General features: G+C 41.0%; 4 protein-coding genes across 6 annotated transcripts; 3 read left to right on the plus strand and 1 right to left on the minus strand.

Annotated features, from left to right (window-relative positions):
- The first annotated feature begins 4,347 nt into the window (after nucleotides 1–4,347).
- On the plus strand, nucleotides 4,348–78,638 carry BMPR1A (bone morphogenetic protein receptor type 1A). 2 transcript variants are annotated; one of them, XM_084210058.1, is made up of 13 exons: nucleotides 4,348–4,447; nucleotides 41,801–41,922; nucleotides 56,970–57,177; nucleotides 65,823–65,985; nucleotides 67,284–67,386; nucleotides 67,882–67,981; nucleotides 68,788–68,887; nucleotides 69,698–69,842; nucleotides 70,831–71,023; nucleotides 71,386–71,683; nucleotides 72,159–72,334; nucleotides 72,840–72,970; nucleotides 74,044–78,638. In XM_084210058.1, the coding sequence occupies exons 3-13, from the start codon at nucleotides 57,111–57,113 to the stop codon at nucleotides 74,167–74,169; spliced, it is 1,602 nt and encodes a 533-aa protein (XP_084066184.1). In that variant the 5' UTR covers nucleotides 4,348–4,447; nucleotides 41,801–41,922; nucleotides 56,970–57,110; the 3' UTR covers nucleotides 74,170–78,638. The 2 variants fall into 2 exon arrangements, with proteins under 2 accessions (XP_084066184.1, XP_084066185.1); XM_084210059.1 differs by lacking the exons at nucleotides 4,348–4,447; nucleotides 41,801–41,922 and adding an exon at nucleotides 42,912–42,937.
- Nucleotides 78,639–81,086: 2,448 nt separating this feature from the next.
- Nucleotides 81,087–101,302, minus strand: MMRN2 (multimerin 2). Of its 2 annotated transcripts, XM_084210543.1 has the most exons (7): nucleotides 100,828–101,302; nucleotides 91,157–91,279; nucleotides 90,775–90,881; nucleotides 89,155–89,220; nucleotides 87,914–88,087; nucleotides 84,952–86,856; nucleotides 81,087–83,927 (listed from the first exon to the last, which is right to left on the minus strand). In XM_084210543.1, the coding sequence occupies exons 1-7, from the start codon at nucleotides 101,106–101,108 to the stop codon at nucleotides 83,539–83,541; spliced, it is 3,045 nt and encodes a 1,014-aa protein (XP_084066669.1). In that variant the 5' UTR covers nucleotides 101,109–101,302; the 3' UTR covers nucleotides 81,087–83,538. The 2 variants fall into 2 exon arrangements, with proteins under 2 accessions (XP_084066669.1, XP_084066670.1); XM_084210544.1 differs by lacking the exon at nucleotides 87,914–88,087.
- A 7,591-nt stretch (nucleotides 101,303–108,893) lies between these two features.
- SNCG (synuclein gamma) lies at nucleotides 108,894–124,588 on the plus strand (the record flags this gene model as incomplete). Its single annotated transcript, XM_084210892.1, has 5 exons — nucleotides 108,894–109,014; nucleotides 114,048–114,089; nucleotides 114,964–115,091; nucleotides 123,378–123,455; nucleotides 124,559–124,588. The coding sequence occupies 5 exons, from the start codon at nucleotides 108,894–108,896 to the stop codon at nucleotides 124,586–124,588; spliced, it is 399 nt and encodes a 132-aa protein (XP_084067018.1).
- Nucleotides 124,589–132,068: 7,480 nt separating this feature from the next.
- Nucleotides 132,069–134,750, plus strand: LOC311156554 (uncharacterized protein; the record flags this gene model as incomplete). Its single annotated transcript, XM_084210561.1, has 3 exons — nucleotides 132,069–132,129; nucleotides 133,697–133,759; nucleotides 134,644–134,750. 3 exons carry the CDS (start codon nucleotides 132,069–132,071, stop codon nucleotides 134,748–134,750), a joined length of 231 nt encoding a protein of 76 aa, XP_084066687.1.
- Nucleotides 134,751–143,594: the final 8,844 nt, after the last annotated feature.

The following is a 143,594-nucleotide window of genomic DNA, read 5'->3' on the forward strand; positions in this document are numbered from 1 at the left end:
ACCTCTTGTAACAAAAGGTGGAGGAACACAAACATTCAGCTTCTCTCTGAGTAGAATTCAAACTTCTTTGTAGATCATTTGGCACCAATGACTGATAATTCAGAACATAAATTTTAAAACCAGCACTACAATCAAAATACTTAATCTTCTCTGAGCAACTAATGACTTTTGGGATTTTATGTGCATGCATCTAGGGGAAAACACATTACTAATTCTCCAAACAAACTGATGTGAGTGAGGCACCCTGGTGAAACCTCTGCTGAGCCTACAAATATTTTCTTTTTCTGTGATAAGACTTTTAATGCTCTGGCTTTAGGAAAAACAAAGTAATTTGTATTTAAAAGGAGAGTTATCTCAGGGTTTATTACAACCTGGTGAGAAGACTGCAACAAGGGTTTCGTAAATGTGAATCCATAAAAACAAAATCATACAGCTCAACTAGGCACAGGAAGAAAAAACAGAAGAAGCAGCAGGAAGTTTGGGCTTTGGCTGGGAAGATGTCTCCCAGAGCAAAGTGCTCCCATTACTGCAGCCCTTTGCCGCAGCAGGGGCATCAGTTCCCCACAGCTCAGTTCAATGAGGAATCAGCTCCCACCCTGCAGCTGCTGGGGACAGGTGCAGCCTTTGTGTCCTCCTTCCACGGCCACCTGCACAAGGCTGAGGAAGAATCCCCTGTAGAAGCTAAGTAACCCCAAAACACACCAAGTGCTTGAGCTGTGGGAACACTCCTGTTTCCTTGTGCCCATGCTCTGCACGCTGAGCTGTTATTCCTTGGATTAGTGCCACAGTGCTCTCCAATGCTGCCCTGAACTCAGTTCCACACCAGACTGGTTGGACATGGCTTTCCTCTTTACTACCAGTGATCCACTAGCAAAAATTTTTTAAAAACACATTTCTTCACAGATTTGACTCTGCCTTATTGAATTATTTTTGCTTACATTTAAAAAACTTAATAAAATCCATTAGTTTTGTAAGTAACAAACAGCTGAATAAATTTATAATCAAAAGAATATGTTTTCAAGTAAAATAGTTCTGAAAAAGAGACAAAGCCAAATTCATGTCATATTAAGTGAAATAATTGTGTCCCTGGCTGAAGGGCAATATTCTTTTAATCTGTAACATGGAATATTTATTTTTGTAGCAGTAACGGAGAAATACTCATCTAATTGCAAACAGTTCTCAAAAATATATTTGGACCACAGATTTAAGACATCTGAGTTCCAGAGACTGAAGAGAAGAAGGATCTACAAAGATCAAGTCCTATCACATGGCTGACCTTCTCCCTATATATACCTCTTTGTTCTTTTGATATTCAAGTTTGAGTTCCCTAGTGATTCCAAGAACTAATAAGAAATTCCTGGAGAGGAAATAACAATGAAGGCAGCTGGAAGACGATCCTTTTTTTTTTTTTTAATACAGCTCTCTTCATCATGACAGTCAGTTTTGAACTGCTTCCTTTATATCTCATGTTAGACTTCCACATCTCATCTTGGCCAAATGTCAAATAAACTTATGTTTATTTTCAGATTTTCAGACTTCACTGTTTTTTGAGTGTGGCTCAATTAACAAAATAAATACTTTGTGTTACTAAACCTGGCCTGTCTGAGTTTTTTTGCAGATTCTTAAAATCCTCCCCAGGTAAGATTGCTGCTGCTAACTAGCTTGCTGGAGGCCTGTGTCTTTCTGAGAGCCCATCATCTAAAGTGTTCACTTTCTGGTTTAAAAAGGTCTCTCTACCTATCCTGGTAGAGATATTTGAAGCCTAAGTACTGCACTGTTTTGAAAGACATCAGTATTTTTTATGTGATGTTTAATCAGACATGTATCACAATCTAAATACTTTCTAAGGTCATCATGATTCATCATTTTAGATTAAGATGCAGTTTGGTCTCCTGCAGTCCTAATATCATTATAATGTAGTTTATTTTTGCCAACTTTATTTTGTGATAAAGACAAGGAGCTAATAGCACTCAGTAATGTAGAAATGGGCATTGCTTGCCATAGCAATACAATCTTCACCCTCAGCAACACTCTTCCTGACCTGACAGGGACTTGTGTATCTTCAGTGCCCAAGTGCCTTGAAAAGTACTGGCTGAGACAGCAATTGCTGCAATGTGCAAATTTACACACCAGGAACTGGATGAAAAGAGTTGATCCATTTCACAAAAAGGGTTAAATCCATTTCAAGGCTAGTGGCTGTTGCTAAATTCATGCATCCTGGATTGGAATCAATATCTAATATCTGACAAGCACTAGACTCTATTAGCACGCATGATTACTGAAGGGATGCTAGCATTAACGGCTTTGGATCTGCTTGGGAGCACACACACGCATGTTGCATTCTTCTTCCATATTGAGTGTCTCTTCTGCTGCTATAATTTCATAGTACACGGAGTGGAAGAACAGCAGACTCATATTTTCCTTTGAAATTATAAACATAAGCATAGGAGTTCTGTATTGCTTGGCATGGAAGCTGTGATTTTGTCTTTCTTGCAGGCTGGCTTTGTTTTGGACACTGACAGATTTTTCTGGATGATGTTGATCGGAAAAAATTTTCTAAAAGTCTAGTAGGATAAGACCTGCATTTTCAAATGCCTATCACCACAGTATCTGGCCACATAAAATTATTAGGTGTGCCTTTACCTGCCTACATTTTAAAGGAGTCTGTGAAGGTGATCGGTTTGAAGTTATACTTTCTCTTTTGTTCTGCTGTGTAGGATAATACAGGAGTGAAGCACTCATCTAACAATCTAATCGTAGAACACATGTGAGCCAGAATGCAAAGCCAGTGCTCTCATCTCACATTCAGAGGTGACAGCTCTGGAGTACACAACATTTACAAGTCTCATCTGATATTAGCATGCAAAAATGGAGCTATACTGCGGAGAGGTCAACAAAATAAGCGAGTCCATGTTTCCCGCAATATATGCGCATGTGGCTATTTGGCACCAATAAGCCAGATTGCTTCCCAACTGGTTATTCTCTGCATACAGTTTATCTGGGCAGCCATCTCCACACCAGCAATTACTGGCGTGTCCTGAAGGCCTAGAGTGTTTTGGTGTGCAGCAAAGGGAAACTGAATAGGTCTGTACGATCCATGTGATGTTCATTTCCCCTATAGCTGGCTTTGTGTGCAAAGTCCTTGGTGCAGAGTAACCAAGTGACAGGACAGGTGAGCAAGAGGACAACAGCAGCACAACTGCTGTCACACTGTCGAGTGAAGGATTAGAAACAGCAGCCCGGGGGGAGCTGTGCCGCCTCCCCGGCACATAACACTGTCACTGGAGCTCCTTCTGCACTGCTGCTGGGAGACCTCACTTGAAGGCAGACAGACAAATTATTACTTTTCCAATTTGTCCTAATGATAAGGAGCTTTGAAATACAATGCAAATCATGGCCTTCAGCATCCTTATCAGCAAGCAGAGCAGCTCATTGCAGAAGTTATAATGTATTCCAATCTAACTAACTGGGCATATTTATTTAGATACAGGAAATGGAAAAAGCAAACAATGCTGTCCTTTGCAATGGAACTCTATCCCTCCTGCGGCACCGCAACGTCAGCCTTCTCAGAAGTATTCTTCCACGAAGCCGAAAGGCCCATGCGAGTCCCTCACTTTCCCCTACGCTGCTGCCACCGCTGGCTGCCCGCTGCCCTGCCCAGCCCACCGCAGCCCCGCTGAGCTCCCATCAGAGGTGCTGCAGTGATCCTGCACCCACGGCCTCCGTGAATCCTGGCGGCTCGGCCGCTGTCCGCGGCACCAACCCCACCAGCATCTGCATGGAGCCTCCCGGCTCTGCAGCCAAATACAGCCCCGGCTGCTTTTCTCGTGTCTCGACCCTCTTCAAGGCCAGCAGTGCTTCCATGACACCGACTTGGCAACTTATCCACCCGACGCTTCCCGCCCTTTCCTACAGGAGCTTCTTCAGGGGGAAAGCGCTGCTGGGCCGGCGGGGCAGGATAAACGCCGGGACCCGGGCGTCCAGCGACAAGCTGGCCCAGGCTGCGGCCCGCGCTCCCGCCCGCGGAGGGGCTCCCGGGGAGGAAAAGCAGGCCCGGCTGGTTCCTCCCGGCCAACTTCTCTTCCCGGGGAGCCCCGCCAGCCCTCCCGCCCACGGCACGTGCTGATGGACGGGCAGGGGCGGAGGGCGCGCTCCCGCCTCCCCGCGGGCCCCCGCCGCGCGCGCGCCCGGCTGCAGTGATTGGAATCCGGCTCGTTCCCGCCCCGCCCCGCAGGGACGCGCCGGGAGCGCCTGCCGGGACACGGAGCCTGCGCCGAGCCCGCGCCGCGCCGTCCCGCCCTCCCCCGCCCGACACGCACCCGCCTTCGCCCCCGTCTCAGCGGAGCCGTCGGGGCCCCGGGAACGGCCCGCGGAGCGCGGCGGGGAGCGGGCCCCCTCCCCCTTCGCCTGCCGTCCCCGCGCGGAGGATGAGGAGCCCCCACCGCCGGTGAGTGAGGGACGCGCCGCGGAGGCCTCGGCCGGGCGGGGAGAGCCGGGGCGCCCCGGGCAGCGCCGCGCCAGCACCGCTCCCTCTGCGGCCGGGGGGACGCGGGGCGCTCCCTCCGCGGCGATGCCCCTTCCCCGCCGTCGGGCGGCCCGGCCTGGGCGGTGCCCGGCGGGGTCTGCCACGGCCCCGGGCAGCGCCGTCGAAGGCGGACTCCGCCGCGGCAGGCGGCGGCCCTCCCGCCCCGGCCTGGCTGCTCGGGGTCCCGGGAGCGCCCCCGGCCCGCAGCCCTGCCCCGCCGCGGCGCTGGGGGCGCTGCCCGCCGCCGGGCCGGGCCGGGCCGGGTGGGCGCCGCGGGGGCTGCGCGGGGCCCGCGGGTCCCTGCGTGGGCAGGGCCGGCGCGGCGCTCGCCGGCCGTGCGCTCCCTCCCTCCTGCCCTCCCTTCCCGGTGTTGTAATGCCGGGCTCGCTGCCGAGCGGCCCCAGCCCGAGCGAGCGACAGCGCCCGTCGTCGTGGGAAGGGTACGAGGAATAAGGTGCTTCGCCTTCCTTTTGTGCGAGCCTTGAACAAAGCTGGACGCCGGCTTTCCAAGTCGGTTTTTGCCGTTCAGCGACGTCAAACAAAAAAAATCTGAACAAATAATAAGCCTAAATAATCGCCCGTACCTTAGTAGCGAAAGATTGTGCTGTTGAGGACCGATTATGTACGCGGTTTTCATAACTGATTACAAAATCAGTTTTGAACAGGGTTCAAAAGCACAAATGGCTTTTTACCACCTTTCAATCAACCACACTCTGATGTTGTTTTGGTAAAATTAAGAGTGAATTCAGCAGCAGCGAATTACTACCGTAAGCTGTGGTATTTCCTTTCAGCAGTTGCCTGTTACTTTGTGTCAAATTGTATGACGATTTTTCCCAGTGTAAATTGATTGCCCTCGAATTTACATATTTTCTTCTCTGCTTAGAAGTAATTATCTTCGAGTTCTTTTATCAAGTTAGCATGCTAGGAATTGTTCAGGCCTGTTACCTGCAGGGATAGAGGAGCTGCTTTTGTAGATAAGGAAGACTCTCCCAAATTGAAAGGTTTGTTTGATTTTTAGTAGAACTTAATCCTGGAATAAAAAAGTTAACATAAGAGCAATTCATACTCAGATAATTTACCCAGTCTACAGTTAGAAATACTCCATGTTGTAGCATTTGTAGCAGCCCAGATAAAACTCTTGCTGACAATGTATTTGTCTTTTGGTCTCATTCTTTTGTTCTTTTGCACCTTTTTCTTAGGTTATTCACCACATTTTCTCTTGGGTGTGAGCAAGGGGCTGTGTATTTCATATGTATTTATATAGACGAGTACAACCTGGTAGGCTTTGAGATGTGATTTGAAATGTTATGAAGGATCTTCTCATGCACCTGCAAGATTCAGCTGCCAGTTCTTAGTATGTCCTGCTGGCTGATCTCTTCCAGCAACAGAGAGTATATGTGGCTGGATCTGAATTATTTTCTTCCCTTAATTGTGAAGTAATTTAGTTTTGAAAGGGACCTCTGGATGTTATCTGTTTGAGCCTTTGTTCAAGTTAGAGCAGAAACCTCTTGGTAAACTGCAAGCCTGAAATAGCTTGTTACTTGGAATTCACTGATTTAAAGACATGTTTACTAAAACAGTTTGTAGCTAGAGCATAGACTTTCTTAAAGCTAGTGTGTTAAAGCCCAAATCCTAATGTTTTGTACACTGCTCTGCAAGATCCTCACAGTGATAGTTGTTATGTTTATTCAAAATACTGAATATGGTGGAGTGTATAAATGATATGTGAGCTTTTTCTGGATACCAGGTCTGACATACAGAGCTGCAGTAGCTTCTTCGGTAAACTGCTGGAAAACACACATGAATGAAAGAGACCAATCAATATGGGGCAGAGAAACTTACAAATGTTTGTTTGTCCTTGCTTATTTCAAGCATCAGTTGGAGATTTGTCCTAACTGGATACCTGGGAAAGTATTTCTTGGTTCCTCAGTAAAGAGAGGGCATATTTTCAGTGCCTGGGATTTCTGTCATCTGTAAATAAATGACAGAAGGAACTCAGCAATTTAAAAGTGTATCTCATCAGAGTCATATGTGGGTACAGATGGAGTACTTGAAGCCTTGTTTCCTTTGCTGGTGTTCCCAAAATGCAGGACTAAGAGGCAGGCACAGAGTGTTTTTCCTTTCACTGCTGCTTTAGTGGTTCCACCTTTTCCTCTCTTGGACAAGATCTGCAGAACCCTCTGCAGTTGTCCCACCACAGCCATGCTGATGGTCCCCAGTTGCAGTGTCTTTTGTGCCTTCCAGGGTGGTCAGTGCTTTAAGGGGAAATTGATTTCTTTCTGCCGTGTTTTCTTGCAATCTGTTAAAGGTTGCTGTGAAAGCTCTTGAGGGTTCACTGCTCTCTGGAAGCAAGTACTGACTCTTTAAAATGTTTAAAACTGACAATGAATGTAAAACTTGACCTGCTACATTGTGTCCTTTAAGAATAACAAGGAGACCACACTAGGTGATACTTGGGACTGGGTAAGTTTGAAACAGTCAGCTCCTTTTTCTTTTGTACAGAAAACATAATTTTAGCAATCTCCGTGCTCTTCTTGAGAAGATCTGTGGAATAGCTACTCTGTGAGGGATTTAGTCCAGAAACATCTGTGTAGTACATTGTATTTGGAGTATGCAAATCCCAAGAGCTTTAGCTTCATAAAACACACAGCTAGCCCACCACTGACCAGGAAATCAGGGACAAGCTGCCAACTTGCCAGGGTGGACTTTGTTGAGAACTGGCTTCCCAAGACTTTGCTGGGTGTATTTACAGAGCATATTAGGTGTATTTCACGTCCATTTCCCTCCAAAGTAAAACAAAGCAATTATGCCACTAGCCTGCTACGTATATTTTGAAATTCACTGTAGCAGGTTGGACACTGAAGCATTTTAGGATGACATATATTTGATATATTGAGAAGACCAAAAACTTCATTCATCTTGTGGTAGTGCAAAACCCTTGCATGGGTTTCTGGTTATGACCCCATTGTTTCAGCTGTACACAAACAGTGTGAGAAATATAGTCACTCTGTTTCAGATTTATAATCCAGAGAGGTTTTTTCTTGCCATTTTTCTAAAGGGTGTCTTGTAGTTGCCATTCCATTTCATTTGAATTCTGGGTGTTACGGTTAGGTTTAGTACTGTTTAATGACAGTCTGGTTAGCAAAATTCAAAACAAGAGTTAGGGTAGGAAAATAAACTCTGGTTCATGATTGTGATAATATTCATAGGCTGTATAAGCAGGAGGAAAGGAAAAGCCACAGCAAAGCCTTATTGCAGGTCAGGTGTGTCACCAGTGTGACACCTGTAGTTACAATGAAGGTGATTGCCCTGATGGAGCTGTCCTTGCCATCACCAAGCTGTCACCAGTGACTTCATGGGGGAGGGGGAAGTGCTCTGAGTATCATGAAGGTGTGAACTTTGAATGTTTTAAAATATTTTGATTAGACAAAAATCTGTGTAGTAACAATTCACAGAATGTGTACCTGCAACATGAAGCCTAGTGCTCTTATGTTTGTTTTTTCCTCAAAATAGGATTCCCCAAAAGGCAGAGGAAAATGTAGTGCATTTAAATGTAATTCGAGTGTCATGAGTTGCCTTGCATTAAAAGGGGAAAAATCAGTATTATTAACTCAGCTCTGCAGTATTGCAGCTTAATTTGCATCATATATTATTACAGCAGCAATGCTTGTTACAAAAATGTGATATCACATAAGTTTTTGCAGAGTGGTTTCAGTCAACTTTATTAGATTAAAATGTGGAAGCAACTAGCACTTCTTTGTGTCTGTATTCCCTGAGTTCACCATCTTAAGGAGAAAACTGTCAGTACTGCCATGCTTTGGTTGATAAATACAAGCAGATGTAGCCAGGGATAAGTTAGAGAAATATCAAAGTCTCACAAGATTCATACCAGGAGATAGATCTGGTTGGTGGAAGCGATTTCCTTTTCACTGCTCCAGCCGTTGAAATGATTTAAATTTGTCTTTCTTTTCTTGTTATTAAAAAAAAGTCCCACCTAGAACCATTTGTAGGTCTTTGTACTTCCTCTGTGAGAGCCTGATCCCAAATTTGACTGGAAATCGGTGGACAGAGCTCAAATGACTTTGGAGGACTGAAGTCATCAGAGATTTCACTTATGCAAGGAATCGATACTCTGCTCATGAGATTTGTGCAAATGAGCACACTGTGTGCTCAGAGTCAGAACATCAGGGATATGAAAGTGGTGAATAAGCTAAGATAACATTTTCTAAATTAATCATTCTTTTTCCTATCCTGTGTTCAGTTGGAAAAACAGTGCAGTGGTCAGGCAGAGGAACTGTTCCATGTGTTTTTGAAGGGGTATAGAGGGCTTGAAAAGGAAGCTTAAACAGAAGGGTCGGGAGGAATTGTTCAGCAGGAATAATGGAATATATGAAATACTGAGAATATGAAAAATGTATCATCTACTTGTCCCTTTATATTTGAGAATGAAAGAACTTTGGCAGTAGCATGAGAAAAAGGGGGATTTATCAGAAGAAAACATTGAACCTCAGTGACTGGAAATGTGAATGAGGAGACCACAAAGCTGGGTAAAATGTGCTCTTCCTGGCTGCATGTCCTTCTTTGGGGAAGAGAAATTTATCTTTAACAGAATGCCTTGGAGAAGGTTTTAGAAACCCTCCTGTTTTCCTCTCAGTGTTACACAAGCAGCAGGCCTTACAGTTGTCAGGTTTGGACAACTGAGAGTTAATTACAACACAGGACCGGGACAGGGCACAGGGATGAGCTGCCAGCTAATGAGGTGCAGCCATTCTTCTCACTCCCTGTTTTGGGCACTGAATCTATCTTCTGTTCAGGTTATTGAAGGGATTTTAGCAGTAATGAAAAATTCAGTAGTGGTACCAAGTATTAAGCAGAAATGTCCTTGATGATAGAAGATATGGGAAGTTTCACTTTAAAGATTTTGTTTTAAACTTGGCTTGAATGTCTCCTCTCAGAGCAAACAATAAATCCCACCAAATAAAAATGTGGAGTTTTGTTTTAAAATATAGATGTATTTTTATAATTATATCTTCCATATTTACCGCTTTGTAATAATTTTCCTTGTCTTCTTTGTGAAAATATTCTATAGAAAGTTTCCTGTAGAATATTCTGATGTGTATGCCATTTGTTAGGATTGAATAATGTTCCCTTCCCCACCCAGGCAAATTATTATTCTGAGCCTAAAATTAAATGGAAAATTGGATAGATTTTATGGACAATCTGTCACATTTGAATCAGTGGTTCTACTAGGGATAATTCAACTTAAAAACTTGTAGTGTGGACTGAAGTTTAAGACAGACAATATCCTATGCCCTAGTCCTCTACTTAGATGAATAGAAATTTTTCTAAACAATGCTGTCTCAGTACCTATTTAAGAAAATATTTTACTAGTCTTGCATAATAATATAAAAATAATTATATAATTATATATTATAAAATAATATCATAATAATAAATTCTTTACTGAATTGATTTGACAACCACTCACTGGTTTGCACTAATCTTTATATGTTTTGTAAAGCTCTTTTAGTACATGGTGAATTAAAATTTTTTTATACTTACAACTATAATTAATCATAACTCTTAAAAGAATCAAAACCCGGAGTGTTGTTATACTCAGAAGTTTATGGCAGAGGACTCTGGCAAAGTCTAGAAACATTCCCATATAGCTGATATTCTTCAGTTTCCTGCTCTTAAAAAATTTCATGGAAGGAATGCAGTTAGAGGCTCGCCAATTTGGGTTAGACCAGGAACTGCAAAATCAATCCCCATCCAGACAGGACAGTTTTTATTCAAACCCAAGCCTCTGTTGAACTGTCTGTTTTTGTTCTGTCCCTGTTTCACTCCCCCACCTCTCTTTAAATTCACAAGTTTTTAAATATAGAGATGTTTCTAATTTAGAAGATAATTTTGGTGTAATGAACTAAAACCAAGAAGAGTGGACTAAGCCGAAGGAGGTCAAAAACCAGATGGAAATAGAAAATCTGAAAACATAGAGTAAAGAAAAAAATCCCCCTTGAAATAATGGAATCTAAATGCTGAAATTATACATCTGCGCAGCAGCTGTGCATTCCTTAGCCAGAGGTTCCGTTGCAGAAATGGCATTACTCAAGTTTTTCTCAAAGCTTCAAATACTGTTGTATAATATTTACATCTCTCTAATACTGTCAGTAATAGTCTTAGGAGCCTGGAGAATAGAGGTGGAGGGAAGAGCTGATGTAAGAATTTCCTTCTTTGTCCTAAAGCATCTGCAGTGTGTGTAGTTTTTTGTTGCAGTGATATTCTGTGATTTTGCTTGGTTGTTCTTTATAAATATCTTTTAATTTCTGCTGACATAATTTCAGAAAAGTTGGTTACAGGAAAAGTAAGCAACTAAAAACTATACGAAAGGAGGGTGCACTAGTGAGAAAAGAATGTTACAAAGGCTTAAAATGTTTTGCTCCCATCAATGGCCAGCAGTATTGCTCCAGAGCAACACATAAGGCAGTCTAGCTGTCAGCTGTGGTATTACACCACTCTGTGGAAGCTTCTTCCTACATCCCAACAGCCAGGAGCTAGCTGAGTCTGTAAGGCACATTCAATCCATTTCAGTATAGATCCATAGTACATGAAACAATGATAGTTAGAAAAGGTCTCCTTAAGCTACTAAGCACAGGTTATAAAAGAGTGTAATTTTACATTTTCTTTTGTGTTCTTTTTTCTCTTTGTACTTTTTGACAATGTTGGTATTCATCCGAGTTACCTGTCAGTACTAAAATTTATGTACAGTAGAGCTGGTCTTTGAGAAAGCATTGGTTTGAATGCTGATGTGAAGGGTGATTTAGTTAATAAAAGACCCTAAGGAGGATTTTTTGCTTTGTACAAAGGGACTCTTGCTTCAAAGAATTTTTACAAAAATTTAAAAGTTTGAGGTTATGTAAGAGCAATGTCAGAATTTTCAGCAATTTCGAATCTTGATTTCAAACTTTTTCTGCTTTTGGAAGAAGCAATTGTTTACTGGAAGATACTTTTTTCTGTGTGTACTTAGACCAACTGAAGGTAAAATAAATCTCCCTTGGGTTACTTTGATTGAGAAGAGAAGCTGTGGGTGTGCTGTCAATACAGATCCCAGGGTCTCCTGAGCATTTGAAAGAGCGGGTGTGGGACTTTGGGTTCAGGTAAGAGGGAGTGTGGGCAGAGGAGCAGTGACATGGTGAGAAAGGCTTGCTGGGTTTGAGTACTGGAGAGGAGCCCAGAGCTCTCTTCTAACTTGGGACAGGAGTGACAGAATTCTTAATCTCCTTGCTCTGTATATAACTGCAGAGCACCTCTTCCCATATCTACCCATCCATGCATTATTACTCCACTGTCACTGTTGATTTTTCTCTCTCGCATCTTTGTCATAGTGTGAAATGTGGTTTCAGGCTATTAAAAGTGTAACCAGTAAGAAGTTTGTAAAACTTAACCTAAGTTGATTATTTTATTTGGATTTCACTATTTTCTGTATGTAGTGGAAAAGATTGGGTACAAACAGGAGAAATTGGAGGTCTGTGTGCTGTGGCACTGCATCTTTTGATCAGACATGGGGTGGGACAGCTGACATGGCTGGAGTGCTGCAAGGGCTCCTTACGGGCTCTCCAGGAAGGACAGGCTCAGGTGGTGAGGGATGCACAGTTGTGGGGATTTTTGTTGTGAGACTGGAGATTCCCGAAGTTCTTCCTTTTGGGCGAATGAGGAGTTGGTTGAGCGGTGTGGGTCAGGCCTAACAAGGTCAGCATGGGTGACATTGGTAGATGCCTGCAGGAGGCTATCTCAGTGAATGAGTGGGGAGCAGTGGATATTGTTTCTCTTTAATTCCTTAGGGTAGTGGCAGTGTCACTTGTAACATCCTCATCAACAAAGTGATGGAAGTGCAGACTGGACAAATGGACAGTGAGATAGACTGAAAATTGGATGAGCTACCATGTTCAAGGAGTTGTGATCAGCAGCACAAAGTCCAGCTGGGGACCAGTCATAGTATGACCCAGGGGCTGAGCTGGATTTCTAGTACAGTGCAACCAAGTGAACATTCATGGATGATGGGACAGAGCACACCCTCAGAAGTTTGTAGGCAATACAGAACTGGGAGGAGTGTTTGTTGGGCCAGGTGGTTGTGCAGCCCCTAACAGGACCTGGATGGTATGGAGAAATGAGCAGAGAGGAACCTCATGAGCTCTACAAAGGGAAGTGCAAAGCCCTGCAATGGGGGAGGTGCCTCCTGGGCTGTCCAAGGGTGAGTGTTGTGGGCAGGCTCGAGGAGGTGATGATGCCCTTCAGCTCAGCACTGGTGAGACACATCTGAAAGGCCCTGGTCAGTTCTGGACTCCCCAGAAGAAATGGGCAGGTGCCCCTGGGGCAGAGAGGTGGTAACTGCCTCACTGAAAGCAAGCAATGAGGGCTGTTTTATTCTGTGTGTTTGGAAATAGTGTGGAAGGGGGAGTGGATGGTGTGGTGAAATTTGTAGCTGATACAGGTACTGTAAACTGGGCTGAGCAGAATTGAATGCCTGGATGATAAAATACTGGATGAGGTGCAGTAAATGCAATGTAATTTAATTCAAACAGAGGCAAAAACAGTAATAGGCTCCAAATGAGGTATTAACACTTGGCGAGATCTTTGTTTTGAAGCTCCTATTTTAGACTGAACCTATCTGCATATGGTGTTGAATTTTTTTTTCCTCTCTTCTCTTTTTTGTGTTTCTACTGTCACTTTTGTACTTGTGGCCAAGTAAAAGGTTGGATTTGTTTGCTAATTTAACTGAAAACTAACCAGATAAACCCCCCTACGTTTTCAGTATTTCCAGCTCACTGTGGTGCCTTATGTGGAGTAAGAGGACAGGAGGGCCAGCACTACCCTTCTTACAATCAGTACAGGCTTAAATGAATTTAGGCCAATTTTGAAGCAGCATTCTATACAGTTAAGTATTTAAAAAATGTGATTATACAGCTGTACAAGTTCATTATATATGGACATATAGCTTACGTTCTTTTGGTAATACGATTTCAACAGTCCCATTAAAATGAGAAGGTAATATTTTTTGTTCTGTTTGATTTTTCCTTTTTCCAGTAGTACTGGAAGGATGGACTACTAAATAGACTTGGGCCTCTTCAGTTAAGGAAAGAGAAACAGTGGAGAGAGATGGTGATAGTAATCTATCAAACCTTAAATGAAATTAAGAAACTGATGAATAGTGTTTCACCACTACTTTTTTTTCTCCACAGTGTAAGGGAATGGCAGGTTTACAAGGATGGTAAAATGGGCTGTTTCTTTCCTTCCTCACAGCAAGTATTTCAGTTGAAAAGTCACTGCCAGAATACGTGGCTGGGGATGAAAGTGCTGTGCATATTTGCCATCACACGGATTTGTTGACGGATGTGTGCACTGATGGCAATAGCGCAGTCACTTGTGCCTGGTTGTCAGTCAGGAACTCCCCAGGTTTCTGGCTTCATCCAGGAAGGCTTCTTCTGTTCTCCCTTAGCTCCCCTCTGGTCTGATAGCAGGCGGTCTCACAGGCAGAGTGCTGGGCTAGACATCTGCCACAGAGCAGGCGGCGAATTCAGAGGCCTTTTATCACACCCACACGCAGGCAGGCACGTCAGCTCCTCTGCTGTTGCACTTAGTAGTGTCTGTAACGCCTACAGCTTTTTTAAATGTTGCACTGGCACCCATCTGCCTTCGTTGACACATTTGTTAGGTTTGCTTTAACGAAACTGCCATCAAACGTGAAGCAACATGTTTTTTTGTATCTGCCTTATCTTAAACATTTTCTGTTCAGGTAGTTTATTTTGCTTAGTGTGGAAAGATTGATCATATAATTTCCTAAGGACTGGAGCAGTGTAGCCAGGTAGACTTCCATTGATGTCTGCTGGATGAATAATTAACTGCCAGATGGAGAGGGCAGTTCTGTGCTGCAGATAAGCAGCCTGAGCAGCCAGGTACACTCGAAGGGCCAGTTCTACTCCTTGTTCATGCCACCCTAGTGTGTCCTTCCCTCTTCTTTGCAGCAGCACTGGCTGTCACTGCTCTGATGCTGTAGGAATCTAAACTGGCTGAGAGCCCATTACCCTTTTTTGCCTTCTTTTAATTTTTTTTTTTTCAGTAGGCTTCACATCTTGCCAGTCTAGCTGTGGTTGTGGGGGCAGACCAAGTTAGCACAGAGAACAAGAGTGCCCCTTCCAGGCCCAGTTTAGTTGTACTGTAACATGCTTGTGGGTGAGTCTGCTGTTTGGGAATGTTACCCAGTTTGGAGTGCCCTTTTTTTCTTTTTTTTCTTTTTTTTTTTTTTTTTTGTTTGTTTGGGGTTTTTTGGGGTTTTTTTGTTTGGTTGGGTTTTTTTTGTTTTGTTTAATTAGCTTGAATGTTGGTGATTCTGTGTAACTTCTTAGTGTATATTGACTATATCCTCACTCCACAAAGCCAAAATGAGTTGGTCAGAATCTTTACTTTTGCATCCTTACATTCCTCTTTGCTCTTTTGCAGTTGAGTCCTTTGTTTTGTAGTTCTGTTAAATTTGTGCCTCTGATGTAGTCTGTAAAGTTTTGGAGTTTGGCAAACTGCTAATACCTAAAACTTCAAAGACAAGCTTCATGTATCAGCAGGTTTGAAGATTAGGTATCTAGTCAGATTATGGAGTGGATGTCACACTGTTTCTGTTTCAAAGGTCTTGAGCTGTGTTAATGTCCCCAGAGGTGAAGGATGTTACGATCACAAGTGTTCAGTAAACTTGTTCTGCCTGGTAAGAGGGAGGTCAATATGCACATTACTGTCCAGCCAGCAAGATGTTGTTTGGCATCAGAGGATGTGGGAGGGAAGGGAGAGACAACTGTGGTTAGAGGAATATGTGTGTGAGTGGAGAAATGGATCTATTGCTAAAGGACAGGGAGAGTGAAATCATACAGGATATATAGGGAGCTGCATCAATTACACTGGGAAAAGATAGAGACCAAAATAGAACAAATCTGTAGAAAACCAGGCTTTCTATGTCTGTTACTCATAATGCAATTTGTTTGATGTGTGATGGCTTTTTTTTTCCCTGAATGAAGAGAAAAATTTGAGATGAAAGAATCACCTGAGTTTTAAGAACTAGAAATAGCATAGATGTGTGTTTGGCATCACTGCCAGGGCAGAGTAGATCAATTGAGCCAAGTTTTTTCTTCTGTTCTCCTCATTAACCCAGGCTTTATTAGAACAGAGAGAAAGCACAATAAAATCTTTATATAGCAGGCTCAGATATAACAACAGGTGTGCTATTCCTAAATCCAAGGATTTTTAGAGTTGGTCAAAAGGAGCATGAAGTGCCATAGCATCTAGAAAGTGAAATGTGGGTGCTCTTTTCTGTATTACACTAAGCTGACTCATGGCTATGACTGGGAAAATATATTTGAGAATTAAATACAGTCTCTAAAAATGTATTTTTCAAAAAACTGCTGTAGTTGAAGCAGGAGATTACCTTTTTGACAATGAACATAATGGAATTAAATGCCACTGTAACAGTGCAGTTGGTATGAGAGAATAATCTAAAAATACAGTGTTGAAATGTCTGACAAGTTCATAGGAGTACTGATGCAGCCACATGTTTATATATTAGTATGTCTGCAGTCCACACTCCTCCACCTATGGAACCCATTACACTGTAATAAAAACAGATTCTGCTTAAACTGCTTGTTGCAAATTCACTTGTTTTTTGAAAATGCTGGATTTGACAAATGCTGTTCTTCTGCACTGAGTTTTCTCTTCATCAGGAAGTAGTATCATCCATAATTTGTGCTTTTGGAAGGTATACTAGGAAATATTTTAGTCTTCTGCAAAGAAATTTGCCAATACTGTTGAGTTTTTAATTTTAATTCAGCATGCAAGTTTCTAAACGTGTACTTTAAAAATAACTTTTTTTAAACCATTAATTTGGATACATCTTTCAGAAGATTCTCTTCTCCTGGAAGTAGTGACTGGCACAGCTTCCTTTGGTCAGGCACATAGCACTCAGTTACAGCTCAGTGGGACTGCTTGTCCATGGTATGTTAGAGATCAGTGAATAAAGTGGCACTTGCTAGAGCAGCTAGTTATGTTCACAGTCATATTTCTCCAAGGAAGGAAAGTGTGTTCAAAAGGACATTTTATTTAGAGTGATACTTCTCAGGCTCTGTGTTACTCATGCACCCAAGAGAAGTATAAAAAGAAGTTAAAGGACATTTTCTGCTTCCAAAGTGCTTTCTAATAGTACTTTCTGTTAATCATTGTGTGTCTTCTTCACCACCATTTCACCATGTCTGTATGTTTCTGTGATACGTGGGCTGTAGTTTTCAAAGATTGTGACTGTGGAAATATTAAAACTTTTATAAGCAGGTATATTTCCTGACACTACTTTTCATTTGTTAAAATTAATTTGCAATGGCAGTATGGGTTTGGATTTTTGGTTGGTTTTGTTTTTGTTTTTCTCCTTGGTTCCTTCTCCCTCCCACAGTGACTGCTTGTAATCTTTGCTGGCATGAAACTTGTGCTGAAGTATTTGAAGGTATTTGTGAGTGTCCTTGTAAAACATCACAGTGGTGTTTTCTATCTGCTCTTTTGGAAAACAGAATCCTTGTTAAAATATGTATACATCTTGTTATTTTTAGCACAGTGGCTTTAACCCCTGTTGAAACCTTTAGGATTCCTTTGTAGTTTTAGCACTGGCTTAATTTTCTTTATGGGTAGTTGTTGTGTGAGATATCCCAATAATAGGTCTTGAGACCAAAACACGACCTGTGGGAGTGACGGGAAAGTTTATGTTAAAAAAGACACAACAAAGTAAAACTACAGGGAGGATGCTAAGGGTGGAACTGTTATATTGGCCTTCTGAAAGAGAATCAACACTAATAACTTCTTGCAGGGCATTTAATAGCTGTCAGGTAATCATGTTATGGTGTTTTGAGCTTCAATCCTAATATGTAAACATACTTGCTCTTCCACTGCTAACCAACAATTTGAATAAATTTTATTCCATTGAGTAAGCTTTATTAAATATATTTTAAAAGAAAAATATATCTTCATTTGTTATATGTACGACATTTTCTGTTACCTTAGGTTAATAGAGAAATTCTGGTTAAAATAGAAAATACTTCTGATTTTGATTATCTGATAGAATTGGAAATAAAATTTTGTAGAATGGTAACAGATAGGAGAGATTCCTTTGGGGAAAAATTTAAAAGTCTGAGTTTTACATAATCTGAGAGACAAAATGCTATCACGTAGGATACACAAAAGAAAAATTGACTGTATTTTGCCTTCTGTAAAAAGAGGTCCTGCAAATATAAGTCTGTTTGCAGTAAGCAAAAAAACTGTTTAAAGTGCTCATCTTCTGTAACAAAGGCACCTGAGTAGGGTTTTTGTTCTCATACATAACAAAAAAATAATCAATTCTATGCTTACTTTGCCTAGAATTATAGAATGCTTACTTTGCCTAGAATTATAGAGGTAGTCAGTTGTTAGTACTTCTGATCCTTGACTTGCAATAACATTTATTGATAGTGAGGATTTTTGATAGGTGTATTTGTATATCAATAAGAGTGATTATTTTCATCATCCTCCCTACTCTACTTATTTCTTTTTCCAGATTTAAGTCTTTTGGAAGCTCTCATTGTAGTGATATTTGGCATTCCTCACTAGATTCTAGGGTTTTACCATGAAGACAGTGCTTTAAGTCAGTCTCTTAGCATCTTGAATTCTTTCCTATTTTATAGCTGTGAACCAATACAGGGGAAACCATGTGAGTGAAGGAATCCCATGTAGAAGTCATTGAGCTCTGAATTTCTGGTTTTGACTTAAGATCCAGGCCTAAAATTTTGTAACAGCAAAGAGTTTCTGGCAGCCTGTTCCTGGTGAGATATTTTTTTGCATGAACAGAGGGACTCTATCCAGCATACAGTGACCAAAGGTCTCTTCTTGGAAGAGTTGCAGAATTACCATCCTCAGCAGTGCTCTGCAGTGTTAGATTCAGTTCAGCCAAGGAAAGTACAAAGCACCTCCCATGGGAATGATACCGGAGAGAGTCCGTGTGAGCCCTTGGTTCCACACTGATGCCAAAAGACCGGCACCCTCCTGAGATCCGTGGAAGGCTTTTTTTCTCAGCTCCTGACAGAACATTTGGTGGTGTGCTTAACGAGTAAAATCACTATTACTAGAAAAATGTATTTCAGGTTATTCTCTTTCTGGCCTTACCTGTGCTGTCATCTGAATGATTATTTTTTCCAAGTCTCTGCTATCTGGTAGCATAATGGCATTTTAGTAATTCCAGTCTCTTCCCAATGGTAAAATTCTTGTCTGTTTTGTTTGCAGCAAAATACTTACTCCAAATTGCAACAGCCTTTTTGCACAGTACAAAACTACTCGCTTTTAGAGAAAATAGATGGAGACAGTTAATCTGTAAAACTATCTCACACTTCTTTTGAGGGGTAATTTACTAATTTCTGTGCTTGTATGTAATTGACCTGAAACCTAAGACATTGTAGTGTTGCTGTATCCTAATAAACTATGTGCCTGTAGTTTGGAAAGTTAAATAATTCATAACAAAACTGTCCCTTTGAGAAAGGGACAATTCACATCGTTCCAGAACTCTGTCTCGTGTGATCTACATGAATGCATTGATTTTGAGGTGCGAGGCCTTTGCAATGGACGAGCTGTTCTAACCAGTTCCTTGCTTCTGAGTAAGACGGGTTCGTGTCTAACGGTAGAGCAGTTGGGGTGAGTTTTGGGTCGTGGCAGAGACGCCCGAAGGAGGGAGACCTGCGCGGCCGGCCAGCGGTGCTTCCTGGGGCCGGGCACTGCTTCCCCCGGCTGCGGGAGCGAGGGGACGCGGCCGGGCACGCCGGACCCCGAGAAAAGGCTTTTCCTTTTCCTGCCCATTTCAGGAGAGGCTGGCGCAGGCCGGCTCCCGGGCAGGCCGTGCCGGGATGCCATTTTGAGGCTCCGTGTGTGCGGGAGGAGGGGCGGCGCGGCTCGGGTTACGGGCTCCGCATTCCAGCGCCGGGAGGGGCCCGCGCCCGCCGCCCGTCACGGGCACCGCGGGCCCGCGCTCTCACCGCGGCAGCGTCCGGGCTCTGCCTTGCCTCCCAGTACGCGTAACAACTTACTAGGAAAGAACTGGCCTTTGAGCTATTTTTAGAGATCAGAAATCCTCGTGGCGCTGTTTAATTTTGCTTAGCTGTAACAGTGGTTTCTGGAAGCGGGCTATTGCACTTCAGATATTTCCTTGAGAGCTAGAAGGTTAATTATCTGATGCGCTTATTGCCGTCTCATTTTTCAAGTTGTTACCTGTATTTACAGTATTATGTAAATTCTAGGTAAATTTTTGCCTTTTTTAATGGAGGTGTAGATTTTTGTATTTCGCTTGTTTTCCCTTTTCTTCCCATGGATACAAAGTAGCGATTTGAAGTAATGGATTTTAAAGATCGAGTAATTTCCATTTCATGTTTGCACTGCAGCAATACTCAGTTGTTCCTTGGCAGAACAATAGTTAGGTACTTAGTGTACACTTCTTGAAGTTTTCACCATTAAAAAAACCCAACCTGCAGGAGAATATCATTAAGGTTTGTTATAATAGAGCTGAGTTTGTATTTCAAGTTTCAAGTTGACTTCGGAACAGAATGTTTTGTGGAATATTTATTGTAGTTGTTACAGCAACATCAGCTGGTACCCACTGTCCCTGCAGGATCATTAGCATGTCCTGTATACTTCTTTGGGACTGCATAAGTCTCTTCAGGTAAAAGAAACTAAGCAGGACATCTCAGTTTGAAACTGAATATGTTGTGTTGTGCTGTTTGGGGTGTTGTGTTCTTCCCCTCACTTTTAATTCAGGTTGTAAATCATTCTGCCAATCAGGAGTCCATAACTGTTGAATTTTTTTTCCTCACCTTCAGTACATTATCACAAACATGAGATAAATAACGACTTGAGATTTAGTTCAAGAGCTAAGTAAAGCTTTGTCCGTGGGAAGGCTCAGCAAGGACATGAGATTCCACATTCATCAGAGCTTAAGAGATGAATACTGTGTATCAAATGCTGTGAAATGTACAAACAAATCAGCTGCAAAAATATCTTCTCTGGCAACTGGTCAGAGTGGTATTATTTGTAAAAGCTGTTAGATCATGGGATTTTTCTTCATGGCATGTAATCTCTTTGTAGCTAAAGAAGTAAAATGATCCTGGTTGTGGTTTTCAGTGCAGCTCTCTTGTCAAAGGAATTCCTTTTATTCCCCTCCCTCCTCCCACAAATAAAAGCCATCACACGCTGAATTGAAGAGTCCTCTGCGGTTGTTTTAGTTAAAATGAAATACTCGAGGAGAGTATCTTGTTCTTGAAAATTCTTTCTGAGAGTTGCTGCTGCTGCATCCCTGAGCTCCCCAAAACTGAAGGAATCCAGCTGACTCTGTTTCACTGCAGGGAGTCTTTTGTGTCTTTGTCAGCAGAAGTGTCTCTGCTACAGGTTGGAGAACTTCACTTCAGCCTCAACATGTGAAATCTAGTCCTGTCTGGTTAAAATCTGTACATAAACTTATTGCTAAGATTCAGTTTAGCCTAAGATCAATAAAATCTGATGATAATAGCAAAAATGAAACATTGACATTGAATCTCTTCTTCTTATTAAGACTATATATAGTAAAAAAAGATTACTTCATCACCTCAGGTACTCTTTTGCCAAATTCTTCTCAGTGTTTTCTCAGTTTACTGCTCCTCATTCTATAATTTAAAATGCATGTGTTGTTGGTTTAAAAAAAAAGTTGATTCACACAAAGCAGTATGCAGTGGATGCAGCTGCTGTTGTGAATATATAAAGGTAATTGATGTAAAAAAACACCACACATTTTTGTTTCTGTTCCAGTCTGTGCCTCTGTAATGGGTTTCGGTGCAGTTCAAATAGTTTCATCATTTTCCTACTGAGATCAGTGTGTATATTGACTAGAAATGAGAAAAGAACTATAAATGCACATATAATGTATTTTACTTAGGTATTTCTGTCAATTTGGGAACTGCCAGTAGTCTGTGATGGTAAAGGCCCTGTGTTGAGATCCAGGGCAAATCAATAAATGCACAGCTCTGGGTAAAATTTATCACCAACACCCAATTTCTTGCCTTAGCTGGAGAAGAGCACAGCTGCTGGATTCACTGTAAGTTAACTCACGTATCTGAGTTATCCTGCTTCCACCCACACATGCTTACCTTGCAGAATGTTTGCATAGATCTTCGTAAAAACACTTCCCTTAATCTGCTGTGGCAAGCAACAAAATTATTTTGGCACTAAATTAGCATGGTGTTGGAGCTGAGGGCCTGGGGAAGGGAGGATATGCTCTGTGTCTGCTGTGGGTTTTGCTGTGAAGCTGTTCACCTGTCTGAAAGGCAGTGCGATAATGGGTGGGTCTGTGCCTTCCATTTTTATGATATTCCATGTAGCAGGTTAAGTCGTTGTCCTGATCTCAGAAATCCAACCTATCAAAAACCCAAACAAGCAAAAAACCCCCCATCAACAGCATGAAACCCATCATATCAGGTGTTTGAAGACTTTCATGCTTAGGTTACACAGAGTACCAGCTCTGGTCTGCAACTGGCGGGACAGCAGTGGGATCAAGCTGAAAGCCTTTTGGGTTTGGCTCAGCTTTCTGCTGGACTGGAAGAGAAATCACAGCCAGCAGGCTGCGGGCTTGGGCTGTAGGTCTGGGTTCCCCAGTACAAGAGGGAGACTGATGCAATGGTGTGGCCTGCAGGAGAGGGGCTGCCATGCGCCAGATGTGTTTGCTCAGCCTGCAGGAGGCTGAGGAGTGATGTTTGTTATCTTCAGGGAAGGTGGAGCTACAGTCTTCCTAGGAGTGCATGTTGAAAGGGTGGTAAATTAGTAGTTGCAAGTTACAGCAAGGCAATTTCTTCCTGGATTAAGCAAAAAATAATTAGAATGGTGAGGTACTTGGGACACCTGTCTGTGAGAGGCTGCAGAACTGCCTTTCTTGGACATGTGCAGGACATTCCTTGTCCAAGTTCTGAGCAGCTCAAATGAAAATTGAATTTGGCTTTTTATTGGACGTGGGGCTGGACTGAGCAACTTCTGGAGGTCTCTTCCAACCTGTGAGAGTTGATGGTTCTGTCTAGCAGCAGCTGGGGTCCATGGGGCAGACAGTTCATATGGAGAGGTCACTCTTGCAGATGGTATTACACCTGATTTCTAACCCAGCTTAATAGGGTCAAAGTTAGTGAATGGAGGGTTGGGATGAAAATTGCTTGACCTTGTGTAACACCAGCTGTGTTGGTTTACCTGGATTCAGTGGTTAAATTTTCATTTGTATTGTGTATCGGGGCAAAAATGAAAACTGGAACTTCAGTGTGCATTCATCCTTCTGTGTCACAGGAGGTAAGAACTCAGCTGACAGATGTGGGACTGAGTGCTGGCCCTTTTTTTAGGGTCAGATTTGTGGGCTTTTTCCAGTAGATCTTTCTTTAGAAGGAGATTTAGCACTTTTTTTTTTATTATTCACTTCTAAAATTACTTACTTGTAACTAAGGTTTGTTTATTTCAGATGGCCTGCATTCTAGCTTTCTGAAGATCTAGGTTGGGGAATGAAAAAATGTGTAGACTGTTCTTTCTGTTTTTCCCTCATTAGTGGTAGTCTTCAATTCCCTGATTTAAATCTGACTTTATACAGAGAGCTGAGCTAATAGAGCTGCCAAATAGTTTAGTGCTACAGGCTATCTGGAAATCTCAATCTGAATATTTTGTCAGTGGGAGCTATTGGGTGGATGCCTAGCATTTTATTTTTTAATTTTTTTTTTCAGTCTGACATCTTGATTGTCAAAATAGTTTTGGGCTCCTATTTTATTTTAAATCTTATCATTTGTATTAGCAGAAATAACTGTACATAGTCTGCTACAGCAGTTACTACCTATGTTTTTTTAAAATTATGGGTGTTTGTGACCTGGGGAGGATAACATAATGCAGGGGATATTAAATGCGATTTGTTTTGAAGAGCATATTTGAAACAATGGAAAGACTTAAAAAAATGTTGATGTTCTGAAGTGTTTTTTCTCTCAGATTTGGCAGTGCTTTGCACAAATAATTTGCCAGAAAAGGATTAACTCTTAATGTACTTCTCGTGAGTCCTGTAAGTGTTTCTCTGTAAGTGTTAAAATCCTATTGTCGGGCTTAGAATGAGGGAGTTTATTTCAAAGTGAACTGTAGGTAGTTGTCTTCCTTATTTTTGTGATGCAGGGTAGGAAATGGCTCTGGGTAGAACTGTTGCCTAGTCCCTGTTGCCTAGTCAACTATTGCTTGTTGTCCCCTGGTAGGGAACTGGTTTTATATAGATATAATTGAAAACTGACAGTAATTTTTTTCAGCATGAATTTATGCATGCTAAGTTTTCAAACACAAGAGAGGACAATGGTATCATTTCTGTTATAATATGTAATAAACTGTGATGGGTTTTGTATCAGTGTTCTGGCCTTCTGCAAGTCTTGTATGAGCAAATAATTATGTTATTTTTCCAACTGTATTTTTCTTGGCAGTGTTATCAAATGTGAATGTTACCACTCAACTCCACAGAATCCTTATTGTTAAATAAACCATGCTGGAACTTAGTAGAGGATGAGAAGCCTTAAGGCAAATTACTAAACTAGAGAAAATTCTTCAAATACTAAAGACAAGAATCTTTTTCCCTGGTTCTTTGTATTTTTTTCAGGTATTAACTGTGTACTGACATTAAGATCTCTTAGCCTGTCTTCTTTTTGCTACTTCCTTCAATTTGTATTGCTTGAAAATGAGAGTTTCTGTACTGTGAATACATAAATATATGGAGATAGTTCCAAAGGACTAGCAGCAACTTGCGAGTCGTGTTTACTTTTGACATGGTGACTGTAAATTAAGCCCAAACCCAGAACATTCATGGAATCACAGAATGGTTTGTGTTAGAAGGGATCTCCAAAGCATCTTGTTCAAATTCCTGCAGTGAACAGGGACATCTCCAAGTAGCTCAGGCTGCTCAGAGCTCTGTCCATCCAGACCTTGAATGTTTCCAGGAATGAGGCATCCACCACCTCTCCAGGCCACCTGTGCCAGTGTTTCACAGCCTCATGGTAAACAAAACCTTTTCCTATCTGCTCTAAACCTACCACACAGTGTGAAACCATTACCCCTTGCCCAGTCACAAAGGCCCTGCAGAAACATTTGTCCCCAGGTTCCTTTATTTGTTTACCTTGTGTATTGGCAGCACTTCTGCAACTGTTACTTCTCTGCTGAGGCTTTTTTTCCCCTCCAAACATCATTAGAAGGTGGAAATACAAGCATTTAGTGTCTTTCTTGGCTATTATTTAAAACTGCACATTTTATATTTTCCTTTTTGTTACTTTTTTTAAATTAGGAGTTATTGCAACATCAATGAGAAATAGAACATATCTGTGAACTGGAAAGCTTTCTCAAATATGGCTGTAGTTTCATCAAAACCTCAAGAAACTATCAAGGGAATACAACTGCTTTTTTTCACTAGGTATTTTGTTGTTGTTGGTGTGTGGTCCCTTGCATTAACTCAGTCCTTTAAAAAGTGATCAATTTTCTTGTAATTTTGGGCTTTTTTCCATGTATTTTTCTTAAATTTTGCATATGTCAGTAGGTTTGATCAATTAAATATCATTATTGTCAGAAAATAGGAGTGATCTTGCAGAGAGTCAGCTAAAGAAAAAAGTGAAAATTATTCCTCCACTGATAAATTCTTTGTAACAGCTGCAGTGGAAAAAATTCTCATGTTAAAAGTGTCTTTTTTGATATTTTATATGATTATAGTAGCATCTGAGGAAGCCTTTTTAAGGAGGATAAAGTAAGATAAATGTAATAAAGATAAGACTAGATTATAAGGAGCTTCCCATTATAATTGTGCACTGTTTTGTGGTATTGCAGTAGCAGAAATCTAGCACTTCCTAGGTTCTCCATAAACTATTTTATTTTCACTTGCTGACAGTGGCTTGGAAAGCTTTTTATCTGTTTTTCAGTGGTAGCTGTGTATCCGGCTGCTGTATGATTGGTGTTTGACACAATTATTTCTCATAAAAACATAACATGAGAACAGTCTGGACTTGCAGCTCATCAAAATACTGTGAACTTTAGATACACAATTATAGCCTAAGCTGTGAAAACTTTTAATATTTACAGTTGACGAAAGAGTTTAAAAATTGTAAAATCTAAGGGATTTTTAATGTAGAAAATATTTAAAAAATAATCCAGGTGCTGGAAAATCTGTAAAAAATGTACTCTCACAGTACAGTTAGTAGAAGAGTTGTTTGTCATCACTTCGCATGCAGTAGACACTTTGGTACTCGTGTGGAGTCCGTGTGCCTGAAGCAGCACAGTGAGGCTGAGGAGCTTTGGGGTGAGTCCTTCCCTTGCTGTTTGGGTAGGCTGAGTTCTGGGGTATTTTAACTTCCATCTGGAGATGAGCAGTAGCTAAAAAAAACCTGTTCTCTTTCTACATCTTTTCCTTACCTGTTTGATTATTCCAAAGAATCTTCCTCCTCTTCATCCCAGTCAAAGTATAAAAAGTATAAATGTTGGTAGCTATTTAATTTTTGCAAGACACATTCCTGTGTACATTGCTGATAAACGGTTCTTTGTCGTAACCTTCGAAGCTGATAAAGGGTGAATTCTTCTTCCTGCTCTTCTTGATACACCTTTGAAAGTCTCATCTGTCAGCTCATCTGGCAACAGAAGGGTATTGCTTCATCCTGCTCATGTTCTCACTGGATTTGGTGCAACAGATTCTGGATCTTTGAAAGAATCTTGATCATGCGGTTTTCAAATTATCAGATGCCTTTTTTATTTTTTTTTCCATGACCTCTCCCTCCCGAAGGCAGATCCGGGATTCTGAGGCTGCTTTTCAGTTTGTCAGTTCTGGGCTCGGGTTACAAGTAGTGCGATAAGAATTACATATCCAAACTGCTGCTATTTTACAGTATCAAAGAATGTTCCTCTTAAGATAGCTTATAAATATTTCACATCTTTTAACAAAGAGGAACTGTTAACAGCTTTCAGCTTATTCAACAGAAGAAAGCACCCCCTATGGCCAGCCAAGAAGCCCCCCACCTCTGCCAAACCTGTTTGCTGGACTCTGTGCATAGAACTGATACTGTCATTGTACAAATTGCAAAGCATTAGGGTCTGTTGACAGAGAGATAAACCTTCCCCCTGAGGGAGCATGTAGACAAGGAAAGCCTGCAAGCTCTTAATTCATCAGGAGAATTTTTGAACACTTGAATTTTGAAGCTTTTTGAGCAGTATTTTGAAGAATGTGTGTTGTGTGGTTGCCTCTTCTCCCTCCCTAGTTATCTCAGGAAACACAAAATATCCCAAGGCCATTGGATGCCTTTGCAAGCCTTGGCAGGAGTTAGCAGTGTCCAAGGACACTATTAGGAGTTTTTGTGTTAGGTCATACATATCTATGTCCCCTGACATCATTGTTTCCTCCCTACTTCCCCACTCCCTTCTCTGGTTTTAGGAAAGGCCAAGACCCATATAGTCTGATCTACACAAAGTTTTGGCAGTCTGACAGTCAAAATTTGCTTAATCAGGTCACTAAATTATCATACACTATTCTGGTTTCTTAGACACACATATCCTGTATTTTAAAGAACTTCAGAATTTCTGGGTCTCACCTGATTTCCAGATATACATGCTCAAGCAAAATACATTACAGCATCCTAAACTCACCCTTTGCTGTGTTTCCTGCAACTCCAAACTTTTCTTTTCTGTCCTTACCCCAGATATTCTTCTTTCTAAATAAGGAGGAGTTAGGTTATGGAGATGCTTACATTACATTGGTGGCAGGCATCTGCTGTAGTGACTGCCAGAATATGATTGCATGCTGCTCTGATTAAGATTTAGTTGCACTGCTTAGATCTTTCAAGTTCTGTTTTTGAGCTGTACGCTTGTTATTGAGTTGTTGTGTGGTTCTGTTTAAATATACTTAAATATTTGTTCTATTTTAGTTCTGAGAATATACTAATGGTAGAAGGAATGTGCAAGAGTACTGCTTCTATTCAGCAGAGCTTCTTTTTAAACATATTCATTTATTTCTGCTTACTTAAGTAACTTGTATTGTTTTATCTTGTAACTCTTTTAGAGACAGTAAACCTTAAGTCAGACTTTCCAGACTTCCTTGTGTGCTGGAAAGTGTTTCCTGACTTGCACTTACATATACTTGAATAAATCAGCTGAAGTAAATACAGGGCATACCTGGAGTGTATTCTTTATTTTCCAGAATCTTCACTGTTAAAGCAATCCCAAGGAAGTAACCCATTGTTGGCTCAGGGCTGAGTTGGTAGGGCTGATAGTAAGGAAAGCTGTGTGTTTCTGTGAAAGACACTCCTATCACTAGAGCTTGCTTCTGCAGGCTGTGTAATTCTGTCTCAATTTTAGTCATTTTCAAAGCTGCTTATAATAAAGTGGAAGGTCATTTCTTCATCATTCCAAAGTTTCTGTGGTTTATAAGAAAGGGGCTCCATATATAAGTTTTTTAATGTTCTTTTACATGTTAAAAAATAGGAATACTGAACTTGTTCCTCCTTGCCTTTATAAGGCATGTAATCTTACACATTTTGAATCCCCATCTGTATCTTTTTTCTGCAATTGTTTGTTCCAATGATTGCGTTTTGGATTTGAACAAGCAAAAGTTGTCATGATAGTGTGTATGTGTACATACATATATCGATATCTTCTTTTTGCAGTCTTGTTTAATTATATGCTATATATATAGTAGTTTTAATTTATGTGTCTTGCTGTAAAGAAAAAAACAGAGGCAAAATGGAAATAACCAATCAATCCTTTATAAAACCCTTCAGGAAAAACTGACTTTTTTGTTGTTTACTTCCAGTTTGCTCTGGACAGCTTTTCACCTTTCTTTAGCTGAATGAGGAAGCTGATGCCCTGAACTGGGATTCTTTTCTGTTTCCAATAAATACTTTTGGAAAGTATCTGGTGTTGAAATCTATCATCACTTCCAAGTGTCTTGCATTCTTGTCAAACAGAGAATGCTGAAGTTCCAGTTCATTAGTGGGCTGGAATTTCTGTCTTCAAGGAGTAAGGAAGTTCAGTAGCTTTGTGGTTCAGTGGAAATTATGTTATGCTGAAAGGACCTACCTGAAGAGTGACACTTCAGTTGCATTGTTTTTACCTGTTTAAAGGATGAAAATACACAAGGAGGGCTCCTGTTAGTGAAGTCTGTAAGTCATACAAACATTTCGTTTTCAAAAAAACTTTTTTCAAAAATTTCTTTTGAGCATATACTCAGATGTGACTGAATTCCATTTGAGCCCAAAAGATGTTTGTTTGCAGTTGGGCCCTTGTCTTGCCATCTTTGAGCAGTGGTGTGTATAGTCTGTAGTCTGTGTTACAGAAGGTGAAAACAAAGAAACCTGTAAGAAAAGATAACGCAGCAATCTTATCTGGAAATCTTTGCTGCCTTCCCCTGAATTTTACAGTATTGATTGCTATTTTATAAATAGTTCTCCACATTGCTTAGGAGGAGGAGGAGGCAGCTGCTCTGCAGGGAAAAGCACTTACCTGCAGTGTTGCCTGCATAACTTTATAAAATAGATGTCATGCGTCTTAAGGGTTAAATCAGCTGAGATCCATTTAGAGCACAGCCAGTAAAGAAGCTACCAGTGTTAAATATTTTGCTGGTTCTTTTATTTAGATGTTAACCCTGGTTAACATATAAATGCTTGATGGTTTAATAGAATGCAGATGATTCTCAGTGTAGACAGGGAGAGAGGTTACCTCTCTATTCAAACTCCTTTTCTTATTTTTCCTTGATTAAAACATGAATTATATTCACTTATTTGAGTAGGAAATTAAATAGCTAAGTTAAAGGAACATAAAAAGATGCTCTGTTTTCCTTTTTTCGCACCAAAAGAAAAATGGAGAAAGAAAAATTACTTAGGGTAATTAATAATTTAAGGTGTATCTGTTAAACTTGTTTTAGCTTTTTGTTGAAAAATATACATCACATGGTGTATGAATTTATACCTCTGAAATAGCTCTGTTTTCATATTTTTTCAAAGTTTTCTTTTAAAGTTTAAATATTGTTAATTAGCCACAAATTGGACAAAGATGGAAAGATAAAAAGTCCTTCTTGTGCTGGTCCATGCTGTGTGCAGTGGAACTTTGTCTCCACTGTTTTCAGACTGGTACTGTATATGGGGAGCTCTGCTTGATTGGGCTGAGCAGTGTGGATGTTGTATTCAGCTTTGAGTAATTCTGCTTGGGATTGTTGTCTGTTCATGGGCAAAAGGAAACAACATAAATTCTAGCCCAGTATGCCATAAGTGCTCTTACCTGTGCATTTAGAAGTCTTCTCAGAATGGAGAATTCACTGCATCAAGGGTGAATCAGTCTGCAAAGTGTATTTCCTGTTTGAATTTAGATGAGATTCAAATGTCAGCTGCTGGCTCTTGTGTCTTCAGTAAATAGAAAAAGCTGCTAGAGTCAGAGGGTTTTGTTTTTTGTGGGTTTGGGTTTTTTTTTGGTTGGTTGGGGTTTTTTGTTAGAAGTCATATTAAAGCAACAATGTCAAGTATGTTGAGTTTCTTGCAGCAGGACAAGCTTTCCAGAGCTAAATTAAGCATGAGTTTTTCAAAAACATGATTGAACAATAACTACCATGAATGCTTGCTCATATTTTTCTGATGCTCTCTTTCAATGTCGATGGAAAAGCTTTCATATTATTTTTCAAGCCACTCTGGAACACAGTGAAGTCTAAATTACTTTCTCTACATACCAAGAAAAAAATAACTTCTCACTTGGTGTATATGCATGCTATAAAGCATGTATTAAAACTGTGGTTGTATCTCAGGGCTCTTCTCGAACCCCAAGAGTGCTTAATTGGCTAAAAATCAAATTATGCCTCTTTTCTCCCTTTTCCCCTTTCTTCCACAGGCTCATCTCTGTAAAAAGTGATGTATTTAACAGGCACAGCAGTGAATGATCACTTGTGCTCATCAGGTCCCTCTTGAGAACACCCTGTCCATCCACAGGATGGGATGATGCCTTGACTTCCAAAATAAAGAATTGAGATGTGTCTGAAGGAGAGCCGCTGTCAGGTTTGTTAGCTCATGTCAGCATTGTTAGAGCAGTTGGAGGAGTGTGCAGAGTACCAGGTGTGTTCTCAGCAGGCACACCTCTGGGAATCTGCTCTGCCACTTGGAACACCTCCTCTAAAGGCAACCAAGCTCTGGTGCCTTTGGAGCTTGGTTGACAAAAACCTCCCACGCTGAAGAAGCTGTGAATTTAATTTAGCCATTCTTTTTCAAGTCTTTTTTTCAGGATACAGCCTGTCTCTTTTAGTGTTTTTTCATGGAAGGTGTTGCTGTACAAAATGAACCTGTTCCCAGGCAGTTAACCAGAAGAGATCTGTATTGTTCTCTGCAAGTGGCCTGTCACCACCTTTTACCACAATGAGTTTTTATTGTGGCTTTGCTAAAGGGAAAAAAAAAAGGCAGCTTAGTTTTCTTTCAAATCCTTGATGAGGGCACCAGGACTCCTGTGCATCTGAAGAAGAGAATTTGAGATGTGATGAATTCTTCACCATTGCTTCCAAATATATAAATCAATAGGAAATGCAAGAGGCCAGATTAGATATTACATAACTGTACAGCATGTCCAGGAACCTGGTGATGGGTTTTCCTGCCCTGTGTTTGTTTGTGCCCTACAGGTCTATTCTGGATGTAGTATTTCAGAAATCTGTCATTAGAAATCTTAGGTCAAGTTGAAAGCATTCATAATACTGTGACCAAAGAACTAGAGGCAGTATAACATTCTAGCATTCAGAATGAATAATTGTGAGACTTAATAGCTGAAATGGCTGAGGATTTTTGAGCACCTTAGTGTCTACACTGAATTACTCTTGTGTGTTATTTGCTGTGTGAGGCAGCATTGCCTTACTCCAGCCTGTTCACCTCAGCTGGGGCAGATATTGAGGCCATGGTGGCCTGAGTTTAGACTTGCAAATCAAGTGCTGTATCATCATGCAAATGGTAAGGATGAAAATTATTTTATGCTCGTGTCTTCTAAAATTCTGATGAGCAAAGAATACTTTAGCAAATATCCAGCTGGTTTTATTACTTGAGAAATTTCTTCTACTTGTGCATCAAGCACACCATCTCTGACTGGTTGAGGGACAGGATTGTCCCTCTCTGCTCTGCCCTGCTGCAGCCTTGTCTCAAGTCCTGTGTGCAATTCTGGGGTCCACGATACAAGAAAGATAGAAAGCTGTTAGAGCGTGTCCAAGGGAGGCCTTGAGGATGGGGAAGGGCCTTGAGGGGAGGAGAGGCTGAAGTCCCTTGGTCAGTTCAGCCTGGAGAGGAGGAGGCTGAGGGGAGACCTCACTGCAGTCACAACTTCCTAATGAGGGTCAGAGGAGGGGCAGGCACTGATCTCTGCTCTGTGGTGACAGTGACAGGAGCCAAGGGAGTGGCTTGGAGTTGTGTCAGGGAAGGTTGAGGTTGCATATTAGAAAAAAAATTTTCATCTAGAGAGGGTGGTTGGGCAGTAGAACAGGCTTCCCAGGGCAGTGGTCACAGTTTCAAGGCTGGCTGAGCTCAAGAAGCATTTGGACAATGCCCTTGGGCACATGGGGTGACTCTTGGGGTGGTCCTTTGCAGGAATTGAACTTCTATGATTTCTTGTGGGTCCCTTCTAACTCAGGATATTCCACGATTCTAATTTCCATTTGGCTTTTTTTCTTCTGAAAGAACAATGTTTAAAGAAATTTCAGAGACCAAGGATGCTCCAACAAGTCCCTAGTACAAACATCTTACTGAAAGAGTTGATTCCGTAATTATAGCTTTCTTGTGTGTAACCACTTCTGCAAAAAAAAGAGGACTTTTGTTTTCAGGGGATAATATTCAGTTGTCTGAATAAGGAATTGGTCTCATTGTATCAGGAAAAGTTTACAGTACCCTGTAAATGGATGAGTGAAAGTTCAATTTGCTTGAGATGAGATACAGTCAATGGCTACCAAGGTAATTTCACATGGTCATCTGGATTATAAAGCATTCTTTCACTTTATGTACAGAAAGGTGAGGATTTTTTTACCACTGAATTACAAAAAAGGGTAAAACATTTAGTTGTGTATCTTCTCTGCCAAAGACTTACAGTTGTTTCAGGAGCTTCAGTTAATTGTGGAAAGCCAAACATTCCTGTAGACAACCATGTGTAACATTGTGCATTAAAAGACTATGGGGTTATGACTTTCTGAAGTTTTGTCCAAAGGAATCTATGGAAATACCCAAATACCTAAGTTTTAGATACTACATGTGGTCCAAATGAATTCTCAAGTTGTCTAGAATAATTTGAAATATTTTTACATGTCTTTTTGTTTTGCTATGTGGTGTTCTACGGCTAGTGATTTAAAGAAAGCAGGAGACTGGATGTAATGTGGACTCCAAAGGTTCCTCCATGAGAGTTATTTTACTCTTGAATGTCTGTGTGTAATCCATGTACTTTTCTATAGAAAAATGTACATACTTGATAGGTCTGCTGATGGTGAAGGCCTTTAACCGTACTGTGATGGGAGTGGTGTCTGAGGTGTCTCCTGATTCCCTTAACGAATCTGTCACACTTCCATGTGTTCAGAGCTGTTGAGCTGATAGCTCTTAGTGCTTTGCTGAAGGCAGTGATCTTGTTGGAAAGGTTTTCTCATTCCCATCTTTGTGTTCCTGTGACCTGTGTTTCTGGTCAGAAGTTAGCCAGCCTGCAACCTGTGTTTAATATGGTTTTGTGTGTGTGGATTTGGTTTGCATGGCAAGGTTTTTGTTGCAGCTCCAGGGTTGACTTCTGTGAGAAGCTGCCAGAAGCTTCCCCCATGCCAAATGAACCCAGTGCTGGCCAGATCTAGGAGGGACCCACTGCTGGCCAGGCTTCAGCCCATCACTGGTGGAAGTGCCTCTGGGATAACACATGTGAGCGAGGGAAGAAGTTACTTGCAGTAGCAACTGCACCTGGAGAGAGGAGGGAGAGTGTGTCAGAGAAAGAAAAAGAACTCTGCAGACACCAGGGTCAGTGGAGAAGGAGGGGTAGGAGGTGTTCCAAGTGCCAGAGCAGATTCCCATGCAGCTCATAGTGAGGCAGCTGTGCCCCTGCAGCCCATGGAGGTCCACGATGGAGGAGAGTTGCACCTGCAGCCCATGGAGAACCCCATGCTGGAGCAGATTTATGCCCAAAGGAGGCTGTGACCCCTTGGAGAGAGAAGCTCATGCTGGAGCAGGTTTGCTGACAGCACTTGAGATCCTGTGGAAGGAACAGCCTGGAGCAGACTTCTCCTAAGGGACTGCACTTCATGGAAGGAATCTACATTGCAGCAACTCATGCAGAACTGCAGCCTATGGGAAAGAGTCACATTGGTTAAGTTCATGGGGGAACTGTTTCCTAGGGGAGGAAGCCCATGCTGGAGCAGTGGAAGAGTGTGAGGAGTCCTTCACCTGAGGAGGAAGGATCAGTTGGGATAGTGTGTCTGATGAGCTGATTGCTATCCCCCATTCCCTGTCCCCCTGCTCCACATGCAGGGAGGAGGCAAGGATTTTGGGAGTAAAGTTGAGCCCAAACAGAGGGGTAGGATGGAGAGAACATGTTTTTAAAGTTTGGTTTTATTTTTTGTAATCCTAGGTCAATTTGATTGGTAAGATAGCAAACTGATTTCTCAAGTTGAGTCTGTTGCTTGTCACAGTAATCAGTGAGTGATCTCTCCCTGTCCTTATCGCAACCCACAAGCTTTTTGTTATATTTCTTCTCCCTGTTTAGTTGAGGAGGGCAGTGACAGTGCCTTTGGGCACCTGGCATCCAGTCCAAGTCAACCCACCACACTACTTAAAAATTTAAACATTTGTAATGTAAAATTTAAATTTAAGAATGAAAATATCAGTCCTACACACATATACTGAGGTATAAAGCAGTGTAATAGAACATTAGTGTAGTTTTCAGGTGGTTTGCTCTATAGTATTTTATAGTGTGCAAAACCATGGGATTTTAAAGTTGTAACAGAATTTATTTATTTTTTTTAATCGAAGGGCTCCTGAAAATGTTTCTCACCATTTGAATTGGTCTGTAAAACAGACAGATAGAAGAAATACTTGACCTTTTGCAGAAATCTTAGGGGGAGGGAGAAGAGGATCACCTATCAGAATGTGGTCTTGTATGTCCTGCGGGAAAGGCAGAAGCTAAATTTCATTGGCTCTTTTGTCAGAGAGAAATGGCACTCTGGGCAGCATTCCCAGGATCAGCATTAGGATAAGAACACGCGCCTCAGAGTCTGTGTGCCAAGTGATCCAATTGAATTGTTGCTTCCATCCACACCAGGCAGCCTACCAGCCAGGTGGCAAGTGTGGCCCAGTGACTGTCTGCAGCTTGCTGGGAAATGTTCCTGATGGTTCAACACAGCATGGAGCCTGGGTTAGGGGTTTTTTTGATAAAATGTTTTGCAATTCAGGAAGACTTATGAAGTCAGTGGTGTCACAAGCAGCCTTATGTTTTCAGGGATGTTAGACACAGCAGGCTGTTAATTGTAATTGTGGGGGCACTCTGTCATCAGTATCCCAAGAGGAGGCTGAGATTGTGGGTGGAGGAACTTTCGGCCAGGTACCTCCAAACTTGTGCTAAAGCAGTTGAGTTTTACATCTCTTTTGAAAACCAAGTATATTTGTAAAGAGAAATTGTTTTGGATACTTGGAGAGCTGTGGGATATGATGAAAGAAGGAGTTTCTCAGCAAAGGCTTTTGCCCAGTTGTTACTTGACAAAGCTTGACAAGTCAAATTCTGACTTCACCGCTCAGCACAGAATGAACTGGTAGCTTTGATTTGTCACCACTGCTGCAGGCTGATAGGTTTCCTTTTGAGGGTAACTGCTTTTCTTTTAACAGCAAGCTGTTGTCAGATTCCTTTTACCTCTGAAGTTTGGAGAGTGAGCTGATTTTTCAGCTTCTACTGGCTCACTGGTGAATAATATTTAAGAAGACTGAGAGGAATTCTTGTGGAGTCCTTCAGATGACTACAGATGATGTAGCTAGGCATGCCGAATTAAAACACTGAAGATATCCTCTAAGAAATCAGGAGGTTTAGACTCTTTCTGGTGTGGAAAATTACATCTGCCAGGGCAAAGTAAAGACCTGGTGGAATTATGTAGCCCTACTGATGAGGCAGAATGAGTGTTGTGCCTGGATTCTCATGGCCCTTATAATTAATTATTTGTGCCACTAGAGGCTGTGGAGAGTATGGTTGTCGCCATTAAGCAAGAAATGTCACAAATTCACCAGAAGGATGGTTTACATAACAGCAGCTTTAAGATGAAAATTCTCTTCTTTTATAGATAGGTTCAACACATTCTACTTGATTGGCTAATTAACATCTTTCTCACAAACAGTCTTTGGGAAGAATAGAAAAACAGAACAGGAAAACACCACCTGCAGGTTGTTTAGACTAACTAGTTATCATCATTTCTCTACAACTCCCTAAAAAGACTCACAAGTCCACTTTGAGAAAATGAATCCTGTTTTCTCTCTCTCTGACCAGGCTGTCACATCCACTTATGGTGTATTGTAATTTATGCAGATTGGTGTCATTCTGGAAAATGCTTTTTTTTCTGTCCAATACTGCACAGTCCCACCTTACTCAGGAATTTTTGTGCTCTCGTACTTCCAGTGATGCCCAGGGGCAATGATATTTCAGGAGCTTCATTGTGTAGATCATTTTGTCTTCTATGTCAACAGGCATTGAAGATGATGAAAACAAAAATGTGTAACAAGGGCAAGGAGAGTGCTTGCTTAGCTGCTGCATGGTGTGTTGGTCCTTCAGATGCTGCCTCTTCAGGGTGTCTTGTGTCTATGGGTGCTTGCATGGTCATAAGGCCTCAGAAGGAAAAGCTCAGGTTGTTCTAGGGCACAGATTCTCCCCTCCTATGAAAATGGGACAAATGATGCGAGGAGTCTTCTGATGCCTCTTGAATAGCAAGAGGAGCTGTCTGTTCTGCAAAAAAATTTTTTCTTGTGCTAGGCCTGGTCCATTGAACTTCCAGCTAGTCATGTTCATTAAATAAAAAAACAGTCAGGAAGTAAAAGGTTGTATGGCTCAGAGAGAGATCAACTTCTCCATCAAAAAAGAGGGTGATCTGACTTAAGGAAAAACAGTTGTAGGGTTCTGGGGGTTTTTTGAATTGTACAGATTGGTCCTATATTTTCTGTCATACTGCAAAGTCAATCAGAAGTTGATTCCATTTGTGGCAGCAGCACTCATTAATTACTCCACCTGCCTATACAACCAACCAGCCAGATTAGATTAGTACTGGAATGGCCCAGTTGATGTTTCAATCTGTATTATTTCTATCCTGTGTGATATCTCATTTCCTTCAAATTGCTTCGTGGTAGTATTTCTGAAGTTCTCACAAATTATTAAGAATGCTTTTTGCCATCAAGGATCTATGCAGTAATCAATAAAAACCACAAAATCTAGGCTTTCCAAGAGAAACCTGGAAGTGCTGGAAAGATCAGTGGTATTCTGAACTAATTTGAGTGTTTTGACCAGATATATAGGAGGGCCAAACCAGTGTGATACAGATGTGAAGAACTGTAAGACATGAAGTGCTTGAATGATTTATAATTCCTTGCATTTTTAATAACTTGCAAGAATAACTTAATGATTGTCAATTAAAACTCAAGGGAAGGTAGGTATAAAAGTAATTTTAAAAATTAGCTTTCATGGAGGTATATTTTTACTAACAGGATTTTGAGCAATTTTGAAGTATTTTGCCTCAAAGATCAAATAAATGTGCTTGAAGCATGTCTCAGGCTCTCACTTGCCCCTCTTGCTACCTGGAAGACATGGTGTCCAGGGACTGGAAAGTGTTTGTTCAGCCAGTTTATTTTATTTCATTATTTGGTCTCATTGTATTTGGAAGGGCTGTTTGTTCAATGAGATATTCTTGCTCATATACCTTCACTGTTTGACAGACAAAACCAGCAAGCCCCAAATTTGCCATACAGCATGATGTTTGCTTTTCCCAGCATGCTGTGGGGGTTTAGCTCACAGGCAAACTTGTTGAAAAAGGTTTCCTTAATAAATTCTTATCTTTGGACATGAGCTATGGAGTAAAATTTGGAAATTTGATATGGCTTCTTTCCTTCTGCAATTCAACTCATATTTCAGAGCAGTAGTAGTCCTGTAAAAGCAATAGATGACAAAAATTCTGGCTGTATTTTCTAGTGGCAGTCATGAGATTGTTAACTGAAGCATCTTCCAGGCTACCATATGGGTCTGCAGCGTATTTTAGTCGTGCATAGATTTCTAACAAAAAGTCTATTGTCTAGGATCTGTAGTTTACCTGAAGAGGAATAATTCTGCTTCTGAAACCTCTCCCATCTCTGGTTACCAGAGCTGTCAGCTGGCCATGAACTCTGACACTGCACACAGAGATGTGTTGCAAGCACCACACACTTTTCTCCTTTTCCCCTTTTCCCCTTGCTCCCACCCCAAGTCTCAGATGCCAAGTGGTTTTGACCTTTTTTTCCCCTGATATCTGTGAGTCTGATATCACCCAAGCCTGTGTCTGTGCCATGATTTGAATTTACAGAAACTCCAAAACAAGTTCTGTTTCATAAATTGAAATAAAGGTATGCTTACCTGAGTGGGCACCCTGCAGAAGTGCTCTGTGGGTGGCTGGAGGAGGTGAAAGAGCAGGAAAGAAGTAACTGGAAGCTGGAGTGAATGGTCAAGTATTTAACCCTCTCTGTACCAATGAGTCCTTGTATGATATGTACTTAATGGCACTTGAATTAGTTTAACTCTTATGTTACTTTAAGTCACTTTACAAACTTCTGTTCCTTAAATACACACTGTATTTAACAAGTAGCAGGCTCCTTCAGGAAGGAAGATAATTTAAGATGAATAAAGTAATCCACCTGGAAACTGGTGAGGCAGTTTGGCGCAGAGTGGGAATGAACAGAGTGCAGAAGAAGTCAAGTGCCAGGAAGGTTTTTGGCATCAAAAGAGACAGGTGAGGGAATGAGTTGGATGTGGCCCTGGAACTGAAGAAACTGGAACTGCTGAGAAGGGAAGCAGTAACTGGAGATACATGGTAAGACAAGAAAAAAGGAATCCACAGGCTGAGTAAGTTTGCTCCTCAAGGCAAGTTAGACTGACTGGAGCTTTGCCGCTGCGAGTCCCTGTGGTCTGTTCTGCTCATAGCTGCTGCTTCCTGCAATCTGCTAGCAGGGGAACCACCCCCACTCCTGAATGAGGTTTAAATCAACTCAGTTTAGATATTCTGACTGTTCCCTGAGGCCTGACAGCGGCAGAAAATCTGCAGTTTTCTGGGTTATCTAGGTAGCTAGTGTGTTCATGTTATTCTGATTTTTCTTTTCCCCAGTTGAGTGCTGGTATTTTTCAGTTGATAGTATATAAAGATCTCAAATTTAATCTTGGCATTAAGAGCAATTTGTAGATAAATCTGGATTTAATATGTAGCTAGTGACAAGTACTGTGAGGCTCTGTACTTTTGAAGTTGTGCCTCTTCTTATGCTGTAGGTTTGCAAATTCTAATAAAGTGAAGGTATAGCTGTGCAAATATTTTATTCACTTGTTTCATTTTTTTACTTGATGGCACTTCTCTGGAAGATGCCATCAAGAATGGCACTAAACATTTTGAAAAACATATATTAATAATTAAGCAGTTTGGATAAGTGTATAAAACTAAATATTTAAGTAAATTGATTTTTATGAAATTGAATATGTTCTCAAGTAGCATTTCATGCTGATGAAGAAGTGGAAGAAATAGTAACACTGTGAGGTCACTCCCATAATTTAATAATTATCATTAACTTCTGTCCCATATATGACAGAGGATTTTTAGTTTTCCTTTTAAAAAGGGGAGAGGTGAATCTGGAACTGACACAAAAATTCAGTCATAAAAGAGTCTGTGTCCACATTACCGAGCAGAATGGTGTAATAAGATCAGATCTGTCAGGTGCTGAGAACCTGGCATAAGTGCTATACAGGTGTGGGAGTTTTATTTCAAGCTGGTCCTGGTCTGATTCTGTGGCTGAATTCCTCTTGGTGGTTGGAGTGTGCACAATGTACACATGAAGCTCATTCTCTGATCTGATTTTATTCAAAAGAAATCTGGTTCATGTACTTGATGACTGCTTTGCAATGTAAAGCAAAGCAAGGAAAAGAGGGTTGTTTGGGAGACGGACTTCAAAAGTGCGGTCCCGATTTGAATTAAATGCTAATATAGGCATACCTAGAGTCGTACAGATCAGGAAGTTCACCAGAATAAAGTTGTTTAATAAGAGCTTAGATATCTGATCCATGGGGTTGGAATCAGGAAAGGCAATGAACACTTAGAGAATTGAACAGCTTGAATTGAACATTCATCAGTTTGGGAGTTTGGAAAAATATACGGAGAACATGGTTTTAAAAACCAAACAAAAAACCCCCAAGCTGCATTGTTCAGAAATGTCTTTACTTTTGCAAAGAAAACTCTTTAAATAATACAAAGTGGACTTTATATTAATCAGATACTAGATACAGGGAGATTGGAAGAGTTGTAAAAACAGAAAGCACACCAATTTTTTTTGTTGTTGTTCTTTTGGAGTCCATCAGATGATGAACTTGAGGTTTTTTGTTAGAGAGAGGAGAAGAGATAGATATATTTTACAGATTCTTGACTTTAAAAAGCAAAAACAATCTCTACAAACACAATTGCATGGCTAGAATGTTTTTTCAATTTTTTTATCATGGAAGAAATAAGTCAAGTGTCAGCTTGTCTGCTCAGAGGAGACAGTTGTCTTTAAGAATTGGTGCTATCTGATATTCTGGATGGTTTTGGGTTACCATTTAGCACAAATTTATTATTTATTACCAAGACTATTAAACCTCAGTGTGTGAGGAGCAGTGCTTATAAATGGATGTGGAGACAGAAGTATTGTGACCTTCTTGTAATGGAAAGGTCTTTGTGGTGCTTAGGAAGGAAAAGAGAAGGAGAATGGATGCTGAAACTCTCTCTGCTAGAAATCATACACATGGTTTCTCTGTTTGCACCCCTCCTGTTGGCCTTGGTATTCAAAAGTCATTCCATCTCTACCCTGTATGAGTGGTTGTATGTTATTTAACAGTGTAGCTGGAATGGTGGTGTTCAAGACTTTGTATGATTTTCAAGGTTACGATCACAGTCATAAGACTGGGACTTCTAAATGGTAAAATTCTTGTATGATCTTCTCAAAAGCTTTAGATGATGGAAACATTCAGAAATTGTGACACTGATAAAATGGGAAAAGTTGGCAATAGGTGGCATCTGCTCACTGTGGAATCAAACTAACAAAGCTGATAAACCCATCTTAGCTGTCAACAATGCATCTGAAAATGCTGGGACTTGACACAAGTCAGGCTTGCTCACAATCTTAAGAGGACTGGGTAAGAGCCTGTGCCAGGCTTTCCCTCTGATGCTGGGACGCACAGCAGTTTAAAAACACAAATCAAAATCAAACCCACCTGACTGCCAGAACCTTTGTCTAAATTCTTGGCTTGCTTTTCAGTTCCCAGGAGTAATCATGCCTGTGCACAGCTACAAAAAGTCTATCAATTATTTCTCTGTATATTGCAGTTTCTGGTGCACTGGAACTAATGGTGTGACAGCAGTGGATATTTGGTGTGGAACTGCAATCTTACAGATTCCATGGTGTTTATAATAAAGATTGAATTGTGCGTGGCTTGTTTTTTCCATTGGTGTCACCAACAATGTATCCTTTCTTTGGACATTAGGGAGAAGTTCTTCACAGAAAGGGTGATGGCACTGCCCATAGAGGTGGTGGAGTCAACATGCCTGGAGGTGTTTTAAGAAAAGACTGGAAGTGGCACTCAGTGACAGAGTCTAGTTGACAAGGTGGTGTTAGGTCATAGGCTGGACTCAATGATCTCAAAGGTATTTTCCAGCTAAAGGATAGAAATGTTTTTGTTGGTTCATTTTTAATATGAGCAATTACTGATAGCAGTAAAATTATTTTTAAATTATTTTTTGTGTCAACTGCTGCAACTGTGCAGCTATTGGATATGCATGACTCTTAGGAAGTTTCTAGCTGGGAGCAGCTCATCATAGGAGATGGTTTCTGTAATTCTAGATACAAGTATCTGCAATGTGCAGTTCACATTCTAGACCATAAACTGTCAACACAGTTTCTTCAGCCATATCTTTAATCAAATCCTCTTTGTATTTTGCAGATCAGTAGAAATATGCATTTCCATAATACCACCTTTGAACTAATGAAGTGGAAGTACAGATGAAAACAGTCTGGAGGAAGCTTGAAGTACAATACAGTTTCATTCAGTTTCCTAATTTGGAGGTAAGGTTAACGCATGCAAAATTTTATTTTGAGTATTTCAGGGATAAAAAGCATATGATAAGCAGCCACCATATCTTATAAAAAATTTCAGAGCCACCTTTATTTATGCTAGTGACAGTCTTTAATACCATATTAAAACAGCTGTTTGATCTAATCTCTGTCTGTATCTCAGTTATGAAAAAAGATAACTCAGCCTCAACTACAGAGACATCTGTTGTACAAAGGCACATTGGAAAAGAGTTATCGTATCAGGCAAATTTTGTTTGGTAGAATCTGCTTAGTCATGACTACTGCTAATGCTTTAGTTGATTATTAGTTTAGTCCATTATTTTGCTGATATGATTAAGAAAACCCTTTACACAGTGTCAAGTGGCAGGGCATAAGCATAAGTAGTTGGGTTGAAAACTGGACACAATACTGTTTTGAAAAGGGAAACATAAAACACACACCTCCAACCACCTTCACAAGTTACTTTTTCTGCCTTCTAGTCCACTGGCTTTTTAAAGATGAGTAGTATTAGAAGCAGTTGAGGGAGGGAGGTTGTTTTTTGCTTTCCCTGTATGTAAATAGCTGATCTGGCAAAAAATAAAATGTCAACACCACTCCACCACAAAATTTCTTTATCTTCACACAGTTGGTTCTCTTTTTACTAGGGATTATGGGCTTGAAGCACAGAAATGGCAAGAAGAGGGGAGCTTATCAGAACAAAATAAAAGCAAGTCCTTGTACTAATTATTCCTGCTCCTATGTACTGCCTCTTGTTTTCATACCTTTTATGGCTGAATTTCAATAGCAAAAGGACAAAGACAAAAGAAAATATTTGATCATGAATGCCAAAAGAAGGAAATACTATAAATACCAGATGTGAGCAGGGTACATTGCCCAGGTGTTGATCAGACGTTTTATGTGCTTCCTGAGTCAGAGATCAGCAGTATTGTATTTCATTGCCTGACCTGCTTTCAGGTACGTCTTTGAGCCCATTTATGAGTTTGGACACCTACAAAAAACCATAAAGGTGAGTGTTTTAGTTTTAAATATTTGTTATATACAAAAGGTGTCTTGTTAGCTCCTGATTGGTTTACAGAGAGAAATTGGGATTAAATTTATTTGGTTGTCTCTTCCATTTTAGAGTTCAGTGAATAGTATCAAATGTCTGACAGTTCTCAAGATGTTTATTTTATTGTTCTTTATTTTGGGATCTCTTTAATACAACCCTTCATTGTACTTTTGCTAATTCTACTTTATTTTTTGATTGAGTGTAAAATTTTCTTACCTCTGACTTAGTAGGGTAAATAGCTTTTTTAATTATACCTGTGAATTTGTGCATTTCTAGTGCAATGCAGCTGGAGAAATTCTTATTAGTATAATACATGTAATCAGTGGGGTTATGTGTGCTCAATTCCTTTCTGCAACTGGTGTTAATGCAAAGATTTTGGTTGTATGATTATTTTATTTTCTTTGCAATGTTGAAAACTGGACTTGGATGACTTCCAGCACTACCCATTAAAATGTCAAATACTCTCTTAGTTTGCCTTGCCTGCAGCAAGGCACGAGTTAGAAGGACATTAAAAGGCCTCTAACATACAACTGCTGAACTACAATAACTTTAGTTGACAGTTTAGGAATAACTTCCTACTTTTCATCTTCCACTGTCCCTAGAGTTGTCATCTTCCTGTGTCCTCCAAACCAGTAGTGGTAGGAGCACCTTTGATGTGATGGAGCTTGTTCATTCAATAGCCAGAAACACATTCCATCCTTCAGAATGAAGGATGCCAGTGATGAAATTGTATTCCTGCAATGATTTTCTCATTAATCATCAAGGCTACCTAAGATCCTCTCTGTTCTGTTAGGAAACAATTATTTTATAAGGTTGGGTTAGCTGCCATTGAATTTCCTTGGTGGCACACTATTTGCTAGGAGTTAATTCCATAACAAACAGGCTGAGCCACTTGAGGCTCAAACCACAAATGGGAAATACAGGTCAGTGTGCTCAAAGCATTTTCCAGGAGTGGAGGAACCAGACATCCGTGTCATCTTGTGAATCAGTTGATCAAAACAGGAAGTGCCAGTGGTTCCACTCTGGGGCTGCTCTGTTCTGCAGTGTCCTCCTAACAGGACTTTCCTTACTGCCATTGCCCCTGGCTTACCTCAGCTTGTTCCAGTAGTCTCATCATCTTGACCTCAGACCACACAAAACAAGAGCCTTCCTATTGCTAGGTCAAGACTGTCGGGCTCAGCAAGGTCAGATTAAGCTGCTGAGAATCCCTTCATTTTTATGTTGGCTCTGTTTGACTCAGGAGCTCCTCTTGAAAGTGTCAAGGACAACAGATTTCAAAGAAATCTAGACAAGTTCCCATGTAGTAAAAGGAAGCTAAATGTCATATTTTATTTCTTTATCTGAGGTTGGGAATTTTATGGGGTAGGACAGATAAGATCTTACAGTGAGAAAAGTGTACAAGGAATGCATTTGCAGTGCAGTCTGAAGATGCTTATATTGATAGGAATATATTTTGCAACGAGATTATTGTAACATGGATATGTAATTAGAAACATACCAGATTGCCTGTTTTGCTTACTTTCTATTTAGTGTTTAGATTAGGAATAAATGTAAAATGTGGGTTTCAACTGAACATTAATACAGGGATTAATTTTGCTTTCAAGAATTGTTTTCTTTCTTTTTTTTCCTCTTGAGCCAAAACAAAGCAGATAAATGTCTCTTTCTGATGGTAGTATTTTGAAGCAATCCTAAGTAGATAGTTGTGGAGTAGGTTCCTCTAAACTAGGTTCAAAAGTCAAGAATGTCCTTCTCCAGAGGTTCCAAGGTTGTAAAGGTACAGTAAGTTTCATGAAATTTTAGGTGAAGTGTTTCTAAAATGTTTCAGTTGATGCAGAATTTAATTAAAATAATTCTAGGAGTTGATTTCAAATGTATTTTAAAATAGTAAATATTAAAATAATAAGCAGCGTAACTTGTTAGCTTACCAAAATCTAAGACTGATTTAGAAAAGAGTCTTTTTACAATATCCTTAATGTCTATAAAGACACTGTGATAGAAACAGTCTAATTTTCTTATTTCTAAACCAGATATATGTACCCTTCTTTAAAAAATCTACTTGTGTGCCATAGCCAAGTCTATGTAAATAAAGGATATTTTTATCATGTCCTTAAAATATGTATGTTTTGAGTTTACAGCACAGTACAGGAATTTCAGGGTATCTTGAGTAAAAATCTTTATCTGTTTAGAGTAATGGTCAAGGGGTCAGTAGTCACATCTGTTAGGAGAATTTCCACGGTGGAGATGTGCAGAGGGGTTCCCAAATGGCTACAGTTCACCAGGCTTCAAACACATTTTGTTGTTCTAAGATGTGAAATTCCTGTTCTCGTTCAAACATGCTCATTCAAGTTGCTGGTGTTTGAAAAACAATTATTTGTTTCAGTTGGCAGGTAAAGCATATGAAAGTTTTTTACAGAAACAGTTCAGTCCCAGGCTTTCAGTGGGATGAAAGTGAAGTGATAAGGAGTCTGCCTGTGCAGAGGAGAGTCCCTGGAGTCTTTGAGAAGGCAGTGTATGAGAGGAGGAATATTTATACAGGTGTCTTGAAGTTCCGTGCCCTTTGAGTTGTTTTGGAATTTGCAAATGTACGTTTGCAATCTACTCGGTTTCCCCTCTCCTCAGTAAATTTCATGTTTGCTGATACCACCAATCTCTGAATTAATAAGACTTTTTTAATGGGCAAGGGGGAAAAAAGTTTGCTTTATTGGTCTTTAAAATTTGCACAGGCACCTATCAAAGCTGCTCTATCACTTCCCTCTCCATGGGTGGAGATAAAGACCAGGAGTGGTCACTCACTGATTGCCATCACAGGCAAAACAGACTCAATTTTGTGATATTAATTAACAAAATCAGAGCCAGGCAAGAAGTAGAAATCTTAAAAATACCTTCTTCCCACTCCTCTCTCCTTCCTGGGCCCTACCTCCCCTCTCCAGCAGTAAAGGGAAAGGGGGAATGGGGTTTGCGGTCAGTTCATCACATGTTCCTGCTGCTGCTGCTTAGGGAGGAGAGTTCCTTCCCTGCTGCACAGATGCTGCAGCTTGGGTCAATTCCCTGGGGGGCAGTCCTTCAGGCACAGCCTGCCCTGATGGGAGTCCTCCATGGGGTCACAAGTCCTGCCAGGAAACCTGCAGTGTGCAGGTCCCTGCCAGGATCCTCTCCAGCTCAGGCTTCCTGTGGGTTCACAGACATCCACCTGCTCTGGTGTGGGCTCCTTCATGGGCTGCAGGTGGATCTCTGCATCCCTGTGGTCCCCCGTGGGCTGCAGGGGCACAGTGGCCTCACCATGGCGTACCACAGGCTGCAGTGAAATCTTCTCTGGCATCTGGAGCACCTCCTGCCCCTCCTTCTGCACTGACTTTGGTGTCTGCAGAGCTGTTTCTCTCACATATTCTCCCTCCTCCCTTCTCTGGCTGCAGGTACATCTGTGCAATAACTTTTTTTCATTCTTGAATATGTTATCTTAGCGGCATTATTATCATTCCTGATGGCTTGGCCTTGGTCAGCAGTGGGTCCATCCTGGAGCCAGCTGGCGTTGGCTGGACCAGCCTCTGGCAGCTTCTCACAGAAGCCGCTGCTTTAGCCCCCTGCTACTAAAACCTGGTCACAGTGACCCAATAAATTACTGCGGTCTTTCATCTGCTGGTTTGATTTTAGTACGGTTCTTAACTCAAATGTGTGAAAAATCTCAAAAGAAAAAAGGGAAATGGAAAAATACTTAGGATGTGGTGGAGGATTACAAGATACTATATAATGCTTAATAGAGAAGGTTCAATAGTGATGGCTTTTCTGTCCCCTTCCTCTCTGCCAAAAATAATTCTGTATTCTCTTCAAATAGCAACAAAAATTGTTTCCTGTTATGGAATCTGTTGTTTTCCTGTAGCCTCAATTTTTCCTTCACAGATTTAATTTGAATCAGCCTTAATTCCATCCTATTAGAGGTGATTAATGTAAGCTAAAGAATCCTGAAAGAAAGAAGTTTTTGATAATGAAGATGTGGAAGGAATAAATCACCCCTAGATGGAATAACAGCTTTGACAGAAGCAACATAAGAAAAGGCAGAATAGAGATAGTTTAAGGAATGTGATCTTGAATGACTGGGGAATAATTGAATTGCCAAAGTTAATGCAGACGTGACTTAGGAGGAACATGGTTTTACTTTTAAGATTTTTAGCCTAAGGAACTGATGAGATATCAAAGGAGATATCTTCAAGTTTAAGGATGATGGGAGAGTGGGGAAAATGTTTCCAATAAAAAATAGTGTCCAAGTCATCCCTGTAATACTGAGTATGGGCAGTTTAAGTCGTACACCATGATGGTCAAAGAGAAGAGTAGGAAACCAAGTGAAATTCATAGAAAGAATATATCATATAATCTCAGTACCTTTTAAGCTTCTTTGTGTCTTAGTCCAGGTGCTTTCTTACAATATGGAGTGAAAAGCAAAGATTGAATGAAAAAAAATTACCGATTTTATTAGTTGAATGTGAATTTCACTTAATCTAAAACCAAAGCAAGCTTCTATATGTTGATTTCCTGCTGTCCTGAGTTCTACTGTGTAACAGTTGTTGAAAAACGTTCCATAGTGTGTTTAAAATAACCTTTTTGCACTGAGAAAAGCACTGGTGTAATTGGTCGATTACAAATGGGAGATTTTTAATCTCATTAATCTCATGACCAGAAAGCTCTTGTTTGCTTTTAATTTTGTGTGAAAAAAAAATAACAGTATTGCTTTAGCACTTCAGTGCAGGGAAATAGAGGATTATAACTGTTGAAGTAAACATTACCTTTGAACTCTGTTTTTGTCTACCTATTGAAAGATTACTGTGTTTGGGTTTGGAAATGTCTTTGAACGTATATTTGATGAAAGTACACTGTTCAAACTTAAGAGGAGTATTTGTGTGCATGTGTATGCCGTGTTTCTGTAGTTATTTAACCAAGCGGATCTACAGTGCACTTTGAGTTTAACTTAAGCTTGCATTAAAATTTGTTTTTATCTCAGCAAGACTTGCAGAACACTGCCAGGGTGAGATAGTGCTCAGACACATACATTTAGAGTCCTGGAAAAATTTCCCAGAGCAATAATTCTTTCTTACATATGTCACGTTGAAATTAAATGTTGCAGATGAAAATAGATGCTGAATGCAGCATATAATTAATTTTACATTATTTGTCCTGTGTAAGCACTTTCCTAATATAGCAATCTAGTTTAATATATCCACTATGTGAGGTAACTCTGTAGGTGAGCATGTCACACTTTACACATAGTCTCAGTATCAGAGTGATAAATGCTTATCTGAACACTTTGCAGGTTCTATGTAAGATAATGAATTATTCTAGTTTAAGCTATTCTAAACTTGCCACTGATAATACTTGCTCATTTCTTTTGCCATTGCTGTGAAGATGGTAACCTGCTCATGTTCTGTGCCTGGAGTTTGTAATCTCATAAAAATATCCCCAACATCAGTTTCTAGGGTGAAGTGAATGCTCACAGATGACAAAAGTTAGTCAACTATTCATTAAAATTCCGAAGAATAAGAAAGGTTGCAATTTTAAGTTCTAAGGGTAATATAACTAGCACAAAGAACAAACTTAATAGACAAATGTAATTTGCAAATTACATTTATCTAAAATTTTGTTTCTGTAGTAAAAACACTTAAAAAATAACCTTCCCCTGACAGAGCAGTTTTGAGGAGGATAAACAACCAGCACCTACAATTTCACTTATTTGTCCCATCCAGCTATTAAAATGCCTCTTTGGAAATCTGATGGAGACCGCTTCTTTGAGGATATCTGTGTGTTGTTTACAGTGATTTGTGGGAATAGCTAGACAGGGAGTTTGGGAGTTTCTCCTCTCAGCAGAGTACAGTGCCTCCGTGGGCATGGCAAGCAGGTGGGGAAAGTGAGGATTAAGGTATACCTTGCCAAGCGGCGTTTTGTATTAGCAAATCTTCATGATGTTGAACTTGCTAGTCTTGTCTCTGCTGTTTGTATGTGTTGAGCAAATACTGTCAAAGAAAGCTCATCTCTCACCCATTGCAGTGAGGAGTGTGGAATTTGATGATTTAAAAATTGCATTGCTCGCTTATGAAGCAGTATTTACAAATGTGTTTTTATCTTGTTCTTGAAACACATATGAATTCACTTGGACAGCTGTTTTCTTCTGAGTAGCAGAACAAAAAAATATGTCCGTGTTGGCAGTTTGAGGCGTTGTGAGGGCAAGCAGTTCGCTTCTTGTGAAATGCTCTTCTGTCTGCCTTTTTTAATACTAGATCACATGTCACTTGCTCTAAAAGGGACACCATAGTCCCTTTGTCACATACCAGCGGGAAAAGGTTTGCAGATGTGTAAGCAGGCAGATTCCCCTGTGTAATGGCATCAGCACTTGCAGTTTGGAGGGGCTTGTTTGTATTTTTGGCTGAGGGTTGTCTTCATAAGTAATGTTTCCTGTCTGTTCTCAGTAATTTGAAACTCCGTCTTCCAGGTGTAAATTAAAAGGAAGGGCAATTTAAACCTCCTTTCTGTTACCCCTTCCTAAATTTATTTATTTTCAGCTTCCTGTGGAAAGCATATCCATTAATAACTTTCATGTCCACAGTGTGTGTGTGGGGAGTGAGGGCTCCGTGCATTATCAGGTGTTGACTCTTTTGACCTTGGTAATTACTAATCTATGCAATCGGGCCTTTCTGAGCCTTGTCAGCCTCGCTTGTTTAGCGTTTTATTTATTTTATTGGTTTCTACAAGTCCTGAATAGGAAAAAGGGATTTAAAGAGAAATCCCCCAAAAAAGAAACCCAACCCTATGTTTATTCTTAAGGGATGGAGGTCTTCTAGAGGGGAGCTGGCTTGCAGAGGGGGAAGACAGTATTCTTATGCTAATCCAGGCTCTGGATAAGGAGCAAAGCAGCCGTGCAAACAATGGAAGTGGAGCCAGAAAGTCTGCGCTGCAGTCTAGCACGCCTTGAAAAGCATGTCAGGCCGGGCGCCTTGGGCTGCCGGGAGGGGCCGCGGGGGGAGCGCCTCCCGCTCGCTTTATGGAGCTGGCGGCGGGCCAGCACACTTGGAAAAACCTTACTACCTAGAAAACGAGAGTTAGGGCTGGAAGAGGCGAGGGCAAGAGGGAGAGAAGTAGTTTATAGTCTTGCCTTTTTTCCGTGTTAAAAAAAGCTCACCCCCAAACCCCGTATTGAGTTGTCTCAGCTTTGTTGCTGCTGTTTTCTTCTTTGTACTAAAAACTGAAATTCAAGTGATGTGTCTTTTAAATAGTAGCTGCATTTTCTAAAGGTTGTGCGTGAGAGAGGCCGGCTTTAGCAACGTGCCCCTGCTGGGAAATGAGCTTACACCTCCCTCCTGTGGGCGAAGCGCTCGGGCTGGGAAGCGCGCCGGGAGTCGGAGCTGCGGGCCGGCCTGGGCACGGCAGGGAAATGCCCTGGTTCCGGTCCCTCGCTCCTCTGCCGGGACACACCGATGGCACTGACCTACGGCAAAAGCAGCGGTTTGTCCAGCATGCTTTTTTATTGATTAAAGTCAGTGACCAGAAATACACGCTGTTTTCCTTAGGCATCATGGAATGAAAAATGTGCTCTTTAAGCGCCAAACAAAAACCCGGTTTCTGCAGAACTCTCCTTCCTGAGTTCCTTAATTTGCATAATCGCCTTCATTTTGGAGACATAAAGAAGTTGTGAATTTCTTCTTCTAGGTTGGGCAGAGGTTATAGGTGTAGCAGAAGCAAGCCAAGATCATGGGGGTTAATCAAAATAAATGTTTACCCTGTCCGTTTCTGCATTTGGGTTTTTTGGTCTTTTTTTACTTCGATTAATGAATAACTGTCCTTAAATTATGAAAAAAAATACTGTAATGTCGTGAAAACATTCATTAGTCTTAATAGTGCCAAAAGACATGTTGCACAATAGAAGCTCTTTCCGTGAAAGCATTTGTAATTTTGAAGGCACTGATGCACTTTTTTTAGGGTCCTTTGTCCATTTCTAAAAAAGTGAGCAAACATATATTCAGGATTGAAGCCCAGCTTTTTCCTTTTCTCAGCCCAGGTATATTATTTATGTGAACGCAGAACCAAAATGTGTTTAAGTCTTGTAGGCAGTGTAGTATGACCAAAATATTTTTATTAGTGACATGTAAAATTTCTAACAGTTTTGATGATTTTTTTTTACTTGCTGCTTATGTTTGGTGAACAAAAGTATGTTTCTTGTGAATGACATGTAAAAGGTTTAAGTTATGATTCCCCATTTGTAGTTACTAAAGTTAGAGTTGGAATGCATTACATGTGGAGACTTTTCTCCTTGTTCACATTGACTGGTATGACAGTAAGGAACTAGCAAAAATTATCAATAGATTATAAAAACATATGAAAAGGATAGCTTCTGGGTAGAATAGCAGAAGTTGATGTCATTGTAGAAAGAGCATGGGTGTCCATTTGCTAACTGTCCTAAAGGCAGAAGCTCTAAGCCAGCTAATCACTTCCAAAGTGAAGGAGTCGAGAAAAGAGGGAAATGCGTCAAGGTGAATAAAAATTGTGTAGTGAAATTTTCTCTGAATATGTTCAAATAAAAGAATGTGTCATGTTTGTAACATTTTAGGATATGTCTGAATACCTGATTGCAGTGGGAAAACAATTTTGCTGAGTGTCATTGCAGTTAATTTAATGGAAGAAACTTTGCAGCAGTAAGTTAATTGGAAGTTCAGAGTAACAGTAAGATGGGCATTCAGGAGTGCAGTGAGTGGCGTCCCCAATTACCTAATTTTGCTGGGCATGGTAGAAAGCAGCTCGGCTTTAATTTCTTCACAGTTCGCAGTTAATAACTTTGTTTATGAAACAGACAGATACATCATAATTTAGTATTTTGCCTTCTAAATTCTGTTGCGATGTACACATTTGATATTTACCAGCAGCAAGAAGTCTTTGTTTCAGGAGATATCTGTTTGACTGTCCAAGGTGGATTTTGGTGGTTTTCCCACTGATTAGAAATAAGAAGTTCTTTTCCAAGACTCTGAGCTCCCCTGCTGCAAAAATCCTGTTGTTAGGGTCTTGTGTTTTTTGAATGAGCAAATGTGTTGCGGTGCATGTATTCTAAACATATGGTTCTATATGTACTACAAAGAGAACTAAGATTTCTTTTTTCATAGTTTTGAGACATATATAATACACACAGTGGTGCTTCATTTAGCATTTCAGATTTCACTTCAGTTTCTGGAAGGAGAAAGGACTTGAATAATTTACACTGTCTCTTGGCTTTTAAATTTATGCAGTCAATAATAGTTTTAAATAATTCTTACACAAGCCACAGTTCAGGGGAATTATTTCTGTGAGCCTGAACAGATTAGTGCCTAAATAGGGCCTTACATGAAGTTATTTTTGTTGATAGCCATGTAGCCATCAGGCTTGCAATAACCAGCAGTCTTCTTCATCAGCTGTAGGATTTCTTAACAGATTTTGGGGCTGGATTTACCTTGCTTGTTTAATTTAACATATTTGACAGCACTCAAGCATAGGTAGTTCAAGTGTTTCATTGTGATACTTTTCAACAATTTGTGTAAGCATGCCTTGCAATAGAATAATAAAAACACATTTAAAAAGTGGGTTTTGTACAAGTATTTGACAGAATTACGCAGTAAACAATCTGCAACTTTCTTCTTGTTATGGGCTTGATTGAATTTGACTGTTTGACTTTGGATAAGCTGAAGCTAACTATAGCTCTTTTTGTATTAAGAATAATGAAATGTAGTCCCAGATCAGTTTATTCCTGTCCTGACACCTGTAGCTACATGAGATGGTGGCCTTTGAAAACTAGACTGATTTAAGTTTTTGGACTCTATTTAGTCTGAAAATCTGCCCTACAACCTTCTAACCAGTGGTTAGGAATTGTCTTCTAATTTCTGATCCAAATTAATTTTAATGGCTAATCCATAGTTTGTCGTTGAACCAGTAATTTTCTTCAGATTGAATAGCTGTCTGTCTTTCATTGTGTTTATTCCTGTTATGTTGTCAAAGCGTAGTTATTGACCCATCAATTTTAACTCTCTTAATTGTATTATTTTCTTTTCATCTCCAAATGTCTTTCTTTCCTTGAGGTAGTATCCTTCGAGATGGATGTTGAATTTATCAGTCATATTATCTTTGTGCTATTCATGTCTTGGTGTTTTCCCTGGGAAATTTTCCTAGGAAATACTAGAGTTCTGTTTGTATCTTTCTCCCAGCCACATCACATGGATGTGTCTGATGTTCTATAATCAGTTGGTGTCCTTGGACATAGTTATCTCTTATGTGTGAGCTTCTAGTCTGTGTGAAGCAGAAATTCCCAATAGGCATGCATGCAATATGCATGACTTTTCCAATTTCATGCTGTTGTACTTCATTCCATTTGTTACTTTAGTTCTTCACGTGATCCAAATCTTCCTGCATAAAGACAGCACTCAGCTGAACTGAGAATTTGTTTGTCAGCAATTTTTTAAAAGTTTTTGTTTTCTGTGCCTACTTCATAAAGGAAGAGGGTGAGTATTCTTCAGTCAAGCTGAATCAAGAATCAAAGTCCTCAGATGCCATTTGAACTAGGCTACTAATCTCTGTTCTTGAAACTACTTGTCTGCCCTGTAGTGAATTCTTTACTGTTCTTATAATCCCTCTTTTCTTCATCCAAATGAGTAATTTTATTTGTGGCACCATATCAGGTTTTTTCATAATCTTCCAGGGAAGCTGTTGTTGCACACTGACTTAGACTGACAGTTCAGTTTATCTCTGGCATTCTGTTCATCTCAAAGTCCTGTTCAAAACAATCTCTGTGACTGAGGTAATATGCTTACAGTTACCTAAGTTGCTTCTTGCCCCAGTTACACATCAGAGAACCATTTAGTAAGTTTTAGTTTTGTTGTGTTTGAATACATTAACTTGGTGTTACATGTACTGCTGCAAATGGTTTGAAATATCTTGTCTGTTGAAGTGGATTGTATGTTCTAATTCTTGTGAAGTCTTAAGATTGACATGTATTCATGTGTTCCCCTTTTACAATACTATCTTTGTTGTTACATTCACCACTATCATTCTTTATTGAAATTTGGAACAGCACAGCTCACTTGGTTTGGGGATCATGCTGTTAAAAATATTACATAGCCACATCTAAAGAACAGTTACCACTGAACTCCATGCTTTCAGAGTTGGTTTGGGCCATATGAGAGATCTTGCACACTTCAGCCTCATATATTTGGAGTCATACAGAACATAGGACTGGACTGCTGTGGTAGTGCTGTGAATTCAATGCTGAGTTCCAGTTCAGAAAAAAAGCCACAGTTTTAAAAATAAAAGCATTTTCTTCAAGAAACTGTTACTAAGAAGGATAATAAAAATCAGGTGTTGCCATTGATGAATAAATTACTTTTTAGTGGATTATAGTTGAACACTTCTTTGTGGCTACAGTAGAAAAGAGATGGAGAACTTCAAAATCAACTGATTGGCTTATGGGTTTGAATCTCTTCAGCATCATTCTGTTGGCAGAGTAGCATTCCAAATGTTAATTGCTGCTTTAATATTTTTGAAGGGGTTATTTAGTTGTGCCATTCTAAACTGTTATATCAGGCAGATTTTTGAGAAATTCCTCTTGGTCCTTCAGTTTTGTGCCTTAGCCAGGGCTGCTAGTTTTCCTCTTTAACAGCAGTTTGAAAGGGTATTTTCTGTTTTAAAAAGGGGAATTAGAATTTGTTCTCTTTGATTTTTATTGCATGGTTTTATAGACAATATTATATATTTTTTATATATATGTGTGTGTGTGAAAAAGGAAATATTACTGGAAGGAAGATTGAGGTACAGAAACTGGTGGAGAACATTATTTTTTGATTAGGCTTGGACAACATTTCTGGCAGCTACCTTAGAGTGTGTCACTGAACAAAAATCACCATGAAATTGGAGTGAGTTGCATTAAAGTGGTTAATTTCTTCAATTTTTTCTTAGGGTTTTTTTGGGGGGGTTTTTTTGGGTGGTTTTTTTGGGTGTTTGTTTTTTTGTTTGTTTTGTTGTTGTGGTTTTTTTGTTTTTTTGTTTTTTTGTTTTTTGTAACATGCTGTATGGTACAGGGGCAAATACGTGTTCCTGTGCCAGCGTGCCCTCTGGTGATCTGGGGGGCAAGATTGCCAAGTTTTAAACATTCCTACTCTTGCTATGTACAACAGTGCAAATATATGTTCCTTCTGAAATTGGACAAAACAGAAATGATTTTTAAAAATACTTTAAACAGATTATTACTAAGATTTATTCGGTTTCGCTTGATAGAATACCGTAAATAAAGCCTTTGTTGTTATTGCTGCATAAACCTGTTGGCAATTTTCAAATTCCACATGTTTTATTGAGGATTGGAAGTTCATTGCCACTGCAACACAGAATAAAGTATTAATACTTATGCACTTATGTTGCTGGCCCGATGTTTTATAGCTAGAAGGAGATGTTCCTTATCAACTGTCAGAGTTGGTATTGTGGCATAGGGAACACTAAAGAGTGAATATTTTTGCTGTCACATTGCTTTTTCCTCTGCCTGGCCAGGAAGTTTACTTTGAAGTTCCTGGTGCTCCAGTCGTTTGCACGGTGCGTGATTCCGAGTCCGTCCCACCGCAGCCTGGCAATAATCCTGCCCAGGGCCGTGGCTGCCATAGTGCTCGGGGTGCCTGGCTCCCTCTTTGTGGCTGCATTAGGGAGAAGTCAGAGACGTGTGAAAAGTAGGCCAGGGGTCGGGGCGGCGCCGTGCCCGCTGAAATTGGAAGTGACGGACACCTCCTGGCTCAGCCGCTAATTTGCCTCCATGTTAAATGCCTCCGAAGACTCATTAAAATGAAAAGTTCTTGGGTCTCGCCGACACACAGATTGAGTTATTGATGCTGGAAGCGGCCACCAACAGTAATTGCTGCCCATCCCAGAGCGAACGCCCGTCCTGGCATTAATGAGCAGCGCCAGGCTGACAGGGGTCAGGGGGGTCAACCCCACTGAAACGAGGCAGAGGAGAGGCAAAATCAGGGCTCTGTTCATCTTTGTGCAGCTTCGCTTTTGTTGCAAGGAACTATTGAGGTGTTCAAGCTGGTTTTTAGTCCTTTGAGGCCCAATTACGTTCCCCTCATGCATCACCACTGAAAAGTTTGTACGCGGAATGTGACCGCAACTACTGCAGTCTGAAAAAGCGACTTCTTACTCAGTTTAGCTGTCTTAGCTGTATGTGCACCCACTGCATGAGTAGATGTTTTATTTTATGTTTTATTTATGGAGCAAATGGTGTGTACATGCAGTGGTGTAATTTTCACACAGCTTGGGAATCCAGGATGTAATGATTTTGAATTGCAGTTAGTGTTGTCTTTTTTCTGCAGTATTCTTCTAGGAGAAAAAATTTACAAGATAAGTATATTAGGTAAACAAACTAACTGTTAAATTTAATGCAAATTTGGTTTTCATCCAGCAGAGAGGCTGAGGTTTATTTGCAATAAAGCTTCTCTACCAGCAGTTTTCAACAGGTGGCCTAACATGGTGTTACTGCTTCCCCCCCAGTATTACGGGAAGTCACCACTTACATTTAATTTTCATGGAAAATCATTTAAAGAAGGTCTCATTTCTGTAAAGAAAATAGTTTTCAAACAGATTTACATGTTAAATCTGTTGAATACTACCTCTAACAGCTATATGCAAGTCTAAAATTATACATCTGTGACCAGTGAGTTGACATATCTAATATTTTTAATAGGAATATGAAAACATCCCTGTGGGTTGTTACCAAAAGTTTATATTTCAGAAGAACCCTGCTATTCCGTTAGATAGTAAACATAGGTAATTTTTTCAGACACTAATGTTAATAAACACATGGGGGTTTTTTGTTGGGTTCATTGGTTATGCTCAGCACGATGACCATCTTGAGGGTTTTTTCTTGTTTTGCAAATACAGGAAATTTTTAAACATTTTGTTCTTGTTTTAGAAATACATAAAGTTTTTAAACATTTTCTTTTATTGTATTTTCCAGGAAACAAAGGTGGAAAAGCCACAGAAGCATCCTTGCAGTCAAGCACTGAATGCTGTATTAGGCTTTACTGAACAGCCTGAGCTTAGCATTTGTCAAGCAGAAGGGCCGGTCGCCCTGCACAGGAAGGATTAAAAGTGAACAATGACTCGATTGAGAGTTCATGAGCAATTGCTTGGAGCCTATCTGCTTATCATTCTCCATGTTCAAGGTAAATATAAACTAGTTGAAATAAGCTTATCTTTCTGATTTGCAGCAGAGTTGTGCGTTTTCCAGTGATTGAAGTAGGATTTTTTTTATTTTGGAGTTTATTTTGCAGGCAGGTGACTTTACTGGCCTGGTGTGCCATGTGGATGCTTCCCTAAAAAGAAGGACATTCTAGTGGTCATTCATTGTAGTATAGATTAGGTCTATTTTAGCAAATACTTAAATAGAAACAATACCAAAAATGCCTAGTATATGACAGAGCAAGATGGATGAGCAGCAAAAGTGAAGGTTTGACTTTCTGAATTTCAGTTCGCTCTGTGTGTGAATCTTTGATTCCCTTTAACTTGACCCACTGAAGAACTTGCAGTGTGCAGTTCCCCATGCCTTTTGATGCTCCCAGCAGCCTAGAGGTAGTGTGCCATAACTAATCTAAGTTAACTTGTTGTGCCTGCTTGATGGGCCATGTTGTGCCTGCTTGATGGGCCAAGGTGAGGCTATGGACTATTCACAGATACCCTCATTTTCAGTTAGTGAAGATGCTCATTTGGATGTCTGTTGTCTTTCCGTACACCAATTATCAAAACCTTCTGGAAATCCAGTTATCATTAGAATTTTAACTCCTCTGTCAAATTGGGTTGAATTGAAAATATACATGCTTGGTTCTCTGTGTAAGAGTGTTTGTTCTCCCAGCTCTGACTCCTCCTCTCTTTAAGTACACAGAGCTTTCCAGATATTTTCAGAAAATAGAGAAAACAAATTTGCTACTGACATTTAAATACTTGAGTATAAAAGTGTTTATATTCTCATTCCATACTTAGATCAATTACTGCTTAGTGCTTGATTTTGAGATACTCTGTGAGATATTTACTTACAAGAATAACAATTTAATGAACCCATTAAAATGGGGAGAGGTGGAAGCCTGGTAAGTACCCAAATGCTGATCTTCTTGTTTTGTTTCTGGTGTGAATCTGCAATATTATATTAAAGGATATGGCAGAGCTGTCTCTTCAAAGCCTGAGCTTGATACATCTGTTTGGACAGGAATAGCCTAGTTTGGGGTATACTTGAAGTCTGTAGTAGATTTACAAATATTTGCAGGTAGCTGTAAGGTGCTTAGATTTAGGTTATGGGAATAAACTGAAGAAAATTTCATTGAGAAATTAGGAAAGAAATTTTGACTGAATGTGGTTAAGTATTACAGCGGGCTGCCTGGGCAGGTAGTACAATGTTCATCCTTAGAGGTAGTCAGAACGTTACTGCAATGACTGAACAGCCTGGTCTGATGTAGAAGTTGGTCCTAATTTGACCAGGTGACCAGGTAACTTCCAGAGGTCTCTTCTGATCTAAAATACTCAGACATAATGTTTTGTTGTTGAGCTTCTTCTATTTGTATTCAGGCAGTCTTGCTTCTTCTGGTGGAAGACACCAGCTTCTTCTCTGGTTCCCTTGAGGAGGCTGGGAGTAATATGCTTTGTTCTTTTTGCTGAAGTCATGGCTGCATTAGCCAATATTTAGTATTTTATTAATAAGCAATAGCAACTGAAGAGGTTTTTTCCCTCTCTAGATTCAAATAGAAATAATAATACAAATATACAAATCTTCTAGTGGCCTAAAATTAAATTACATTAACTCCTTCCATGATCACAGTGATTAATAACAGTTCAATAAATAACTTACAGTAAGTAATATAGATAAATTAAGTTTAAAGACTGAAAATTATTTTTCAGCTTCAAAAGAATAAATTTCCTTATCTTAGAAATTTCCCTGACTTTCAAATCAATACTGAGGGAATTCTGAAAGCCATGGAAAAATTGAGCTTATTGAAATGTTGTTAGTTCTTTGCAAGTTGCCTAAGGGCTTTTCTTCAAAACATGGTTGGTTTCCAGGGGTGGTGAGGAAAAAACCAGTCAAGTCTCTCTGCTTTTCCCTAGATTCATGGGGGAGGAAAGAATTAGGATCATAGTCATAAAGCATTTGAAATTTTTGTAGGAAAGAGACAATCTAAAGTGAAAAGTTTAAACTGTTGAATAAGTAGTTTCAACAAGGAAAATATATGCAGGCTGTTGGAAAAATGCATCATAAAGCAATCAACAGAGGTGAAAAAGATTCATTAGGAAGAATTGAAGAGAATTTGTGTGATTTACAGAAAGAGGAAGAAAAGGCAGATTAAGTAGAAACCAGTGTGTGTACTTTCAGTGTCTGGCATCCAGGTGAATGGTTTGCCCTCTTGGGATTTTTTTGGAGGCTTCTTCAGAATGTTAGGAATTTCAGAGCTTACCAAGACCTGAGAGAATGATAAAAGCAAATGTGTCTGTATAGTTGCATGTATATATACATACCAGATTCCTTAACAGGTAACTTGAAAAAGCAAGTGGCTGCATGTGTTGATTACTGTGAAAATATTCTTACAGTAACAACAGAAACCAGAGGCAGTTCCATGGCATTATTGATGAATAGCTGCAGTTTCTCAGGTTGGTACTGTGCAGCAGAGAGACCCAGTGGTTGCCCTTTGGGTTATATCTCTATAGCTTTGGCACTTCCTCACTTACTTTGAGAAATAGTCAGAAATAAGCCTGGGTTGCAGATGGCCAGATTTAATAGCAACCTCTTCAATTAAAACATGTTGTATTTCTTTTCTTTCTGTGGAAGACCTTTGCAGTAGCTTTAAGTCTGTGACTAGCTCTGCATCTTCATCCACCTCCTTTTTCTGATCTAAGGCAAGAGGTCTTGGGCTTCAGCCACACTTGTGGCTGCACTGAACAGGTTCTGTCTTCCCAGTGGTGCAGGGTTTTCATGCAGAGAACTACTTTTACTTCCAAGTAGAGTATTTCTTTGTTGTTATAGTGCATTGATGAGCATGTCTGATCAATATATGTAGCAGTAATAAAGTGCTTAACATCTACTTAAACATGTTCTCATAAATTTGGTTCTTCATTGCTGGCAGTTTACTTCCCATGTGGTTCATCACATATTTATGTATTCTTCAGAGACACCACAGTAGACCAGTATTTTAATCCTTGTAAATTAGTTGACTAAAAATGTATTAATACCACTTGATATTCATAAAGATACATTAAAAGTCAAATTTAAAAATAATTAATGTTAATATTAAATATTAAAATGGATTTAAAGTTGCCGCTGTTAATGAACTGAAAAAAAACCTGTTGATTTTAGTTCACTGCTCTGATTACTTTTATTCAAATACTTGATATAGATAAGGTATATATTAATATACATTTTAAAAACTTTATGCACTTTCTCAATTTCAGATGAAGTAGTTAACTGAATTTGAATGTATAAACTCATCTGAAACAAAATTCTAAAATCTTTAGAAGGAACGTACAGTTGTCAGTAGCTGATTCATTATTTGAAAACACTAGTTCTGTTTATTGGTGGTTTCCCCAATTAATGGCTGTATCTGTCTTTAAAACATGGGCAGGAACCATGTTCTTATAAATCTGTCTGACTAAAATTATTCCAAGGGATTATTTATAGTTGATCTATTTCTTTATTAAAATTTGCACTTAGTTTTAAGTTACTTTATTCTTTAAAAGCCCTTTTAATTTATATTAGAATGCAGTGTACTTTTTAAGCAAAATGCACAAAATTTTCAAGTCTCTGGCTTTTATATTGAGTGCATAAGAATAGAGCAGTCTTCAGAAGTGACTTTTGGGGATGGGAAGTGGGAGCAGAGGCTGAGGATGAAAGGTTGGGAACCAGAGGAGGCAGGGGCTGCCTGTCTATGTTGAGCAGTGATGTAACTCCTGGGAGAGCTGGAAGGACAGGAGAGAGGTATTAAACCAGTAGTCTGGGAACATGCTGTGATTTTTAGGAACCAGTTCTGCTAGATGGAGCTACCTCTAACATGCCTGGTCTTTGGAGATCACAGCCTTGATATATAAGAAAGCACTATGGGGAGAATTATGGTTACAATGCCAAACACAGAGCTTGGAGAAGCATTTAAGATACTTTTTTGCAGTCATACAATTTTTCTGATTTTTAAAAAAAATATTTTGTCTTTGAAGAGCAAGTGCTTCTATGATATTCAAGCTGTGTCAGCTGTACTGAGGTTTAACAGAACATGTTAAATCAGTATGAAAGTTTGTGATAGGCAGAAAGGTAAAATGTGCTTACTGGAGTGGGGGATCTGCATTGTTGCCGTATCTGCATCCTAAAGCAAGGAAAAGTAATTTAGAACTACCACATAAAAATGTCAAGGTATGCCTTCTTCATAAGGAAGGCATGTCTAACATAAGAGCTCTGGTACAACTTTCATCTTTGATGTAAAGAGCCCAGTGGCATCAGCACCAGCAGGGAGGCAGGTGAAGGGGCTCTTCTGGCTGAGATTCTTCTTATATATTGAATTTCTTAGAGTTTACAAGTGTGGATCAGAGTAGCTAGAAAGAAATGCCTCTAGCACTGTATTTCTGCTAGGACAAATCCCTTTAATGGATAATGTATCTGGAATAGAAATGTTTTTATAGGCAACACCTATATTATGAACTCAGAAAGCTATCATACAACTTGACTGCTATAGGCCGTATGGGACCTTCTTCTGTGGAGAAAGAGAGGATACAATTAAGTAAGAAATAGTAGGCATAATTTGGCTTTTGTATTTGTCTTCTTGCACTTACTGCTGTCTCTGCATTTCATAGAGCTGGTTTTTTATGGGTCACAAATCTTTTCTTAGATCAGAAGACTTAATGAAATTATATCTGTATCCTGGCATTGAGTTGCAAGCAGGTTAACTTGGGTTTTGGTGATTAGTAACACTGCAGTGTCACGCACAGAACATTTTTAAGATTTATCCATGTTAATATTCATATGTGAAGCATGCTTTCAAGTTGACTTAGATTTCTAACCTAGTGAGATTTTTAATATCCTGTGCTTCTTTGAAATACATTTTATAGTCCTAAGTTGTCTTCTGTACTGGAAGAAGTAGTGCTTTGAATAATTTATATTTTTGATCAAAGGCTGGATATGATACATTGTCAGGCGTTGTTTTGTTTTAACAATTTGTTATTAGCTTTTGAAATTTTTATTTACTTTATTAAAATAAAGTTTAATTTTAAACAGAAAACCATTTAGGTGTTGTCCTATCTGTAACAGTTGGTCACACTTGTAGAAATCTACAATGCATGCGGTGTATGATGGGGCAAAGCAGAAGACAAAATCAAAACTTGAAGTCCCATCAGCTTTTTTCTCATCAGTGTCTTACACTGCAGTGAAGTTAGGAGAATGTTCCACCCTTACTCTGATATTTTGTTGAATGTTGTAACTTTGTAATGCAGTAAAATGCACATTACAGAGCAGTTTGTATGTTTAGAAGTCTATGATACTGTTGTTCTCAAGGCTGGATAAACAGGCTGGAAGTGATCCAGGATCTTGAACAAGCTCACCAGTGTGTGATAGCTCATTTGTTGCTCATGTGTATTATTTTGCCCCACCAGCTCTGTGCAGTTTGCAGGTAGAGGTTAAGAAATAGTGCAAAGGAAGCTTTGCTGCGCCTGAAGTCTCTGAGTGCTGCATTTCAGTGCACGATACACTGCACTTACACCTTTGAAGGTTATGTGAGATTTGTGTATGTATGTTTCTTAGCTGTACTGCAGAGTGACAACTGCAAGTGTCATGGAAAAGAAGAGATTAATTACATCATCAAGTAGTGTAGTGTCACAAGATCCTAAAACATGATCCTCCCTTTGCTTGTCCTGTTCCCACAGGGAAGATGTAGCAGTGTGAATGTCTGTGAGCTGGAGCTCTGGGGGTGGGGACATAAATCTTGGAGCAAAATGTTCTTTAGGCTTATCCTTAGTTCTCTCTTGTTCATTTACTCAGTATTTATTAGCCAGGAAGAACAGCAATGAAGCATCCTGTGAGTTCAGGGCCTTCATTTGCCCTCTTAACATCCAAGGTAGATGGAAGCCAAGTATTTCCATGCTTCACTCCCATTCCCATACCCAGCAGCTTTCAGATGGACACCAATGAGTCTTGAAGGGCTGAGGATGAATTGCAGTACTGCAGTAAAGGATACAGTTAGGTATCCTAGGTGGAAGCAATTTAAAACTATTTTGTGTAGTAATCCCAAACTTCCTCAAAATTTTCCTATTCTCTTTCCTGGGTACTCAAACTCCTGTCTAAGACTGCTTACAGTCTTAGGAAGTAAAAATGCAAGGGTGAAGTGATTCCTTCCCCCCATTCTTTGTGCAGTTCAGGTATTACCTGTAAGATGAAAGCAGGCTACTATGGAGTTTTACATTACAAAAATAATGAAATTGTAGTCTCTTCTTGCTTTGAATAAAAATCTTTGCCTATAGAAGCTGAACAAAAGAGAATGATGCTGTTTCTTTGAGAACACAGTTATCTGCTTTGGATTTTATATGGCATGTGCTTTTCATAAATCTTGTAATGCAATTCATCTTAATAAATGAAGAGGGAAAATGTATTTCATGTAACTTTTAGTATAAAAGGTTGGTATACCTGTAGTCATGCTTCAGTATTAGTTTACAGAGAATTATACTGCTTTAAAAGATGCCAGATATGCACAAAAATGTTGTTCTTTCTGTTCTGAGCTAGGAGAAGCCATGATTTAAGGGTTTCTTGGATTTCTCGTCTAATAAACTGAAAAAAAATTGCACTCAGTGATCAGGGTTGGAAAATGGATGAGTGACTGTAAGACACTGATCATAAAGTACCAGAAAGACTTTTAACATGTGGAATGTTCCTGAAGATAAGAGGGATTTATAACATCAATTGTGAAAGATACTGTATTCATTCAACAAAATTAGAAAGACAATATTTGTACATATGCAGTGGCTTTTGCTTTAAATATTAAGTAGAATTACCTGTTCTCTGAGCAGGTAAGGATCTCTTAAATGTGAATACAGAATGTTTTGTAATGTCTCTAACAAAGTATTAAAATTACCTTTCAGTTTATGCTGGGAAGAAATATGTAGAAAGAGAGGGGGCTGGATGGAAGAGCTGTTTCAATTGTGCAGGATTCTTCTTGGTTAAATCAGAAATACATATAACCTACCGTTATTCTAGCTGGATCTGTTCTATTCTGGATCTTGTTTCTTGTGAACAGTCTGTACAGATCAGGACTATTTTACTTGGGCATTACTGAAATACTCTTTGAAGACTACATATTAAATAAAGCACTGCTCTATGATTTCAGTGTTCAGGTAAATGGTGTATTTCTCAGGATATTCTCTTACTTGTATCCAGAAGAAGCACAGTTGCATTACTTTGCTGCATTGGACAGTGCACTAGATGTGCTTTATTAACCAGATAAGGAAATCTGCAAGTCTGCTGTTTTCAGTACAGTAGGATCAAATTTCACAAGTATTTAATTGGCTCTTGTCTGAATGACACAGTGGATGTTACAGTGGAGTGATGCAGAGGGCTCTGTCTGCAAGAGGTTTTAATGAAGTTTTTCTGGACAATTTCAAGCAAGATACAGCAGGACACTAATATTCTCATCACTCTACAGCTCATGTTTGCTAGGTTTGACAGGGAGCCCAAGAATCTGTTTGAAGACACTCTGAGTTTCCCGGTCAGGTTTCTTTTCCTTAGAAAAACTGAAACTTTTATTGTGACCTCTATTTTTTTACGTATAACTGAATCTGTAAAAGCTTCTGCTGGTCCTGACTGGCTGCTGGCTTATCTTGTCGACACTGAGCCTCACACAGAGCCTTGCTGTAATCTGTGTCAGTGCAAGTGATAGTTTGTTCACAGCTCTTCTATCTGTGTTTGATTCATACCTTGAGGATTTAGAGCCAAGGTGGTGGACAGAAAGAGATTAAAATTGTGTATGATAAAGCTGAAGGAGATGGGTAAAGATGTTCTCATCTGATATATAATCACATAGCATATTCCAAATGAGGCAGACAATGTTCATAATTTTTGTTCTGGATGTTCTTCACTAAGAAGAAAATGGATGTTTTCTTCTGAATGCCTAGATGCACAAAAGCACTTTAATAATATGATCAAGAAAGAATGATGTTTAACTCTGCTACTGTTGAGAAACTGAGGGGTACTTGGAACATGATGCAGCCCTGTTTCTATTCTGTGAAAGCTCGTTTGGATGGATGTTCATGTAATTTACTGAAATTTAATTTGCAAACAAGATTTACTTTAGCTGTGTTTTGAAGTACTAATGCATACCAAGATCAAAAAAACCAAGAGATTTTGGAGTTATTACTGCTCTTCCATGAGACTGTGAATCTATAAAAAATTACTTCAGAAAATTAGAAAATTGCATATTAAGTATGTTCAGTCAAGCATAAAATTATTCTTGTTGTGGTTATCAAGCCGTCAGCATTTTGGTTTTCTGAACACATGAATGAGAGAAACTTTTCAGAAAATTCTAACCAGTTACTCCGCTGCTTTCCTGCCCTACCTCGAAAAGAGAAAATATCTTTCAGTTTATATTGATTTTATATGGTTGGAAGATCTGCTGTTAAGGTACAAAATATGTCAGCAGGGTATTTCTAGAATAAAATTATTAACTCAGATTTCTACTATAATCTGGGGGGAGGAGATTGCCTTGTATACTTGAGTTGTAATTATTGTTGTCATGTTTTGCCTCTAAAACTCTTGAGCAGTTGTCAGAGAGATGCTAACTTTTTTTGTTGTATTTTTTGTGTCCAGGTCAAAAGCCTGACAGCATGCTTCATGGTACAGGAATGAAGACAAATTCTGACCAAAAGAAACAAGCAAATGGAGTAACACTTGCTCCAGAGGACACTTTACCTTTTCTTAAGTGCTACTGCTCAGGACATTGTCCGGATGATGCTATTAACAACACATGCATGTAAGTGTTGCATTCAGGATGGAGAGGCTCTTTGAAGAATATAATTTTGGATTTTGAGAGAGCAAACTACTTCCGGAGGCTGACCAAAGTTCTCTTAAGTGATCTGACCATAACTGATTATGTTCTGTGAGTGCTAAAACCTGTGGTCATCTCTGTTTTCACCACACCTTAGAACAATTTCCAACTGGGCATTTTAAGCCTAGCAACTGCTTTGAAGGACAGAGGTTTTAAGTAATCCTGTGGTATTTTATAGCTGGGTGAGTATTAAGTGACCCAAATCTAAGCCTTCTGACTTGACCACCTGTTTGCTTATTTCTTCACCTAGTAGTCAAAAAGGTAGTGTAAACAACATAGCCATTTACTGAGAATTCTTCTTGTTACATGTTCAGTAGTTACAGACTATGAAGAAAAGGCAGGGGAGAATAAAGAAAAGCCTGTGGACATGTAGAGACAGGAGGGAAGTTTTGTCTTTGATAGGTATAAGAATCCTAACAGACTCATGCATAGGTTGTGTGCTTGCTTAAGGTGGGGTTTTTTCATGCTCTGAAAAGTCCTTGTTTTTCTTTTTTTTCCCTCCATTTGCAATTCTATGTTCAAGGCCCTTCCGTTTCCTTCCTTAAGAATTAATATACACAGTTGAAAACATATTACTTGCTCCTGTACTTTGAGTCTTCATTTAATACAGGTTTCAGTTTCTCTAAGGTGTCACTTGGCAGTTTCTGTGGAACCCAAGGAGGTAGAATAAACTGCTGTCTTTTTAAATGTAAACACAGGCAGTAACTTGCAAACAGTTTTGAACTGAGAAAAAAATGTTCCAGTATTTCAAGCCTCTTGATATTTATTTATTGGTTTTTGTTGCCCTCTAGTGTGTGCAGTCTGTATAGGCCTTAGAAATTTTTGTCTGACCTAGCAACTGATAGGCCATTATGCTGATAATAAAGCTATTAGTTAAAAAACACAGTGTCTACGTGCAGGGTACCTTTAGGCATTGTGCTTTCCACATCTGCATTTCTTTGAATTAGTGTAATAGATTTTTGGCAAACAAAATTATTTCTAAATTGTTTTCCTTAGTATCTGTGTTGAGGGAATTAATGAATATTTGTGAGAAGGCATGCCTGTAGTGTTCCATTTGAGAATATTGTGGGGGTCTTTTATTCTCAAATTGGATGGTAACCCCTGTATTAAAGAATTTCTCTAGAAGTTTTCATTCTAGAATTCTTAATGGGTTCATGGTCAACTGATGCTGAATATTAAATGACAAAGATGCTGGTAAAGCACACGTGATATGTTTCTTGCAGAACAAATGGGCATTGCTTTGCTATCATTGAGGAGGATGAGCATGGAGAACCCACGCTTGCTTCTGGCTGCATGAAGTATGAAGGTTCAGACTTCCAGTGCAAGGTGAAATAATGAGATTTTTACCAGTGCCATACTTTTATTTTGTTTGTGTGCCACTCCTTTTTTTTATATGGCATTCTGAAGATGCTTCTAAAGCAAATACTGCTGCTATGATGAGTATAAAAGAAAAACTTCTAAAGGGATTGGGTTTTTTGTCTTAAGAGCAGTATTTACTTAACATATAGTTAACTAGTTTTGACTAAGCTCAAGACTTTTCCCATATGTTAAATAGCAACTTAAGTAGAAACTGTCTATTTCTGTGCAACAAGCGAAAAACATCTCATGAAATATAAAAAAATGCAAGATCAAATGTAGGCTCAGAGATTAGATGCTGTCTGTCTGCCACTGCAGAGTGATCTCATACATTAAATGGTGTGGTTGAAGTGCCTTTTAAATGAAATAGCTTACACTTTTGTCTGTGCTGTGTTGTAGCTGTAGCATCTCCTGTCCCCGTTTTAGCTTCAAAATCTGAATGTTCATTGAATTCTCCTTCAACAGGACTCGCCTAAAGCGCAGTTACGCCGAACAATTGAGTGCTGTCGCACTGATTTCTGCAATCAGGATTTGCAGCCAACATTGCCCCCTCTTGATAGTACAGGTAAACAACTCTTGTATGTTCACACTGCTGAGAAGTGCTGTGTAGATTCTGCTCTTCTTGATCAACAGTAGAAATAAGGGAAAATGTAATTACAGTATTGCACAAATCTGTTTTTCGCCTTACTCAGTAATTTTTATATGAAGATCTGTACTGCTCTTCATTTTCTATTTTCAGTTTTCCTTTTTTGCCACTTTCAAGTTAATCTTTTCCTCGATCAGTCACTCATGGCATTTTTATTCTTGTTCTTAGTGCGTTCATATCTTGACTGCATGTGATCTTCTGATCTCTTTTTATTCTGTTTCCACAGTCTCATCTCTTTTTCAAACATTTTTCTTAATCTCTGCTGTGCTTTTACCATTGTGAATGCCATCACAAAAAAAACTATTCAGACGTTGTTAACACTTCTTTATTGCAAATTCATTCTCTTCTTTCTGTTGTTCCCAGTGAAAAGAGTTTGTTTTCATGCACTGACTTATTCATTGCTAGGCAAGTTGTATTGGTCTAACTTGTTGCTTTATGTCTTTTCAGAATCTTACTGCTCTAAATCCTTAATGTCTTTTCTGACAAACTAGCAGGAGTCAACCAAAACTGGCAACTCCAAAATCTCAAGCTGAATTTATTTTTTTTTGTCATCCAAATTAATTTATCTTTGCTTTTGTGGTATAAATACTTACTTTGATACACAATATATGAAACCATATCTAAATAAACTGTTTACAATATATGTTTAATTAATAGACTTTGGAAACTCTCCTTTTTTTCCTTTCTATTTTTTCTTCCTTTTTTTTTCTTTTTTTGTCAAATAGATGGACTTTTTGATGGCAGCATTCGTTGGATGGCAGTGTTGATTTCTATGGCAGTCTGCATAATTGTCATGGTCATCTTACTTAGCTGCTTTTGTTACAAGTAAGAAAGCACTTTCTTTGTTAGCAACACTTAATTTTGCACATCAGTGTAAACAGAACAGTTATTTTGCTAATGTACTCAGTTATAATCATATGTAGATTGGAAACAGTTGTAACCTAATTTTACATTTCTGTGGGTAGCAGTTTCCATCACTAGGTAAAATGAAATGTTCATAGCAGAGAATTTAAGTGAGTTTGATCCTTTCCTCTGGGTACAAAGTATTTACAGTTTTGCAAGCTACACATAACTTCGATGCTATAGCAGCTGGTAAACAGGAATATCATCATGGTTTTTATGCCTTTGGGTCCTCAGTCACTTTCAATAGTTAAATTTCATCTGCTTCTGAGATTTTGTGCTGAGTTTCAAAACTAAGTAATTGTCCAGCAGAGCTATGGCCGATCATTCAGGTGCTTCTGTTAGCACCAGCCCTGTGCTGGAGGTGTTCACTGTTCTAGCAGTTTCCAAGGCTTGTGTCAGCCTCAGATGCTGTGGTTCAGGGTTCTGTCTGTTCATTTAACCCAAAATCAGTAATGTTGTGCTGGTAACTCTGGCTGAGAGTTGAGTATTAAAAATGGTGGGTTTCTACGTCAATGATAGTCAGCTGACAAACCTGTACATGCATTACAACAGCTTCTTAACATTAAAAAGTTATATAGGTTACATTTCAGGAAAAGAAAAAGTGCAGTAACATCTGCTTCTCTCTTTATTCTTTTGAGAAGGTGTGTATATTTAAATAGCTCATTTCCTAGATTAGTTTGTTACATATTTTGAGTGTTTTGGAGTTCAGCTTAACTTCTGTTACTTTTGCAGACATTACTGTAAGTCGATGGCAAAGAGGCACTGTTATAATCGTGACCTGGAACAAGATGAAGCATTTATTCCAGCTGGGGAGTCATTAAAAGACCTTATTGACCAGTCACAGAGTTCTGGGAGTGGATCAGGACTACCACTGTTGGTTAGTCATAAACTTCAGATTTTTCTTTAGTGAATTTCTCTCCATCACATACAAAGTTTGGTTTGGATCTATTGCCTAGAACAAAGTTGTTTGCTCATACAAAATGGTAATTTTTTTATATGCTGTTATGATGAAAGTGAGGTACAAACTGAACATTTAAAGCCCATCTTCACACAGTTAATTAAAATGAAGTGTCAGATATGTTAAAAAATCTGTTGGCATCCGCAGAATTCAAAGCAAACTTAGAGCCTACAGCTATTAAGATAAAAATACAAGAAATGGTGAATGTAAGTATCAAATCAAGTGAACTCTGCTTTTATTTTCTTAGTATCCACTAACCATTAAAATAGAAAAGCCAGAGAGGGACTTCTTACAATGGCATATAGCGATAGGACAAAGGGAAATTACTTTAAATTGAGAGTAGGTTTAGATGGGATATTAGGAAGAAATTCTTCACTGAGAATGTTGAGGCACTGGAACAGGCTGTCACAGAAGCTGTGGATGCTCCATCCCTGGCAGTGTTCAGTCTCAGTCTGGATAGGGCTTTGAGCAACCTGTTCTAGTGGAAGGTGTCCCCACCCATGACAGAGGGGTTGGAAGTAGATGATCTTTAGAGTTTCCAACTCAAACCGTTTTGTGATTATTATTTATAATTTTGTTCATTCACCATCCTGTATAATACTTGCATAAAAATCAGCCAGTAAGACAGATGACTATTTATAATCAGAAATAAAATGCAAGAGAACATACCCTTCAGTTAGAAGTTGAGATTACTTAAATCTTTTTCAGTTTTTTTAATAACTTGGATGCACAATAATGAGTTTAAAATTGGAATGGAAAAAAATTCATGGAAAAAATTTTACAATGGTATTTAGCTTTAAAGTAATCCAAGCTTGACAAGCACCCTAGTCAGGTACTTTTGGTTAACTGATGGCTTTCCCGTCTCCATCTTATACCCTCTTCTTATTTTTTTTTTCTTCTTCCTTAGGTTCAGCGCACTATTGCCAAACAAATTCAGATGGTGAGGCAAGTTGGAAAAGGACGATATGGTGAAGTGTGGATGGGCAAATGGAGGGGTGAAAAAGTGGCAGTCAAGGTGTTTTTCACCACTGAAGAAGCTAGCTGGTTCAGAGAAACAGAGATTTACCAAACTGTTCTCATGCGACACGAAAACATCCTTGGTAAGACAGCAGAACATTTCTTGGCTGCTGCAGGGTGGAGGAGGAGGAGCTCTTACTAGGTGGCTTGAGGGGTCTTCTGTGGAATCACCAGATGGGTTATTCCCTTAATGTGCTCTAATAAAAAGGTACTCAAAGTATAGAATTTTGCTGCTTTTGGTTGGAAATATATCTGCAATCTCTTTGCTGAAAGGCTGGACTGGTAACCTTACAGAATCAGAGGTTCTATATGGTTAGTTTTCATAAGGGCAACACATACTTTCTGCTACAATACAAGAAAATACAGCTTTAAGGATTATCACTAAGTCTACTACACAAAAATTTTGTGTACAAATAAATAGTAACTTGGTTTATATGTTTCATAGGTTTCATAGCAGCAGATATTAAAGGCACTGGCTCCTGGACACAGCTTTACTTGATCACAGATTATCATGAAAATGGATCATTGTATGATTTTCTGAAGTGCACAACTCTGGACAACAGGGCTCTGCTCAAACTGGCCTATTCTGCTGCATGTGGCCTCTGCCACCTGCACACAGAAATCTATGGGACACAAGGCAAGCCTGCAATTGCACACAGGGACCTGAAGAGTAAAAACATCTTGATAAAGAAAAACGGAACCTGCTGCATTGCAGACTTGGGTCTTGCAGTCAAGTTTAACAGGTAACAAATCCTCTGTCATGGGAAAACTTTCATGTCATTTTTTTATTTAATGCACCAGATACCCAGTTTAGAAAGGCAGATGGAATCATTTGATTGTGTGTTTTCGGGGGTTTTTTTCCAGTTTTGAGGGTAAAATGTAGTTCTTGAAAGCTGGTAAACATCATGGGTTGTTAAGAAACAATGAAAATACTCTTATGGAAAAAAATTTTGTAGGGGAAATGGAGACTAATTTTTTTATTCAAAACTAGCCTTTCATAGTAATTGCAATCATGTAAGTTCTTCATAGGAAATTTGAACAGCATATAGGTAGTTGAAACTTAATTGAAGATGTGATACTTTAATAATATTATTGAAATACTTTTATTAGTTTCAGTTCTATGGAGACAGAGACTTGTCTTTTTAGTGGTTGTGCCATGCAGGATTTCATACCTTGTAACTGTCTACAGTTCAGTAACTTGCTAATGTTTTCATATAGTGACACAAATGAAGTTGACGTTCCCTTGAACACCAGAGTGGGAACGAAACGTTACATGGCTCCGGAAGTCCTGGATGAAAGCCTGAATAAAAACCATTTCCAGCCATACATCATGGCTGACATCTACAGTTTTGGGCTGATCATCTGGGAAATGGCTCGGCGCTGTGTCACAGGAGGTAAACTTTTCTATATTCTGTGTAAAATCTGCCAGGCCCTTCCCTCACTCTAGTAATGCTTCACCGGGAAATAATATAATTAGCTAGCTGTGTCATTAGGCTTGTATTCTTTGAAAGCAGTAGTAATAGTCTGACAAATATTTTTGTGACTCATTCTGGCTTTTCTTTTACTCTTCTTTTGTATCCTTATGCATCTTCACCTGTACTCTTCCACCTTATATTTCTCTGTGGTTCTTTCTAGCATGTAGTAGATTAGAAAAAGCTAAAGCTAGCATTTGGTATCAAAATCAAAGGCACTACAAGGAATTATCATAGCTACTAAAGTTAATAATCATAATATTGGAGCTTTTATGGTAAATTATTGTTGTTGTGAAATTTTCACATTTTTACCACAGTAAAACAGCGTGGCAGAAAGTTAGTTTTTGTTCCTAGCTAAAGAAATCCAAGAGTAGATATGTAGATTTATTTATTTTAATTGTTCCTAATCTTTCACAATGATCTCCAGGTATTGTTGAAGAGTACCAGTTGCCATATTATGACATGGTGCCAAATGATCCATCCTATGAGGACATGAGAGAAGTGGTGTGTGTCAAACGCCTGCGCCCAGTGGTATCGAACAGATGGAACAGCGATGAAGTGAGTGTGCTCAGAGGAAAAGCTGCTTCAGATTGTTCATTAATATGGGGTGGTATTTTAGGTTAATAAATACCAAAGTGTTGTAAAGTAGGACTGCATTCACACATTCTGATACTTTGAAAACCTCATAGCAATAATAGGAGAAAGAAATGCTTGAGATCAATTCAAAATACTGTACTTTTTTATGTATCTTTTCAGTGATCTGAAGGGAAGATAGCCTTAAGCAGCATGCAAGTATATGAATACTGCTCTACTGAAGATCATGTATTTTAGATAGTGGAATATATTCAGAGTTTATTTGGAGCTAAAACTTAAATTATTTTTTAATTCATTTTATTAGTCTTAATAGATATAGCTTATTGGTTTGGGGCATAAGATATTTCCTGAAAGATGAAGCAGTTCCTTTGTGGATTTTTGCTTCCTTTTTTTCCTTTTTTATTGTTACATCCCAGGACAATCTGTGATATAACTAAAATACTCTTGTTTATATGTGTTTTTAAAGGGCCTCAGCTTGAACACAGTAAATAAGACATAACTATTTCACATAGCAAATTAAATATGCCATATCCATTCTTCCTCAAGTCCTTGACTTCTATGAATTACCAGTTTTCTTTTTTTTTTTTTTTTTTTTGACTGCTGAAAGAACTGTTGTCACATCTTCATTTTCCCTGAAAGAGTTGTCTATGGTTTTGCAGCCATATATGTGGAGATAATTCTGTTTATTCCTGCTATACTTGTGCCACTGTTCTTGAGTTGTACAGAAAGCTTCTGGTAATGCATCATTGAGGGACTAAATCAACACTACCATTAGTTCCAGTTACCGTAAATACTAAGCAGTGAGGGGGTGGGATAAAAAGGATTGGCATGTGGATGTTGGGGTTGGGGTGTTTTGGGGTTTTTTCCTTCAGTAGATCTCTTAATAATAGTTTTCTACCAACAATTTTGCAGAAAATTTGGAAGTTGCACATTTTTGAACTTGGAAGTTCTATAATTTGAGCTTGACAGTGAACCAGAATTATACCTTTGGGTGTAGCAGTTGTTTCAATAGCATGCCTTTGTTTTTTCTTCTGCAGTGTTTAAGAGCAATATTGAAGTTGATGTCTGAATGCTGGGCTCATAATCCTGCCTCAAGGCTCACTGCCTTGAGGATCAAGAAGACACTTGCCAAGATGGTGGAATCACAAGATGTAAAGATTTGACATAGGAAATTGACTTTGGAGAGCAAAGCTGGACTCCCTAGATCTTTTCACTCAAACATGGGTGAGGAAGATAAAAATAGAGAAGAGGAAATAACTGAGATTCAGTATATTTTCTCAGCACACTTCTGCAGGCTGCTAATGAAATCTTTCAGTACTTCATAGACCATGATACTGAGAGCCTCTATACACTACGTGCTACGTATATGGACAGCCTTGAGAAAATACATGTTTTGTTTTGGTTTGAGCTGCATTGAGACTTCAGTCATACTTAGTGAGTCTCCAGTAAAACTCTGGGTACTGAATTGAATGTTCAGATTACAGTGCTTTCTGTGAAAGCCTAACAAGCTATATGGATTCAACAGAGATGGAGAATATAAGCTTTTTTTGTTTTGCCTTCTACCTGATAAAACCTAGTCAATCCATACCAAGTTTTGGTGAAACAGCCTGTAGGTTATTAATCTGTTTGTGATACTACTCAGTTTAACAGTTCTTTATGCCTTTATGTGTGTGCCAGGATTATTTTGCTGTCATTTGGAATATATAAGAAACCATTTAAATGAACAAAGTTTTATGGTCAGGGCTCCATGCATTTTGTGGCTCCACAATCAGAGATTTGCTATTGAATATTGAATCTTTTGCCATTAAGTTATCTTCAGAAATCTCAGTTTTAGCTTTTTTTTTCTGTTTTTTATTTGGTCACAAGGAGAACTGCAAAAATGTGAACGTTAATTCATTAAGAAATGCCTACCCAAATCTGTAAGGAGCTTGAAAAAATCTCTTCTAGAGATGTAGGCTGCTTTGGTCATCTCACTTGCAGTCTAGAGAGAGCTTCATCATTGGATCCCTGATATATGTCATATTTTTTCACAGTGCCACATGCAACCAGCATTTTTGCCATAGAATACTTTACATCTTAGCAGAAAGACTGTTGGTGATGTGTTTTGCCTCCCTGCTGTACTGGGACTCTGATAGGTGTCTGTCAGGCTCTCAATTTCTTCCCACAAAGGAAGGGATTTGTCAGATCTACCATGTGCTCTTTCATCGTTTGACAAAACTAGGCAGAAGGTGAGTTTTGAAAGGCTTGAGAACAAGTCCAGTCTACAGACACAAAAGAGGGAAGGCAGGAAGCTCTGGGTGCTCTGAAGATCAGAGAATGCAGTAAAGGGTCAAGACCAGGAGAAGTGAGTACGTGAACTGTTGAAGATCAATCAGATCCACAGCGTGCAGAAGATTTGGAGCTGGGTTGCTCTGATGTAGACGCAGGAGGCCACATCTGTGAGCCACTTAGTGGAAGTCAAGATTTGAGACAAGGTAAATCAGTGGGTGTTAGAAGTTCTAGTTAAGTTTGGGAGGAACGGCATTGAAATTAAATCATGAAGATACAGTAAGTTAGCACAATTGTAAAACTTTGTTTTATTGTGCCAACTGTTCAACCTTCATGAGAAACTGAAGTTCCCCCATTTTCACCACTGACCCACACAAGGTGTATAGAAGCCAGAACCCTCCATGAGGTTACTGTAAAGTAGAATTATTGATTTATAACTCCTTCGGCACTTCTACTTGAAAGTTAGAAAATAGTACCATAACTCAAGTTGAAGCTTCAAAGCATGAATCATCTGAAGATTGAACACACAGTATTGGAACCATTGAATCAATTTGATAATTTAAGTGCCTATAATTTTGTACTGTAAATCTTGTTCTAGATAACTTTAAAAAGGGAAATTATTTATACAGTGTGTTTTGTGCTTTAGTAAAAAAAAAAATACAATAAATACCTAGTCCTAGGTACATCTGTACAATTAGATATATGCACACACACATGCCATAGTTGAGATTTGAAGAAAAAAGTTAAGAATAATACCAGAATTGATGAAATTGTTAAAACTTCAGATTGATTTATGCCAGATTATTTGTTGTCTTAAAATATTTACATAGAGATTGTTTTGATGTGTTTAAATTTCCCTTGAAAATACAACTGATACAAAGCAATGTAACACAGAAGTAATGTGATTTATGTACAATTACAACCTTTTAGCATGTTACCTTTTTGTTTTAATCCTGTAGTTCCCATAATGTAAATGGTCAGGAAAAAAATTGCAGTATTTTTATTTTCTATTGTGATGTACAGGCTTTATTTAACAGTTCTACATATTTTATAGAAAACTAGCTATTTCAAGGGACTTTTTTTTTAAAATAAAGTCATTACTTTTGTTTAGTAATGCCTTTAAGTATTAATATGTATTCTGGCTGAGAAGTTCATAGGTATGTCAATTTTAACTTATTTGAAAACAGCAAGAGATTTATGATATTGTGCCACAATCCTCATGATAAAGGGCTCTTTAAAAAAGTTTCTCCGTCCATTGCCAAGAAATTTATCATGATTTTGAAATTGTTAATCATGTCTTCGCACATAATTTTTGCACAGGTAGTTGGAAAATTTTTGGTATAAGCCAAAAAAAGTAAGGGATAAGCTTTTTTTTTTTCTTCTCTAGAATTTTTATTAATAAGAAGGAAAAAAATGTTTATGTAGGTACCCTGCTAGCTTAAACTTTCAGAGCATGAAGATCAGACTAAATTAACCCCATCCTATGTAGAATATTTTGTCATTTCTTTTAGAATTTGTCACATCATCATTTGCTGTAAACATGTTTTGTGAATTTTTTTTTAGTTCATTTTTTCCAGCTCTTCAGGAACCCCCTTCTGGAAGTATGAATTTCAATAATTTGTAAATTTTCACTTATTTTCTTTTCCATTGTTTAGGTATTGCAAGGCAGCAATAGTATGGTTAGACACCTTAGGACCTAAATTGATTTTTTTCACATTTACTTTAACACAGAGGGAGCCAACTGCTGCAAAGATGATTTTTTGAGAGGGAATTTTTTTTTTTTTTTTGCCTTAAACCTAATTTGTCAGCACTTCAGTTACTCTGTTCATACTCAAATGTATCATGCATGTGTAGTTCTTGCTGTGCTGAACAGCAGCTGCCTTGATTCTGATACTCTACAAAGCATTAACACTAAAGGATGTCTAAACTGATATGTAATCATTTGGGGGGAAAAAAATGTGCTCTAAGCCAAGCCATTAATTTTTACTTAACTAAGTATAATTAATGCAGACTCCAAAGGTAAGTTGTTGCTTTATGCAATCCTGTAGTGTTCAGAAGCCTTTAAGTTCAGAGAGGGTAATAAGATTCTTCTATTGGACTGTGATTAATCTCATTTTTGGTAGTCAAAATTTTAAGCATTTGTCATTCGAAAAAATATCCTCCAAAACTGGCAAATGTGGTTGAGGTTTTGGTTTGTTTTTTTTTTTTTTTATACAAAAATCAACTGTGTGGAAAATACCTTGGGGAGTATCAAGACTGTGCCTTGGAAGTTCTTAAACACTCAAATGGAGGGACTTTTATGTTTATTGAACCTGTTCCATGTGATTTTAGATGGAAATAATGGGAATCATTTGATTTGTTACAGCAACTAAAAGGAAAGTATTTGTGTTCCTGGTTAACTTGTAAATTCCACCAGAAATGTGGTATTCCTATAGAGAAAATTAGGCTTACATTCTGAGTTTATTCTGGATTTTACTTAATGTATTTTTTCCTCAAGAAACAGTTTTCCCAATATCCATCACTTTTTCTGAATTATTTTCTTAATTAGCCTATTTTGAGGTCTTGAATGAAATGTAAAATTAATATTTTAAGTTACCTCCATAGTAGTCTAGAATCAAATTTTAGATCTTGATCTAAATGACCATTTGAATGTGTTTATAAAAGAAATCATTTGGATACATTTCATCTACTCTGTCTTAAAAAGACTGTATTTTAATGGTCTAAAAGTGTTTGAAGAGCAGAGATATAAAGTTAATAAACATTCTTTTGCTATTGCAGATATTTTTAAAGGGAAGTTACACGCTCATCTTCTGTGAAATCTTAGAATGTTTTAGCCTTTGCTCACTCTCCTGACAGTGCCTCTGAGTTCAATCTTTATCCTGTGCCCACAGTCTTTATTCCAAGTAGGGGTGATGTCTAGAAGCAGCTGGCAGTGTTGCACAGTCCAGTCCTTATGAAACCATGGTGCTCAGCCTTAGTTGTACAGCAGAAGTAGAGGGCACATTACTTCTGGTTTTTCAACAAATCTAATGTAATTGTTGCTTTGTGATATTTTACTGTTGAATGCAATTATAGAAGCCCACATCATGTAGTGACATTTGTGCTCTGACATGACATGCCCAAAATGAAATGTACTATATTGTATACAAGAAGAATAAATAACATTGTAGTTAACCTGGAGAAGATGTAAATAAAATATGAAAGAAGAGTGGAACAAGACAAATGGTCACACTCTTGTGTGTGTTATATGCCAGAAGTGTAGAATACTACTTTAAAAATGTAACACACTAATGTATTTTGTACAGCATCTGCTTTAGAAGGTGCCTTATTGAGTTTACCATGAATTGCTTGTTCTGTACACAGATTATGTCCAATGTATCATTTTTAAGTAAATAACCTTATTTTAGTACACATTAGTAATGTGTTTTGTTACTATAAGATTTTGCCTTAAAAATGTAACAACTTGGAAATCCTAATACTGTAACTAAATAATTCCCTACTTTTTCATACCTCGTTTATGTTTTTTTTCCCCCCACAGTAACTTGTTAATTACTGCTTTTATTTTTCAATGATATTGAAAATTATTTGGTGGTCTCTAAGTTCAAGCTTTTTATTCCTTGCACGATATTTAAATTTGGGTGCAACAGTAAAAAACAGTGTTTCCTTCTCCTGACTTTTATCCCTGTGTTATAGCAAAGCCAAAAGCAAGTCAAAATCAAATAATACTTTTATTTGAACACATGCAGGTTCCCTACATGTTGGTTTTATCCATATAAATTTGCCTCAAGCTTACCAGGTAAGAACAGAAAAAAATAAAAGGATGGGGAATTTTGTAATTGCTTTTTGTTCCCTCATTGTACAACATTCTTTTTGCATAATAGTATCCAAATTAAGATATTTGAGTTTAATATGTGTATGTACTGCAAAAACATGCAGGTGCTTCTCTGTATCCTGCTAAATTTACTCTGGTTTTTATGATCCAAGCAAATGAAGACCAGTCAAGGAAATATCTCACCTGTGAGTACTATGAAGAGAGTGTCAGAATTTGTTTTCTCATTGCAAAAATGTATTGGCTTCTACTCTCCATAGAGTCCACCTTTAGTTTACAAGGAGAAAGAAGTAAGATCAGTTTCTGTTCTCTTTTTGCATTTAATCAGGAATAATCTTAGATTTAAATACATATTTTTTACAGTAGCTAGAAAGGTTTTATATCTGAGCATCATAAAAACTGTTACCAGTATATTATAATTATAAGCCTTGGTTTGTTTTCCCTATACAATCAAGTGTTAAATTCTTGCAGTATAATTCTGGAAAGTGCAGTAGAAAGATCAGCAATGTAGTTTCAAACCTTTCTGTCCTTAACACATAATACCAGGACATGCAAGAAGATTTGGTTTCCTTAAATTAGTATCTTGGCAAAGCAAACCTTTTTCCCATGGTTGTGGCTATTTTGGAATGGATTGTCTTCACTGGTTGCAGTGGTCGTGGTTGGATTTAAAACTGGGATTTCAGGTTAGCGTTGCAGGAGGACATTAGGAAAATTGTGGGTAAGTGTTTGCAGCTGTGCGTGTTCTAATGAGCAGCTTTCCTCTCGGTGTTGCTTCGTGAAATGGCCACGCGGTGGTGCTGTGTCCGAAAGAAAGGATTCGAAAAGAAATTCCGGCGTTTTGAGACATGAAAATAAGTTCTACTGCCTGCTAGTAATAAATACCAAAATGGTCTCCCTTTTAAATGAGTGGGTTTGACCACTATACAAAATATGTTACTGATGATTTTGCATCAGTATCTAAGAGGTGAAACAGCAGTAATGTGTGAAATGTGAAACATTTCAGTGAAATGTGTAAACACTGTACATGGATGTTTTGTGGGCATACCAAAAATCACACTGAGTAGTTAGCAAACTGAATCACAAGCTTTTAAATAAATAGCAGAAGTATCACTAAGTTCAGAAAGGATCAGATATAATTCTATTAATGTTCTTAATTGCTCCTGCAGTTTTATCTTCACATTTCCCCAGAACACCACTTTGGTCTTTGTCACTGCTGTGAATGCAGTAGATCAGTATCAGCTCTGAATCTGAGCTGGGAAAGGACCACTGCTGTGGGCTGACCACCTCCTGAGTCTGCTACATGAGGAGACCTCCATGGGCTTCAGACTCTGGCTTGATGTGGATATTATCTGCAGAATTCAGGCATTGCTGGATCTAGAGAAAGTAAAATTGTTTATATATGATACAGTCAGTACTTGAATTTGGAGTACAGTAAGGAGATTGTCTTATTAATGGGAAAAAATATTTTAGGAGGCTTTAATTTTAAAATGTACTATAAGATACTGACAGGCATAACGCAGCAGATCAGTAACAAAGTAATTCCATGAAGGCACTAAGATGCACAGCTTTCTACCTTATTACAAAGCTTGGTGGTTTTATCTGGAAATACAGAAGCTTGAAGCAGTGACAGTGTTTTCTGGCAGGTTTCTAGGAAGTACTAAAACCTGTTGGAAGCTTTTATTTTTGAATATGAGTGTCAGATTGACATTACATATATCTGTATCTTGAAGTGAGCACATATTTCTGTGCCTATTGCTGCTTGGCCATGAGGCACATTAGTCTAGTCAGCGTGCTGTAAGGAAAACTGAAGCCCTTACAGGCAACTCTTCCTAGTGCCTATGGTCAGCTTCAGGTTGTTTTTCATGTTTGGAAATTTTCCTAAATCCACTGAGCCAACCAATAGCTGTATTTTAAATTATCTTCATTAAATTGATTTTTCTAGTTTGCCTAAAAATACAGGTCATAGGGGTGTGGCTATGTTGATCTAACAAGAAAGCCCAAACAATCATCCCACCAAAAAAATGCAGGAGTAGTTTAGATGGAGGCTTATTTAAAAGCTGGTTTATAGCTTTGAACAAACAAAACCACAGCCCAGTAGAGTAATTATTGTTCTCTTGTTGCTTGAGAAGGAAGTCAGTCTTCCTGACTTATACAGCCAGCAGAGTGATTTATCCCATTGTCTTTCATTAATTTTTTGCCCCATAAAAGTTAGTCTTCCAGTGCAGTTTGTCCTCTTTGTATGTGCAGGTGGCTAACTTAAGCACATATTTGAAGACGTCTTTAGAATACAAAAACATCTTTAATTTAACATTTTGTTCACTCTAGAGTCAGTTTTTTCTGAACTCATCTGGAATATTCTTCAGCAAAAGTACTCTGGTAAGCACAAGGAAGGACACAAAACCTGTAGAAGTCCTGACTGGATGAACTGCAATGCTCTCTGCTACCTCCTGTGTCCATTTCCAAGTGGTTTTCATTCCAGTTATAGCTTTCTGTCAAAGCTTTAAAAACAGTGTTCTGAAATATATATGTGTATGCTATCCCACCTATGTAACATACACATATTCCCCAGTGGTGCTTGTTTGTGGAACTTGGCTGGTAGGTGCAGAATTGGTGTGCACTGAAGAGGAGGTGTATCTTGAAGCACCCTGACCTAGGCAGCACACTTGGCCTGGCTCTGCAGAATGCTGCCACCACAAAAGTCAGGAATTGGAGGAACACTGGTAAAAACCCAGACAAGTCACCCCAGGATGGTAGCTTTGTACTGAAAGAACCTAATCTTACAATTTGATGGTTTTCTTCATTTCATCCCTTCAGTTTTATTCTTCTTTCTTCCCTCAGATATTTTGAGCAAAAGTGGAACAGAAAATGACACTGAGTTTGCAGGCACTTATTGCTGCCTGCAGCAGAGCAGTGTGAACCATGGCTCTGTGCTAGAAAACCAGGAACACCTGGCCCGGGCATCTCCTGGGGAAATCAGCATTGGCCAGGAGGAGATAAGGAGCATTTTTAGTTGTTAGTTTTCTTGGATTTTTTCAGGATAGAGAAAACAATCTTCTCAGCAAATCAGCTGAAATTGCTTTTTGTTTTATTTCAGAAGATAGGTATTGTCTGCTTGTCAGACTATTGCTTTAAGTGCATTGTGTGTTGGTACTGATGTGTTGGGGGTTTTTAACAATTAATGAGAGGTTAGTATTGCTTAGAATACAGGTAGGTGGGGAGAAAATTCTTAACAGCAGAAGAGATTTGTTAAAAAATGCTACCCTAAAAGGGTGCAATTTGCATAATAATTTATATCTTCATGAAAAATACTGGAAATTTCAAAGTGTATTTCATTTTGGCAAATTCAATTGTTTTAATATTGCTATGTAAGATATTAGGATAGATAAAAATACCACAATACTTGAACTTCTTTGGAGTGAAAGTCTTTGGGAAGTTTTATTTAACAAAAGAAAAGTTAAAAGACATGACCAGGCATGGTCACTTTGAAGTCTTGGAAATAGAAAACCCTCTACATTTCAGAAGTTCTATTCTTTGATTTACTCTAATTACAAATTTATATTCAGCAGTGACAACAGACCAATGAGCTTACCTTTTGATTTTGGTTTTGCTTACTTGGTTTTAAAATATTTACTAAATACTGAACTCTGGGCTGAATTCATGATACTCTCCAGGATTAACTTCAGAAATAAACTGCATTTTCATTAATGTTTCTAAAATATTGTTGACATTTTCCTAGTGTCTAAATGTAAATGTAATTCATCTTTACAATGCTTTAAATTTTTGCAGTGTAGCTGAAATACATCACAGGCCAAGAAACAAAGACTGGACCATTTAGGAGATCCTTGCTTGCAAATACTGGTAATAGAGTGAATTTTACTGGGTTTGATGCATCTCTTCTAGTGTTCCTGTTGTGCACAGACTGAAACACTGGAGTGAGTTGCAGAAGTTTCCAAGATAGTCTCTGGTCCACAGAGAACTAAAAGGTAAAATTGCCTTGGCTTCTGGGTTTTAAGGTACCATCCACATAACGTGAGAGTGTGCAGTCCTACCTAAAATCTTTTCCTTGCCACTGATTGGGGTTATTTGTCATGGGAGGATATTCTTTTGACAAGGGAAGGGAGAAATTTGTGTTAAAAGTGAAGAAAGTCCCACAAAACATTTATGTGCTGTTCTCACATTGGAAGGATTTGGGGATGTATGTGCTGATACTTCTGGAGTCCAAACCATTAGCTTTTCACTTGAAAGAAAATCCCATTGCTGCTTATAAGCAACTAATCAAAAGCCAAACACTTCCAGAAAAGAAGCATGAAGACAAACCTAGGGTAGTGCTATGTTTAAACACATGCAGTAGCATTGAATACATCACAGATGAAGCAATAGTGAATGCATCCATTGCATCTATGGAAGGAGATTAATAAAACATAAATGTCACTATTCAAGTTTTAGATATTAGGAATCCACCCATAGTTGTCCCAGGTGGGCTTCGCTTCACTACAGAGCCATGCAGCAATTCAAAGCACACTGTCTCCCCCTTCTCCATTTCTGCTATAGCAAAAGTAGTCATGGTGTTTCCATGTGGGGTTTTCCTCTGACTGCTTGAGAGAGTTCTTTTGTACCCACGGCTGAAGGAGAGTTGTCCCAGTGCTGGTCCTGAGTTGAACTCCACAGAGATGACAAACAGGTAGACACCTTTGTGTGGTGCTTTAAAGTGGCCATGTTCAGAGAAATAGCTGTTTCCATAATTGAGGTACGTTTCATTAAACCTCACAGTTTTTTCTTTGTCCTTTCTTTCTGAGAATCCCACGTGGAATGCCACCAATGAGTCTGAAAAAGAAAGAGGAACAGGATTTTAGCAGTGAGTGAGTGCTCTTCTCTCCCCAGGATCATGAGGATGGGAGATAAAGTGAATCCCTATCAGGCCTGATTTTTGTATGCTTCTTTGCAAAGCTGGGCACTGGAAATGGTTATGTGCACTGGAGTAGATCAAATGATTCTCTGGAACTCTTGGAAAAGTATAACACTGGGACCACCCAGGGGGAAAAAAATAGCACTCTTTTACTATCCCAAAAATAAATCAGTTAAGAATATGTTCTCTTCTTGTTCAGTCTTAAGTAGAGTTTTGCAGCACAGCTGCCTAAAGGGGCTGATTTTTGCTCTGTTATTTGTCCATAGTGAGGGCTGCAATCATAAAAGCCAGCGTTAAAGCTGTGGTGGTTGTAATAATTGCCAGGTGCTTATGGTAACATGTTTTCAGGGAGAGGGAACTGGGCAGTCCCTGTGAAGTATAAGCTGAAAACTTGTCTCTGAAGCTTGGTTATAAGAGAGGGAGTATGTGCTCTCTGGTCAGTCCTGCCTGTTCTACTTGTGCAAATTATAGCAGCTCATTTAATGCATCTCTCTGTCTTGAGAAGGATTTGGTGCTTTGAGTACTCTCTTTCCAGAGCCAAGTAACAAAGTAACAGGGAAAAAGCATTCCACATCAGCTTCCAAAGAGAAGACTGCTACTGCATTAACATGAGCATCTACAAACAAAATTTGCCTTCTAAACACCTGAAGTTGAATTAGTTCAAGACCAATTTCCTAGCAGCTATGGAGGGTGTAATTTCATTGGCCTTAACCAAAATATAGCAGAATATCATCTTGGTTCTCACTCAAACTGCCTTTCTTTCTCTATTTGAACTGGTGGAGGGGGAGGATGTAAGTAATGTCAGAATTTCTCCCTCCAGCATCCCACAAGGTACCTGATAGTTCTTAGAACTAATACTAATACACTCTCTGTGTGGAACTTCCATCAGGGCCTCGAAAGAAGCTAGACTTGTACATGAGCAAATAAAAGAAAAGAACACACCTTTTTCCACAAATTCTGTCTGCACTGTATTTCTTCCACTTATTGTTTGTGTATTTTCTTTGTGCTTCTCAGACCTTTTCTTGTCTCTTTGCTTGTCTTGACCTTTCTGTTGCCTTCTCCCTTTTTTCTGCAGCATTGACTGAATCTTTGTAACATCCAGATTTATATTTGAGGCACCTAATTCTTCATTACTTCCAAATAGTTTTTTGAAAGTCACCAGATGTTCCTCTAGATTCCGCTTGATGGCTGCTAAATCTGCAGAGAGAATTTCTACAGAAACGTTGAGTGGCTCAATTGCATTTGCTATTGTATGATTGCAGCAGAGACTTATGTTGTCTCTGGATTCATGCCTCTTGATTGCCAGGCTCAGATGTTTGATATCATTCTTCAGAGTCATGATATCATTGTAAGCTGAGCTCTCCAAGGAGTCATCTTTGGCAGCCTCATAGTTAGGTTCCATGTGTTCTATGACGCTGCGTTGACTGCTGACTTCATGCAGAGTAGAGGAGGTTTGTGTTTCCTCCTTGGGATGCTTAGGAGGCATGTGAGCATCATGTTGATTCTGGTGACCTCTCTCCAAGGGATTAAATCTCCTTGTAAGAGATTCTAAAGTCACATTTTGTTCTTGCAGTTTATCTGAAAAGTGTCTGAGAGATTCTTGCAGCTGAAATACTGATGGTATTAGGCTACTAAAATCATCTTCAAAAAAGACATCCAGAAATTCGTGTCTCAGTAAAGCCTCCAGTGCTTCTTCGTGCCGCATTGCATCTTTCAAAAGAGAGCTAAAAGAGCTGTTGAGATACTTGATGTATCGATGAATTTCTTCATCTTTCTTCTTCAGCAAGCCCATGTCTTCTGAAAAAGCCATAACCTGTGACTGAAGCTGTCTGTTCTCTTCTTGACGGAGGTTAAGAGACAGATGGATGGATGGAATAGCTGAGGAGAGCTCTTCAATTTCACTCTTGAAGAAATCTCTGAAAACTGACTCCAAGTGCTTCATATCCTTTGGCTGGGCTTCTTCAAGGGAATAAGTGCTATTTCTTGGATCTTCCTCCAGCACATCAGTGTCAGTAGATACTCTCTGGCAATTGCATTCCTCCATGTACCGCAGCAGATCTGAATAGTTTTCCTGAAGGTTCAGGAGAGTGTAGTTGAGCTCTGCTATCTGTCTTTCTATTGCTGCATTGTTTTCTTCCATTATAACTGATTTCTCAGCTAAAGTTATTGTAAGATCTTCTGGCCTATACTTTGAGATGTTTTTCTTTAACTCCTTAAACCACCTCTCTAAAACTGCAATATTCTGAAAGGCCACATCTGACTCCATGTAAAGTTCTTTAAGCTGCTTGGCATGCCCTGACAGTATTTCATTCATATGTTTGATGGTTAACTGGCTGTTTTCATCTTTGGGACCATGATGTAAAGAGAGTTCTGTTAAATTTTTTTTCAAAGCTTCCAGTTTATTTTCAAGAAGGTTTTGCTCTTGTTTCATGTTTGCTATGCTGTTGTTCAAAGCTAAGAAGTGGGACTGCTGTATCTTTTGAAGCTTCTTGAGTCTTGTGTCAGTATCTGCCTTGAGCATGCTGAGATTATAGTGAATATTAGCCTGCTGCACGTGCACTTTGTTCTCTATATCTCTTCTCGCCTCATCAACTTTCACTATATTTTCTTGGACTTTTGATTCAAATTTAGTTCCCAGCTCCTGGAATTCCTTCTTGGGCACAGTGCTGTCTTGGAATCTTTCTATGCTTTTCTTGTTGGCTTCCACATCATGGGACAGATTTCTTACTATGTTGGAGAGGTTCTGTAAACTTTTGTTGAAGCTTGCCCACATTGGGTTGAAATGTTTCCTTAGAAAATTCTCCACGTGAGGAAACAAAACTTGCTGCAGAAGCCTTTCCTGATGATCTGTTAATACAGTTGAAAAAAAAAAAAGATTTAAATTTTGGTTTTGGAACACAATCTAGACTGGTCGACTCAAGTGTTCATTTTTCTATAGTAGTTGCTGTCTTTCTCCCCAGAATCTGACCTCATGATAAATTTCAACAATTGCAAAAATAGCCTGTTGTTAAATCAAGGTTACTAGGAAGTGCATGGTGTCTAAGAGTGTGCAGAAAATAACTTGGATATGTATTGACTTCCCCATTTATGTCTTAAAAATTATGTTTTTTGAAACCTCTGGACAGGTGGTTTTTGCAGTGGCCATAACTGTCCATTTTCTCAACAGTTCTTAGTGGGCTCTTCCTTTTTTGGCTGTGTCATAATGTTCTTTTGCTCATGCTTTCAACTCCACAAGGTTATGCAGCATCTTAACAGCTGAATATTTCAGCTTAGGAGTAAATAACTTGAAAAATCTGTGAGGTATCTGGACTGTATGAGAATTATACTAAGGCTCAGTTTCTAGCTTTAAAGTTCAAACTCGAGTGCCTTGAAGTTCACTGAGTACTATATAGTCTGTATCATTAGAAAATGTTTCTGCAAGCCAGTGGCTCACTATGGCAGGTTAAATTCAGCAGCTCTTTTTTTCTTTCTCCTGTGTATGGCACAAACAATGTTCCAGAGATGGGTCAAATGTTTCATTTTTTTTATGTAACACCAGTGTGCTATTCCACACATCAGAGTATATAGCATGAGTATGGAAAAATAACAGATCTAAGCTCTGCATCCCCACAAAAGAGAAGAAGCCATAGAAGCAGAATAGTAAGGTTAACAAATTTTAAATATAAGCAACCTCTTTATTCTGTGATTAGGGCATATTCTGAGCAGTGCCTTTCCTCTCATTTCCCATTTCAAGTTACTCTTTGGTTCATTCATTTGCATTGGGATTGCACCCATTTTTTCTCTCTGCAGAAGCAACCAGCAGACCAAGGAATATCAGGGTAATTTTGCTTTCACATTTTCTTTCTGATTTGTGTGGTTTCACAGGGCCTGTCATGGGCTGATAATTCTGCATCAGACCTCTCACCTGAATTGCTCTCGTTCACTTCTAACACCATGCTTGTACCGTTGTTCTCAAATAGTCTCTGTAAGTCACCTAAGGTGCTGGCTGCTTGATGAATATCACTTTGAAGATCATCCAGTAAAGCCTCATGATTTTGAATGACTTCGAACATTTCTCTTGAATCCACTGATGTTGACACTAGTCACAAGATTAGAAAAACAAAGTCATGCAACAGGGTGCAGCGACCAGGTGACAGGTATTCATGCAAGACCTCTGAGAACACCAGTCTGGTTTTCATTCTGAAAACTTTGCACTGACATTTAGGGGGTCTGTTGATTTCTGGCACCTTAAAATTGCAGTTTATCTGCAAGGACTTTTTCCAGCAGTGATGGAAAATATTTGCAGAGAACTTCAGCTACAACAGCCATGATGGCAATAAAATGCTCTTAATTAGAAATCTCCCCATGCCATAAAAATGTTTTGGAATACTAACTCTTTTCAAGCCATTGACTGAAAGGATGGCAAGGTTTAACAGCCTAGAATAAAAGGAGGGGATGAAAGAGCAATTGAGACATTCCACTGAGGAATGAGGAGCGCAGCGTGAAAGTGTGGGAGCTGACTCATAGAGGGGCCCTTTAACTGATGTTTTTCTAAATAAATACTTGGGAATCTCAGCTGTAGATTTCAAAGTGTGCAATACTTCCTGAAGCTAATTGGTGAAAGGCACTTAATAACGCTGCAGGCCACACCACTTCCCAGGTGGTAAGGGAGGGTCCTTCACGCTACTTCCACTGGTAGGGTGGAGTGCCTGAGATGATACAAATCTACAGTACCTTGTAATTGTAATCTCAGAGCTACTGGGGGGCCCTTCTAAAATTGCATTTTCAGTGGATTGTTTTTTTGGTAGATTTTTGTGAGTATGGTGGGCTATCCTGTGAACCCACTTTGCAGAACAAGAGGTTAACATCCCTGCTGCTGAAAAGGGGTAAGGCTCTGCACCAGCTGGCGTCCACTGTTCACCAGACAGTTTTGAAACTTTGGGATGCTTCGTTGTGAACATTCACAGAGTGTTATAGAAAAAGCCCTCATTTATGTCAATAAAAGTATTGTTTCAAAGCTTTTCCAGAGAATGCTTTCACTAGAGAGTTTGTCCATAGCTTATCACTTTAAAATTATAGCTTCAAATCTATTTTTCTCTTTTTTTTTCTCCTGATCAGTGACTGAGAGGTAAAAGGATGACAAACACAATAACTTCAAACACATACTGTGGTTTGAGAACTTTTCTTCTCGTCCTTCAGTTTCAGTTCCTGGCACCAGAATAAAATTAGGATCTGCAATTAAGATATGATACAGCTGTGAAAATGTTTTAGATGGAGAAACTACTGCAGTTTAGCAAGACCACACAGGAATTTCATGTGTTGTGTAAATGGTGTGGAGACTGGCTTCCTGGGGAAAGAATGCCTTCTCTGGAAAACTTACTTTCCTTGCACTGGCAAACAACATTGCATACATGGCAGTGCTATGCAGTATAGTGTAGGGATTTTTAACTGATGCCAAGCTTTGTTCATAAGAAATTAGTCTATTGCAAATAAATGGGGCTTTTTTCTTTTCTGGGGGTCCATCTAAAGATCTGCAAATTCCTCTTCCTTGTTCCACAGTTACCTGAACATTCTGGTGGCAGCAGCAGTGAATGATGCTGTACAAATGAGAAGATATTGATGGAGGAGCTGCTTTTGGTCAATGAGTGTAACAATAGAGAGACTGAAATAGTTGCACTGCATTTGGTAATATCTTTCCAACATTATGTGTGAAGTTCACCAAGAGATCAAACCACAAATGAAAGCTATCTGTGAAGAAAAGCTAAACCTCCAGAGATTTTTATCTGTGGAGTCTGTAGGTGAGTTAGATGTAGATTATGGAAAAATTTTCAGACATATGTTTGCCTTTATTGTTATGGTTGACTTAATTGCTAGGGGGAATTACCTTTTATTAATTAAAATTCCCTTCATTCCATTTAAATTCTTAAATCTATTTAAATTCTCCTTTTTGAGTACTATTTGCTGGATCTTGCCAATGCCATTTTTAAACCACCATTCAGTTTTTAAACCACACTGTCTCCCCTCTTTCTTTATTAGCAGCTGCACAGATCATAGAATCATAAAATGATTTGGGTTGGAAGGGGCCTTAAAAACCATCTAGTTCCCACAGAGTAGGACAGAGTAGAGGGTCAAAATCCCTTCCTTCAACCTGCTACCCCCCCTGCTTAATTCACCAGTGCAATGGGTTACAGTAGTTCACTCAAAAAGGCTGTTCCTGGAGCTTTCCTAGAGGTTGCAGTCTGGGCACTGTTCCTGCCTGTGCTGTAGAGCTACTCCCTGTCGAGGAGCCAGTGCCTTTGCAAACAGGGTAAGCAGAGAGGAGGAGCAATACAATCTGCAGAGTGAAGGCTGCCCTCTCCTCTGAACCTGGACACCATGTGGTTTCCAACTCAGATGATTTCATATTGTGAACTGACCACAGAGGCATTTCACATACTAGTATTGCTTTCTGATGTCACCAGTTTCTACCTGGAATTAGGCATTCCTAGATGGACTTGTCTAAGATGGACACCTGACAGGCTTTCCAGGAAATTAATACCTTTCTCCATGTGTAAAGATTACAAAGGTGCTATTAATAGAAGAATGAGTAGCTAATGCTATTTAACTATTAATTGCAGCTAATTATGATTGCTCTTGTCTCAAAGTATCAGTGATGTGGGACATAGAAGACTGAAAAAAATAAGGCATCAATTCTAAAAAAGGAGAAAAATTAGGCAGATTTATTTCTTGCCATTGTGCCTAGAATTTAGTCATTCATTCCTATACTTGCTCTCCAGTTCTGCTTACCACGCTGTTCACAGTCCTTGCCGATAAATCCAGGGCAGCATTTCCACTGCAAAGACTTCAGAGTCTTCTGTTTCACTTGGTAGACTGGCTTCAGAGCTGTCCTGTACCTGGAGAGGAAGGGTCTGGGTGTTAGATTTATTGTAATAAAGTCCTTTGTAATCAAGTTTGGACTGATCTTGAATGCTGTAGTATTCTAAAGAGGTGTAGAAAACGTTTTATTATTAAAAACATTATTCCAAAATGTCATGGTTACTAAGGAAAATAGAAATTTGTTTTAAACTCCCCTAGAAATAATGATGAGACTTCAGAACTGTTGAAAACATCTTTTGGATACTTCAGAGAAAATACTGTTTTCTTCACTGGTTTTATTTAGGACACTTACATGACCTTCTGGCAGTCTGGAGCTCCATTTGGGCAGGGCTGTTGGGAGTTGACAATGTACTTCTCCTTCATGCAGGCTTCTATGTACGTGACCAGGCGGGACTGTGTGAAGGAACACCAGTTCCTAGAGCAGGAGGAACGTGGGAAAAGAGTTTGAAGTAGGTCTCTAAGTCTCTGGCTGTAACAGTGCCAAGAAAAAGTGAAATGCAGAAAGGCTTTTATTTTTATTTTTGTATTTTTTCCCAGCTGTATGATGAGGAAAGTGGAAAATGCTTCCTACCTTGTCCCTCCACTCCCAGATCATTTGTTTTTATTTGAGATGTTTATCTGCGTTTGTTACAAGAGGGCTGATTGTCTAAACTTTGATGCATTAGTTCCATTTCCAGTCCTTTCATTTTGCAGGAGAAATTTCCAGCCCATGATAACCTGTGGGTTAATGTCACTTTAAATGTCAAATGGCCTTTCTAGGCATGTTGCCATTTCAGATGCCATATGACTGACTCATCAGGTTGAAGCAGAAGGCTTCTGAAAACTTAATCCAAGATTAACTCTATTAATAATGTCTTCCTAAGTATTACTTCTTCAAGATAATAGAGTAAGTGATTGGATTTTATGAAGTAGGCTAGCTTCAAAATAATTTCTCCCATCACCTGGAAGAAAATAATTTTGGGGGGAAAATGGCTGTTTTAGTTTTATGTTTCTAGCAAGGACAAGTGAGTTTTAATAGTCTGATTAATTTTCCAAGTCAGAATTGCATAGGCACCTATTAATCCCAGAGTGTAGGTGAGCCTCTTCCTTTAAAGTCAAGACTTGGCAGTGGAGTGTTAGCTGAAGTTTGATGATTAAATCCAAGACCAGAAGGGGCAGGAAGTGACAAGTAATAACTATAATGGAAACAGCTGAACTTTAGGCAGTGTATTTTTAAATGGGAATACAGGAACCAAATCTCTGACTATCAGCATATATGGAAAAGGTTTGCCTCTCTCAGGGAGTTGGTGTAACAATGGGGAACTGAGCCCTGCACAAAAGCAGAAGCTGGCACTCTGCAGCAGCCAGGAGAAGGGGAGGAAGCTGCAAGGAAGCTGAAAATATCAGGGTGGAAGGACAGACAGCCTGGGCTAGCTGGGAACAGTTCACCAGGCTTGCTGGACCATAGCTCCCCTGTTTCTTAAGCAAAATGTGATTAAGATTTCAGCAAGCACTCATGGAAGCAAAGCTCTTCATCTGTTAGAAGCAAGGGCAGGAATCTGGCAAAGGCTGCAGTGCTGGGAAAGCAGGACAGGAGAGGAGGCTGCTGCCTTTGTTGTGATTTCCAGCCAAAACAACTTGCTTGAGTTGTAGCTTTGAGGCCTTTACAAGTGACTGGGGGAAATTTTGGACCCATGATCAATGGATGTCTTGGTTCTTATGGGACTGAACTGGAAGACAAATCCTCAAATTTTTATTGACGTATTTACTCTTCCAGAGTAAAGCACTCTGCTTGTGTCAGAGTATAAAAACCACTCAGTAAAATCCAGCAGACTAGCACATGAGCTCTGGTGATATCTTCCTCCAAGGTATGCCTAAATTTACACCAGGTTTACCATTTCCAGGCTTTAACAGCTGTGGCACTTTTCTGGTATTTGGTGTCAGTTAAATAACTCTAGAACAGGGACCTGGTTTGTGCTTGGTTTTGGGCTGTCCTCTCTCATGCACTTGGCAAGGCATAGCTGGAAGAGGCTCTCCCCCCTCAAATCTCTCTACTTTTTCCTGAGGAAGTAAAGTGCCCAGGCACTGTTGCTGGAGCTGGCTGGTATCGTTGCTAGGTGCAGGATCCCTGCCCCTGCCAGCAGGATGCCTGCCAGATCCAGGCAGGAGTCTGCATTCAGTGTGGAAACCTCCTTTTAAAACAGGATTCTTTGGCTTCAGGGTTTTGTTCTTTCCTAATGAAAACAATCCACACCCAGTGAATCATCATCTGGGCTGGTTTTTTTTTTCCCACCATGTGCAAGTCCTTCCTAAGAAGTCCTTGGAGTCATGTCAGCCACATAGAGCAAAGCCAAATATGCACATGCATCAACCTGTGTGAGCAAGAATGAGGCACTGTGGGATTGTGAGTGTTTTTGCTGTATTGCACAGGTGGATTTGCACAAACAGAACAGAAAACACAAGGAGTCCTTTTCAAAACATGTTAAAGTGTTGGAGGTACTTGGTGACCTTCCCAGTTGTAGAAAGGTGTTATGTTGTATCAGAAATTGAATCAGTGGTTGATCCCAACTTGCTGCCTGCTTTGGACTAGTATTCTGCAGAATGAATAAGGTGAGGAGGGAAAAAGAGGGGAATATGATGGACTCTCAGTCAAAACATCCTTTAATACTTGTCACGGTTCTTTATGTCCGGTTTTCTTTACTATATATTCACTGGTTCTCTCTCACTTAATCTTAAAGGTTTATTTGTGGAGCTGAAGGACCATCTTGTGGTTTTAATCACAAAGACTTTCAGAGGTTTTGAGTTCCATAAAACTTATCAAAGTTTATTCTTTCCTCAAGTAAGTAGATAAGGCCTGTAATGAGCTGCCAAATAGATGCATGTGCCCAAAGATGAAACTTCTATTGCAGTATTTTTTTGCACAACTTGTCAAATGCTTCCTTTAGGGAAACTTTGCTATCTGTAACTAAAAATACTCCTTAACGGTATTAACCTTGAGGGAAAATGCGTCATTCTTTAATGTTAAGTGCAACAATGTAAAAGACTGAGAAGGGCTTGATCTAAAGTTCAGTGAGGCGTGCAGGACTTCTCTGGCACCAAAGGCTCTGAATCAAGCTGTGAAATTTCAAAGAGCTGCTCCTTCACAAATAGCACTTTCTTTCTTGAGCTGGTTCCTGGAACACAGCAGCTTTGTGTTCTGCTGCGGGGTTTATTCTCCTGTTTGTAACTATGTCACTTCATTCACTGAATATATAACCAACTTAACACCCTCTGCTTTTATTCTCTTTAATACAGTTTTCTTTGGTGCAAACTTCAGCTGCCAGGATGAGAGAGGGACAGAGAGAAGCTGCTCATGTGAGGAGAGCAGAAAAGCCTTCCCTGTAATCTGGTGAACAGTAACATTTATCACAATGCTGAAAGTTAGAGCAGCTATTGAGGGAACCCTAGGAAATTCAGGGCTGTAAATGTTTCATTTGTTCAATGGCTTTTCCAGGTTCACATTGCAAAGAAATTAATCCCTGGGGTTTTTTTAACCAGGAAAAAGTGTTTTAATAGTTTTCTTTGCTAGTCTGTGGTGTTGTTTGTTGGGTTTTTTTTCCCCTAGACTTCCTTCTAATTATGAATTAATCTTATTAAATAGAGTCTGCACATGCATCTATTCACTTCTGCCTGATTCTGAGGCAACTGTATTCTAATGTCTGAGGTTAAATATATCTGATGACAAAGCATTTTGTATTTAAAGAAGATTCAGCAAATGTAGGTTAGTTCAAGCTTTTTTTATTTGAATCTTTCAGGTGTTTAGAAATTGATATGAATTTTTTTTCTTACATTAGATCTATTGAAACATAGTAAAATGGAGGCAGTTCTTTCTCTGATTCTAGGATTTGACTGGGCTACTTTATATCATAGGAAGCAAAATAAAATCCACAGATCCAGAAGCAAAGGTTAGATGGCTGCTCTGCAGTAATTGACTCTGCTCAGATGAGTATGGGGTAGTGTATGTCAGTGAGTGTGAGTAATGCTCCCCAGCTCAGTGAGGGACCGGCACACTTTAGTGCTCTTTGCTACATGTTCTCTTGATTGGCACTGCAGTGCCTAATTTTAGATGTTTCCTAGGTCAGTGGAATTTTTGCCTGAACAAAAGCTTCAGGAATTCAGGATGTTGGGATGTTTTTCATAAGTTTTGTTATTCCTTTGGCTGTACTGGTCCAACTGAGTTGTCCTTCACCATCAGTTTCCTCAGGTTTCTATTCTCAAGGAAGCCAGCATCTATAATTACTTTGAAACCTCCTGCCTAGCCATGCCTGTGCCTACTACTTACAGTGTGCAAAACTTTTCAAGACCATAACATTGTCCTATGCAGCACAAAAGACTCTAGAAAGGCAGTAATTCCTGCTTAGTGTGCTATAGGAAGGTAGTAGAAGACTGTTGTTTCAGTTTAAACAAGTGATTTTCCACTGACTTGTACAGAATGACTTCTGATTTATACCAGTTGAAGAAGACTATAAGGAGGAGGCTTTAGCTATGGTTGGTTTTTCCCTCAGTGCAAATTTTCACTGACAAGAAAAAGCAGCCTCAATAAAAAGGAAATAAAATACCACATTTAAATTAATCTAAACTAAGACTGTGCATATCATTATTGAGACAGATGTATCTTTTTCTATTTTATCGAACACAGGAAGTGTTCAGCTGTTGGGGAAGGCACTGGCTCTCCAAAGCAGCATGGTGTGCCACTGGGTTTGTAATTAGCAGACAAGTGATACCTGGTGCTCTGTCAGTGAATTCTCCAGCTCTTATCAGGCAGCCAGCAACCCTGTATTAGAATCACACAGCAGAAACGCTCATATTTCTCCTTCTTTCCCTCAGGAAAACTCCCAAAGGGAGTAGAACTCCCTCTCAGGCAGAATTTCTGTCTCATCCTGTGAAACACCCTGGATTTCAGTGGGTGAGAGCAGATTTGCAGCTCACCTTAACAAACTGGACTGAAAAGAGTGGCAATGGTCATTTCAAACATGTGGTTTGCAGGCAGTGCTGGAAATCCTCCAGAGTCCTGAGTAACCCAGGTTGAATGCCGTGTGCATTCCAACAGTTAGACTGTTATCAGTTGGGGTAGTCCTGTCCTTCAGGACGTCCTAAAACCATAGTGCAGTGAAGACTTTCAGAGCAAATGCAGTGCTGAACTGGGAGCAAGAGTTCAAGGAACAGCAGGCTTGACTGGGAGCTGATTTTAAGCCAAATCCAACGGTTGTACAAACAATTCCAGAGAAGTAAATGCAAGGGGATTTTCCTCTTCAAGAGCATCCACAGCCATTACCTCATTTCTATTTAGCCCCCTCAATGGAAGCTTTACAGCCCATTGAGAGGGCAGCTTACACTCGGATTTTATCCTTTGATTCCTGACACTTAAGTTCACCCCTAGTACAGCCTGATCACTCCTTTGTCAGACCTCATGTGGAAGCAGGAATTGCAGGCAGTGGCCACCCTTTGGCACACCTGTGCTGATGCCAGGGAGTCAGAACTGCTTGGGAAGGGGCACTGGCACGTGCTCGGAGTGCGGGCAGCGTGTGACAAGCTTTGCCCTGACCATGTGTGGGGCAGGAGGGGAGATTTGTTCAGGGCTGCCCACTGATCACTTTTTTAAGGGGCACTGACCTGCACAAGCAGGAAGGTGTTGGGTCCAGGTGGTGATAGGGCTGACAGTGATTCTGTGGTTGTGATGCTGAAACAGGAGCTCTCCTGCTATCTACTGAAGAGATTAATTGCTGCAACTTGCAGTAATGAGCTGTGAAACAAATCAATCCCATGGGCACAGAGGGTTCAATAACTCCTGCACTGTGTGGAATGGAGCAGTGTCATTTGCATCAAGCAGGCTAATGGGGAACTATGCCACCTGCAGCTGAGCCATTCAACAACAGCCAAATATTGGAGAATTTCCTGAAGTCCTGAAAGGAGCCAAGTACCTCACATTGATAGGAAACTTTTGCTTCTGTTGATGCACTTGGCACTGCCAAAGCTATTGTTGAGCACTCAATGGATGTTCCACTGCTTTGCAGTATGTGAGGGGCAAAAGATCACTTTTAGCTGCATTTCATCCAAACTGTTTTAAGTGTATGTTCTGTGCCCCTTTGGTGGGAAATCTCAGTATCTCATAAGCTTCCTACAAAAGCCCCTGCCTTGTTTTGAAGAAATAGATGAGTCAGTGTTGAACTAACTGGTCTTAATTAAATTAATGGATTCTTCCTGTAAAAGCAGATAAAAAATAATAAGCTATTAAGATTGAACATTGACTTTCCTTAGAATGAGTCATTTGGGTTTTCTCTGCTTGTGTACACTTGGGAGGATAGTTGCATGTTTTGACACACTGGGTAGGTCATGAGAATGGGCCTGATTCTTTGTGGCCCCTTGATGTGGAATGAGAGGAAGAGGTGAGTGTTTCAGAGAGATAAGAACACACCTGGCTGACATCAGGAAACCTTCCTCTAATCAAGGGTGACTTCACAGAATTGTGTGTCCAAAACTCAAAATACATTAGTGAAATTAAGGATTTACTTAAGCTGAAGATTTCTGCCTTTCCTGTTTAATAGGTCAGGTGGTAGAGTTTGGAGACTTTTTAATTTTGTTTTTCCAGTTTTTGCAGGTATGTTGTAAAAAAAATCCCAGGAGATGACACTGTGTGTTTGTGGATTAAAAAGAAAGAAGGAAAAATGAACCTGTCCAGCTGCAGGGCAAAACCAGAACAGGGCCCACTTGGCAATGATTACACTTCTGGAAACAGAAGTTCTGTGAGACTTTGGATAGATGGGGAAGCCAGCTGTAGTTGCTGTGCTCCTTCCCATTCCAGCATCACCATCCATTTCTCCCTTACAGAGTGAACCATCCACCTGGGAACTGGCTCTGTCAGTGTTGTTACTGAGGGGTAAGGTTAAAAATAACCTCTGCTTTTTCCTAAGATTATTTTTAGCCTGGAATGCTTAAGTGATCTGGTTTACAGTGTTACTTGACAGACAGGTCAGGCTAACTGAGGGTACAGGCAGCTTTGGGCTTTGCTGTTGGAGCTGCATGTGCCTTTTACATGCTTCATTTGTCTTGGTTTCTTTAATGAAATACAACACTAAGTGCATGAAATCTGAGTTGTGAGCCTGACTGTTCCTGATGTACAGGTCTCTTAATTTCCCTTTTTAATTCTGCTGAAGGTTTTGGGAACATGTGAATCTATTTACCTCAGCAGTAGAATAAAATAGCTGAAGTCAAACCACACAGCTGCTGTGGAGAAAGGCAATATAAAAGTTGATTTCCTTTGGAAAGTTGGCTTCTTTTGATAGTTTTGATTTTGTACACATACAGACACTTGTCCAGTTGAACATGCAGAGCTTCTCCTATTTTTTCAGATACAAGCAACAGCTGAGATACTAAACTGTTACCTAGTTCTTCCTCTAAACGCCAGTGACTTCTTACTGATTTATATTTTTAAACTCTTTCACGAGAAATCTTATTGTTCTTAGAGGACTTAGCAAAATAACATATCCAAATATTTGACTGGGATCTAATGAGTAATTTCATCTCACATGTTGAAACAGAAACCAGAGGATTCTGATTAATACCTTGCAGTACTTAGTCATGATGGTCTCAATTATTCAAATAATTGCAACATGAAAAACTATGCTCTACATTTTTTTTAAATATAAGAATATTTTGTAACTACCACTATTCCTAATACAAAGGGAAAATAAGAAGTGGTTGAACAAAACACATACTGCTTTTATTTTTTTAAATAATGAGAGTCAAAACATTGTCACAAAGACCAAGTTACCATTGACTTTGTATGTTTCCTACTTCTGCAAAAAAAGTATTTTCTTATTTCAAAAGCAAACTAGATATAAGACATCGTTTTGGTAGAAAGCTATTCTCCAGCATCCTGGACATTTTTTGGCAAGTCCGTCACACCTTTTTATGGCATGTCTTTCTTTCCCTTTTTCTCTCAATTCCTATTTAACTCCTGATGCTTTTCTTCTTGTTCTCTTCCTGAGAGATATAAACGCCGTTTCTTGATGATTTTTTTTTCCAGGGAATGTGTCACACTTGTAGGGAGGAAATACCAGATTCATGACAGCATCTTGTCTGTGCCTAGCTGGGTACTGCAGCCACCGCAGCTGACAGGCACGAGAGGACTCTATGCTCTGAAGGTGTGTTGTTTCAACCATTTTAGAATTTGGAGTGTGAATACAGGAAGAATTTTGTTGTCCCTTCTTATTCACCCTCTCTTCCTTTACTTTTAGATATAATTCCTCTCAAAGTCTCCAATTCCTTTCCTAGCAGCTGCCTGGCCTTGTGTGTGCTGTAAGTGTGACAGCTCTACAAGACAGCAAATCTCTTAAAGCTACTGCCAGGCTAGATTTGGATTGTCTGTAGTCATCCACATAGCTTTATAATTGAGAAGAATGTTATGATTTGACTCATTATCCAACTATCTCCATAAAAGAAGGAAGTATTTCTCTCCTTGGGAGGAAATTAGGATGAGTCATAGCTGGTATTGAGCTGAATTAGACAAGCTGGTGCTGAACAGAGCTACAGAGCCAAGGAAGAAATCCTGAGTAGGACAGTATATTACACCATCTTGCTGACCTGTAATGCTGACCTTTTTACAGCACTGAATTTTCATAGTACTGGGAGGTTTCAGAATGTTTTCAGCATTTCAACCAGCAGTGAGATGATTACCACCTTGCAGTGTAACTTGGAAGCCCAGAGTGCCCCTTGGGCCTTGTTTCCTTCCTTTGACCATGGCTGAACTGCTTTAACCTGGAGTTGGTTAATTAACAGAGCTTGTCATTATCGAACACTACCCATCACGAAGCCTTGCAGGCTTTAGGAAGTGCCTTGGGGGTATTAGGGGGAGGTACAGATTTTTGGGAAGGTGTAGTGTGAAAGACAGCAAGGCTTTCATATACTCACCATGTTACATGCAGAAGGGAGGCCTTAATTTTACACGTAGATGAGATTAGAAACAAGATTGCATACTTCAGTTTGCATGAAAAGGAAGCATGATGTGAGCAAGGTTTTATAGTCTCCTTCCATCTCACTTTTTTCCTTTCCTTAAGAGCATTTAAAGGGAAAAATACCAGGGCATCCTAAAGCACTGAGCTGTGAACGGCACTAAGTGTGCTGCTGTTTCAGCTCTCCTGAACAGGGCTCTGCTGTACCCATCCATCAAGGCTATAAAAGATTCATTCACTGTCCTGCTTGGTTTTCATCTATTTTAAACATTTAGAGACCTACTTACATGCCCTGTAAAACTTACACAAATCATAGGGTTTGGAATATTTCTAGTGAAGTACATGGCTTTTAGTCTCAGAATGGCTACTCTTCTGCTACAGATTACCATGAAAATCATTTTGCTAGCATGGAAACCTTTGGAAGGGGGTGGAGGTGTGCAATTTGTAGTAATTTTCATGCTGATTCACTATTCCTTACTTCGTTATATTTACTCCTCACTATTTTTATTTTGCTAACATCCTGCCATTGCCTTTCTCTCTTCATTTCCAAGGCCCAAGTCTGCAGGCAGGCACATTCTGCTAATGCACAAAGTTTGCCATGCTCATCAGAAATAGTCAGCATCAGTTCATGATAAGAAACAGTCAGTAAATTAACTTCCTCTAGTTCTGCTTTGCCAGAGGTAGGGTTTTGGTTTCTGGCAGAACTGGGAAGCTTCACCTCTGCCAGGTGTGTGCCCACTCCTAACTCCATTCTGCTGCCTCAGATTAAGCAAAGAGCTGGTCCCATCTGTGGCTTCATCCTCCACAGGCAATTCAGCTTTCTGTTTGTGTAGTTAAAGCATTTAAACCACTCTTGTTTGGCTATAGATTGGCCCCTAAAATCGAATTTTAATGAGAAGCTTCTAATGAAAGCAGTCCTGTATCAACAGAAAATAAAAGTATCAGAGAGGATTGCACTCTTGTTATGTGTAAGACAGACATGCTGGGTACTTACCCATTTCGGGGCTGTGGGCTCGCAGCTTCCAAATCCCCTCTCTCTTCTTGATGTGAGGAGATCACACTTGAAGGGTAATCTTGAGTATCCTCCCTGAGCCCTTCTGCCTCCCAGTAACCTTCTTGGTGTGGCAGAGGAGTTCTCTGGGGGTGTGCAGAGCTCTCATGAACTCGTGGCTTTAAGCTGTGCACAGAACCATCACGATCTCCATGATGGTCTGTGTGTTCCACCAGCTTTGCCAGTCCTACTGTGCTACAGACCAGCAAAAGCTTCACGAGCATCCTGGGCTTCTTCCCCCCCAGTTCCACCTGTTTCTTGTTCTTTTCTCTGAAGCTCAGCCTGAATTACTTCAGAAATGCCCCGGCAATATTCTTTAACTGGAAAGTTGGAAGAAGGAAGGAAAAAATAAAAAAAAAATTTGTAACAAAGAGCGGAAAGAGCTTTCGGCCCTCCCAGCTACTGTGGAAACGTCCGTGGCTATTGAACAATGTGAGCCTGGTTCCTGTGTGGGGCTCAGACGTCTCTGACAGGGGGGAAAATGAGGTGGTAGGAATATAGCTTATTCAAGGAACTTCTGAGCTTGCCTGCCTTCTAAACTTATCTGTGAACAGGAACTCGGCTTTTATCAACTGCCTTCTCCCTCAGGCACAGGAAAAGGATGTTAGCTTAAAGGAAAGGAAGAGAAAAGAAAGGAAAGAAAATACTGAGTGCTCTAACAGACTCTCATTACACTGCCAGAAAATGTCACAGACCTGCCTAGTCCAGTGCTGCACATGGAAGTTTTTTGTACAGCTTAAAGGCTGAAACACCTTGGCCTTAGCAGCAGAGTATTTGTGGCATGCAGAACAAATTTGGGTATTGAGCGACTCAGAGAAAATGTACAGTAAAAAAGAGCCTACAAACATCCATTCTTCTGCAACATTTGCAAAATAGCTCTGTGAATCATAGTCTGTTCCCATCAAAATGGAAGATTTTCATGAAGTTGTCCTTCAGAGAGGTCAGGTTAAGTTTTAAGAATTTGTCTTTGGGTTGTCATCACTGGGTGTCAAGCCTAATTTTTTTTTTTTTGTATTTTTAATTAGCATTAAAGGAAAAACCACTAGCCAAGAGCTGCTGTCAAGAGCTACCTCTGTCACCACATTCTAATAATTTTTTTTTTTAAAGGCTGTGGAGGTTGCATGTAGTTTTCTTACTGGTTTTGCTTTGCTGGTGATGCTACTTTTAGTTTTGCTGCTTTCATTAACTGTGTTTCTTCTTTGACTGTCTTGTAGAGTGATGTGCTCTGGCATTTTAAAGAGTAAGGTGAAGTAGAATGATGCTCCACTGACAAAAGAAGTGGGAATGCAGGACTGCTAGATCATCTTGCAGTGTGAATGATGAGATAATCAGCCCAAAGTTCAGTATGTCTTGCTGAGCATTAAATGTAAACTTTTATGGATTTGTTCCAATACCAGCTGAAAATAGAGGAAAAATCTCTCCAGGATTTTGGAAGGCCTTGTTATTCAAGGCTGTGAATTTGCATCTCCTTCTTACTGGCTGGACTTGCACCCCTCTCCTGATGCCCCTATATTATGCTTAATGGAAGAACATAGAGAAACACAGAAGTGCCCTTCCCAACCTGTGATAGACACTGCTGCCTAAGAGCAGTGACAGCAAAGTATGGGGCCAGGCAAGGAGAGATTTTGCTAATTCTAAGGGAAAGCCTGTTCTTGCTGTAGCAATCACTTCTCCAGGGTGATGAAATCACAAGGTCTGGACTGAAGACAGAAAAAAATTAGCCACTTCCCTCTGTTCCTTCCTGCTGCTTTTATTTCCATATTGTGTGCATCCTGCTGTAACACATGTCAATGTGTGAGTATTTCATGTGCCATGTTTCACATAGAAATGTACTTTTCTCACAAGTAACTGGATGTGACCTAAGCATTATATTTGTTTAGTGACCTAAGCATTATATTTGTTTACATATTGAGACCATTATCAGGAAGGAACTGAAGCAAACATGAGACAAAACAAGCAACAGACTTATAGCCTGACCTGCAGTGAGATCCTGGCTTGCAGAGAAGTGACTTGGTGCTGTAGGAATTGAAGTCATTCTTTCGTGGGTGTGATCCCTTCCAAGTGGTGGGGCAGTGTTTTTCTGCCATCCTCCTGGCTCAGAACATCTGCTACCCCTCCAGGTGCAAGAACCTGTTCTCTGTACCTTTGTAATGGTGCTGCCCTGTGGGTGCAGCAGGCACAGATTTGCAGGTTAATAATTTAGCACCATGGTTTTTTGGTAGTGGTTATGAAAGATGCTAAATATGGAGCAAGGCAAGGGATGAAGTCCCTTTCCTTGTGGTAGGCATAGCATAGGATGCTGCCATGAACACATGAAAGGCATTAATTTTTCAAAGGAACTTCCATACTGAACAGTAGTTGAGATTTTTGTGTAACGGCTGTTATAATTTGTGGTACCTGAATAACACATTCAGGTATACTGTTGGTTCTAAACATCAGATTTGCTGGCTGAATGAGCTCTAAGTTTTCTTTTATATCTGTAGAGGAACAGGTATGAGGAGTGTACCTACTCAGGAATGAGATACACCACAACTTTGCCTCTTTTTTTGCGTGTGTGGTTTGGTTTTTTCTTTTGTGTTTTTTGTTTGTTTGTTTGGTTGGTTTTTTGTGAGCTGTTGCCTCAGCATGGAGCAGGGAAAACAGATATATATTTGCTGTAACAACCTGCTCCTTGCTTTCTGAGGTCAGTGTTTTCTAGGAGGTACTTTCTAGATGAGAAAAACATCTGTGCACCAACTAACATCAGTAGATATTTAGTCACACTTTAGTTGCCTAGTTTGGTGTTGGTGTACCTTACACAGCTGGGTACCACTACTCTAATGAAAAAATGGGTGACTGAAATCAATTTAAAAGATAGTTTGGAACATTATTTGGAAAGTGGTATTGTGAAGTGATATAGTGAAGTGTTACTCCAAAACTATACTCAAAACCCATTCAGTAAGGGATGTCATACTAATAGTGGTGTGGGGATCTTTGGAGACGCCCTGGTGGTTCTCACAAATTTTTAGTGGTTCTAAGAACAGCTAGCCAAAAGATACTGTTCCTCCACTCCTCGTCCCCAGTCACTTGTGACTTTTTTCCCCCCTGTGCTCTTATTCGTGGAAATACTTTTTCTCCAAGTATTTCTAGGAAGTACTTCCTCAAAGTGTTCAAACTTCTTCAGACTTTAAGCTAGCCTTTAAAGAGTTGATATTGCAGTTACACTGGATCGATCACTTATGTCCTGGGATCTTGCCAGTAAGTGTCAGGAGTGCTCTTACCTTGTCTGGTAATTCTAACCACTTCCATTAAACACAGCTCTTAACCCCCTCTGATATTGCCCTCCCCAAGAATTCAGTGTCCTGTTTACAATTCCATAACCAAGTTTTCAGATGCCAGCACCATCTCCTGGGTAATATGCTTAAGGTACAAAATCTCATCTTGGCCCCTGTCCTTTCGTTTAGGGTCAGAGCCCTGCAGCTCCAGATGGATGGGAGGTGGGCAAGCTCAGAGTCAACAGTGCCAAACAATGTGTTTGATCAATGGCCTGTCCGATAAATGGCTTGGCCGTACTTGGGAAGAAAACAATCTGGCTGTTCCAGTCAGCATCTCTCTGGAGAAACAGCCCTTAGAAATTCAGTTTTCACTAAACAGATTCTGATGAATTTGTTTGTTTCTTTTCTGTCTTTCCAGATTCACTGCCTACTCTGTAAAGCTCTTAATTATAGACTTTAATTATAAATCTGTGTATTTAAAAGGAAAAAAAAGCCATTGAAAAAATGCATAAAAAGCCAAGAAAAGATGGAAAGCGGGTGTTGCTTTAGATTCTTATATCCCAGTTCCAAATCTCTGAAGCAGACTGAATAACTGAAAGGATTTTATGTCTGGGAAGACAGTTTTGTTGATAGCTGCACAGCTAGGGGATAAGTTCTCATTAGGCACTGGGTTTTAGATCTGGAAAATGCTGTCTCATCCCTTGCCCACTGCCAATGCGCGCTCATGCGTGCACAGCTGCTCTGGAGGAAGAGAGCACAGGGAGAAGAGTATCAGGAGGGGACTGCAGGGCTAGAGAGCAATTCCTTTTGCTGGTCTGTCCATCAGAAGGAGAAGATGAATTCTTGTTGCCTGTATTTTTAATGGTTTGCTCAAAAGCTCTCAGTGGTATTTGACAGCAGAGATCAGTCATGGAAAATTGCTGTACTGGCAGCACTCTGTGCGCTGCATGTGGCTCATCCCTGTGTGTGTTCTGAAAAATGGCTTGTCCCTGGCTTATTCATTCCCTGACTAAGGAAATTAGCTCATTACCTATGCAAACATACATGCAAGGATTCAAGTCCTGAACTGTTTGCCATAGGATGTCAGACAACTGCTTGTTTTCATTAGGGCATAGAAATGACAGATCTGTGGCAGTTCTCCTTTCTGCATTTTGAAGTTTTCATAAATGGAGAGAGAGAGGAAGGATTTCTGTTTATATATAGCAAGGTTGGATCCTGTTAATGTTAATATTTTTCTCCATAAAATAACTTCCTCAACAAAGGATATTTACCAGCCACAAAAACAGTCTGTCTTTCCTTTCCTTACCTGTCTTTCAAACAATATCACATACAATTTAAATACTTCAATAGATTATGACCAAATCACACTCCTTTCATCCAGCAAAATGACTTCGTCAGCTGTTAGTCTCCAGCATAAGTTCATTGTTAAAGGACAAGGTTAAGGCTTTGTGGGTGGAGTAGCTTGCAACTGGGAAAATTCAAGAAGGAAGAGACCCAAATTAAGTAAAATCCTGTTTAATCTGTTGCAGGCACAAAGAAAAAGACTTTGAAGACATTTCTGCTTTGCATTATTTTCTTTGCCTTGGATCAGTGCTTTGGGAATAGGTAGACTTGAGTTAGAATTCCTTGCCCGTATTCCAGAATTGCTGGCAGATGCTGCACAGACCTGCTTCCAGGTGTCACCACCAATACCCAGGTGGAGACACATGAGAGGTGGGGAACTGCTCCTTTCAGGTGAAGTTTCAAGAAACTCTGCTGTTATCCAGCAAGAGGCTCAATAGCCATGTCTGAGCAGCCAGAATTCAAACTTTAAATGAACAGCAAGTGGATGGTTTGTCATTGCACAAGTCAAGACAAGGCTTTCTTTTGGTATTATGCAGATCAGCCAAATGTTTTTGAGTTACAGATTTGTTTACAGATTTGATGTAGCTTAACTGGCTTCTCCTAGTGTTACAAGGCAGAAAACTGAGAAAAAGACGTTTTGCCAGGTGAGACAGGAACTTGGGGTCTCTGAATTGCCTGCTGGAGGCCTTTCTCTGCTGATATCTGACCTGACACAAAGGGGGAAACCTTACAAGGCAGAAAGTAAAGGCCCTAGCAAAATCTTAAAGCCAAGGTAGCTTGTGTTAACTCTTGTTGTTAGTTTTGTCTGTGGTAGGATTGGCAACAAATTGGGACTGGATCCTCTGCTTTGAGTAGAAGGATCCTGCAGTCACCTGGAGATGACAAACATTGAGGAGCCATTGTGGATTCTTGCCCTGTATAGATTGCTTATGATGTTGTCTTGACTTCAGAGCTTCCTAAAAAGGTTTCAAGGTAAAACAATGTGCAAACTGCCTGCTGCCTGGGAGGGATCCAACAGCATTGAAATATGTCTTGTGAGCTCTGTCCAAGGTCATTGGGACAGGAGAAGGCAGGAAAGGAGTGTCCCACTTGAGTATTGGCTGATTCAATCTGGTGATGATTCATGTTTCACATCCCAGGATAGCTTGATATTTCATGTATTTGTTACCTTTTATAGCAATGCAAAACATGTAAAATTGAATTGTACAAATCACAATGACAGAACAATCGCTGAACGAAATCAAGATACCCTTCCCACTCAGCCTTATCAGCCTTGGTGTTCCCCTGAAAATGCCAGTAAAACTCATGACCCTGGGAATGTCTGTGCTCTGCTTTAATGGTCTTTGGAAGCCTGGTGAAAAAGTAAATAGGCCCTGGAGCAATTCCCAAAGATGGTAAATTAATTATTTTAAACAAATGTAGTTAAAACAAGATTCCCTCCTGTGCCTGGTGAAATCAATGGCAGTTTTGTGACTGGCTCCAGGAGCAGCAAGGTTAAACCACTGTTGTATGGCGCAGTAAGGTGCAGATATCTTCAATCTGAGAGCACCTTGGGAGCAGGAAGGAGCGCCAGCCATAGCAACAACCACCTAGGGGGAATTTTGACAGATGGTAAGAAAAACCTTTTCCACTTCTTGCTGCAGCATTCTGGAACTATGTGAGCTCCTATAATTGGTATGCTGTGCTGGCCTTCCTCTGATTCCTGCACTTTTTAAAATTAACAATTGATAAATTCATTAGTCTGACAGAGATTTGGCTCCTTTATGTTCAGATGGAAATATGTTCTTCATTTATAAGTAAGGAGACTTATTTGTGAGAAAAGGATTAAGAACTGTATATGTTATTTCCCAGATCAACAGCTTTTCAATAATTTCAGTATGGGTAAGAAAAACACTTCCAAAAGCTGAAGAATTATTCTTAGTTCCACAGTAAGAACTGTTTGTGTACATGTCTGAATGTACGTACAGATACATTTTTTGCTCAGACTTTTTTCTGTGTAGTCATTCCCCATCAGACATTTCCAGGCTGATAACTTGTGGCAGCAGGGGCCTGCAGACCACTGCACTTCATGACATTGTGGTGTGCTATCTTTCCAAAGTGCATCTCAGCCTCTGAATTTCATATTCTGTTTTCCTGGTGCAGAAAAACAGCCAAAGCAGGTCATGCTTTGTGCTCAAAGGCTGATGCAATATGGCTTCCATAGTTTCACATCTGGCACTATTTAAATAAAGAAAAAATCACCTTGCTGCACCAGCAATTGCCTTCACAGCTAGCACTGAATTTCATTTTGCTGGTGGGGCAATAGCTGATTTGGGCCACTTAGGATCTACTTCAGAAAACACTTTCACTTGAGTTTAACTGCAAGTACATTAGGATATCCAACTGTGATTAATGATCATGTTTTTGTATTTTTTCCTAGCCAGGCCTTGAGGCTGGATGGATCCTCTGTAAGGTTTCCCCAGCCAGTTCTGTGCTGGTTGTTCTCACCCTGCTGTGCTCTGCAGCACCAGCTCTGACGTGAGGGACGGTGTTTGGTGTGAGATGTTGTCTTACTCTGCAGTGGCAGAGCAGGGCTCTGTCTACAGCAGCTCAGAGAAACAAATAGGAAACAGGATTTCCCCCAACAGGCATCTGATTTTTCTGAAATGAACTGTTGTAATGGGATGTACAGCTGAGCAAACCCCACAATTTATACAGAATGACTTCACACTTGACAAAACATAGCAGGTGGGACCTCGAGCTTGCTTCGCCTGAGCACCAAGCTGTAGCTGGTTCCCTTTTTCTCAGGATTTACTAGAAATACTGTTCTTGTTACCCTTTTGTGCAGGCTGGGTTCTGGTAACTGCCAGACCAAGAAACCTTGACCCTGTTTGTTTGCTACAGACACTGTCAGTGTTCTGTGCTCTCCACCCTCTGGGGCCCAGGAGAGTGCCTGGTGTTTGGCTGCTGCTGCAGCCTCGGGGAGATGCCCTTTCAGGAACTCAGCTCTTATGCTAAAGTCTCACTCTTTACTGAGACCATCCTTCATTGAGAGCATTGCAGCACATTTTAAAAGCTCTCTGTCTGGAAATTCTCCAGACAGCTCCTTACCTACTGCTGTCATCGTCCCCCTCTCCCCCTCCCTTAGTAAAGCTTCCAAGCAGATCCGTATCATTAATATTTCAGTATCAGCTGTACACGGGCATTGGCTACACTGCAGCACACTTCATCAATAAGAGCCAGCGAGGGCTGTGAGCTCTGCCACACTGCCTTCATCCAGCACAGGAGGAAGAGCAAAGGCAGAGCCTGCCAGAGAAGCTGAGATCTGCCGAGGGTAAGGCTGCGTCTCGCAGTCCCAGCCTTGAGGTGCTTTTTGCTGCTTTTGCTCCCTCATTCAGATCATCCCAGATAATACCCTAACAAGCAACGAGAATGGATGTCTTTAAGAAAGGTTTCTCCATTGCTAAAGAAGGTGTGGTGGCTGCTGCAGAAAAGACCAAGCAGGGAGTGACAGAGGCTGCAGAGAAGACCAAAGAAGGGGTAATGTATGTAGGTAAGAAAGAAGTAGTTTTCATCTACTTTTGAGCATGAAAAGCTGCATAGATTGTATCTGAGAAAGTCTGGGGAAATGATATTGTGGCTGAAGCTTGGGAGTGACTAGCAGGACAGTCTGGATAAAATCCTGAGCTCAGCAGATTTGCTGTGTAAACCTGGGGTACAACAGCCTCCCCATGCCTTACTTTCCCCAACTGTAAGTTAGACATAGAAGCCATGACTTCAGGGAAGGCAGAATGATGTTAAGGAGCAGGTGCCCAGGTCTAAGGTTTGTTTGACTATTTATTCACTGATTGTTTGCAGGGTGAGTCAGGCACTCTCCAAGCAAATGAGCAGTGCCAGTCTCTGCCTCACCTCCACACTGGGAGGGAATCACTGAGGAGGTCCCTGAGAGGGGCCAACAGTGTTAGTATGAGGGGAATGCAGGATGCATCTGTTTCCCCACAAACAAATGGGTTTGTCCTGAAATCCTTCTCCTGTTCACCGACCTCTTTCATTGCCCATGCACACATTAATCTTGCTTTACAAGAAACGCCCAAATTCCTTTTGCCCAAATAATAGGATCTGGAAAAGAACGTGCCTGATGTCCTGCCTAGAGACCTCTTTCACAGTTAATGGGCTGAAACCTCCCCTTTCAAGGTCACCCTCAAAACCCACTATCTCCACTTATCTAGCACATGCAATTATATGGCTGGATGGTCAGATATTCCCTATAATACAAACTAAAGAGTCCTACGTTCCCAAGACATTATCTCACTGCTGATTAATGCATTACACACAGCTCTTTATTTTTGCTGGATTGGGAGTGTTTCTTTTTGTAGGAAAGTTTACATGTAGGCTCTTCCTGCTATCCTACTGCAACATCCACAGCTGTACTTAGCTACTATATTTAAAACTGCTCTATTGCCAATAGCTATAGATATATATTTGTACGTGACAAATTAAGTACAAAATTTGTATGTAGCAGGTCTGGTAAGGTTTTCATCTTGAATTTTTAAGTACTTAATTATTGACATGCTGGAAATTAATGGATGTAACAGTTCACATTTCAATTTGAAGCTGACCCACAAAAAAAAAAAGGTAAGCAGCATTCCTGTAAACAACTAACTACAGTAAGTAAAACACCAGTCTAAGAAATGTCACGTGGGTGTCACATTGTGGCATCATTACTGCTCAACCTGCTTCCAGATCTGAGTTGTGTTGAGGTTATTCAGAGTTTTTATACATAATTTCTCACATCTCTCTTCAGTCACGTTGCACAGCTCCATACTGTGACCTGGTTTTCATTGTTGAGCCAATATTTCATTGTTGAACCAATCTCTTTAGGAGATTTTAACCTTTTCAAAAAAGTTTTCTATGAGGCCAAAACTAAAATCCATGAAACCTTAATCTCTGAATGAGGATCAAATAAGGATCAAGGTGAGGATTAGGTGCTTTCTCCTTTTATTGGTTTGGTTTGTTGGTATACTGCTGGTTCCTGCCCTGTCATGCACTGGCCAGAGCTTTCCCTTGGCCTGAATCAGTTCCTGTTAGGAAGCTCAGCCCTTTAGGGAAAATTCAGTCTTTCACAGGCAGGAAAAATAAAGACCAGATCCTAATTAGCTCAGAAAATGGGGGGTTTGTTTTAATAGCCAGAGAAGGTGGAGGTGTGGTATATTGGTTAAAACTGGAATGATTAGTATGTTGTTCATGCTGCCTTTTGTCACTCTGTGCCACATAAAGAGTAAATCAGAGACCTGAACTGTTCCTTCCTTGCTTCTTCCCTTGCAGAGCCCTATCCCAGCAGCTTCATCTAGAGCATTAGGTGATGACACTTGAATTTTTGGATGCTAGGAGAGAATAATACTGTATTGAACCTCAGGGGTCTTTTGAGGAAGACCCCTGAGGAGTCTCAGGAAAGAGAACAAAATCCCCAGGGCCTAGGGCGGATGAAGTGGATCCCTGACTTTTGTTCAGGTTTGTGTTAACTCATTGCTGACTCTCAGAGGAGGATTCCAAATGTCTGGGCACAACCAGCACGTCTGGTGAGTCACTTGCTGCTGCCCAGGAGAAGAAAATAATGCTCACTCAGAGGCATCTGTCTGGAATGAACAGCATCACTGGGACACTGTGGCCACCTCGTCCCCCCTCGTCCCCTCCAGGTTCAGCTCCCACAGCCCATGCCCGGCAGGCGATGCCTCCCTCCTGTGCTAAGCCTGCAATGCGGTGCCCATGCCCTGCCACCAGCCCTGCTGAACCCGTGGGGTAGAGAAGAGAGGGCACGAAGGGAGAGGGAGGAATCCTGTATCATGGATCACCTCTGTGCTTGGTGAAATCACCATCTGCTCTCCAAAGTCTAACAGCCTCTGAGTGTGCTGCAGTGTCAGGAGACCCCTGCGTGGTTAGTGTGGATCCAGCAGTTGGTTCAGTGGGCTCTCTTTTTAAATTTGGTTTGAATAGGGGTGTAAGTAATGCTGAAGTTAATTAATGAATTTGATGCAAAGCTGCATCAGAGTATTGAGTCATTAGCACTGTTTATTGCTATCATTCAGGAAACCTCAACAAAGAATGCGCTTCGAGTTTTCAAGAAAGATTTTCAACCATGTGTATTGCAGAAAGCCCCAACGCACCAAGCTGTGTTTAAACTGAGTGATTCCTGCAGGATTTAATGCACATCAAAATATCCCTGTCTACTCTAGACCTTCTCCCAGGGCATAGCACTCCACCACCTCGGTCCCACCCTGGCAGTCCCAAAGCACTTGCGGATGACTCACAGCACTCAGAAGAGGCAGGATGCATGAACTTTAAATTCTGGGTATGCAAGCTGCAGGCAAGGACTAATGAGTGAAATGAGATTGAGCATCAGGTGACTGCTTTCTGATTCAACAGATGCGGGCTGCTGGCAGGAGTGTGCAGCCGGAAGGTCGGGATTCATGTGGTGCATAATGGATGGGAGCCTGAGTCATTGGGTGTGGCTGGGCTGGGAGGATGAGGCGAGCTCTCCCCAGGCTGCAGCAGTGACTCTTCCCAATGACATTGCTTCTGTCGTGAAATGGATTCGGATGTTTTCCTTCTATCTGCATCCCTCCTTTCTGGAATTATTTTCCATCCACAAATATAGCACCTGCTCACTCCTCTTCCCCGTAAAAGAATTGAGCCCAGATAATCACCTTAAAAGTCTGGCAAAAAACATACAAAGCTGCAGCTCTTGTCTCACTAAGTGTGTTTACTGCAAAACTGCAAAGGCATGAAAGGCTGGTACAGCAAATCATGTACTTTGCTCACCTATCAGCTGCTGTTTGACCAAAAACCAGCGAAGGGCTAAGCTTGAGGATCTGAGTCTGGTATGAGACAACCGTGTATGTCAAATCAATATTGTGGCAGTCTTTTCTTGGAATGCTGCTGGGAGGGAAAATGAAGCAGGATGGTGTCTGAATTGAACCTTGTGTGTTTGGCCCATTCAGGGGCTCACATTCGTGGCTTGAGACTTGCACCTGCTCTGCTCAGTGCTGTGCTTCTGCACATTTGTGTATCGTGGGCACCATTATTAAATCCAGTTCACAGCAGTGCACATGTATCATCTGCATCACTAGGAACTCAGCTGACAGCAGTAACAAATTAAAGGTACAAAGATTTCATTTCTTGACTTTTTAGACAGTTTGGGAGGGTGGAATAAATTGTCGAGGGCATATTTTGCCCTCAACAAAGGGAATGTTGAGGGCAAATGTTGTGGGTAGTAGAATGGTTTTGTTCTGCCCCAGGCAAACATTGCCACCACCAAAATAAATCAACAATTGAGAATTACATTCAATAATACATAACACATATCAGGCAAAACAGCACTGAGCTGGACTATTGTTATCAGGGCACTGCACCTGTTTTGCTTCTCAGGCTGTTAATGAGGATGAGCTGTGGTTTGTAACTGGTTTCTCTCACCACCACACCCGTGGATGCTCCATTATCATGGAGTCAAAAATCTGCCTGGTTGTTGTCCATTTTTATAATTTTGCTAGTTGGCCATAGAAGACCTTTTGTTGTATCAGTATGGGAAAGCTGAAGAGAACCCATATAGGTGGAGATGATTTGCAATATACAGTAAAGTGGGACCAGTGGAATATTTTGGCTTGTGTTCATTTAACTTCCAAGAGAGGTAAATTTGATCCCTTATTTTTTTAATGTGTAAAGATCCTAGTTACCATGGGGGCTGCCCATGTACCATATGATTTAACTTATCTGCAGCAGTATCAAGTACAAAGGATATATAGCTTGTCACTTCAAGCATGGAGGAAAATCACAGAGATTAATTATTCCTCAGGGCTATTTGTATTGCAAACTGAATGCCTTCACATCCTGTTAGCTTTTCTGCATTGGAAACAGCGAGATAAATTACAATGTAAGCATACATATGCTGTATTTTCATAATTTGAGATAAAACCATCTGCTTTCTGTGCATTGCTGGGAGCAGGCACTCGCAGCCTAGGCTGAGGCACCAAACTGGAAATCTAGTCAAGTAGGTATGTAGGAGGTAGGTGGTGATTCTGTAAATTCAGTCTCAGGTTTCTCCAGAGTCTTTATTAGTAGTATAGAATAAGACTTTAAATGACCACTGCAGCCAAGTATCCTGCTGAAAGGCAGGGGAGAGTCATGGATGTGACTTCTTATCTTGCAAGAGTGAGATAGGTGAGATGTTACCAGGTGATTTTATTTGCAGTCATTTTTACAACTAGCTTAAAGTCGATTTACCACCACTCAACTGCTCACTTTGGAAATATTGCAGGGACAATTTTTTATAATCAAGATTTTTCAGGTCTAGGCATCTCCAGAGAATTTGCTGTTGAAGTTCTCCAACTCTCAACACAAAGATACTCACTGGCTTTACTGGGGAGGGAAGCTGGTCTCTTTTCTGACTCCACAAATAGTTTGTGTCTGAGCAGGAGGTACCAGCAGGACCTTGGCTCCCCACTGCACTTCCTGAGAGCAGGAAACCATCTGTGTCCAGAAGTCAGGGTGTAATTTCCAGGCAGCACTGATGGATTGTGTTTCCTTTCACAGGCACCAAGACCAAGGAGGGTGTAGTGCAAAGTGTGACCTCAGGTAAGAGCACAGCCCGAGAGGGATGTGGAAATCTGTGGTGGTTGTTAGACCTCTTGGGAAGGCCATCACCCCTGCCAAGTGGGACGTCTCTGTGGAACAACACTGATCTGCCTGACCTTCCTACTGATGAGTAGAGGCTGCTTGCCAGGAGTGATGGTTCAGGGTCTGGCATTTGCAGTGGACACAGCTGGGAGAAAATATTTAATCAGAAGAGTAGGTCAGAAAAAATCTAACGCAGGTTACTTGGCAGACTGGGATGATTCACGGCTATTTAGACATTTCACAATGTCAGGGGCACAGCCCAGCACACAGAGAGGATTTACTTGCATTAGATCCTGTCTAGCCAAAACTGTGGTCTTTGGGAGAGTCCTGTCAGGCAGTTGCAGAGTCAGGAACTTAAAGGTCCCTTCTAGGGTAACCACAACTCCAAGGAGGAGCAGCCATATGGACTGTTCTGAAGGAAGATGAGTGGATCCTTTGCCTGGTGAATTTCATAACTATTGCTGTTTTCTGCCAAGGGATATGAAATCAAACAGAAAGTAACCTGGAAGAGGTCATTCACAGTCTGCAATGCAAAATGCCTTATTTACTCTGTTGTCTCTTAGTATCTGGCAGTGGATTTTTTATTCTCCGGTAGCCCACAAAGACTGACAGGCTGCAGTGCTGCTCTCTAAGCAGCACCTTGTGCCAGACAAAAATCCTCACATACACGATCTAAATTCAGATGTGATCTCATCTAAAAAATCCAAACAAGGACTGCACCAGGGTTAATTTCTTCTTTTACATCAATGCAGTCACTTGTCATTCCAGGGAATTTGGCAGCCTTCTGGCAGTGTCTAGTTTGCTGACTTTTCTGCTTTTGTTGAAACTGCAGTTGCTGAGAAGACCAAAGAGCAGGCCAACGTGGTGGGAGAAGCTGTAGTAGCCAGCGTGAACACAGTGGCAAACAAGACTGTAGAAGGAGCAGAGACCATCGTGGCCACTACAGGAGTTGTAAAAAAGGTGTGTTTGTTTCTTCTGTGATGGACAGGACAGAGGAGCCTTTGGATTAACCTGCAAACATTTACCGTTGATGGCTTTACTTATTTCATGAAAGGTTTTCTGCAATATCTGCTTTTGTATAATACTGAGTATTATCATATAATGCCTAATGTAGTCACAGAATCATTTAGTTTGAAAGGGACACCTTGAGATCGTCCAGTCTAACCCCCTTAGGGCCAGTGAGAGAGGACTGTCCCAGTGGGTTTTGAATATCTCCATGGAAGTAGACTCCACAATATGCCTGGGCAACCTGTGCCAGTGTTTGACCAGCCTCATAGGAAAAAGAGAATTGTTTTCTTCTGTTCAGGCAGACTCATAAATCACTTGGCGCCTCTTGTCTCTTGTCCCGTCAGTGGGCAACAGTCTGGCTCACCATTTTTTTTACAAATGTAGAAAAGCATTTTTCCCAGAGACTTGAGTAGAAATGTGTGTGGGCTGCAGTGAGCATCTGGACTGAGTCAGAGCTCAGGGATGTGCAGAGTGGGAAGGCACAGGAGCCTGCACTTGCCCTCACCCCTGTGAGGTGCTGGCCAGATGCACAGGCTTGTCCTGGCCACGGCAGCTCTGGAGGCAGAAGAGGGCAGCAGCAAGCCAGGCACAGCCTGTTTCCAGCAGAAAGCCTGACCCTGCTGCTCTGCTTCGTGCTGGTTTGACAACAACCAAGTGCTTATTGATAAAAGGCCGTGTGACCCAAATTGTGAACGGATTAAGCCAGATTCAGACAAGGCATCTTCTGTCCTCCAGCTTAATTTGACAAACGGGGCTGCTTCAAGTGAGGGGATTAAAGGGAGTCTGAAGGAGCAGAACAGTTCCTTAGATGAAGGCAGTGTTGATCATTAGAGAGGATGCTTTGGTAACAAACAGCACCCATTTGTACAGCACGAGACCAATACTTGGCAGCTCTTCGGTAAGCCCTTCTCTTTCCCCTCTTCAGAGAGTGTGATCAGTGCTGTTAATGGCCACATGAGCTTTATGAGTCACAGCAAACCCAAACCCAGAATCCAAGCGAAGCCAGGCTGGCCAAAATTGTTTTAATTGTTCAGATAGTCAGCTGATTAATTTCCTGACCTGCACATAAACACATTGTGATGTGGAACAAAACTTCTACACAGCATATAAATCCTGAGAGAATACCCTAACAAAAGAGGAGAACAGCAGCTACAAGTGACGCAAAATGTCCTCCTGAAAGCATGTGAAAAGGGCAGATACAGGAGTTCTGCTAAGCCCTTGGGATAAATCTAATCTCTGTTCCCACTGGGAACAGCAGTTAGGCTGCAGGAGTGCAAACAGTGATTCCTAATTCCATGGGGCCAGAATACCCCTTCCTACCTTTTGACTGACCATGGGGTGATTGACCCAGGAGAGTGAAGAATTTGCTGATGATAGGAATCCTTGCTGTAGATAGCATGCTGTCTCCCCTCCAGCAAGGACTGAGCAGCAGCAATCCTCTTCTCCTTTCCTCCTAAGTGAGCCTCTTCTCCTTTCCTCCTAAGTAAGAACCCCACCTCAAAGACTGACAGCTACAGTTTACAGCTAATTTCAGAGTTTAAACCAGTGCAGGTTTTCCAGAGAGCATCTGAACTGCCATTCTGATGTCTTCCATTGATGTCCAATTGCTTAGACTTAAAATGGAGATTGATTAAGAAATAAAAAATTGGGATGTGTCACATGCCAAAGGGCAGACTAAATTGAGCCAGGAAACTGCTTTGGATACAGCATCATGCCAAACAGCAGAGTTCTGAGGCAGCAGACTGAAAACAGGAGGAGAAAAACAAGAAAAATCACAGTACAAAAAAATTCAGGAAAAACATTTGTTTCCATGAAAGAGGGTTCATCTGTTCTGCTGGATTAGTTCAGCTTAGGAGTGCAAATCTTTTATTCATACTCACCATAGTTTAGCATGTAGCTAGACCCTTTTAGATCCAGCTAGACACAGAAGATTGGGCTCCACATGCACATCAAGTGCATCCCCACTGCTAATGGATAATTGCCATGGAGGCAAAGCTGCTCCAGAGGGAGGGCCCTGAAAAGAGAATAAGGAGTTGTGCTGGGCTCTCAGCACCAGCTGTTTTTTCTCCAGGACTGCTCCTATCATGTTACACAATTTGCTAATGGAAATACACCCAGAGTCTGCAATAGCAGCACCAGGCACCGTAATGCATGAGGGAGACCCACTGGAGATACACTAAGAGTGATAATGTATAGATTTTAAATGTTTAAACAGTGAATATCCACTGTTATAAAAATCCTGCAGTCCTGGAATAATCACAAGCATTTCAGCCCCAGAAGTTTGAGAGAGCATCCACTCCTGAGACTTGTCCATGCTCCATACTATCCTCCCTCTTTCTAATTGCACAGAGCACTTGCAAACATCTTATTTGGGTTTTCAACTATCTCCAGTGTTGTTCCCTGCTGTAGAAGGGCTGTTCAAAGTGCCAGGGATCTGTGAATGCATGGCACTGAGCAGTGCTCGGGGTGACTCCCCTGGGGCTGGGGATTCCAATGGCCTAGAAGGCGTGTCCCCAGCCGGCCAGTGCCACTATTAATATCAATTACAGAGAGCTCGTTGACATTTAGTCTGTACATTTGGCAGCTGGGATCAGTGGCAGCACACATTAGGAAAGAGAGGAGTACTCTAAGGGTTTTGGGGTAAGTTTTGCTCAGGATAGCCATGCGGTGCAGGTGTATCAGGTGGTGACTTGGCCACGGGAAAGGATTCAGCCCTTTGTTGCATCACTGCAGGCACTAAAATGTGGCCACCCTGGCAGCCTGCTGTTCCTCACTGTCCTTGGGGAGAGCACTCAGAGCCGCGGAGAAGGAAATGGGCCTGAAGTAACCCTACACCTATGGAGGGGGGCCAAGCAGATGAGAACAACCTTGAGTTGTGCTGGCACTGCCTGACAGAGCTTTGGCACTGACCTGGTCACTGCTGAGTACAAGAATGAATTGACTCATTTGGGGGAGTTTTATAAGTATCAACTAAAAAAATCTGTAAATTAAGAGATTATAAACCCTCAGCAATTTTTTTGATACAAAAAGGAATGAAACCAGTCAGTAGTGTGTTCTGCCTGTGGCTTTGCACCCATCCCCATTCCTGGGGTGGACATTAGGAGATTCCAGTGAGATAACCACTCACTAAATATCCCTGTCTTAGAAGAGGATTAATGCTTCGTCTGTATGACACAGCACAGAGCTTGCTGCAATGCAGACACCACGTGGCTGGGAACAAGCCCATGTACATACACACGCTCTCAAAATGTCCCTCAGGGTTTGGAACAATTTCCCCCGTAACTGATGCTTCCCTACACCTTACATCTAAATCTTCCCTTTAGATCTATTTGTCCTGTCAGTTTTTATGATTTAGTTGCCAGTTCATGACTGTCACTTTGAATTGGGTCTGATCTGGTTTTTACTTCAGCCCATTAATTAAATGAGCATTTGTCAGTTATGTGCAACCGCTGGGCGCGTTCTTCGGATCACAGCGTTTCTGTGCACCTGACCTGGCACACGTGGGCTGCACCCACGCCATGGCTCATCTCTTTCATAACAACTGCCCATCCTGAATGGGAAAGGCTGCTGTTCATGCCTTAATTCCCTTCACTTACGCCCTGCTTTGCCTCCAATGCAGAGACAGTCTGTCGCACAGAAGGAATTAGAAGCAGAAACTGAGTGACCTTCCTGTCCAGGTTAGATTGGCCTGGGCAAGTGCCACAAGGAGAGAGCAGCCAAGGGCATCTAAGAAGGCACCAAAGGCAGAGCTGCCAAGCAGGAGGAGCAGGGAAATCAACAGCCAAACCACCCAACAATTAGATAGAATAAATAGTTGAAACTTGTTCTCCTTTGTATTCAAGCTTCCCTGTATTTAGTTAATGCAGTGATGCATCCCAGTGGTATCCTTCCATATGTCATGGAGCACAGGAGACTGCACACACAGCCTGGAGTGGGGCACTCTGCCTACAGACACTTTTTCTGTGCTCCACTCTCAGTCTCATTAGTGCATTCAGGCAGACATTTTCCCATGCACAGTAGCTGAGTTAGTGGCACTGGTGAAGCCTTAAAGCTGCAAGACCATGGATGTGCTCCATGGCTCAAGGCTGTACCCCTGCAATCCCATATCATTTGTATCAGCAGCCCCAGGAGACTTTCAGAGAGTCTAGCTGTGAGCTGGATAAAAACAAAGCCACCACAAAAGACTACCTGGATTTGTAGGGTAAGACAGGAATCCTGCATGCCCCTCTGTCTGTCCTGTTGGTGGGTCCACTCACTTTAATCAAGGGTTGACCCCTTAGTCAGAGCTGTTGGCATCACTCTGAGCACTCAGCCTGAAACCTGTCCAGGACAGCTCGTCCACAGGACCTGCCAGGCTGCCTGAGGCTTTCCTAGGGAGTGGTTTGGGGATGCTGCCAGGCAGCATTGTGTTTGCTCCAGCACCCAAGGTCAAGAGCACTACAGGAGGCTGAGCCTCTCCACCTTATGCAATTGATGTCCCTTTGAGGGCCCTTGAATTTGTAGCTGCCATTTGACTGCCAGTGAACCTCTCTGGCTTTTCAGCCTTAAAAAAAAAAAAAACAACAACACCTTGCTATCCACTGAATTTGTTGAGATTTGATGAGTATATTCCAGCATCCAATATCTGGACTGCTTTCTCTGTTATATAAGGACAATAATCTTAGTAAGATTTAAGATTGTTTATGTCCGGATATTTGAGGACAGCAACAAAACTCCCACTGGCCTACAAGATAATATAGACAAAAAATTCTACTTCATATATGAACTCAGTGGACAAGTCAATTGCTGAGGAGCTGAAAAAGAGAATTTCATAGAACTTGTGAAAATGAGAAATTTGAGGAATTAAATTGTAATTAATTTCTTCCAGTATTTCTGGGCTTTCAAAATCAGTCTTTAAAACAACTTATTAAAATATATGAACCTAGAAGCCTATAGTACAGTCTATTTAAGATCCCTTACCATTGCACAGGAATATTTTTATAAATGGCAGGTCTTAATTTGTTGAGTTTTTAATTAGTGATAGCTGAACATGTACCTCTGTTTCCTAACCTTAGCGAAATATTGTCTTTTATATATAGATGTCTCCTGTGGTGTATATATTCTACATAAAATATATTTTTAAACACTCAAAATATTTAAAAACTTGTATACTATTCTTGGAAGGAATTCCGAGGCCTTGTGTTTCATTTAACTATGATGTTCAAGTATTTCACTTTTCTTTCTTCAGTAGCAAAAAAATATTCAAGTGCCCACCGAAAACCAGAAGAAAATAGTCCATAACAAACAAAATATTTCATTTTATTTCAATGTAAAATATTTTTTTCTAAGAAAGTACATAATTTCTGAGGGGAAATATTTGGCTCTCCCTTTAAGAGGAGGTGGAGCATTACTAATTGTTTCATGGTTTCAACTTGCCTTCAGCTTAGAAAATGTTACCCCTTTTAATGAGGAGATGAGCACTGACAGGAATGGCAAAACTCCTTCTGCCCCCCAAGGAAGATGGATTTTCACCCCTTCTTTCTTGCCCAGCATTGTTCTGTGAGTCAGTGTTATAGCTGGAGCTGGTGCCCAGGAATTTCTGGCTCTTTGTCGAAAGTGGAGACCCCCTACACCACATGGTCCTCCTCTGGATATTGTCTTCCTGAGCAGTGCCTGAAATCCCCAGCCAGGTAACGCCCAGCTGAAGAATGCAGCCCTTCCTCATCTCCTGCTCCCTATTCTGGGCAGGGTGGAAGTGTGTGAGAAAAAGGCTGTGAAGCACCATCCCTAACACAGCCTGACACCTCTTCATCCTGCTATTGTCCTGGTTCCTCCAACATAGCCTAGAAACACCCTCCAGAAACTCAGTTGCTTCCCTTTCTAAAAATAGGTGGTTGATTTTTAGCCTTCTGGAGCAGTCTTGGCAGAGAGCAGGATCTAAGGGATCTAAGAAGCAGCACAATAGTTGAACAAGGATTCTCCAGCCCACCCCTTGCTCTTGGATACAGTGTCCTGAGGGTGGTCCTGAGAAAGGTGTCCCTCTCCCAGGACTCTTTCCACATGCACCAGAGCCAAGCTCCCTGCCCACAGGAACAATAGGTGGTCATTCTCTGTGGAAAGATGGAGTGCACTGCACTGGTCCTTGTGCTCCTGTGAGATGTTCCCCAGTTTTCCCAATGCAGCTCAGCATTTTAGGCAGCTGCTTTTGATTGACCTTCACAATTTCACACAGCAGCTGGTAACTCCACCTGCAAAACACTATGAAATGCCTGCTGTTGCAGCTATTATCAGTGGCTTCCATTGGAAGTGTCTTTCCTTTCCACCTAACAGTCAAAAATCTGTTTGTAAAGCTTCAAAATACAATTTGAGGCTATTTACCTGCTTTGGCCTAATGTGCACTGTTGAGTTATAAGGTATAGATATGGCAAAGTATCATGTAAATGCAAATGTAAAGTGCTTTAAATCTGCAGGCTGGATCCTGAGGCTGGATGAACGTCCATAAATTCAGAGTAGTGAGCTGTTTGCTGGCAGCAGGAGAGCTGACTCATCTCAGAAAGACTGTGACCAAGTGGCTCCATAAGAGCAGTGGCCTCTCCTGAAGAGCTGCAGGTCTCCCTGCAGGAGAAACTGGCTTCCATGATGTGCAGTTTGATGTGATTTGGTTACCTGGGCTTGCTTAACACAGCTCAGGCCGGTACCAGCAAGAATCGTTTCAGCCAACAATGCAATGCAAGTTAAGAGCATGTTCCTTAGGAGAACAATGGTCACACTGTGCTTCTCATCTGGAGACACATGGTGCTCTCCATAAACAGACTAATCAGCTCTGGTTTCAGCAGGGAGATGAAGGAATGCCTGCAGCTGTGACAGACATCAGTACAGGGCTGCAGCTCGTACTTTGGCTATTTTCTGCCTCCAGTGGTTTGATCTTACAGGAAGCCCATAGGTAGGACAAGCAGGTTGCAGTGTTTCCACCTCCTGGCTCCCCTTGCTGCCACACATGGATCTGAAGTTCAACTTCCAGATTAAATTTTCATGGTCTCTACCTTGTATCTATGTAACTCCATCTATTTTTCCTTTTTACTTCACATAACCTTTTTTTCCCAAATTCAGTCCAAAAAGCAGCACGCATGGCAGAGATGTTATCCTACTGATGAGAACAGTTATGACTGGACAGGAAAGTAAGTACATGTGTGAAAAGGGAAAAGAGAGTACCCTAAACACATGGAGCATAAAGTTTTGTCTACAGTAGGTTTGGCAGAGACATTGATTTGCATTGCATCAGCAGCAGCACCAAGCAAAGTGGTGGCCTTGTGTTTCCAAAATATTGAAGTTCATAACTTTACCTTCCATGCAAAATTGACTTTTCCTTTCCATAATATATGTGTCTCTGGTTCCCTCTATGGTGGCCCTGACTTCATGTGGGAAGAGAGTCATTCAGGGGAGCTGCTGGGCATGTGTGCTCCAAGAGAACAGAGGAGCTTTGTAATTTTAGTTGAGTTCTCTGGTGAACTCAACTAAAATTACAGAGGTCCTGCTACTCCTGCTTCCCCTTACTCTCACTGGGTGATTCCATCAAGGTGCATTTCTGCTTTCTGTCCATCCCCTGTGCACATCCAGTATGGTCAGGATTTTGTCTTCTCTTCCCATACAGCCAAATTGTATTTAACATGATTACCTGGTAATGCAACCTTTTCTCTCCTTCTGTGAATAGGAAGGTAGCTGAAAGATGTAGGCAAGTAGCTAGAAGAGCCCAAAATACTTAAATAAATGCTTGGACTCAAACAAAAAGAAAGGCTTATCCTTTGATAAGGATATTTTTTCTGAAGCATGACATTATAACAGCAGCACAGTACTGCTATATCTTCAATTCATTTTAGTCTATGCAATGAGTACTTAGGGTAAGATAATGTGGGGAAAGGCTGGGTATAGCCTTGCTGTACATTAATTTATTTGTTCCTCCCAAATTCCTTCACACTGATGGAGTCAAAACTCTGGTCTCAATGACAGAAAAAGAGCTGATTTTCAGTATGAAAAAGACCCTAAACCAGGCTGTAAGAAATTGAGTTGGCTTTTTCATAGATATTTGTTCAAACCAGCTGCACAACAAAAGTGGTTTTCAAGCAGTATCTGCCATCTATTAAACATGCTATTTTGCTTGTGTGTGTAATGCTCACCCCCATCTCGCTCAGCCTGTCTAAGATCAGGGTGATGACTCTGCATGTGGCAGCAAGGACAAACATCTTGCTTGTGACTTGGCAGGAGGACCTGGCAGCGCCGCAGCCGCCCGAGCAGCCCAGGCTGGAGGGAGAGGGGGCCCCGGCAGGCGCTGCAGGAGAGGTGAGTGCTGCCCCGGCTCTCTGTGCCACACCCGGCCTCTTTCTGGGTTACTCGTTTCCTCCTGGCAGAAGGAATATCCCCCTTGCCACTTGTGCTTCTAGAACTGCCATGCAAGGGGCCCATCACTGTTCCTAGTGTCCTGAGTTGTTGGACAAAAACCTGAGCTCATCTGTTCTCATTTTCACCACTTCCTTATCTTGGGAATTTTCCATGAGTGACGGATGGACAGATTGCAAACTGCTGCCTGATTTGGTTAATTTTGGGGTGTAAATGCACATATTAAAGTTAATGCTGTCCTATGGTTCTGTCATCACATGGAATAGCTTTTTCCTGTTTGCAGCCATGCTTTAGGAGAGATTTAGATAAGTTAGGTTTTTCTATATATTTTTCTGTATTTAAATTAGTTAATTAATTTTTTTAGCTGTTCTACCTGCAATATTCTTTTGAAGCCTTTGGTCAAAAATTTGTCTCCAGGCCAATTTCAGCTCTTGAACAAAGATGACCTTTTGTCTAACATGGACAACAGGAGCAAATGCTTTTCACGTGGTATTTCCTTTACAATTTCAGTGTTAAGGCCTTTGTCTGTCCCTTCCACAAGTACTGCATGCACCCAAACCCCACAGTTTTCAGCCTTTCTGAAGCTCAGGCTGTTTTCATGGTCTCCAAAGCTCCCAAAAATCTCATTTTGCATCTCCCACCTTCCTCCAGCCATCACTCCCCACTGCCAGTCCCAGAAATGGGTCCGACAGTCCCAATGGCTGCACGGCTGCAGCAGTGCTGATGTCAGGCTGTGTCAGGCAGGAGCAGATCCAGGAGCACAAAGCAGGACACTCCTGCCAGTGGAGCCTGGCCCCACATTAACTTGACTTGCACAACATGTGAATTCACACCCTTGTTTTCCCTAGAGATCTGAGTTACACCAGGAGTGTGTCTGGTTTCCAGAAGGAATGGATAATTCATTTATTTTCTGCATCACCTATGGTCCTCATTGTTTTTAGCTGTTTGTGGGGTTTTGTATGGTGACTGTCAGCATTGATTTTTCTCCTAAATTTATTTATGTTTTCCAAATATTTACCTGTTTTTTTACTTGTCTTCTCTCACAGGGTGAAACTGAAGGTGATCCATCAAGTTAGGGAATTCTTGCTCAAAAGAGACCATTCCAAGAGCATACATGGAAGTATTAGCTGACACCACAACAGGAAAATCCCACTGTCCATAGACTAACTGCATTCAGCTCTGTAGTCTTGCACTTGCCTCATAAACCAGTCATACAATATATGTAAGCCAGACTCCTCTAATTGTAAGTAACGTGCAGGTGTGTACTGGGCTGTGTGTCTTTCCCTACCTCCCTCCTGGCCTCCCAATTGCTTTGTATATTTTGGTTGGACTCACGAATCTGTGTCTTGCGTCCATATGCACTGGCACTTGGGAACTCTAGGCATTGTGGAATTTTTTTTTTTAACTAATAAAAAGTGTTTGAACAAGCTTTTTGTCTTGTCGGTTTTGTTTGCACATTTTAGATGTGGATCCTTCTAGATGGATGCATTCTTCCTGGAAAAGTGCAGAATTAGAATATCTAAAACTGTAAGGGCCTTAAATCATGCTGCAAAAGATGAAGAATCATGAAAAATTGTATTTCTGAAAATACTACTGTAGGTAGGCTGGCTTTCTGTCTCTCAGGGCTGAAAAATATTTCATTTTTTAATATTTGCCATGTTTAAGGGAGAATGGAGGGGTGATACTGGATGAAAGGAGGCTTTTTAAAGGAACGTGAAGGTGATGTTGAGCTCAGTTTATTCTGTTTGCAACAGAAAGCTCTCCTGACATCAGGATGTAACAAGCTGCCAGAAGGTAATTAAAGAAATGTGATGGGCGCCAGCTGACCTGGTCAGAACTGCACTGCTGCTGGCAGGGACGGGCAGGGTTGCTGTGAAATGTGTGAGTGTGAGGGCAGGTGCCAAAAGAGAATCTCCTGGTGCAGCACGAACACGGAGCTGGTGTCTGTTACAGCACTCGGTCAGGCTGCAGATCAGCTGCTGAGTGAGGGCAGCTGAGACCCTCCACATTCACCAGGGCAGAGAGCAGGAAAATGTTGCTGTGAATAATGGGCTAAGATTAAAGCACATCAGTAGGTATGGATATAAAAATGGGTTCTTTTATTTACATGCAGGAAGAGCACCCATGAATGTAGGAGAAGCCAGTGTAAACTGTTGAGATTTAAACTGCTTCAAAATCAGACCAATAATCTTCATTAAGCTGCTAAATGATGATGACGATGGAAGGTATTACAGAAGAGACTTGCTGTGGCATGGAAGCATCTAGCAAGTGTGCTGGCAGCCTCTCTCAGGCATAACAATATGGGTAAAGCATTGCCTTGCAGAGACCACAGGATTTCCATCCCAGTGGGTCTTTGATCTCAACACAGAAAATGAACAAAAGAGCCCTAGCAGAGGTAACAAGGACTCTCAAAGGAAGATGTATCTGATATGTGCATACTCTTTTCTGATGTCCTGCAAGTATCTGCCAATTAAACAGTCACTAAAATTGAGGCCAAGGTAAGAGGACATAAAGAGATACTCATACCCAGCAGCAGGAGGCTGGAGTCTATTCTCAGTGCTCGCTAGAGAGAGACAGAAAAACCTTTTGCTCAAAAGCTTTACTCTATGGGGATACAAACAAAAGTGTTTCAAAAAAAGTGTTTTGCAAAAATTCAGAGGTGAATACCTTCACTATGTAGGGCATGCGTGGGAGGCAGGAGCAGGCTGTAACTCCAAGGAGCAGTAAGCTTCTCCCCTAATGCCCATCTCTCAAGCAGACTTTGCCCCTGGTTCCAAGGGCTTAAACCAGGAGAGAATGGTAATTACTGAACTAAGAATGCTGTGCCACATCTCTGTCACACTGAGCTATGTGGCTGCTTGGGAGAGCAGCATGCAGCTCTCTGTGTTTCCTTCCCTGTGGAAGGGAAAGTGTTTTACCAGTATTTACACACCTGTATCTGGAACTGAAAACACTGCTTGACTACTGCCCAACATTTGGGCACCAAAACTGTCCAAATGTTTCCTGCAGATCTGCCTCTGCACTTGCCTGCCTCTCGCGTGGGAGAGCACTGCTCAGGGCCCAGGCAGGTGCAGTCTCTGCACAGGTCTGGTCTAGTCCCATGGCAGTCAGAGCCCAGAGCGTGTTTATGCATCTTGCACAGGCAGTCCCAAGTCTTGGAGACAGACACCAGAACATGCAGTTTCCTCCCACATGAGTACCCTGTGTCAGTGAGTGGTAACAAGGTAGTGCTGTGCCCATGCAATGGCTCAGTGAGCCTCTATTTCCTCCCTGTCCCTTCCTCAGACTGGCTGTCACCCAGCTATGGGGAGCAGAAGCCAGAGGTCTGAGCCACATTTGTCAGAGGTAAGAAAGGTGAAGACTTGTTTCTTTTGAAATAGAAGGGTCTTTGATTAAAGAGACAAAATATTGTCTATTAATTATTCAACTAAACTTTGTCGTATGTCTGGTTTGTTGAAAGAAGTCTGTGCTTTCAATGAGTATTCAGACAAGTGTAATGAGAGGTGATAGAACGGAAGTGAAAAGTGGAATGATGGAGGAGATGTGTCAGAAATATCCCACAGGAGAAGGTACTTTTACTATGGAAGTGCTGGCACCCCCTGCCACAGAGAAGTGCTGAGGGAAGCAAAACACTAGCAAAATTATTTTTTTCTGACAGGTCTTGTGCAATCCAGAATTTCTTTTACTCATCTCACCCTGTGAATTATTGAAGTGGACTTTGTACATGTGATACCAGTGTCACACAAGCTGTTAACTTAATCCCACTGTGATGAGACAGCACCCAGTGCCAGGCACAGTGTGGCCACTGTCTGTCCCCAGTGAGGACTCTGGGCACTTGCACTCTGACCTCTGAGGGGATCCAACAAGCCAGGAACAGCTGCTGCCAAGTGTTGCATCAACCTCTCCAACAAAGCGCTGAAAACCATTTTTTCCCTCTTGTAACAGCAAAACTTCCTTTCCATGTAAAACTGCAGTTAAGCTTAATTGAGTGATTTGTTCTGATAGAGCTCACAGCCTTTGTGAACTCCCCCCAGTTAGGTCTTAGCCAAGGGCTGAAGGACATGCAGGGCCTGATTTTTCAAAGATGTTTGTCTGGGACGAAGGAGAGGAAGCAGTGGCTCTCTACAGAACATCCCAAACAGCATTCCACTAATTTAAATGCAAATCAGGTAATAATACACTTAGAATCCCACTTCATTTGAAAGTCCTATTTTTGTGTCTGTATAATGCATGTACTTAAACTGAATTGACAAAGTACCCAATTAAAAACTGAAGGGCTGTTTTTATAATACCGTTCTCTCTAAAATCACATTCTCACCTCTTTGACACATTGAAACTCAGTTTAACTGTTTCATAAATGCATTGAAACCCTACCAAATCACAAGATACTCCATACTGCTAATAGCAGAGCAGAAAAAAGCTCAAATCAAAACTGCACTTTCTGAATGTCAGACAAATCCCTGCCCACACGAGTTTGAAGCAGCACAGACTTTCTCTGTCAAGCTTTGGCACTGCTTTTTGCATGGATCCCAGCGTGCAAGGCAGCTCTGCTTCTCCACCTTTCCCCTCCCACAAGCCCACATAGGGTGGGCAGCACAACTGTGTGCCCGAAGAGCAGAGCCACAGCCCTCTTTCCTCTCAGTGTGCCTAGAAAATATACACAGCTCTCCTGTAGACTTTACATCCCAGCTCACATCCTCAGCTTTCCCAGCCAGTCACTCCTGGGATAGGACCCATTATTTATTTCCCCAGTCCCATGCCAGATTTTAAGGTGGGAGTTAAGCCTTTCTCATCTTCCCAGCCTTTCTAAGTGAAAGACCAGACAATTTTTTTGTTGTCTTTTCTAGTCCTGAATCTGCAGGATATTGTGAGACTCCACAGCAGTACCAGTATTTAAGGATGGTTTCAGGTGCTCCAGATGACAGTAGAAACATGACACTTCACCTGGATGTTACCTCAAGACTGAAAAAGTAGAAGGTAAAGAACTCCATTTGCACTGGCCTTACATTGATCTCATGCTTTGAAGCAGAGCTGATGGATAATTCCTGGAGGGTGTTACCACCTGTGTAAAGGAAGAATCAGTTAAACCTACTTTCCTCCCAGAGCTGTATATCAATATTTGAGCTGAACAGCTAATATTGGTTAATTAGAACAACTTTAGTTTGATCTCCTAAATTACTAACATATGACTTACAATAATTATCTATGAGCAAACCATTGCATTTCTTAAAACAGTTCTGTTTCATGGCATAAACATCACATCCCTTCCACACTAATATCAGTCTCCTTTAGCAGCCATGAATGTTAAACACTGCACACTTTGTAAACTTCTGGAGTGATCTGTGTAGAACTTTTTAGCCCTAACACATCATTGCATTTGCTAATGGACACCACAACTATCTATAAATCCCAACCCTGGTCAAATTAAAATTTAAGAAAACAGAAATAAATTTCAATACTTTTTAATTAACCTCACTTGCCCATTTTCATGTGTAAAACATAAGCTGTAGCTCTGATTAATTACTTCTGACCTTCATCAGGTAGTAGAGCAGAAGGGTTCATGTCACTGATATATGAGAGGATGCTCAAAGCTGCCACAGAAGATGTGTGAAAGAAAGGAAACCAGAACAGTTTCTAATTTCCCTGTGGTGCTTTAGATTTAACTCACAGCTGTTTGGGCTGTGTATTTGTAGTTGCCAGCTACTTCCAGGGCCATGGGTTGTGAAGCACTTAAAGAATCAGTTTTGGGTTTCTTTTCCCCAAACACAAATAACTGCTCATCACAAGCAACAGTCTGTGAAGGTGCAGAATGTGGAGAAAAAGCCCGAGGAGGCAGACACAGGGAAGGGAGTCTGACATGTTAGGTGTCAGAGGTGTCAGAGGTGTCAGAGGTGAGCAGACAGTGCTGCTGGGGGTGCTGACACTTTTGAACTTCTGGTCCTGGCCAGTGTCAGTGATGCACTCTGGTATTACCTAGTGGAGTAACTTTTGGAACAGCCTGAAATTCTGGGGCACCTTGGCATGTGGCTCTGCCCACACTGTGGTGCCTCCCCAGCTGGCATTAACCAGGATTTCTACCTGCAGTCTCAGCAGATACTGAGAGCTGAATGGAGCAAAAGGCCAAACTAACTTTCCACCCTTTCAAATCCTCATTTTTAAGTGCTCTAATTAATATCTAACATCAGTTCAAAAGGCTTACTATTTCCTTCTGAAAAGTTATGTTAACTCACAGAGTGGATTATATTCCATTAATTTTCTGCTGTGATTTTGTAACTCAGCCTGCCACCTGATGGACAGATTATTGGTACCATCATAAGGAATTAATACTATGCAAATGTCCCTCTGCTCTAGGCTCTGCATTATAACGATCATGCCATGCCAATTTGGGCAAGAGTAATTTGCTCACTTTTCTTTTTCTCAGTTTGGAATAAGGATAATTATATTAATGCTAAAGATGAGATTACATTAGATAAGGAGTCATGCTGCCATGCTGTCAGCAGTGTTTTACTCAGGAATTCATGGTACCTAATGCTTTGAGCAGGAGATAAAGCAAGCAGTGGCACAGATCAGACACCCATATTGAGTCCAAAATACTGAACAGAGATTTCTACTTGGAAGAGCAATGGTTGGAGCTGGGGAAATCTAGGTAGATATTAGAACAGAATTAGAGAGCAATATTTACCTGAACTGATTATGAGTCTATAAAACAGTGCTCTAATATGGTGCATGTTGAATGCTTGATGTAAGTATGCTTCAGTTTTAAATGCTTTCCTAAACTCCTGGTGTCCCCTTTCAGGCAGACTATCCCAGCCAGCACCTGCAGGGCTCTTGCACTGAAAACCCAGCAGTGGAAACAAGAGGGAGGGCATCTGGAAGGTATTTGCTGCTGAAGCCTGGGCACATCTACTCTTGACCTGTGACAAGCTGCCTGGTGGATTCCAGAGAGCTTCTTCCTTCCTTTCAATAACACTCCACACAAAAGTTAATCTACCTGACTAAGGGGCTTGAGAACAGCTGAAATCCACCTGTTTGATGTGGCTTTGGTGTGGCTGTGTTCTCAGGTTTGGGCAAGAAAAATAAGTAGGTCTCTGTTACTGATTTGGTTCAAAAAAATGTCAGAGCCCCACAATACTGTGTGTCTTTTTATGTGAGTTTTTGCAAATTCAAGTAAGAAGATCATTCCAGGAAAGAAATCAGCAAGGAATTTAAAAAAATACCTGCTGTGAATATATAATTAAAAGTCTAATTGACCCATTGAGGGGGAAAGAGGATTGCTATTTGAAATAACAAAGGAGTGGTGCAAAAGTTGACAAGAGCTCTCTGAAATGACAGGCGGAGTAGGAGCAGCAGAGGAATACTCAGAACCTTGTTTTCTGTGACTCTTCCTCACTTGGGTACTAATGAAGTCCTAGACTTATGAGAACTGTCAGTGCCCACCCTGGTTCATCTGTGGCATCTGTGCCTGTTTGCCAACACAAAACTTTTCTCAGGAAGAAAAATATGGGTATGAGTGTGGCCATCCAAACAGAGACACTTTGTACCCCGGAAAATGGCAGTGAGGAACCCAAACCCCACAAAACCAGAGAGCCATTTGGCTCTTGACTCTGCCAATAGTTTACTTGTACAAAGTACCTTTGTACTGGGGATTGATGGCAGGAAATATAAACTCCAAAGGCTAGTGGAAACCTGGGAAATGCCAGAGGTTAAAGCCAGAAACTTTTATTAATGTGGTAATGCTAGGAAAGGAAGTGAGTTTAAACACAATTTCTGAACGAAAATAATCTTACCACAAATCCACAGTAGAAAAATGTGGGTTTGCTAATTTGGCTTTTTTTTTTTCCCTTCCCCTGAGAGCTGCTAGTGCTGGCACTGGTTACCTGCCTTACTCAGGCAAGGCCTTCTGTGATGATGGGATTTGCAATCCACCTTGAGCAGGCAACTGGAAAGATGACCAGATTAACAGTTTCTTATAAAAATACACAGAAATTACAGCTCTCACCATCTAACATTATCCCACCTGACAAGAAAAGGGGGTTATGATTAAAACTTCTAAGAACAGAAACAAATTTGGGCTGGTTTCTGTTCTCATGAGGGTGTGCTCACGGACTGAAGGAAGGAGAAGGAAGTCAGCCTGGGGGGGATGAAAGTTGGTCATGCCCACACACTGCACTTCAGTAGTTTTCCAGCACTCTGTAAGGCTTAGTTCAGTGGCTTTCCTCTGCCTGTGATGGTGGAACAGGTTTTTTTGCAGTTTTGGTTATAAAAAAACAAACGGCACAAATTAACAAACAAAGACAGTGTGATGGAGCAAAAATCTCAATCTGGGCACACCCTCTCATCAGGGAGGGTAAATAAACAGCTTTTCTCTATTTTCAGCTCTCATTCTTCATATTTGAACTCCACCCATTGTACCAGTCACCCCCAAAAGAATCAGCAGGTCTCCTGGCAGATGTATAAAACCAGAACAAGTCAGGACACTATCACATAGTGCTCTATACATCACCAGGTGCTCAATTTTACCAAAGGAGCAGACGTTAACAGGTGTCAGAAGCCACAATGTCGGGTAAAAGCTTCCAGGGACTGAAGGAACAAGCTGAAGGTGCAGCAAAAGATGCTGGTAAGAAAGATTAAAAATTGTTGTATATTTGGAGAGGGGCTTAGTTGCTGAATAACCAGAACCCATAGCTGCATTGGTGCTAGCGGGACACAGCTTCCTCTTTTTTCTTCGCTTTGCAAGTTTTGGCTATCACCTGGAGAAGACCACAGGCCAGCCAGGGCTCTCAAAGCTGCCTCAACCCACTCACCCACTTCTCCCTCTCTGGCTCCTGAGCATTGTTCAAATTATCACTCTCCAAAATGTTAATATTTTTAGAGCAGTGAAGCCTTTTTTTTGGTGATAACAGCCTTCTGTATTTACCATTTGCATTGCTCAGGGTGGTCTTTTTTCATGCTCTGCAGTGGCTTTTAATCAGCACTCCTCTTAGTATGTTGGAATTAAGCTTTGATTAACATTTGGCCTGTCAGTGCCTCCTGGTAATGTAACTACATTGATTGCAATGGATAGTTTGTAATGTATAGGACATTTTCTGTTGTGTTCTTCAGCAGTGCTCACCAGACTGCAGGGTTTAAAAACCCTGTATGCACATTTCTGTCATAGCAATGCCCACGTTCTAAGGCTGAGCACTGTTGTCATTAGCACTGGGCATTGGAAACCAACTTTTCAATGCAAAGCATAAAAGCTTTTTCTTAAAATAAAAAATTGCGACATGTGTACAGCTTATAGTAGCTTTTTATAGTATATTCCCTACCGTGTTTGCCTGCTGCTCTTTCCTGGTAGTGTGTAATTTGATGAAATATGGTTCTGGATTCTGATCCTGCAAATACTTCCTTGGATAGCTGAAATATATGAGTAACATTGTTGATTATATTGAAGTTACAGAAAGTTTCCATACATCTGGGGACAAATGTGTAGTAACCCCACAAACATTACAGAACCCCTTTCTGGAAAACAAAATAGTCTTTGCTGCATCCTGAATACATTCCTGACTTGTATTTGGGACACTGAGGGGGCACTTCACCATTTCATAAACTATCAGCTATTTTACAATTGAAAGGCACCTTACTTTTTTAATGTTTCATATTCTGGAATTGATCTGTTACATTTCTAGTTTCTGCTCTTCTTCTATTCATATCTTGTTTGAAAAAAAATCTCCTTTCTCCTGTCCAGCTCTGTTTTAATGCACTTGCTTCCATTTTAGAACAGGGTCTAGTCCCGAATGGCCCATAGGGAAAATGCACGTTAGATGGCCAACCTACCCCAAGCATAATAAGGTAGAAAAATCAATAAAAGCAAGTGTAGTGTTAAATAAGCAGCATGCAGCTAAATGTCATCATTCCAACTCACTGCTAATCTTTTCTTATCTCCTGCTTATCTGCCTTTGACTTGCTCAGCTGACCGTAGGTGCCAGGTGAGTGCTAATCTCAGAGCAAGCTGCTGTGGCAGCACACAGTGCCCAGGGTGCCCTGTGAAGGGCACAGCTTCAGCCTGCTCTGTACCAGCCCAGACCCAGGCAGGGGCACAGCCTGCTGCAAGCTTGCAGGAAGCTGACTGACGTATGGAATTCCAGTAACCAGAAACACCAACAGCTGGGAAGGATTTTGATTTTCTTTTCCCTTAATTACAGCAAACACACTGGGACAGGCCACTCAGGATGCAGTCAAACAGATTACAGATGCAAGCCAGAAAGGTAGGAGCAATGACGTTCAAATCAAGACGGAGCAGCTCAACACAAGCCAGAAGCGGCCCGTGCTCATTCTCCTCTGTCCCACAGGTGTTCTCAGCCTGAAAGTCCTTGGTTTCAGTGACCACTTTGTATAACCTTTAACATTTTATAACATCTTTAATGATTTTATAACAACCTGTATAAATCTCACAGGAGGATTTTTTCAGGATCTGTTGCTTAGTAGCTCTACACATGTACTGGCAGACGGTAACTGACAGTCCCTGGCCACCGAGTCTCACACACAGCATCCAGACATTGGCTTCCTATTTAGAAAACTTGTGGGGACAGCTCTTCTGTTTAGAGGATTAAGTAACTCCGTGTTACATCTTGCTCCCCCCACCTCAGCCCTGAGAGCAGGGGCCAGTCCAGGTCCAGCCCTGCCCTGGATCCCGGCACCTGCTGGGGCAGCAGCTGGGGTCGAACATTACTGATCCTGCAGGTGAAAAGGTGGTGTCAAGCAAGTATTGGCATCTTGCAGCTGGGCATTGGGAACAAGTTAAACTAAAAACTAGGCTGGGTTTGGGTTTTTTTTAGTAATAATTTAATAAGATTCTAGGTGTGAGGGGTGAATTGCAATTTTGGGGTCTAAAATATTTAATGAAAGCCAAAATGCACTGGCAGTATCCCCTTAGAGCTGACACCTTCCACGGCTCCATGGATGTGACAAGAAGGGCAGGCTTGGGCACCTGGTGATGTTAGATGAGGAGGCGTCAAAATGTCCAGAATTTTTTGGAGATATATCACTCCTTTTTTGTAGTCTAATAATTTTCACACCTCTCTTCTATCATAAGTATTAGACCATGTTGCATTTTTCCAATTTTCTGCTTATCTTTTTCCCTCTCTTGCAGCTTTTGACAAGGCTTCCAAGACAGCTCAAGATGGAGTAGAAAAAGTGGCCGGACAGGCTGCAGAAGCAATGTCTGGCTTTGGGAAAAAATCTGGATTTAAAAAATGATGATAATTCAAGTCAACAGTATTGCTTGTATAAACCTCTATTTGGCCTGCTATTACCTACTTCTTTGCATAGAAAAATGAAAGCTGTTTGGTATCTGGATAATTTTGTTCTCTTCAAATACAAGTTTTTAAGGCAGAAGGTCTTTCTCATCCTTTGCATAGAAAAAATACATCTCTTGGCACATCTGCTCACAATTGTCAACGTGGCTGAAAAGGTTTCAGCAATGCTGTTGCCCTACTCTTACAACAGCTCAGTGATTATTGCCACATTTACTGAGTGTATTTACAAAGCCAGGGAAACTGTTCATAATTAGGACACCAGAACAGTCATGTGATGAAACTGAGTCTTCTTCCAATAATCAAAAATTATGCTGGGGTTATATTTCTTGTCAGTTGTTTGTTTGTTCCCATCCTCTGCATTTTTAGATTAAGATAAATAAAGATCTCCCCTACTCAGATCATCTTGTTATTGAATTTCATCATTTTGCTGGGGTTTCCAGTGAAGGATCGCACAGTGTCTTGCTAATCCCTTTTGCTCTCTGATCCAGAGCCCTGTGAGGTCGCTGTAAGGGAGTACTGAACCCTTCTGCAGTCTGGCAGAAGGATGGAAACCAACAGCCCCCACTGCAGAGGATCCCTGTGGTGTCTGGGAGTGAACGGAGTCGTGGTGTCCACCCCCTTCTCCGTTCTCCTACAGTCTGGTGCCCATCTAAATGTCTTGTATCCATTACCCCAACACGTCTCCGGTAAAATCTCCTGGGGACAAACCCTGGCATCGTCGTTACCCCAGTGCTCGTGTGGGGCACTGCTGTTGATGCCTAGTGGCAGCAGTGGGGTGGGGAGGTCCCTGAGGGTGCCCTGCTCTTGCTCCAGCCACACCTGAGCTGCAGCTGTGCGGGCTGTGTGCGGGCTGTGTGCGGGCTGTGTGCAGTTCTGTGCAGTTCTGTGCAGGCTGTGTGGGTGCTCGGAGGCAGCCCCAGCCAGCCATAGCCTGTGCAGGGATGGAGCTGTTGCCACACAGGCAAGGGGGCAATCTTCTTGCCTAGGAGATGGAAATATTTATTTGAGATTGCTGCTTGCTGGGCAATCAGAGGCTGTGCAGCCAGACAGGATGCCCTCTTAGTGCTGCCTCTGTCAACAGAAGGCACTAATATCCACTCACTCACAGTAAGTGCTCTTAACTCAGCCTCAGGCTGTTTCTCATTGCTAGGCAATATTTCCTTTCTTTTTTTTTTTTCCTTTTTTCTTTCCATCTCTTGCTTTGAAGCCTTACCAGCCTGTTTCAGTAAGAATATAATTTGTGTCTTACAAAAGAAAACCCAAGCATGAGCAAAACCATCTGGCTGCAATGAAATAGGGCAGTCCAGGCCTGTTTGAGGTATCAGTCTCACACCTCTTGACCAAGAGCTGGGGTTTTCCAGGGCTTTTTTGGAAGCCAATCTTTGCGAATTTGGTCCAAGGAGAGACCGATTCATCACTGAACCCAAAGACCATCCTTGTCTGCAGTCTGCACAAGGACTGTATGAACAGAAAAGCCTTTACAGGACCGTATAAGTAATAGACCATCTGTGAGTAAACATAGTCCAGGGCTTTGCACAGTGCAATGCCCTCTGCAATGGCCCCTGTCATTTAATGCTTTAAAAGCCTAAATATTTACCCAAGTACAAGCTCACAGAAAAAGCATTAGAGTATTGCACTCTCAGTTACTGGGCAACCCCCAAAAAGTACTTTATTATTTAATACTTTTCATAGTTACCTTCCTGATGGTGAAATCTTGAGAGACTGTGTTCTTTAGGCTCAGCATTTCAGACACCAATGTGACCCATACACCACTCTCCATCAAACCTTTTTTTCTGCCTGCAAATCACTTAAATATTACCAAAAAATTTGTGCACTTGCAGGTATTTTCACCAGTAAAACCTGTTGTCCCCTTGCATGACAGACACTGCTCCTCCTGCTTTGCTCATGGGGAATGCAGCCCTGACTCCTGGTGTGCAGTTTTATATCCCTTTATTGCAGTTGTCTTCAGTGTGACTACACAGTTGTCAGTTCCCACTGCACCGGCCCAGTGTTGGCAGCAGTGCTGGCAGGGTAAGCACTGGACAGCCTGGCTAGAGGGTCTACTGGAGGTCACCCATGGAGTTAAGAGAGAAGAAATCACTTTATGCATCCAGCCAGGGAGCACCCAGAGGCAGTTCCTGACTCCTGCTCCCCAGTGCAGGGATGCCCTTGCTGCTTCAGGAGCCTGACGGAGTATTTCACATCTCTTTGTCCCGAGGGTGCACGCTGCGCCATGGGCACCCGTGAGTCTGAGTCACTTGCTGGCAAGTGTTTCCAGGTCTAAACTTAAGCACTTTGCTCCACAAGCAAGGTCCCTGCCTTAGTCACAGTGCTCTTTAGTCTGGAAGTATTTGGGGCACTCTCTCACTCGTGCATCACACAGGGACCTATGACCCAGCTCAGGACTGCATCTTCGTATCCCAACAGAAGCCTCCAGATGTTCTGTAAAAGTAAAGCAGACATCCCTAGAGCTCCTAGCAGCTCCTGTGCCATCAGCCCCAGACATGTGAAGTTATCCAACACTGGAGTTCTCAAACTTCCCTATATTTGGTGGTGGGTGTGGCTGCAGCTGCCTGAGCTATGAAATGCTGAGCAACAAGGGTTCATGTTTCAACCTGGCTGGGCTGCCCAGCCCGAGCACCTCTGCTCCATGCCCCACTCCAATGCCCCAGAGACCTTCCAAGGGTTGCTGAGAGGCAAACAGCCTTCTTCATCTCTTCTTCACAGCTCAACAGGCCAGAGGCATGGGTGGGGCACAGCTTTTACCAGATTTTTTCCTTCTCTTGGGTGAATACTGTGATTAATGGTCTCGAGGTTATCAAGAATCCAAGCTCTCCAAAACCTGTCTTTGCAGCTGTAGTTTCCTGTCATGTGGCAAAGTAAGATCAAGAAACCTGGAGACAAACAAACTATTGGTGTATTGGATGCTGTTGCCTTTATGCCACTGGGATATCCTGGAATTGGAGCTGCTGTGCAAGCTGCACGCTCTGCCCGGGTTATGCCACTTCACCAGGCCCTAACGACAGCCCTAACACTGTCCCTAACGGTGACCCTAATGGTGGCTCTAACAGTGGCCCTAAGATGTCAGCTGGCCCCAACCAGCCTCCCTCCTCCCCAGAGAGGAGCAGCTGCAGCAGGCAGCAAACTGAGCCCCTCTCGGCCCCACCTTCCAGGTAACCGTGATTGCTGGATTAGCAATGTTGGAAAGGGTGTCCCTGCCCCTCCTTGAAGTCTGTGGTTATGAACAATGTTGTCCAGTCCGTTTTGGGGCTCTCAGCAGTGCCAGCCCCCAGGGGCCATGGCAGCACTGGGGTTTCCTGCCCATAGGACAAATTGACTTTCATGTTCCTTTCACATTTGAAGTTTATTTCCCACCAATCACGCAGGTGGACCCTTTACTCAAAACACCACCAGGTGTGGCAAATAAGGGCAATTACCCAAAACCTGCTGCACCTGGGCTGGGGCTGCCTGGCTATGTGGGTGTTGGCTGGGGAGCCTTTAAAGGGGCTCTGAGAGGATGCCCAGGGGAGCTGCTGGCTGCGGACATGGTGGCCAGGTAGGACCTGGACATTGGAGGAGGCGGTGGCTGGGAGAGGGGGTGGGTGTCGGTGTCGTGGGTGCTGCGATTGAGCCCGGGGCATGGGGGCCCTGCAGCCCATGGCGAAGGCGCTGGGCTTTATCCCTGCTCTGCCGCTCGGCGTGTCTGTCTGTGCCGGCTGGTGGCTGAGCTCCGGCAGTGCTTGTATCTGTGCCTCGGCAGCTCCAATCCCCGCGCTGGTTCGGCTCGGCCCCGGCATGGCCGGCCCTGGGCGCCGGCGAGGCCTGGGCAGGGGCCGGGCCGCCCACAGGACGAGCCCTGCCGGGGCGGCAGAGCCGGGCCCGCTCTCGGCAGCCCCCGCGCAGGAAGGAGCCGAGCTCCTCGGGACGTGTCCCTGTGCTGGGGACGGTGAGGGGCCCGGCAGAGCCAAAGCAGCGGCTGTGGTGCAGGGGCTCTGTGACAGGAGCTGTGGAGGTGGGGAATGCAGTTACCGGGACGAGCTGCTGCGACGGCAGACAGCGTGACACTGAGCGCAGCCTAATGTCAGTCTAAATGCACGTGTGATCAAAGGCCTGCTGCCTGCAGAGAACTGCACCTGCTCCTTGTTTTTCCATGGTTTTGAGAAAATGGGTCCTTTTTGTATTTGAACAGTGAGGTGTGTTTTAATGCTGTGTGTTTTCGCTCCGTGAGGCAAACATCACCTCTGCCGTGTGTAGGCAGCGTTGCGATGGCACGCGCTCTCTCCTCTGCCATGTTACAGTTCAGTATGTACCTGCAGTGCGTCGGTGTAATGTAATTAGGCTTGGTTCTGTAATTGTATTTCTGGGCTGATGTTCATTGGAAAGCCAGTGCTGGTCCTGCACCAGTCCACGCCCGTGGGAGTTGCTCGTGACCTAATGCGGCTTTCAAAAAAAAGCTGTACTTGTGGTCCTGGAGTGCATGAGAGTGGGAAGTATTCCTCCCTTTGGAATCAGGATAGGCTGAGGAGGGGTATTTCCAGTGATAATGCTATGTGATAACACACCTTGGCAAATACTCAAACCTGTTGCTGACTCTGAGTCTTGCTGTCTTCACACATCTCTCTGCTGTCAGTAACAGGAGCAGCAGCAAGAACAGGACTAGGAAATTGCAATTTCCTGTGAACAAGGCTGGCTGTGGGGAGTTGAGGATGTCACAGGGAACAATGTGTATGTTTTACTGCTTGGCTGCTGGGCAAAGAATTTCCACTGGTCAGATGCTGGCCTGAGTTATCTGAAATATTTCTGGGTTTGTTTTCTTTTTTTCCTGCATTGCAGGTCTGTTTTGAACTTTGTCAACAGCCCTCTACTTGATATCAGTTTAAAACCAATGTTGTTACTTTCCTTCTGTGTTCTTTTTGTTTCTTTGTGAGCACATTCTAGTAGAAATTGCTTTCAGATAATAATCTGAATAGTGACTAATCCTTTCAGATAATAATCTGAAAAGGTGAATAATCCTTTCCCTGCTGTCAGAAGATAAAATGAGGAAGGGAACCCCCTCTACCCGCAGTAACTCTATATCCTATTTAATTGATATAAAGTAGGACTTTGTGATCTGTAAAAAAATGGCAGTGGTGGGAAGAAAACAGAGCTTTTACTATAATGCTGAAAAGGGACATTGCAGAGGAACTGTTGTTTGTGAAGTGCCATGTCAAGAGACATATTTCTAGACCCTACTGTGGTGGCAGCTGTAGGATACAGAACAGTTTGATAAAGAAACCCTTGTTCTGAGGTAGATTATGCATTTTCACCCTGTTTTCAGCAGTAATTATTTGATCAACAGAGTGAAACCCTCTGTCCGGTGTGAAAAGGCACAACAGTAGTTGCGTTGGAAAGCTGGTGATCCCAGAAAAAAGTAAGCTTAGTGTTTTGGGGTGGCATCAGCTCCTGTCTTGCATGGACAATAAAGGTGCCCTGTGAGAGGAACTAGGGTTGTGGGGGGCACATCTCAGCAGTCTGCCTCCTGCACATCCCATCCCACTGGCTCCAGCTGAGGGGACAAGGCTGGGCAGCTCAGCTTTTTGGCAGCTGGAATGAGCCCACCTGAACCCCACCAGCTGTTGCTGATGCCTGAGACTCTGGAGGCTGTGCTGGGTCCTGCAAAGTGTTTGCTGTGGGCACAGCAGGGAAGGACACAAACCTACCCGCCTGAACTAGACCTTGGAAATAAGAGGTTAAAATATTAATTATGACACACCACAAAATTATGAGCCTACTCTAACACAATAAAGATTTCATCAGATGCTTTAGAAAGCAGGGTTAGTGCCTCCCATTTCTTTTTATAACCATGAATTTTAAGTCCCACTGGGGATCAAAAGAATGTGGGCAAGAATCATCTGAAACTGGATACTTTTCTATGTAAGGTTTTGAAATGACAGAGTTGATTTAAGCAATTCTTCAGTGGAGTGTTTTGCAACGCAATGTTTTTCTGCCCGGTTCACGACGGGCTGTGCCAGTCTGCGTATCCCCCTGCGGCACTGGAGCCTTTGGTCAGGACAGCTGTGGCATGCACACTGTTTACCAACTCTCCGATATAGAAAAACAAAGCATTCCTGGGCTATGGAAAACTTCTGCCGATGAATCCACGCCCTCTCTCCGGGGAGGAAATCATAACAAACATTAATGTCTCTTTACCCTTTTATGCCTGGTATATTAATCACCCAACAAGCGCTCATGACTTTTCCCGGTTCCAGTTTGCATTTGCCCTCTAACTACTGGGAGGAGTCCTGCTTTGTCTATAAAAAGCTGCACTTTGCCAAACAGCGTAACAGAACCGAACTTAGGGATTCACTCGTCCATCTCACCCAGGGAGGGAGGACTGAGCGCAGCCATGTTCGGGATTGGGAAGAAGCTCGCTGGGGAAGCTGTGCAACAAGCTGAAAGTGCCGCACAAGTGGCAGGTAAATACAAATTGCTCCTTTCCCTCCTCTTGTGCCTTGGGTGTTAAAGTATTTGCTTTGTTCCTGCCCCCGCTGCTGGGAGTGAATCTGCCTCTGGGGCATGAACTCTATAGTTGCTGCCCTCAAGGGTGGGGTCAGCACATCCTGTAATCTCCAAGCCCTCTAACACTATAGAAAGTGAAGGTCTGATATACTGGGTTTCCAACAACTTTTCCTATTCTGGCTGATAGTGCGCGGGTGCCTAGATGATGCATTGATGACAGGACAGCAGAAAGCAGAGAGTGGAGGCAAGGTTATTTAGGGCTTTGTTTCCTAATATGACCAGCCATGACAAATACGAGTTCTGTAGCAGCACAGTGTACCAGCTCTAAGGGCTCTGATCCACTCGGTGCTGCCCAGAGAGGCGCAGTTAAGTGCCCTGATGTCAGTGTTCTAGCCCTGCCAGCACTGCAGTCACACAGCCCACCAAGAGCACAAGTGCAGCTGCAGGGGCTCGGGGCATGAGCCAAGTTCACTCCTGCAGAGACTTTTGCTGGCCCTGAAGTTAAATAACCAATGTTAGTAGAGCTTTAACATGGAGACCCGCGCTGCTGAGATTCCTGAAGTGTTTGTGCCTAGTATGTGAGCACTGGAAACTTTCATATTTCTTTACATGACATTTAGGTAAACTCTTGTAACCAGTTATTTTGCCTGTGACTTCAAATACTATAGAAATATTACTTGTGGGCTATGTGTCCAATGAAGCAAGTGGGAAGCCTGCTACTTACCGTGACTTGGTTCATTTTGCTGGGAAGATGAAGGATGAACAATCTCACAGCCACCTTCTTTTCCAAAGAATTTGGATTTATTCTTAATTCAGCTATTTTTATGCCAAAGCATGAAAGAAAAACACCAGGATGAAGGCAATTGGAAGAGAATCATCAATTTTTCAACTGAAGATTTCTTTCTGATTTTGCCATAGAGTAGTCCTAGAAATGTGTATTTTGTGGCAGCTTTTTGATGTTTCCAACTTCTTTAACATGGGGGAAACATCTACTGTTTCCTAAGCTGGGAGACAATATGGATGTTTTAGAAGGGACATTTGTCATCTTCAGAGGAGCTGAGTACTAATCTCAATCAGCTGATGGAACTAAGTGTTTAGGAGTCAACAAACTGAGAGCATAGTTTATAAATAGTAGCTGCAGTCCTTGCCCCTATGTCCCAAGCACTTGAAGCCGAACCAGCTCTTTGGATATCATCTGTCTGAAGCCCTTGGCCTGAACCCTGACCATATCTTCCCAGCAAGTCCTACACTGCAGCATGGCTCTTCCAGCTGGAGTTGGATTCTGGAACAACAGAGAGTGGTCCAGGCACTGGCTTGACTTGGCCACTTCTGTGCAATCTGCACATACCTCTATGTCAGGCAGTAAGCACACAGCACATGATGCTGAACTCGTCATGCCACTCAGTATTGCACTGACTGGAAGGATTCTAAAGGTACCCTCTAAACCCCTATTTAAATGAAGATAAAGGGGGATTAATGCCAGTTTTCAAGCAAAAAAGACTGTCTATCTGGTGGTTTTGTAACTATGCATTACCTTGTTTCTGAACTACTTCAGTTGTGCCTGCACGTGCCCCAAAGGCACAGTCCCATGAGCCATCGCCAAGTACAGAGTGGCACAACTGAACTTTTGCAAGTATCTAAAATTAGCACCTATCCCATGGGTCCTGAAGGGAGTTACAAACTTGGATGTGACCTAAGACTGCTATGGGAAGCATTTGTCTTAGCTGCACCTTATGAGCAATGAACATCATTCACATTAGGAAACTGCAGCAAAAGATGGCATGTAATGATAATTAGCATGTCTTTTGAGCAGTAGAAAATGTCCTACAAGCTCCAGGTGAAATAGGTCACTGGTTTTTACAAGACACTTAATAAAACCATTATTGAAGAGACATTCAGTGCAAGCCTGGAGACCTTTGAAGTTTTAGACACTCCCAGTCCACTTAAACATCTCTCCTCACCTCAGCATTTCTCCCTCCTGCCACTTCCATGAGGAACGTCTTGCTCAGTCAGCCACCCCCTCTGTATCTGTTGTGCAGAAGACATCTATGGTGTTTTTTAAAAAGTAGCAATTGGAGCCAGGGGTAATAAAATAAATACAGATCCAATGCAAGGCCATTTGCCCCAAACTTCTGACTCTTGTAACAAGACTTCCCTGATCATAGCTTTTGGAAGCTGATCATCCAAATATTTACCACTATTTTCTAGGATGCAGGCCTGTAAGACAATACCTTCTCTTGCTCTTCATTTTTCAGTATGTCTCTTCTACTGAACTTTTCCATGCCTT

This window comes from Fringilla coelebs, assembly GCF_963513975.1.
Source record: "Fringilla coelebs genome assembly, chromosome: 8".
Classification (NCBI taxonomy): domain Eukaryota; kingdom Metazoa; phylum Chordata; class Aves; order Passeriformes; family Fringillidae; genus Fringilla; species Fringilla coelebs.

What these genes read in the sequence shown, in the direction of transcription:
- MMRN2 (XM_084210543.1), bottom strand. Translation starts at nt 101,108, where the DNA reads ATGCTCGTGAAGCTTTTGCTGGTCTGTAGCACAGTAGGACTGGCAAAG. An exon ending in CCAGACTGCCAGAAGGTCAT is followed by an intron (nt 90,882 to 91,156) that starts GTAAGTGTCCTA and finishes CTTCCTCTCCAG; the next exon opens with GTACAGGACAGCTCTGAAGC. An exon ending in CAAGGACTGTGAACAGCGTG is followed by an intron (nt 89,221 to 90,774) that starts GTAAGCAGAACT and finishes TCTTAATTGCAG; the next exon opens with ATCCTAATTTTATTCTGGTG.
- BMPR1A (XM_084210058.1), top strand. Translation starts at nt 57,111, where the DNA reads ATGACTCGATTGAGAGTTCATGAGCAATTGCTTGGAGCCTATCTGCTT. An exon ending in GTTCAGACTTCCAGTGCAAG is followed by an intron (nt 67,387 to 67,881) that starts GTGAAATAATGA and finishes CTCCTTCAACAG; the next exon opens with GACTCGCCTAAAGCGCAGTT. An exon ending in GATCAGGACTACCACTGTTG is followed by an intron (nt 69,843 to 70,830) that starts GTTAGTCATAAA and finishes CTTCTTCCTTAG; the next exon opens with GTTCAGCGCACTATTGCCAA.